This window comes from Protomyctophum bolini, assembly GCF_963924005.1.
Source record: "Protomyctophum bolini genome assembly, chromosome: 7".
NCBI classification, from domain to species: Eukaryota; Metazoa; Chordata; class Actinopteri; order Myctophiformes; family Myctophidae; genus Protomyctophum; species Protomyctophum bolini.
In genome coordinates this window covers 15110243-15254421 of record NC_137868.1, presented here as the reverse complement: position 1 = coordinate 15254421, position 144179 = coordinate 15110243, and the positions used below count along the sequence as shown (strand labels likewise).

The 144179-nt window shown below is 41.8% G+C and overlaps 5 protein-coding genes across 9 annotated transcripts; all 5 read left to right on the top strand.

Moving 5' to 3' along the window:
- Positions 1 to 82326: 82326 nt before the first annotated feature.
- Positions 82327 to 94432, top strand: csf3r (colony stimulating factor 3 receptor). 3 transcript variants are annotated; one of them, XR_013964329.1, is made up of 15 exons: positions 82327 to 82402; positions 86457 to 86537; positions 87685 to 87981; positions 88571 to 88703; positions 89019 to 89194; positions 90217 to 90380; positions 90739 to 90886; positions 91273 to 91355; positions 91474 to 91684; positions 91948 to 92136; positions 92546 to 92647; positions 92990 to 93139; positions 93236 to 93315; positions 93467 to 93563; positions 93667 to 93804. XR_013964329.1 is itself a non-coding variant. In XM_080767530.1 (15 exons), the coding sequence occupies exons 1-15, from the start codon at positions 82387 to 82389 to the stop codon at positions 94229 to 94231; spliced, it is 2553 nt and encodes an 850-aa protein (XP_080623656.1). In that variant the 5' UTR covers positions 82327 to 82386; the 3' UTR covers positions 94232 to 94432. The 3 variants fall into 3 exon arrangements, 2 of the variants coding, with proteins under 2 accessions (XP_080623656.1, XP_080623657.1); XM_080767530.1 differs by having other exon boundaries at positions 93236 to 93376; positions 93667 to 94432; XM_080767531.1 differs by having other exon boundaries at positions 82382 to 82510; positions 93236 to 93376; positions 93667 to 94432.
- Positions 94433 to 96111: 1679 nt separating this feature from the next.
- Positions 96112 to 100463, top strand: mrps15 (mitochondrial ribosomal protein S15). The gene is made up of 8 exons (XM_080768609.1): positions 96112 to 96377; positions 97203 to 97268; positions 98437 to 98512; positions 98748 to 98796; positions 99086 to 99170; positions 99310 to 99368; positions 99878 to 100069; positions 100187 to 100463. Exons 1-8 carry the CDS (start codon positions 96230 to 96232, stop codon positions 100313 to 100315), a joined length of 804 nt encoding a protein of 267 aa, XP_080624735.1. The 5' UTR covers positions 96112 to 96229; the 3' UTR covers positions 100316 to 100463.
- A 792-nt stretch (positions 100464 to 101255) lies between these two features.
- On the top strand, positions 101256 to 103729 carry LOC308317848 (cornifelin homolog). Of its 2 annotated transcripts, none has more exons than XM_080767159.1 (4): positions 101256 to 101310; positions 101800 to 102024; positions 102192 to 102322; positions 102751 to 103729. In XM_080767159.1, the coding sequence occupies exons 2-4, from the start codon at positions 101913 to 101915 to the stop codon at positions 102850 to 102852; spliced, it is 345 nt and encodes a 114-aa protein (XP_080623285.1). In that variant the 5' UTR covers positions 101256 to 101310; positions 101800 to 101912; the 3' UTR covers positions 102853 to 103729. The 2 variants fall into 2 exon arrangements, with proteins under 2 accessions (XP_080623285.1, XP_080623286.1); XM_080767160.1 differs by having other exon boundaries at positions 101276 to 101306; positions 101846 to 102024.
- A 251-nt stretch (positions 103730 to 103980) lies between these two features.
- Positions 103981 to 113724, top strand: oscp1b (organic solute carrier partner 1b). 2 transcript variants are annotated; one of them, XM_080769122.1, is made up of 11 exons: positions 103981 to 104369; positions 104948 to 104989; positions 105977 to 106131; positions 106520 to 106687; positions 107303 to 107383; positions 108293 to 108396; positions 109256 to 109384; positions 109822 to 109891; positions 110495 to 110634; positions 110830 to 110893; positions 112871 to 113724. In XM_080769122.1, exons 1-11 carry the CDS (start codon positions 104255 to 104257, stop codon positions 112988 to 112990), a joined length of 1188 nt encoding a protein of 395 aa, XP_080625248.1. In that variant the 5' UTR covers positions 103981 to 104254; the 3' UTR covers positions 112991 to 113724. The 2 variants fall into 2 exon arrangements, with proteins under 2 accessions (XP_080625248.1, XP_080625249.1); XM_080769123.1 differs by lacking the exon at positions 104948 to 104989.
- A 3008-nt stretch (positions 113725 to 116732) lies between these two features.
- Positions 116733 to 141917, top strand: stk40 (serine/threonine kinase 40). The gene is made up of 11 exons (XM_080767939.1): positions 116733 to 116953; positions 121035 to 121161; positions 121582 to 121667; positions 124852 to 124995; positions 126623 to 126847; positions 127321 to 127373; positions 132574 to 132689; positions 137873 to 138017; positions 138413 to 138532; positions 138890 to 138974; positions 141402 to 141917. The coding sequence occupies exons 2-11, from the start codon at positions 121044 to 121046 to the stop codon at positions 141612 to 141614; spliced, it is 1305 nt and encodes a 434-aa protein (XP_080624065.1). The 5' UTR covers positions 116733 to 116953; positions 121035 to 121043; the 3' UTR covers positions 141615 to 141917.
- The last annotated feature ends 2262 nt before the right edge of the window (positions 141918 to 144179 follow it).

The window sequence follows — 144179 nt, the reverse complement described above, 5'->3', positions numbered from 1 at the left end:
ATGCAAGGGCATCTGTTCTGATGCTGTACAGTAGGTGATTTATTTTCAGAATAGCATTGTCAGACTTTTTTCAAGCTTGCATGGAACAAACTAACGTTAATAAACCAAAAAAATCCATTTGTAACTGCAAGTGCAAATGTATTAACCAAACTGAGTCAAATCTATTTGGTCACACTCAGGACTACATGTACAGTATGTTCAACTATGAGGTTGCAGGCAATCGTCATTTGGATTCAGGCAAATTCTTCTGGGAGTAGTGGAATGGAAGGGGAGGGGGGGACTTTAGGCGTTTATCAAGCCCTCCTTTGGTGATTCAGAGCCCTTGACAGGATAGAGTCACTGCCCTAGACTGCGTGAGGGGGCATCTCCCAGCATGCATCTGATAGGACAAGCTCCAGCGGTGTCTTATTACACCTCCCCACCTTCCCTGCAAACTCCACTCAGGGAAAGCATTAAAAACAGGAAGTCAATTTCATCTCAAACTGACAGAGTCATCGGGCCAGGGAATTCAACCTGCCGTACCTTGCATTAGTGGTGGATCAGAACCCATTAGGTATAGGTCCTGCAGCGAAGCATGTAAGCGAGGGAGTCAACTCCTTATTGTGCAAAAGTGAGCCGAGAGAAGGCCTGCATTAGGGTTTTCCCCACTGTATGATAAAACATTAAATGCTTTATTTATACTCCATTGCAGTGTTGCTTTGTCAAGCACAGTCAACCTGCTGCAAATGGATTGCACTTTCGTCGTGTTTAGTTTACTTGAACACTGATAACGGAGATGTACAGTATAACTAATCCATTAGATGACAAAGCTTCCGTCTACTATGAATGTACATTTTGTCATATACTTAAACACCATTGGTAATGTGAGATTGAAATAATAATAGTATAATTCAGTTTTTCGGCATTACAGCATACACAGAAAAACCCATCAATAATTTCTACTCGCATCGCAACCATGAATGCAAATAAACAGAGCAATATGTCATTATGATGTGCTGCTGAATTAGAAGGCAAGATTTGCATTTGAGTGCTTTCTCCCTCTTCCCATTCATTTGGAGAGTCACATCTTTTGTAAATATCCACACATTAACTCTGTCCTCTTAGAGATTAATCCTCCCCATCTTACTGATACATTAATATTTGCATAGGGATCTTATAGGGGGGGGGGGGGGGTGTTTCATTTGACCTTTGAGTGTACTATTGCTGCTGTTCTCAGGCAAACCCTGTTGTTTCTCTGTTGTGGTTGAACACTGCCATCTAAGGATTGCCTGTAATCTGTTCTCACTGTGTTATCGGGCAGGTGGTCTTGTTACAACATTTACTGTTTTATTGTGAATATATGAAACAATATGTTGCATCAGGTCTATCAATAAAAAGCACCCAGGTGAAGTGATGGGCGCTCTTATCATCGTAGATCATCATACATCATCTCATTCCGGCCAATCGGAATTTGCGTCCTCACCTTTACACTAACACTCAAAATGGTCCATTCATTGTCAATGGCATTTAATGTTTGTGTTTGGGTTACAAAAGCTGGACATAGGCAATTATTGGAGTATAAGAATAAAAGGAATTCATTTTAAAATAATGGTCTGTTCCAGAATATGGAGCTATGGATTTCTGACAGTTCTCTTTCATATTCATTATTTCATCCCTTAGAATGAATTGAGTCGTCACCAATTAACCTGTACATTTACACAATGTGTACCAAGCCAATCTCATTTTTAGCCACTGCGTCTTAATTATGACAGCTTAGTCTGATGGCTATAATTGTATTCTTGTCCTGTTGGCATGAGCGCTTTGGCAGAAGCAAAGAGAAGGCTGGTGGTATGCCAGTCTCTCAGTCTCTTCCCTCTTTCCATCCAAACATTCTCCCTAGGGAGTGATTGACAGAGGCTTATACAGTACTGACACGTTCTCCCTAAAAAAATATCTATCTTCCTCTCCTAGACTCAAAGAGTCATGCAGTCACAATTGGGCCATGGCGAATTATTATTATATGTTTTATTTTCTGTTTTATGAAAGGTATTTGCATTCTGAGCCAGTGCTTGCACATGGTTTGTGGGTCTCCGCCCTGAGCCCTTGGCTAGGGACATCAGACTTCCCTTTGCATACTGTACCTCAACTTGTGGTGTTGGATCCGGATTTAGTTTTAATTACTGAGGTCTGTTAATGCCAAGATTTTGATGAACATCAAAGCAAGGCAACATTCAGGCGGAATTTGGACATCAACTTCGGCAAACAAAATGTAACAGAAGGTTTTGTTATTATCAGTCCAAAACAAAATCACACAAATTGTCAATTAAAAACTTTGGACTCAAAATGCTGGTAAGTGATGAACAGTATCACCACATGAGCGCAATGCCGTGCCATCGCCCTACATTTCCTTGCAGACATCCAGAATAAAATTTAAATTTAAATCCTGCACCAAATCCATGGAGGGGGGATTTCGCTTTTACTCTGATATACAGGTATCACTGGCTTTTGAAGAGCCTCAGACCTAAAAACTTGTATGCATAATTAAGTAAAAATTATTGGAATTCATTGGCAATCTGATCTCATCAGTGCGACATAATCCCTGATTGAAGAACAGCTCGACAGTAAGTGTTGATGAGACGGCGGTGCAGCATGGGTGGCATAAGGAGAGGTTAGAAGTCACTCCACTCATGGTACTGACGCCATAATCTCCACAGTAAACACTTATCATGCACACTACATTGATTAGGATGTGGTTCTCATCAATCATCCTAGGCTCGTCTGAGACGATTAATAATTATGCCACCTGCACTCAGCTGGGATTGTTGATTAGAGGGAGAATAGAGGCAAAGTTGGCGAGCACTGAGCTGTGAACAGCATCATATCCTCTGCTTCATTTCACACTCACTATTAGGCTGCTTATGAACTTGGTCATGTAGACATTTCCGGTAACTCGAACACAACTTTTGCAATAAGAAAATACCAAAAAACTTTGATTTGCTGGCAGTTTAATTTATCACTTTTGTGACTATGAATGAGGCTGTTTCTTTGGTTTTGCGTCCAACTAGGCATTGCATCATTAATGGAAAATATGTGATTATGTTAGCTTTCTGTGCAGCTAGTAAGAATAGGTTATGTTTAGGCAAATTAAACCACTAGGTAGAGGTTTAGGTCAAGGTTAACTTTGGGAAATTCACTTTTTTAATGGCAAATCAATATTTCCCATTAAAAAGGTTAGGCATTCAATATTTGATAAATTTCTTCTATTTTTGAATATGTATATTTGTATGTGCCTTTTATTTCATTGTTAATGGTACAAGATACCGGGGTTGTGGCTCTTTCAGAGCGGGAACTCTGGGGGGAGGGAGGGGTAAAAAAGTAGAAAAAAAGATGTTGTACAGTATGCTATTACATTGCCTTACGTAACTGACATCCATGAAAACAACTTCTCCATTTAGTTTTGTGTCTATGGCTCCGCCAAGAGTAGACCGTACATGTATATTGCATGACGTCTCATTGAATAGCTAGCCCAAGGTAATGCATTTAAAAACTGTACAAATTACATTAGTTCAGTCAGTGGTGGCTAACCTCGTAAAAGCTGCTCCCACTTCCTGTCTTCCTTGTGATGACATTGAAAAGTCACCTCCCTGTGACCAAAAGCGAACCATATGGTCAGCAACTCAGCACCGACAAACACAGGTCTTTGTCCATACTATTTATTTTGTACGCTAACATACTACACACCAATATCTTAACTCCATTTTCACATAAACGTCAAACCTTATTTAAAAAAAAGCATTTCTTTTTTTTTATGAATATCATTTAAAATATGTATATCATTTATGAAAAATGTTTGGATTCCTTCATAGTGTAATGGTAAGATTTTGCTTTAAGAATATCAGTAGTAGGTGTACACTTAACTGGCAAATATTAAAAATAGATTACGGGGCCATTGGGAGGTAAGTGGTGCCATAAGAAGAATTGATGGTGCAAGGGACTATCATGGAGACTGCCCACGTCACCTTGAGGGTCTCATCCACTTAATGATGTCATGTGCTGTGTGATTTCCTGCTTGAGGAATGCAACCATTTTGCTATGGGCTCTGACACGCCACTTAAAGTGCTATTCAAAGCAGTTAACAGAAGCACCAGGGCTCGTGTGCGAGACAGCTAGAAGATGGACAACAAGGGGTGATATAGGTGGCAAATAGACGACACGAGAAGGACAATGAAAATGACCTTATTATTCTATAAAAGTCAAGTCGTGCTAACAGTTTTAACCTTATCCTTGTGAAGTAATTAGCACTCTGCACTCGCTCCTATAGACCACAGTGTGATATTTACAATTGTGGGGGTATCATGGTATTATGGTATCTTTTCATGTCACAGAAATCATTCCCATCTACAGTAGGTTATGTAGAGACAAATCTTTGACAAATGGATTAAATAGTCTTTATTTAAAACCAGTTTGTTGGAGTGTTTTTAGGGAGGTGGTAAAGGAAAATAAAGTAATCTGTAAACAGGAAATGCCCCTCTTTCTTCGCTTTCTGCAGGGGAAGTTTTGAAAGGCTTTTGTGCCTCCAACATTATTTGCATACAAGCATGGCACACTCCTATAAGCCAGCTCAGGGAAAAGGTGTGGACGGCTGCCAATTCTGTGGGGTTTGGAGATGCCGTGTGCAATTAGGTTCCTCCACCGTAAAAGACTGCCACACTGGCGTTGCCAGCCCCCCTTCTGCACGACCCTTAGCTCCTTCTCTCAGCCAGCCGATGAGCGGAAGGGTTGAAAGGTGCCATTTGACCATAGAAATGGGGCTCCCGCTCCTGCCAGCAAGCTTCTGAGCCGATTTGAAGGTGTGTGTCCCTGGACTGGAAAATCTTTCTCATCCGAAAAAGTCGATTAAAGCCAACAGCTGTGTTTCAGTCTCTGCCAGACATCCTTGCGATAAACACTGTGTTCAGAACACACAGAAACAATCAAACACAGACACACACCAGCACTTTCCTCCTTGACATCAAGGAACAGAGGAACCTGAAGCAAAGTTTGAAGGCATTTTACTTAATCGCCCTTCACAATCGGTAGAAGTTAAGTTAGATGTAATTGGCCTGTCACGTCAATTAGTAGTCATTTGTCCACAGGTTGTGTTTTAACAAAATTAATGACTCATTAAGGAAGTCCACCTGGTGGTACGGTACAGCATAACGTTCCGGTCCCCCATTCAACGTGCAAAATGTGCAGTCAATTCCTCAGAATTCTTCTGGCTGACTGTGAGTGGAGGTGACTGGCTTCATCCAATACAATACTTGGCATGATCTAATGGCAAGACTCCTGCTTAAGAGTTTGTTTTATTTCAGTGACATAAAAACAAATGTCGAGTAGACTATTCTGTAGAGATCTCTCCGGCTGTGCGAAGTGGAGATTCAACTGTTTGTGTGGGCAAATTGAGCATTGGAATAGCTCTCATTGCTCAGTGGCCACCACATAAATTTCCATTGGGGGGATGTGAAATCGATACGTGCATTCTGTCTTCCGCCTCTTTTAGGGTCCTTGCAGACTCTCCCTTGTGGTTTTAAAAGTATGTTAATGTAATTTATTGAACCTCTTTCCCTAATCACACGCATTGCCTATAATTACATACCTTGACGGCTGCTGGACTTCTAATTGCTAATGCTTTTCCTGGAATTTGTCCTCTAACCCTTGTATGTAATTACTCTTAAAAGAAGGAAAAGTGCTTTACAGCTACTTTCAGATGTCCTTGTGTGATTGTGGTTGTCACTGTTGAATGGCAAGCGTTCGTGTATGGAAGCTGACTAAGGCCTCATACACACGTATCAAACACCGATCAATCAAATGTTTGGTCATATTCTTTTTTGTTTTTTTAGGCCACCACAATGCTTTGTTTGTTTGATTGCTGGTGGTGTTCTGCCCCTCCCCCCCGATCAAACAAAAATGTTTGGTCAAACCATGTGACTCCCATTGGAAAAGCATTGTGGTGGCCTAAAAAAACAAAAAAACTACCAAACATTTGCTTGATTGGTGTTTATACGTGTGAATGAGGCCTAAAACAATAGTTTTCATGCTGTAACAACGTAAGTTTATATTTGGCCTGGTGATATTTCTTGGTTAAAATAAAACTTATAAAGCTCTATTGTAATAACTAGCCCTTACCCGTGAGATATTTGCCCCGTGGGGGGTACTGCACCCGGGTGCGTTTGTAATTGACTAAATTCATTAATAATCATTAATGTGTCAAATCGAAAAAAAGGCTTCGTTATGCCCTCCATATTCATATGGTCAATGCCTGTGTGAAAAGTGGGAGTGATTGGTGCAGGCAGTAAGGAGCTACGGCGATGTTTCTGACACTTTGAATAGGCTTAATTGTGTACTAGTCCAGGTAAAGATAAGATTAGATAAACCTCTATTGATCCCAATTGGGAAATGCATGGTGTCGTAGCAGCAACAACCAGTAATGAAACAAAGGACAGATAATAGTAGAGAGATATGAATAAAATAAATGTTCTCACGTTGCCAACCACCAATCAGCATGTGCACGTTTCAGTATCCAACAAATATGGACGGGTACTTCCATATATGGGCATATGATGTGATGCAATGTTATTGCTGGGGTTATTGCGTTGACAATGCAAGGGCATATTTGCGCACCTGCGACGGACGGACGGACGGACAGCGATGAATATGACACATGCATGAATGACTCATTCAGGCACCTTAAACTCTAATCTAGGGTCAGTTCTGGTTTGCTTAAATGCTTTGTCCCTGAATATTTACATAGAGGACAGTCCATATACTGTACTGTCCATGGAACTGTATATTTTCCTCATTATCATTCTCTCCATATCAACATTCAGGGAGTCAATGACAGTATTATAATTTCAGTCCCTTTCCTGAAAATCTTAATATGAGATGTTCCAGCTTGCTGTCCATTAAAGATAAATCAGGTTCAGCCAGCTCTTCATTACTTTGAGAACTCAAAGGCAAACTCATACGAAGTAAGTCATTACAGCAGGGATTCACAGGACAAAATTGATGGAGGGTTAAACAAAATACATTTGCAGCCTTAATTGCTGAATACCTCTCCCAGTCAAGTCACCCCTGCTGAGTGGCAATATGCTGAGACACTTTTCTCCCTGTGTGTGGCCAATGATGGTATGGTAACAGAGTGACATTTAATACAGAACAGAACAGAACAGAACAGAGCCTTTACCATAATCTTAGTGTGTATGTTTTAAGTCCACCAGCGCTGTCATTATATCGTTTGATTTAACCCCTGCACGGTCCATGCAAGACTAATGAAATTAACAGTCAGTATTTAATCAGGAAGGTTTAGTGATTTATTGAACATTAGTATAACAATTTACTGGGTCACTATCGACATAGCTCCGAAGCAAACAGCAACTGTACAGTTTGTCTTGAAGGACAGGTTGGCTATACTGTGTGTGTAGAGGCATTAGGCCTAGAATTCTCATTAATCAGTTCTGAAATGGTCTATTAAGGACAACCGTCCCTCAAACACAGAGGCCTTATTTTAGTGTTACACAGTTAATACTCAGCCAGAATGTGCTGTGAGCTCAGAAATAAATAATTATTGCTGGAAACTCTGTGCCAAAAGCCACTGTAAGGGGCATCTGTGGACACTGGTCTCAGTGTTCCACTGGTCAGCCGCCACATCTCAGGCTCCCAACGCTGCAGACATTGACATAGATCGATGGCACCCTCCCATCAGCATGCAGAGGCCTGCCAGATGGCCAGTGGGTCTTCGGTCTCTTGACATTCATCAGTGTCGTGCAGTCAGATGCTCCCACAGCAGTAGGCTGACCGTGGGACTGTCTCTTAGCCCCTTCCACGGCAGCTCGGTCTAATGATACCACTGAGCAAGGTGCCATCTCTTGGGACCATGACGGGAAATGTGGCCAAAGTGGCACAGCTGTGTACTTTGTTCCCGCACAGTGGGTTTAGTGAATGCTTTTCATGGATGGAATACAAAAAGGCATAATTAAAAAGTTTGTAATTCAAACTATGGAAGTACTGTATAGCACAATCCATGCATTTTCAGTACTACGATTGTATACTTCATAAATGGCATTCAAGAATTCAAGAAAATACAAGGAAATTGAATTGAAAAGTAATATTCATCTTGAATATGGCCCAGTCTCATTTCTTTGCACCTCCACAGTTTCATTGTAGTTTAGACTTTAGGGGACACATAGAATCACACACTTTGACCCTATACTCCTCATCCCTAAACGTACTGGTATTTGTCATGTTGTACTACTAAACATTTTAAAATAGTTCAACTAGCCAATATACATCGACACGTTGTGAGCTTGTAGATCGGCTATTTAATTGTAAAAGGTTTTTCAAAATGGTAAAAAATGGCTAAATAAGATTAGGGATAAGCCAAGGGGTCCTTCTATCTACTGTATCACCATCTTTGCAAAGCTTGCAGGCTCATCAAAGCCACCTGGACTGTTTCAGATGCCTCATGAAAATACAAGCTTGGGAAACGTTAATACATACATTAAAATGTGTAATGTGAGTCTTAAGCCATTAAAACTGTTTGTTTTATGTAGTGCCATGTCATCTCATTCCTCGTTCCTCCATCTTTGTCCAAGAACTTTTGTCCTACAGTGTGATTCTCTCTGACTCCCCAGGGTGATAAAGTGTACTTTTATAGCCACCCATGGAGGCTTGCTCCTTAAACCAATTCACAATGGTGGTGTTGACAAGCCAGTTATTTTCTCAACAGGCAAAATGAAAGTCTTTTGTAATGGACTCAACATCACCCCACAATGGCATCCAACAAGCCCCACGGCACCTCCAAATGAGACTCATGCAGCACTGGAGAGGGAAATAAATGTCACAAAAATTAAATTTTGCCTCATGTAAAGGGCTCTCCTGGCTCCCACTCTCGATACCTACCAGCCTGTTTTGCCGTGGTAAAAGGTTTCCTGTAAAGACACAACCCCTTCTACTAAATTGTTTGATTCATACGTACATTTCACAACTTAGAGTTTGATTAGATCGGCAAATAGAAAAGGTGAATGAAAAACAAATGTGATATGAGCAAAAACATCTATTACAATTGCTCCTATAGCCATAGTCTATAGACCTACAAAGGCCCCATCTTCCATATCAAGACAGCAGGTTGAGCCTCTAAAAATGGCAAATGCAGTTGCAGCTCTCTCTCTCTCTCTCTCTCTCTCTCTCTCTCTCTCTCTCTCTGTGCACAATTATGTGGCAGTTTACCCAGGTTTTGATAAAGCCAGTGCCAAGTTAATCTACAATTCTTAAACACAGGCAGTACACAGCCTGCACACTCAAAAGCACAATAACCATAATTTTTAGCCAAAGCATCAAAAAGCAAAAGCTAGTGAGGGAAACTACAGATATTATGTAGTTGGTTCAAATTGATTTCATTCTTTTGTTTGAATATCAAGGTCTCATTCTTCCCTGTATTTCCCCTCGCTCTCCATGATGGAACGTATTCATTGGGATTGCTGTTCCGACCAGATAAACAGGTTGTTATTTTGTTGGGTTTTTTTTTTCTTTTTTTTTTTCGTATGGCAATTATTGCCTGCAGATTGTTTCCAATGTGACTCGACTGTCAATGAGCAGGGAGGACGGAGGGGAGGGAGGGGCAACGTGATGAGAGGGAGTATAGACCAACCGCCAGAGCCGCATGCTGTTTCAGCTTCAGGGAACATCTGCCACATATACTGTATGGCCACTGCATACGGAGGGGGTTTATGGACTATAGCAATATAGATATTCTTATTGTGCTTCACTATTACCATTCACCATAATTGCGGGGTGGTTCCGGTCCACGCTGCTATTCATCTTTAAAGAGCAAGTAATTTCAATTGCATTACAGTTTGCCATTGGTGGCTTTCAGAATCGGTACAACCAGCATACTGACGAAGAATAAAGGGGCATGCAATATGCAGAAAGAAAACCATGGATATAGCAAGCTTCTCTATCCTGCTCTATCTATATGTGCATTCGTGCTTTTAACAAATGAATGTGCGCTAAATGGCCTAATTCATCATGTGTGCTGGAGCCTGGAGGCATGATACAGTATAAAGTTTTATGTAGAAAGCACAATGGAGCATTGATTGTTCTTTTTTTCTTAATCAATTTCTGTTGCCAGCATGAGCAATTACTCCACTGTTCCAATCACAGGTGTCAAGGGACCGATCAGTCAAAATTGGAGTCAAGAAACTTTCTCCAAGCATCACCATGACAGCTTGTCACAGTACAGTACAGCTGTATGTGGTGCATACCCTTACCCCTGTGCATGTGATGTCAATGTGGGCACATACACTTTGATTATAAAATAGATAAATGAATGAACAGGTCACCCCCTGCTAGGAGCTGGCTTTTTAAATTATCCTGTCTTGTGTTTGGCTCATTTGCATAATTGTTTAATTAACAAGCAGAGCTGAACTCCCTGCATGTTAAGCAGAGATGATGAGAAATGCCTGATGGGACTTCTTTCTTTTTTTCATGGTCACATAAAAAGATGCAGAACATTGTCATCCTCTGTCTTTAGCGTTCAATGGTAATGCAGTGTTGACTGATCACTCACAGAGTGTACTGTATGCACTGTGGGCTTGTGTAGATTTCCCATGTGTTCATTTCTGACAGAAAAGAAAAGGGGAACTATTCTCTTTTAATTAAGCTGTTCAGCTTCAGTTATTAGAACACTACTGGCATATAGCTGTGTAATATTGTTTGTACTGTTGAAAAGCATTTTTAGTGACAAAAGAACTTTGGCGGACAGCAGCCCAAAAGGATTACTATAACATGCTATATACGTAAGACCATATTAAAATTGTCATTTTAACCAATTCAACTGTGTTCTAGAGTGGTAGTCAACAGTCCATATGTTGTTGATCTCAGAAAAACCTTTTTTCTTATGCCAATCATGACATTTTAGGGTAGTCTTATTGTTTTCCATGCTATGAAATTCATTACATACAGTATACTATTCCTGTATACTCTGGCTTGGCAAGGGACTATGAAAGAAGTACAGTATGACTTGCCAGTCACCACTGTCAAGTTTTAAAGGCTAGAAACTTATATGAGAGAACACAGGCTGGGGTGACCCGATAGCCGAGTGGTTAGGATGCATGCCTCATGCTTTGATTCCCAGCTGGCAAGAACATGTTTCCTGTTTCTCTGCAGTGTCTGCACTACCTATCAAATAAACACTATATATAGCGACTTTGTTGACCAGGGTTCTATACTTTTCTATATATACTTTTCTATACTGTACCTTTTCTCTCTCTAACATCTTGGCCCCAGAATAAGCCTGATACGCACAAAAAGAACAAGACTGACTTTTACATTTACAATCAGTTTGTAATTAAACTCTGGGGCCCTTGGGCATTAAGTGAACAACAACGATGGGGATTTATTGTATTAATTCATGTTGAGTGGTCTGATTGTTATCTTGCAACAATAAATAACACATTAGAAATAGAGGAATGGAAGTGCTGCAGGGATCTGTTAGTGGCTCTTAGATAAATAATAATAAATAACACATTATTTGTGCATTGTGTCAGGTATAACCATCAAATGTATATGTCTTTTGTATTGTGGATAAATACACTAGCCTTCTGAGGTGTGCATCTGCCTTTTGCTAAAAAAGAAATATTGTGGATAAATGAAACAATCCGCACACCATTTTCTGCTCCGAGATTTCTTTACTTAAAGTGGTCACGTTTCGAGCCGTAGCCCTTCTTCAGACCTTCTGTCATTTGTATTTCCTGAAGATAATATCACCACTTTAAGCACTCAAATGTTGTTTGTTGACATTGGCAGAAGTCATGAACACGCTGTAAGAGGATTGCACGCCGAAAATGGCAGATCTTTGAGATTGTAAATCTGTTATTTTCGGCACACAGCATTATACATTGGGCAGTATGGCAGATGGCTAGGGGCTGAGAAACCCCTGACTGTCACAAATGGTTAAATGCCTATATTTATATACAGTACATTCCAGTGTCCAGGGTCTACTCACTACTCTGATTCTTTGTTACTTGAGGCACATAGAGTCATCTATCAGAGTCATCCGTTTGACCTGGTCATTTGAAGTGACTCGCTTGTTCTCTTCTCCTCTATCTCCCAGACTCCCAGGGGTGTCATTCTATATTCCACCAGAAAGGCAAATTATTTTTGTCTCTCAATATCAAACTATTATGGAATGACTTCTATGGATATTTGGAAAGCAATTCATCAGAAATGTGATGACACCAGGTCCATAATTGTCAAATTCAGGTCCAGCATGCGTTCAGCTCCCCTGACTATTCAGCACTAAGATCAAGACACCTCTGCGCTTTCGTTTTAAAACACAGCACACTTCACGCTTGAGGGGTTATTTTCACAATGACACCATGTTTTCCTATGTGCCCGTAAAAGGCTCTGCATGTTTGACAAATGATCTGGAAGACTTTAAACTAAATCTTGACACTTGACGTGACAATAATTAGATATCATCATCATTAAATCAGCATGCTTCCTCAACGTTTGTCAGCCTGTCAGGGCACTGTGAGTCCTGTCACAGTATTTAACATTAAAAGAATAACACATCTGCTTGCGCTAGACCTACAATACAACAAAGAGATACTTATCTGTAACTCCTCATAATGTTTTAATGCTTTAAACAGTACAGTATGTACCACATCCACTCTAAAACTGCATTAACCACTTGAACCCCAGTATCCCAATTTTGGGGGGAACATTCGCCAAACGTAATACAATTAATACAATAAAAAAAAAGACATTGTCTACTTTTGGTATAGTGTACTGTAGATGGAAAAAGATGGTCCAATTACAGTTGTAACTCAGGTCCATTTAACCAAGAATAGAGGGTTTAAGTGGAAAGGCGTTTTTGTTTTTTGTTGAAGATGTGTCACTTATATGTGTCACTACAAAAAGGGTGCAATGAACATTAAAGTATAAAATGCACAACACGTGTGGTGAAAAGTCTGCAATAACATCCAAATCTACAAAACCACAACCTAGTGTACTCAACGGCAGAAGATGTGGGTGGAATGAGTAATGAAGCAATTATATTACAGTAATACTCGCCCCTTGCATTTGAGTTGAAATAATTGATTCCCCACCTAGAAATGATTGTATGTACCCATGGAAGAAGCACCCAGGCCCCAAGAATGTTAAATTGATTGCATCAAGTGTATGCACCTCTAAATTGTGCTGCACAGCAATCACTGTGGATCTGAATACAAAGTTGTTATCGTCCCCAACCCCCTGTCCCGTCTCCTTATTTGCTCCAACTTGAATAAGCATAATAATGGCACATTAATTCTGTGACATTTAATCAATGGGGGACACTCATTGAGATAAACAGCTATACGTACATTGTAAAGGAGTCTACAGTATTTTCCCAAAAGCCTGCTGCCATATGCATACATGGGGGATTTAAATGTTTGTATTAGTAACCAGCCCAATAATACTTTGAGAAAAACTAATGTCAAGATATGTCTGATTCTCCATGTTTATATTTGCATGCATATACTGTAGCACCTACAACATATTACCCTAAGCCCTATATGCTCCCACAGCCCTCCCTCAAACTTAACCATAGGGCTACACCCTATCCAATTAACCTTGCTGCTAAAGATGTTTGGAAAACCGCTAATATAATGTATTTCAGAGAAAAGGTAAAATTAATAGAAGTGTATGTGTTTATGATTGTTTAAAACATCCAATATAATGTATTTCTTCTATATTCTATATATTCTTGCAGATATTGTATAGTACATTTGTATATAGTACAAAACAGAGCAATGTAGCATCTAAAGGCAAAGGGCCTGAGGCCTGAGCCTCTCAGGGTCAAAACTAATAAATAGTAATCTAGTTGCCTACGTCCAGAGGGATAGTCAGCCTAGCTGTGATTAGCTAAATGGTTGTTGTGCAATGCTTGTTTTAATTAGTATTATGTACTTTATGAGTTTACACAGCTAGTTTTGTGTTATACAGCGTTGGCTGTATTATATGTTTTTACCGTGGTAAGGTTTGCTGAACAAGAATGCTCCTTTTCAGCGAAGCTCAGTACAATTATGCTCTATATACTGTTTTACCTCTGAACAGCTCCACTGGCCGAGTTTTGGAGGTTCAGGGCCTTGCTCAAGGGAACAGATTTTAACTAAACATATAGACTAGAGTTTCATTAAACTAGTGTGTTAAAGTTGGAGTAGATAACTCTTCACTGATCTGACAATGAAAATACTTGTCAAATAAGGCAAATTCTGACGTAACACTGTAGCTATAGGCTATAGGCTATAATAGTAATAGTATCTCTGCTGTTGGGAAGAAACCACCTAACTTTTCAGGAAATTAAATAAATATATTTTTCAGGGAATTAAGAAAACCTATTTTGAAAACAAAGAAATACTGCCTCATCAAAGTTGGTGTTGTGACTTTATATATTGTCAATGTCTTGCATGAGAGGGGGAGAGGTGGTGGAGTTAGTATGGAGTTAAGAAGTTTCGACCAATGCGCTTTTTACTACTTTCCACTGGTTCAATATTTTCAGACAAACAAACAGATGTAAAGGGTGTTCAATAGCACTAATTCATGCAAAAAAAGAGAAAAGGTTCAGTGGACAGAAACGATATGAAGTTTGACAGTTTTCTCTCTTCAAAATGTATGCTTTTCATGTGATTTATGATCTTTTCAAATTGTCATTTCTGAGGCTTTTTTCCCCTCACAATTCCGATTCTGACTCACAAGGCTGATTTATTTTTTGCCTCACAGTTAACTTTATACCTTAATCTCAATACATTACTACAATTGACATTAACATGTCATATTTTCACAAAACACTCTGAGAAAACACAATATAAAATTGAGAATTGCGAGAAAGAAAAACTTGATTCATTGGCTGTTATTATTATTATTATGCATGTATAATATGTAATTATTGTGAAGATTCAAGTAAAACAGAGGCCCACAGAGACTGCCATCGATGTGTGCTACACCCCTGCTAGGGGAATTGCCAGCATTGTTGCATCAGTGCTGGGCTTGTGGCTGCAGTGCCCACGGGCTAGAAGTCAGGCTATAACACTTACCTGTACTGCTGTCGCTCTGTTCCACTATAAGCCAAAGGCAGGCCAGAGGCTTTCCTCTGGAGATTTTCACTGTGAAATCGGAGGTATGTCAGTTGTTACTCCTGTATATGGCAGTGGGATAGAGAGATAATAGCCATAAGCCATAAACAAATAGGGGGGGGGGGGGTTGTTTCTTTCATGACACTGATTTCATATAGTGGATGCATTTCTACAAATGTTGGACTAGGATGGTGGTTCACAACCTTTTCTTCATTAGTGAAAGGAAAATCTTGAAAGTGTTCAGAGCCCAACCATCTGACCACTTAAACTCACAGCCGCTAAGTTGTAAACACGTTACGCTGCAGTGCATGTTGTGCACAATCTTCCTGTTTGAAGGGTTTGGCGAAGATATTTGGTGGAGAGGGGAAAATAGAGTAGACCAAGTACAGAGCTACCTTAAAGGTCCAATGTCATGCCCCGAAAATAGCATTGGTGATACATATCACATAGCCCCTTTAAAGGTCCTGTTAGTTTAGTATTGATGGTTTAAGATTTAAGTGGTCTTAAAATGCACGTTAACATGAATCATATTAAATAGAAAAGGTAATGTTTAAAAATAAAAAGAAACATTGATTTACACAACACTGATGATATTGTGCTGTCAAACAAATCAATGAAGGTATCTACAGTATGAAATATATGAATAATCTATCAAATCTATGTATAAAACACACTTTTTATACAACATGTAGTAAGGGTCCCTGCATCCCTGCTTCATCTCTCTCTATCAGCTAAGCAAGGAGTCCTTGGCCACAACATTTTTGTAGATCCCCAGGGATCAACACTCTTTAAAAAATATTTCAAAAGTAGCACATGAACGTGTTGCACCTTTCAAAAACCTTTCCAAAATGTTTGCCTATAATGACATGCTCAAAATTGGGACGACAGGGTCAAAGTCGTTAAGAGCATTAAGCCCAAACCTCCCTAGAGCACCTATAGGGCAGCAGACAATGTCAACATGTGCCCAGTAGCCACTGTCCCTATACTTTAATTCCACATCTCTGTCTAATGAAAATAGCAGCGGATTGCACCAGAGTGCTGACGCTTAGAGTGCACGACAAGGGCTGTGTGCCTGCGTGCGTGCAAATTTATGTGTGTGTGAACGAGGGTATATAATATGTTGTGGGTGGAAATGTGCTGTATTCTACCTTAGGATGGACAGGAGTGGGGGGTGAGATGGTGGGACTGTTGTCGGTGGGGCGGGGGGGTATATCGCAGCTGCTGAGCTGCCCAGATTGCATCAGTGTAGAGGGGACCAAATCCTATCAGACAAGTCAGTGAAGGGAGAGGAGTCAGCACCGAAGGAAAGGGAAAGTGAAAGTTAATGAACAGGATTCGGGTCACGGCGGTACGAAGGCAATCTCCACAACAGATGTGAGAATGAAAAGTCAGAGAAGGAGAGATGGATGTGGGGAATGCATGCAGGGTTGTACAGGACAGGTTGAGGTCAGCCGTTTCTTTGTTTTAATGTTTAAAAAAACGGTGCAGACCTCTGTTGGTGAAGAATATTAAATGTGGATGTTAAATGCTTGGATGTTAAATGCTTTATATTAGTGTCACCCAGTTCCACTAAAGTGTGAGCATGTGACAAACCATAATGCTGCTCTCTAAGTGGATAAATGTTACACCCTCAGAGGACACATTTAACAAGCTTTGGACAAAGGCACTAAAGAAATTCAGACCATTTAACAGTAAATGCCACTTCTACCCTTTTGCAGAGTTTGGGGGTTAGTTTAAACTAAGAGTTCAAAGCTGGGGAAAACCTGAAAACTGGTTCATATACTTATAGTGTACTGTATTTCTTAAAATAAAGTTATCTGACCACAAATTACACACTTTATAGCATGCTTTCATTTTCATAACCATATGCACAGCTCTAGTTCCAAATCCCACAACATGTGGGCACAATTTTCACTCCACCACGGAGCCATTATGTGGCAGTATACTGCCACACAGAACATGCGTTTGATATGTGTGTATGGGGCGGCTGGGGCCTCAGGTGTATCAATCACAGCATAATTATGTAATTTATGTAATGTAATTTTCCCCCTGTACTACTCTTTGGATATCTCTCTAGGTCGTCCTCAGACGAGCCCTCCATCGTCGTTTCCAGTCATCCCGGTAACATCAGATTAAGGTAAGAAAATTGTTAATCCGGAATTCTCCTTTAACCCATTCTGGGCGGGAACCCCTTTTGGTGTTTTAAGCATTATTTTACACTTTAGTTATTGAAAAATAGCAGATCTACAAGCTCGTAGCCCAGCCTTGACTGATAAAACAGACAGGGATGATGGAGCACTGACTGACAGCAGGCACGCATGCATGCACCTCTTTGAAGCTTGTGAGCTGTGTTTCTGTTCAGTTTTCTGCTCCTACATGGTTCTTTTCTTTGCTCAGGAAGTTTTAAAGTTTGGGCGAGATTCTTACATATTACTTGCGAGGTTGCAAGGTTGCATATGGTTTTTCCTTGCAAAGTTTGCCATGATCAATCATGAAGATATTCACTTTTTTTTAACTTTCTTTTTCACACGGGATGGGATTTGAGTATCCCCTTGGGCTATTTAGGTGAGCAACTATGTGAAAATCTATGTAAAACCATGCCGACATTTTAGAATATATTAAATATATTATAGAAGCTTAGTGCTTCCCCTCTAAGCTTCTCCTTATCTACACATCCCCAGTTCATCCTCTGCACCCTGTGAAACTGTTTTGGCACACCTAGCAGCTTCATCCTGGCTATGTTTGTACGGCTGTTGCTTTACTCTAAGCACAGAAGCACACTAAAGAGACTGCACTATGTTGGCTGGCTTTTATACGTTCATTACATGCAAGGTGGAAAAAAATTATACTCTTCATTATCCAGCCTGTGCAAGTTGAACTGATGTAGACTGTAATGAACTATGAATATGACACATGCAGACACAATGTTTCACATGTCCATGGTTCTGAAGTAACACTATAGCTGCTGTCCATGGTTCTGAAGTAACACTATAGCTGCTGTCCATGGTTCTGAAGTAACACTACAGCTGCTGTCCATGGTTCTGAAGTAACACTATAGCTGCTGTCCATGGTTCTGAAGTAACACTATAGCTGCTGTCCATGGTTCTGAAGTAACACTATAGCTGCTGTCCATGGTTCTGAAGTAACTATTACTACAGCTGCTGTCCATGGTTCTGAAGTAACATTATAGCTGCTGTCCATGGTTCTGAAGTAACTATTACTATAGCTGCTGTCCATGGTTCTGAAGTAACTATTACTACAGCTGCTGTCCATGGTTCTGAAGTAACTATTACTACAGCTGCTGTCCATGGTTCTGAAGTAACATTATAGCTGCTGTCCATGGTTCTGAAGTAACTATTACTATAGCTGCTGTCCATGGTTCTGAAGTAACTATTACTACAGCTGCTGTCCATGGTTCTGAAGTAACTATTACTACAGCTGCTGTCCATGGTTCTGAAGTAACTGTCATCCATGGTAACAGTCACTAACTACACTTATTGTCTGCTGTTCAGACCCCTGAACAGTGTCCGTGTCACGTTTGGCACCCAGGGGGCTCCTGGGTGTTTTCCTGACACATATGCTTCTACATTATCCCACAACCAGTAATGTGCACTTGTGCAGGCATTTCATAATACTTAGAGTATTCAAAATCAAATTTATTTATTATTATTTATTTATTTATTAATTTATTTATAACTCTGCCCATTTGGTTTGATTTTGCGACTTATTCTGTCACTGGTGTGTGTAAAATGTTTAAAGCTACAATCGGTGCGTTCAATGTGTGAGTTGTCTCGCTGTCCAAACAGAGAGGGGCAATAGCAATGATGTCAATCATTAGCAATAGCAATAAAGATGGCGGCCCATTTAGTGTCAGGTCTGGTGTGCCATCTGCATCAATTCACTTTTTTGACATCGTGTTCTACCCGACACCAGGGTTGAAATATTTTAATGGAAAAATATATACACCTCCAACCACTGCATATATGCTAATTATATTACATTAACATACTAGTGACTACACCATACATACATCGCTTCTCACTCAAGACTAGCTGGAAGAGAAAAAGAGAGAGAGAGACAGATAGAGACACAGAGAGAGAGAGAGAGACAGACAGAGAGAGAGAGAGAGAGAGAGAGAGAGAGAGAGAGAGAGAGAGAGCGAAGAGACACAATACAACCATTAACAATGAGCCCCAGCCCACGACTGCTGGCATGCTGTGAATACTTGCCTGTTCAGTGTGTGCTGCAAACTCATAGATATCATCCAAACAGGGATTGGAATTTCACCAAAAGTCATATGCTATTGTACAGTCACACAATTTTCTTTTTCTTACCAATATCATACCATGTCAGTCTGCACTAGCATGCAAATGCCTCACATTTCCACACCTCAGGAATGCGGAAAATTGTGCTTTTGTGCGAGTCCAGTTGAAACTGTGAGCAGATGATGCATTGGCTAACCCTACAAGAAAAGATACTGGGATATCGCACATTGTTATTGGAAGGATAGTGATATATTTTTCTCTGACATTGAAAACCAGACAGATGTACTAGGGCGCTCAAACATATTTCATTTAACAATGGAACAGGCAGGCAGCAATATTTCTTTGCTGAATCTATCTTTCCTCATAAATGCCGACTTAAAATTCCAAAGACATGGCAATCACTGCGAACATAGATTGGCATTCCACAGGTATTATAATGTGTGCTTTTTATTAGTACACACTGAGCTGAGAAAGACATTTTTTTAGACATTGCTATGCTGGGGCAGCGGTGGCTCAGGGGTAGAGTGGCCAGATGGTAACCACAAGGTTGCCAATTCGAACCCGGGCTTCCCCAGAGTTACGGCCGATTCATACTCCTATTTTACCGCTGTTTCGGCGCTGTAGTGCCGAAATGATTTCGGCTCGTCAGAAAATTTCAGTAGCACCGAAGAGCCGACTTTAGGATGGTACCCGCCCCCCCGAACCTCAAATGACGTCAAATTGTAGGCTCTACAGCGCCGAACCGACTTTTATTCGGCTCTAAAATAGGAGTATGAATCGGCCCTTAGTGTCCTTGAGCAAGACACTGAACCCCAAATTGCTCCTGATGTGCTGGTTGGTGCCTTGCATGAAGGTGGTACTGTCTGAATATTTGCAATCCACCTGAACATTTATTTTCTTTTTATTAAAGAGGTGGAGAGACAGGGGGCTGTTAGAACAAACACTATAGCAATGATTCCTATCAGAATATAGTGCTTTAACATTTTAACAAAAATACTTTTTTTTAACCAAAGAATATATCACTTACCCCTTTAATCTTTATAATAGAAATCAATGGGGCTGTGATTGCACAAAAACTTTGCCCAAATTTGGAGTCATATATTATAGATACCACACCATAGACTACAGCATATGGCTGTTGACAGATAGGGGGCCTTAAGTTGCAAAGCTCCCTGTTCATCAGTCTTTCAAGTTTAAAATTGCTGTTAGATATTGGCCATTAGATATTGGTTATTGGGGCTGAATCAGCAAACACATTATTATATTATAGCAAACACTTATTATAATTTACAAACTATGTAGCTTACTACACAAATAAATTAGTAGACAACATTGAAACCTGGACACTATACAAACTATACACAGGTTTAATGTTTGTCTTTAGTTCAATATTTTGTAAACACCGTTGACAATGAAGGGAAAATAGGCTGACAAGAAATGGGGGGAAGACATGCAGTAAAGGACGTTGGGATCGGGAGTCGAACCCGCGGCACACTGCCAGACTGGATTGCCAGCCAAGGTGCCTGGACCACTGAGCCATGGCCCAGGCCTATAGAGCTATTTCTAACCAAAGAAAATCACTTACCCTACCTTTTAAATATGTTGCTTGACTGGCTTCTGTGGCTTACTGGCAGCATACATACAACGTTTGGGGATGATTGGTCCAGCAGTTTGTGGGATTCGTTCTGACACAGACACACATAAAGATTTAGAATGTAATGGAATCCAGTTGCTTCTAACAAACCACAGTATGGAAAGTTGTATGGTAGTCTATGGACTAAACGTGCCAGAATGCCTGTATGCTCCGTTAATTAATAACTCTCATCTACATGAATTGTATGTTCAGTGTTGTTTTGACAATGTCTTACATGCACCCTCACTGCTGTCTCGCTCGCTGTCACATGCACGCATGAAGGCACACATATGCAGATTCACACATCTGTATAACTGATGTATCATTGTGTGGCAGTACAACTAATGACTAGTGCTTTTCTTCAGCACTATTCCTACTGCACGCTGATGGAAAATCTCAGAGCAAGCGAAGAGAGCAAAATCAATAATCTATTCTATTTAATGGGCTGGAGTGTCACAGTAACTAGATGGGAGTGGATGAGGTGAATCGTCCATTGCCAAATCTTAGCAGAAGGTTGCATACACGCAGGCTCTCACTTTCCCTTCCCATCCTTCTCCATATCCATCTCTTTCTTCCCCTGGCTGTCTGTCATTCTGTCTTTGCCTCACCATCTCTTTAGCTCTTCTCTATTTCTCTCACTCACAGTAGGACACACAAAAAATAGTCTTTGAATGACTCTCCTCAATAACTATGCTCCAGTTAATTCATCATTGATGATGCCCTATTTATGAATAGTACGTATCCACATTGTGCTCAGCTTAGATGTCCTATTCCGTTAGTCCTTAACTGTACTTCAGCATTACTCCCTCATCACCAAGAATTCCTCATCATCGCTCTAAATAATTTGACAAGTATGAAATATTAGCTTTCACTCATGCCATGGAGGCAGTCATAATATTTAAAAAGGACTGACATCCTCTGTTTACCTCATTTGTTCGGCTGAGTTTGAATAGCGAAACACTAGCTGTTCTACTTAACTTCACGCCGACTCGTATTGCTAAACTCATGCATAGGGAATTACTTCAACCACTACCGACTTTGATGCCTGTTTTCCTCTCGCGCATCACTCTCTCCTAACTGTGGCCTCTCCAGTATCAGCTTCTAAATTAATCTCTGTGATTAAGCTATACAGGGAGGTGATGGTTTCATTCGTTGTACTACAAACAATAGATTTACTCGTAGTGTGTCTCCGTCTCTACAACTTGGCAGGCAATATTGGCAGCACAGTGATTTCATACTTGGCTGATGGAAATTGGAAATCATCTTCTGAGACGGGCGGTATCGTCTGCTGCCTTTTCTGAATGCAGTATGCTATTGTGCGCCGTGATGTGAGTTTCAAATATCTTTACATGTATGCCCTCCCTCTGCACAAAGTATGTTAGTGATGGGTGTGGATTCATGACCTTTTGTGGATATTTCTGTGTGTGGACACATGCAGGCTATTGCAGATAGATGTTATTTGACATGTCCCCATTAAAATGTATTTAATTAAGATTATCCATGGAATTCCAGCGCTTTAGTGGCAATAATATTCAGCAGTTCAGACAGCCATTAAATAATAGACGACAAAGTCCTTAAATACATGAATTATGGCAAAATATCTGAGTTCTTTGTCACATACGTATAAAAGTCCCAGAAGTTGAGTCATTGAGGAGGGGGGGGGGGGGGGGGGGGTTTGGGGGTTTAGGGGACTCGGCTAGATAAAGCAATGAATATATAAACATTTGGAAAAATGAGCACAATGTAAAAAACATTTGGGTTCATCATAGGTACTCATATAATGCTTCATATAATGCTTTTTTTAAGTCTGCGCCTCTCTTCAAAGGTTGTCATTAAATCTGCATTAAGACAAAGGGACACAAGTAGCCTACCAACTTATTGTTAATGTGAGGCCTCTTACGATGTATGTACAACGAGCAACTAAATATTAAAAATGCAATATGCAACCATTTTGAAAAACACATCTGACCACTCAATATTATCCACAAGATATGATTCAAAACTCAAACGTCTCTCATAATAGGCTACTAATGTACAGTCCTAGGAGCGTCAGAATTATTTTGTTCATTTTATAATTAGGCGAAATTCTTGGATGTTCAGTTCATGTATTCATGACGTATAATTTCATCACCAGGCTAAACCATGTACCATCACCATGTATGCTTAATGTAAATCGCTCTGGATTAAGAGCGTCTGCTAAATGCCTAAATTGTAATTGTAACCAATAGCGCTTCATTGATGTCCAACTCACTTCCTTCAAACGGTCACGAAAAGTTGTTCTTTGTCACACCATACCGGTTTGTGTGTCGTCTTCTTCGCAAGATTTAGACGGTGTTTTAGCGTTCACCGAGCGGCGTCCTCTATCACATGAAAGTCGTTTCAGTGACGGTCTTTCCTCTGGATCAGGACTCGAGTCAATGCATGTCTACTCTCTGATGAGATGATGAGATTCGTTACTGGCTTTACTGTCACCCTAGAATTGAGTATTGACTTTAGGTTTGGTTATTTCATTGGTTTTAAATTATGCCATATATATAGCCACCATGCTCTTGCTGTAGTAAAATAAATGACATCCAAACAGGTGAATTTAAAACAAAAACTGAAATTGTGTGGGCAAAGGTTTAATGGCTGCTTTGATGTTTGATGTTATTTTCATGCAGACCCAAGTGTGTTTCTGGAGGGGAATTGTTTCTTCTGGGGTGTTTTGATGGAATTCATAATCTAAATAAAATTAAGCCACTGCTCTGAGATGTCCAAAGTCAAGCTGCAGCATTATTCTTATAGCACATCACTGAATGAGTCACATTCTTTACTGAGCTTTCTGCTTTGGAGCAAGGCAGAAAGGTAACATTCATTTTTTCCTCTTGTGATGCTCATCAGTGACACTTTCAGTGTGTCATAGACTTAAAATGATGAGGGAAAGCAATTCCCCCATGCACTGCTACATATCATGCTACATATTTGACCATGCCATGCTACATCCCATGCTACATACCATGCCATACTACATCCCATGCTAGTGCTACATACCATGCATGCCATACCATGCTATATGCAATGCTACATACTGCATTATGCCATACTACATACAATAATAATGTACATTCCGTGCTACATACCATAATATTATTGTACCATGCCATGCTACATACCCAGCCCTAGCACCTAAGTATGCACAGTACACAGTGGCTGCTATGCTCATGCACCTTTATACAGGTGTAAATATGTCAGAACAGGTTCTGACATTCCATATGTTGAACATTCCCCAAACATCCTTCCTCTTCGGTGTCTCCCTTTTGACTGATACCTGTCCATTCAAACTCTAGACGGGCCTGCCCCAAAGTTATTAGTTAGTTCTCAACAGGCCCGAAAATTACAACCCTGTACACTCAAGAGAATGTCCCCGCTACCACCCTTAGATCTCCATATATGGAGCTGACCTGTTCTGACATTCCATATGTTGATCTGACCTTATCAGACATGCTCCTTATATGGCCAGTACAGAATTAATTCCATGTTGGTCTGATCCCCCATGCCAAAGCGGCACCACTCGCCCAGCAGTCTGCCGTCAACGAGGCAGATGCGTGCACATGCGTCGCTTCTCGCCCTTAGGCGTCTTACTCATAGTACTCCCTGTGTGTGTGTGTGTGTGTGTGTGTGTGTGTGTGTGTGTGTGTGTGTGTGTGTGTGTGTGTGTGTGTGTGTGCATGCGTGCATGTGTGTGTACGTATGTCCATACAGTATGTATGTGTACGCGTCAGTGACGCATGCTTTCAGTGTCACAGCATTTCTCCCACCAGAGTAAGCTTATTTTTTTAAACTAACGCTCACATTAACACATCATTGGTGTTGTAGGCATTGTTCAAGATGTCTACATATCACTCAGTTGATGCTGCAGCTACAGAAATGTCAGTTCACCTCACACTATGGAACATTGTCTTTGTATTTTACAACTTTTCATGAGCCTGTATCAGAAATATGTCACTGGGCCAAACATTAATAACAAGTGATGGGAAAATGATTGCTCTCTGTGACCTTATTCTTCAGTGTCTGTGTACTATCCCCCTGTCAACGCTAAAGGTAAAGTAGCAAGAAGCTCCTTTTGCTATACTGTCCAAATTAAGGGAATTTTAAATACAAAAATTGTGGATGGCTTTGTGGAGAGAGTTCATAAGGGAGAGAGTTAGAAGGTTTATATTGGTTCTATCGATTCACTTATTTCAATGTATTGTTTTCTTCTATCAAGGATCACTTTAGAAATAAGTGTTTAAAGTAATGCTTTTAAGTACTATCCTCTGGGATTCTCTGTCATGATACTCCTTTGAGTTGCTGTGCTTTAAAATCAAATGAAATCAAATCATATTTGGAACAAACTTCCACAAGATTTGAGACTTTAAAATAGCAAATTAGCTTTTTGTGTTTTTATGCTTTATGAAGCAGAAGCACATTCTTGACAGCGATATTGTATTGCTCTAGATTTAGTACCAGGTATGGGGATGTGTGAGGTATGAGGGTTGGTGCATTGCACTGAATTATTAAGACATAATTTACAGAGTAAGTTCTCAAAATATAAATGTAAAGATAATGATAGAGAGAAGATAAAAGATATAAACTATACGATAAGAAAATAGATGCTGATATGGACAACGTGGGTAGATAAATAAATATGAATCATTGCACTTGTTGCATTGTGTACAAAGGGTAGTATCGCATACTGTACCACATTGCTACAGTATGCATGAATAAATAAATATAAATGTCTGCACTGCATGATGCAGCATACCTTCCACGTTGCAATTGTAGTGTAGTACAGTGTGTACATGGGAGGTTGTAACACGTAACAGCAACAGAAAAGTGGCAACTGGAGGTCATTGCGAACGCAGTGAGCACTTACTATGAGACCTAGCAGATCATGTCTGTCTGTCTGTCTGTCCGTGTGTCACGCTTTTGTGCCCATATATGGAGCTGCTTTGGGGACTCCTTATATGGTTATGGCTGAGTCATGGCGACATGAGTGTGATGGCGTGGTCCAACTTGTGCCCATATATGGAGCTGCTTTGGGGACTCCTTATATGGTTATGGCTGAGTTAAAAACTTAACTTAACTTAAATATGTACGAGCTGCGTTCGCTTCCCGCGTTTGCGCGTCTTACTGGTTGCGAACGCAGTGAGCACTTACTATGAGACCTAGCAGATCATGTCTGTCTGTCTGTCTGTCTGTCTGTCTGTCTGTCTGTCTGTCTGTCTGTCTGTCTGTCTGTCTGTCTGTCTGTCCCGCTATCCAAATATGGAGTGTGTTGCATCAGCAATCACTCAGCTCCATATATGGGCACAAAAGGGGCCAGGTCCACTCAGCTCCATATATGGGCACAAAAGGGGCACCATAAGTCCCCAAAGCAGCTATACGTCCAAAACCCAAAATATGTATGAGCTGCGTTCGCTTCCCGCGTTTGCGCGTCTTACTCGTGGTATTCTGTGTACTCTATACCAACTCCCACAATGCTAACTGAATGCTCTTTATAGAGCATCCTGTATTGATTAGTGGTATTCTGTGTACTCTACCAACTCCCACAATGCTAACTGAATGCTCTTTATAGAGCATCCTGTATTGATTAGTGGTATTCTGTGTACTCTACCAACTCCCACAATGCTAACTGAATGCTCTTTATAGAGCATCCTGTATTGATTAGTGGTATTCTGTGTACTCTACCAACTCCCACAATGCTAACTGAATGCTCTTTATAGAGCATCCTGTAATGATTAGTGGTATTCTGTGTACTCTACCAACTCCCACAATGCTAACTGAATGCTCTTTATAGAGCATCCTGTAATAAATTAGTGGTATTCTGTGTACTCTACCAACTCCCACAATGCTAACTGAATGCTCTTTATAGAGCATCCTGTAATAAATTAGTGGTATTCTGTGTACTCTATACCAACTCCCACAATGCTGACTGAATGCTCTTTTTCTTTCTCTTCCAGGTGTTTCCTGCCGTGAATATAGGCTAACCTGAAAGCCATACTTCTCTTCGGATCCTGGACTTGGCCTCTCTCTCACCGCCTGTGTGAAGTCCTGGAGACCTGGAGAACAAACTAGAGGCTTATATTTATATTTATTAATTTTTTGGGGGATTTTTTGGTTCCTTTCTCAAACCAGGGACCTTTCATTTTTGGGCCCGTCAGTAACTTTGATAATCCCGTTGTGACGCGTCAACGTAAACCTATTCCCAAAGGTCGCGGGGGCAAAACCTATTCCCAAAGGTCGCAGGGGGAAACAGCTCCACCCGTGAGCTCCGGAGGACTTCCCTCTCCAGAGCAACATTAGATAAATCCATTCTCTGAGGAGATCCCGAGGCGGTCCCCGGGCCAGATATTGGAAATATAAAACCCTCCCAGCTCAATGAATTATATTAAAACCAAGATGGCCACCTCCGGAGGCCACCTCCGGAGCCTGTCCCTCTGGATCGTCCTCCTGGGCGTCCTCACGTCTCTGGGAGGATGGAGGACTAGTAGTTCGGGGTCGGGGTGCTGGGGGGCGTACGCCCAGGAACAACCTCCCACGACGACCACCACCACGACGACAGCCGCCGACGCAAACAACCGGACGTCGCCGTCCCCCTCCTCGGGCTCGGGCTCGCCGCAGGCCGGCGTGCTGGAGACGCCCGTCTCGCCCGCGGCGGCGGCGGAGCCCAGCGAGGAGACGTCGGTGCCGTCCATCGGCTCCCGCTGCTGGGGCTACTACGACGTGATGGGCCAGTGGGACCCGCCGTTCAACTGCAACGCCGGCGTCTACATGTTCTTCTGCGGCTCCTGCTACTACCGCTTCTGCTGCCAGTTCCGTGTGCACAGCCTGGACCAGACCTCCTGCTCCAACTACGACACGCCCGTCTGGGCAAGCGTCACGGGCAAGCGTCACGGAGGGCACGAGGAGCCCGACCGCGACCGCACGCACATGATCGTCTACATCATCTGCGGCGTGGCCGCCGTCATGGTGCTGGTGGGCATCTTCACCAAGCTGGGCCTGGAGAAGAGCCAGGGAGGACTGGGAGGAGGAGGGCAGGAGGAGATGACCAACACCAGGTAGGACCCAGGGGAGGGATGGGATGCTTGGTTGGTTGATTGATTGAAATGTTTATTCACAGGTACAGTACGGCCATGGCGAACGTTGCGATTGTTTTCCGACTCAGCCCTGTCCCGAGTTGCGACCCGATTTAAGGCACAGAATCATACATAATGTTGTGAGGAGCTCAAATTTGCAACAAATGAGATAATGGGATGAAAGTCAAAACAGCAGTAGTGGAATATGTACGTATTTTGGGTTTTTCTAGGCGTGTACTGTACATGTATATGTGCGGAATTGCCAGTCCATGTTATGTCACCGTGTTCGGGTGAGATCGAGTTTGTATTGTTGCGAACGCAGTGATTGCGAACGCAGTGAGCACTTACTATGAGACCTAGCAGATCATGTCTGTCTGTGTGTCTGTCTGTGTGTGTGTCTGTCCCGCTATACGTCCAAATATGGACTGTGTTGCATCAGCAATCACTCAGCTCCATATATGGGCACAAAAGGGGCCAGGTCCACATATACAGTAAGAGCGGGACAGACACACAGACAGACATACATGATCTGCAGGGTCTCAGCTGCGTTCGCTTCCCGCGTTTGCACGTCTTACTGGTTGTAGGGCCAGTTAGGTGGTGCATGGCGTGCCCACACCTGTGTGTGCGTGCAAAGTACCTAAGCAAGTACAATTACAATGTTGTGCTACTTTTACTTTAATTTAATATTTCCATGTTTCAATACTTTATACAATATACTCCACTACATATCAATTATTTTGCTGATTTAGATTAATAATACAAAACATACTTTAACCAATAAAGCCCAATTCATTGCACTTTGTTTGTACTTTTACTAAAGACATTTTTGATTACAGTACTTTTACTTGCTGTATTTCTATACTATTGCAAACAGGGCCCTCAGGTTTGATTGATTGATTGATTGATTGATTGATTGATTGATTGACGGACATTTTTATTTCACAGTATGTAGAATGGGTACATTTCAAACGAAAGCACAAGTCAATTCAAAAATCACACACGTGTGAACTGAGTGGTGCAATTCCCCCCCCCCCCCTCTCTCTCCCCCCCCCCCCCCCCCCTCTCTCTCTCTCTCTCTCTCTCTCTCTCTCATTACACAGCACTACCCCTCCCTCTGTTTCTGCCGCCCCCTACTGGTATAAATCAGTAACATACTCAGGCTCATGTGCACAGGTACACACATGGTAGGTACATGGACATTGCTGATTGTAGGAGTGGTTGCACCACTCAAAAACTGCTACTTTGAGGAAGAAAACCGAAAAGCACTAGACTTGTTCTTGTCCTCCATTTTCAACTCATCAGAACATTTAAAGACGTACAGATATACACTTCTATGAAAAACAGGAAATCATCATATAAAGAAAGTAAAAAAGGGAAAAACATGCACAGTATGGGGAAAGGTGTGGGGGGGACTAAAGTGAGATAAAGTTAAATTAATTTAATCCCTTGTTTGTGCCGAATCTGGGTTGGCACCAGTGCTAGAAAAAAGTGTCAAAAAAACAAAGAAAAAAACCCTGACTAACCAGGACATCTGTTGTTGTTGTTGCTGTGAGGAGCATCGCCCGGCGGCAGCATCATCATCACTAGTAGCTTAGCTTGTTTTCAGATTTGATAAGGTCCTAAACATCCTAGATTGTCTCATTTTGAGCAGAAAAAGGACAAATTAGCTGTGTGCAAGTCGGATCCGTATGTAGGCTGTCTAACATATATATATTTAATATTTTTAAGTAATGGATTAAATGACATTCATCAAAGACGAGTTTCCTCGTTCTGCAAAGGCGGGTTGTGGATAGAAAAACTAGGTCCCGCATTCTTGGCAAAAACAGTATAGGTGTACACCTAACACAATTTGTTCCATTGTCTCTGCAGTGGCAAAGCTTATGCTTTAACTGAGATAATGGAACAAACAATATTATATACATTTGGCTGGAGGATCTGAGTGACCTAGAGGTCAGATATTAAGAAAGAGGCCAGCCCATGTAATGCTGTGCGAACAAACAATAACTAACTGGGGAGCCAGACAACACAGAAGTGAAGTCTTCTCTTCTTCTGGTGCCAGTCAGAGTGGAGCATTTTCATCAAGCTGCAGGAAGGATAGGGATGAATGATTGACACCTGTGTACAGGGTGCTGTGTACAAGAGTCTACGAGGAGAAAAAGGCATGTATGATTTTTTGCAGGTCGTGAAATGAAAGAAAGGGCTTGGCATAGTTCTAAACTAAATAATGTATTTGTTTGTCAAATAAAGGTCACACCAAGATTATTGGTGTAACCTTTCGCGTACACTGTGATGACAGAGCTCCTAGGTTATCGATGACGTGACTGACAGAGTCGGGTGGGGGGGTGCAAATAGCATAAACTCAATCTTACCTTCAAGAAGACTTGGCATCGAGCATCTGATGTCCTCAAAGCAGTTATGACGTTTACCCCTGAACACTTGTCATTGAGTTTTACGGGGAGATAAAGCTGGGTTTCATCAGCATAGCAATGAATAATGGAACCAAAAGGAAGCATAATATAAAGAACATTGCATCCGTCATAAAAATGATCCACAGGAGATGGAAGCAGGGAGGAAGAAAGGCTGTTGACAGAGAAGGTCCTGTAATTTAGGAGGCAAGCCACTTATATGAAGAGATGTGAGATTCATGTCAGCCTCTAGCTTTTAAGGCCAGTTCACACCAATGCAACTCCTTGCAACACGCAACTACTCATTATCCCCAATGGCAGTTGCAAGTTGCATTGGTGTGGACTGGCCTTAAAACTGTTTTGTTGCAAGGAGTTGTGACTAGTTACATTGGTGTGGTCTGGTCTTCAGGATAGTCAATTTAAATATCATGTTCAGTTCTTGTGCTAAGGCCGAACTCATATTCGACACATATCTGTGCTGAATCTGTGCTATGGAATGCTTTGAAATACTAAATGATGTTCTGATTTTAAAAAGTCAGACTCAAGACCCTTTAAATTACCCTTTAAAACAGGATGTACTATGACAAGCCTCCTGGTAGGTGTGAGGGAACAATGTCTATGGAAGCAGGTTGTGAGGTCCAAGTGAGAAACTGTGTCAGGCAGGAAAGACAGAGAAACAGGCTCTAATAGTGTAGGAGGTGAGCGGTGTACAGAGTCGACCCACAGGGATCATGCTGGGAAGTGAGATTTGAGTTCTGGGAGTGATACTGTATCCTGCCATACATGCGGGCAGTGTTGCCTTTGTGTGAATAGTTAAATACCTCTACATTAGGTGAACGATTACTTTAAACTGATGAGAGTATTAGAAAGATCTAGCTGCCATTTGGTTTTAACAGTTTTACATCAGGTAGTCCATGGATACTAGTGTAATCCTCTAGCACATTCAAGTCCTGTTGCTATCATGTTAAATCAGACAGTTAACCTTGTCGAATGACAAATAGCAAAAACAGCCACATCATTTAGAAAATTAGCTGAAAATAGGGACAGCAGGGTTAATGTCGTTAAACTGCTGGTAGAGTGAAATTAGTTAAACACATATTTAACAATATATGACAAAAATGTCCATGAACAGTTTGCCCACTCCCAGCATGTATGTTATTGTGCTGCACTTCAATGTAATGTGTATTATGTGTTGTATTAACCTTTATTGATACAAAATACTGCTCTTGAAGACACATCCACAATGTGCACGCACGCACGTAGGCACACTTTATCTCACACACACACTCACTTTATCTCACACACACAATTTCATATATCCAGCAGTGTGGATTATAGATAGTACAGTACACACATTGTGCGCGCGCACACACACACACACACACACACACACACACACACACACACACACACACACACACACACACACACACACACACACACACATACTTTCTCTCTCACACACACACAAGGCAACTATCCACCAGCGTGGGTTATAGATAGTGCTGTGCAGTGTTGGGTGCGGATCAGTGCTGATGGACAAGTCCTATTTATTTGGAGTTCTCCAGGCTGCCATCCTGAGGTCTCTGGGCTCTCGCTTGTGGAAGTGTTCAGGCCAAGTAGATAGAACCACCCCAAGGTCATGTTGGACCAGTGCCATACTTCTAAACTCCTGAAACTGCACAGGCAGACACAGGCCTTCTCTCTCTCTCTCTCTCTCTCTCTCTCTCTCTCTCTCTCTCTCTCTCTGCTCTCTGCTCTCTGCTCTCTCTCACTGTGCAGCTTGCACAGTGTCTTCTTGTGAAAAATAGTTAATGGGAAGTGGAGCTTGTGCCTGGGAACCAAAATATGATTATACAATGATGCTTTGTTACAAATGAAGGTTTGTATTTATTTATTAAACATGGACAGACTCTCGAGTGATCAGGGAGAGTATTTCACAGACGAGGAACGGTTGAGCAGATGCGGTCGCCCATGATGCAGAGTTTTGTCCTTGGGGGTAGCAGCATGTTATTTCCAAAACAGAGTTTTGCTGTGAGAGTAGTTCCTTGACGTAGGACTCTAAAATAAAGGCACAAACCACAATACACATACACAATAACCAAGCAATACACTGTACAGTATAGCACTGGTTCTGTCATGTTTATATTAGGCCTTTTTTTATTAACTGACTTCTGAAAATAATTAAATGAGAAACAGGTTGCTGAAATGAAGCCACAGGCTTGAAATCATTGTGTCCCATAGCGCAGTGCCCTTGAATTTGATTTAACCAAGCATCAAATACATATTAGTGAATGACTTACTTTCTTTACTGAACTGAGATGAAAAGTACATTGAAGTGATATTTTAGCACTATTACTTCATTACGCCACCGACACTTTAATCTACTGTGACTTACAATGTGGGCTCGTGCAGATTTCAAAAGGCAGTCAGTCGAGTGTAAGGTCAAACCCAAGCACAGTCAGTGATATTAGAGGACAGGGTGATGCATCACATGCCCTTTAAGACTTTGGAAAGGATTTTCCTTTTGTCTTTGTCGCTCGTTAAAGGAGTGGCATAGCAGACTTTAAGCTAGCTCCGATCAGAAACTCTCCCTCCAAGATGAGGTTCCTCTTCGTAGGGTGTCGGCAGAGTGTGACACCAGCCAACGGTGGCCAACAGTAGGCTACAGATGTTTACCTTTTTCCGCAATTTGTATCCAAAAAGCAAAGGTAGTTCCTCCCTGCTATCAGATGTTTGCAATTTTAGGACGGTTGGAAATGGCTGACTAAAAAAGCTATTTAAACGCTTGTTTCAACCCGTCGCTTAATCTTTCTTTTCCCCTTAATTGCAAATATCTGAGAGCCGGGAGGACTGCCTTTATTTTTTGGATATGATGTGCGGAAAAAGGTACAAATCTGTACTATTGGCCACTGTTCACTGGTGTGACACTCTGTCGACACCCTACGAAGCGAGAGCTCAACTCGAGGCTATCGTGGAGGGTGAGGTTCCAAACTGGGCTAACTTTAAGCCTAGTAGTCCATCAGAAAAGTTGAGGGCATGGATGTTCAGAGCACAATGCAGAGGAAACTAGACAATCTGAAATATCGGACAGATCCATCTTGAACACATGACTATAGAGATAGTGTGTAACGATTTGCCTCATGGTGGCGCTATAACAGGCCGTTCACAGACGGACGGACGGACGGACACGGACGGATGGACGGATTGCAAAACATACTCTCTCCCCATGCCTTCGGCCTGGTGGAGACAAACATACTCTCTCCCCATGCCTTCGGCCTGGTGGAGACAATCAGCACAGCAGAAGAAATCTGAAATCTGAATCTGAATGGCACACTATGAAGGCCATTAGTGAGTTATCAGTGATTCTTGAGGGACTGGTGGAAGTGGTACAACTGATTGCGGCATGAATGCCCCTCATTTTCTGTTCTTGAGATTTCAAACGGTAACTACACTGCAGTATTTCTACAGTTCAAAAAAAAAAGTCAACGGGGGAAAATATCCTGTAAGTCAATGAGAGAAGCACAATAGTTTTTACGCTTCATTACTTGATTAATGACTTTGTCAACAAGAATATTTTCAAGCGTGTTAATAAACAAAAGACACAAGCGCTCGGGTGGTGCAGTGGTAAGGTTCCTGCCCACCACCACAGAGGTTGTGGGTTTGAAATCCACCGTGGTGCATCCGACTAGTTGTGGCGTCTATGCGGCCTGTGTTCGGTGAAGGGAAACCAGGCGAGAAGGCTGACGTTTACTGAACGTACTCCTACAGGCTGGGGAGGCACCTGTCAGCAGGGAGTGTTGGGCGGGAGGAGTAGGACGAAGTCTCTAGTCTACATCCTCCTGGTGGGGGCTCCACATGTGCATGTGACTACATTTGGGAGATAAAGGGGCCCAAATTTTCTCATTGACCATGAAGTCAGGAGTCAATAATTACATAACACAATAACCCTCTGAAGTTGTTGTTTGCCTGAGGCCATGAACCTAAATTACTGCACAATATAGCACTATATCTAAATTGCTCTACATCAGTGTGGATTTCTCACGCCACACTTTTGGGAACAACCCACTGGTTGGGTAAATATATTTATGTTGTCCCTATCTGTAACTTTTCTGAAAGGAAATAATTTTCCAGTAAATGTTTGAAAGTCTTAAATTCTGTTAAATTCTGTTAAATATAAAGGCTTATTAAGAGTATAATATATAAATACTTTTGGAATCAATATCTATCATTTTGATGTTTACATTACATCTGCTTTTATAATTGTACTTAGACTGATTGCTTCAGAAATCTGGAGACCAAACAAACAGTGTTACAATGTAGATAGATAGATAGATCTTTATTTGTCATTGCAACGTGTACAACGATGTTGTGTGTGCATCAATCTAAAACCGTGGTATATTGGTATACCACAGATGCGGGTATTGTTGGCATGACATTAAGCAGAGTGCCTTCAATGCTCATAGCCATGGTAATCACAATATATCATGCAGGCCTTGACTGTATTATTTGTTGCTTCATAACACAGTTGCCACTGATTAGCAACCAGATTCAGCCATAATTTTACGCTATGATGCGAGAGTGAGGACTAGCCAACACCAACTCGGGACTCTTGTACCGCTGCCCTCCACAGCTTGAGGGTCTTGAGGAGCTCTTCAATGTTGTGATAGCTACGCTGTCACGCCACAGTGTGTCTCTATAGGTGGTGCATCTCTTTCCCTTCCTGGCGGTGCCTTGGGTTGGCTCCCACAGTGTCAGTTAGTTCCGGATGCCTGACACGGTGCAAGGCCAGCCTCATCCTTCTCTCTCTGACCTTGTCATCTGTGACCTGTGGGAGACCCCTGTAGAGGTCCACATTTCTGATGTGGTCTGCCCTTGTGACTCCTATAGTGGCATCTGTAGCATATAGATGCCATCCTTTTGCTACAGTGAGCGTCCATGTCTCGGCATCATACTGTACTGACTCCTCTTGAGGTCATCTCATCCCATTCCTCATTCCAGGTAAATTCGCTCCGGACTTCCGTTCCTGTTCCGCCAGACACTGATATATTTGAGGTCCTTGATCACTTCCAGTTGGCAGTGGCAATGGTTTAGTCATCCTTGTTAAATACGATTACTTTAGTTTTATCAGCATTGAGCTGTTTCTACTGCCAGCAGTTCCCTTCCTTTCTCTGCTGTCCAAGACTATAAGGCTGTGTGTGTGTGTGTGTGTGTGTGTGTGTGTGTGTGTGTGTGTGTGTGTGTGTGTGTGTGTGTGTGTGTGTGTGTGCGTGTGCGTGTGCGTGTGTGTGTGTGACTGCACAACAGTGACACTTGGTGAAGAAAACCAACCAAACGCTATTTTCGTGCTCGGACACAGCCAGGCAGAGACACACAAAGCTCCCTATTTTTGAGCACTGCAATAGGTTTTTGTGATTGTATAGCATGATTATTTTCATGCGTTACTAGACTAGACTTCAAGATGCATGTAGTATAATAATGGGCATGTTTTATGGATTTAGCTGTACAGTACATCCAACCAATGAAACAGGAAGGAAGAAAAACCTGATATGCTATCATCTATTATGTTGCAGCACTGTCCCCTCCATATTATTCCAAAACTTAATGGAAAGTGAGCATCTTGCTAATTTGGACTGGAGTTTGGAAATAAATAATATATAGTGTATAAATATCATCCTCAAAGAGTTCTGCATCAAAGTGTTTGGCTCTCTCTGTTACAAGAAAGAGATTGATTGAAATGGCCCTTTGTTGCCGGATATAAAGAGTTCCTTCAGAGGAAAGGGAACAGTAGAAGCACACCCACCACCATCCCTTTCTTGTCTAAAGCCTTCTGTTCTGCTAACAGCGGTGTGATGAGGGGCAACCCTTGTCTGCTACAACCCTTACACAAGTGTGATTTCATTAATTAAAATAGTCCTCTGTGGCTCTATACATTGCACTGTGTGTGTGTGTGTGTGTGTGTGTGTGTGTGTGTGTGTGTGTGTGTGTGTGTGTGTGTGTGTGTGTGTGTGTGTGTGTGTGTGTGTGTGCGTGCGTGCGTGCGTGCGTGCGTGCGTGCGTGCGTTTATATACTTTCTTTTTAAGAATTAATTAAAGCTACATATACTGTATGCAAATATTTGAGGAGACTGAGCAATCTGTAGTCAGAGTAGCTCAGAAGAACACGCCTCTGATCCATTACACAGTGTGTACACTATATCGAGTATGAGTACCAGTTCTTATCACCAAGAATGTAGCTCAGTGTAGGCTGAACAGATAAAATCTGTCATTTATCTCCAGTTCTATTAGAGCTTTAAATGCTGGAGATGAAACAACAGCACCCTGGTCTCCGATTTCACTCAGAAGCCCTTATTATTTTGCTGCATGGCTCTATAGGAGGCAGAGTCATCTTTAGTTTAGTTTAGTTTAGTTTAGTTTAGTTTAGTTTAGTTTATTTGCACATATGTACATAATAACAACAATATGGTAAAATAAAATGAATACAGAAAGCAATACTACAATAAGAAACAAGATTAGTTACATACACGATGTGCCGGAAGTGCCAAAAAAAACCAAAGGGGCTTATCGAGTGGCCTTCCTATAGAAGCTACCAGTTGAGCTTATATAACAGAATTGAGATATGAATAATATTGGTAGGCCTAAAGAAAAGAAAAGAAAAGATGATAATGGGAAAGAAAATGCTAATGATAATATCAAATAATAATATGACTAGTGCGTGTTGCCCAAGCTTGTTAGTAAAAATTGCAGTAATTGTCTCTTAAAAGAACTGAGGTTAGTACAGACTCTGATATGAGACGGTAAGTTATTCCAAAAGTGTCTTCTAGAAGAGGGTCTGTCTGTCTGTCTGTCTGTCTGTCTGAAGCTAATCTCACAAATCACTGGAAAGATCCGTGTCACATGTCTTGTGCCCACTGCCAGTAAGCCACAGAAAATGTATAAAAATAATAATATTTTAACTTTTAATTTATAATGTAAGTCAATGGGGCTTATCAGACTGTAACCTAAGCTTGTCCATGTTTGGAGTCATGCGTCATAGATAAATCATAATCGAGTTCGACTAACATCATAGATGACTATAATGTCACAGGCTGGCCACATGAAATCCATAGAACTACATTGGAGCCATGCAGGTCTGACATTCACGTTGGAGCCGCACACCATTCCCGAGAGCCACATCATGATTCCATTTGTCTCTGTTGTTGAAAGGGAGAGTAATGTGATGTTAACCTCAACCACATGGGAATGAATCGATGCAGCTGTTGCACTGTTGCAGTCTTTTATTTTCAAATGAATTCATTTTTCTTATCAGTCATGGTATTTTGCATGCAACAGATTGTTACATTACTTTCCACATTGAACTATAATGGTTCCAGATCATTCCAGATCATAATTAAAAACAACCCTCACTCTTAGTATTGTCTTGTTTTACTCGAATATGAATTCATTACTTATTGTATTAATTCAATGTATTTGAATTGGCCTTATTCTAACAGCTCTATTATGGGCCAGGTCTTATTACTTAACTTAAGACCTGGAGGCGCCATTTGGCTATTCTGAGTAGCCAAAGAGCATTGAGCAGGTCTTAAGTTAAGTAATAAGACCTGGTACTTAAGACACGCAAAATACAGCCCATATGTGTTTCACTCTTACTGCTGTTGCTGCCATGACAGTTCATAAATCTAGGGATCAATAAAAGTTTATTTTAATGATAAATACAGATCATATCATTCAATCATGGATTTCTAATTATATTTGATCTGATCGCTTATACTCCAACTACAGTTACCGGTATGCACAATGCAACATATTGGGGCATACAGTAAATGGATTGGATAATTCTGCATGCAATACCAGATACAGAGAGTGGAACGTTAAAAACTGGTGGTTTGGATATTGATTGAGGCATAGTTTAATAGGATTAAACTAATCTTAACTCTACGGTTAAAGCAGGGGTTCTCAACCCGTGGGTCGCGACCCCTCAGGGGGTCGCCAAATTATTTTGGGGGGTCCCCAAATTATTAAAAAAACAAACAATTGCAAATTAATGGCTGTAAAATGGAAATGAAGAGTTTACATTTCCAATCGATCCAATGTTTAGTCACAAGCTCTTGATAATACTTTTAATCACAGACAGACATCATAACCACTTCCACGTTCAAAATGTTTTAAAAGTAGTGACAATCTAAAAGCTCCCAATGTGTCGCGATGCAACATGTCTCATATAGATAAGGTAATCTTTGCTATTTTTGCATGATACATGTACAGAAAAACATAAAGAGGTTAAATAAGGAGGAACACGGCTTCTGCCTGCCGGCAACGATATCTTAAGAACTACTGGCTGGATTGCTATGGAATTCCCTGTGCATTCCCTCTGCTTCCCAGAGCATTTATACCAAACTGATTTGGGTGACCCACTGTCCCATAGGTGCATCTTGAAAGCTGGCATTACACAGAGAGCTAATGCATGGGAAACAATACATGGTTCCTCCTGTATAGCTCAGTGGTGAAAAAAGTATTCAGATGTTGGGCTAAAGTAAAAGTAGTAATACCACAGTGTAATAAATACTTTGTCAAAGTATTAGCATCAAAATATACTTAATGTAGCAAAAGTACAATTTCTCATTATGCAGAAAGCCCATTTCAGAATCATGTTATTGGATTAATTATTGATCATGATCCAATTAAGCCATATTTCATACTTTGGCTATTTAAAAATAACAGCTCTACAAGCTCACAACACGTCACAATGAGACACGTTGCGAGCTTGTGGATCAGCTTGAGTATTATTAATAAATAATCTAAATCTGCCATGTAACTATCGTCATCATCGGTTTAAAGTCCACTTTCCAGGCACCGCTGGGTTGGACTGGACTCTCCATATGGCTTTCTTCCACCTGGGAACGGTCCATGGCCACCTTGTGGTCGATGCCGAGCGCTTTCATGTCAGCCAACACGGTCGTCTGCCAGGTCTTCTTAGGCCGGCCACTGTCCCCTCTAAGTTAATCGACATTACTTTCTTCACCCAATCGTTCTCTTCCTTCCTTCCTTCCTTCCTACGTGTCTGTACCATTGCAGTCTGCCTCTCCTCACCACATCCACTACTATGGCCTCCACTCCCATCCTCTGTCTCAGCTCTGCACCTTAGTGACACACCACACATCCATCGGATCATCCTCATCTCTGCTCTGTTAAGCATCTCTTCATGCTCCACCCTCAGGGCCCATGTCTCACTTACATACGTCATGCAACTTCTGACTCATGCAGAGTACACTTGCCCTTTCATCTTCAGGGATGGGGCCTGAAGATGGGGCCTAAAGCTGTCAAATAATAGTAAAAAGTAATACATATGCCTCTGAGATGTACAAACGTATAAAGTATATTGAAATACTCAACTAAAGTAATTGAGCATAAGTTAAGGCAACTGCTCCAGGCAGTTGTGCTCCTCCTTCAGCATCTTTGACGGAGCATCTGCTGCTTACCGGGGATAAAATTAAAGATCCATCGATCAACACCGACATAATAGCGAACTCTGTTAAAGCTCTGCCAAAAGGCAGGGCATTAACAAGGAGCTACTGGCTTCCACAACAAACTGTAGTTTGGCCTCACACAAGCGTGCGTGCGTGCGTTTGTGTGTAGCTGTGGGAAAATAACTACTTCAAACTTCATGTGATTATGTCTGAGGTCATGTCAGAGCTGTCTTTCAGGTCTGCTGCTAATACATTTTAATATAAACATATATTTTTTAGGGCTATAGGCCTACTGTTGAGAATTTTTTATTCAGTGTTAGTGAAGATCATGTCTTGCCTTCCACTGCGGTTTGCAACAGAGAGACTTTGTTACACCCCATATTATGTCAATATACTCCAGTGGAGTCTCAGTGACTGACAATGGAGCGCGGTCAAACTTTGCAGTCATATAACAGCACAGATCAAGTGTCATTTGACTCATTAACATTCACACGCTATTCCATGTCACAGAAATAAATAATAAAATATGTGCTGTATAATTTGTTAAAGAGTAAGTGCCACAATTTTTGTATTTTTCCAGTTTTTTATGTCTATTAGGTGACAGTACTTCATTAGACACCCTGGAGTCGTTTTTATGTGCAATGGTGTATTCACTCTCTATTTAGGGTTTCTTCCTGGAGGCTGAACCCTTGACAGTCAAACGGGCCAATGAAATAAACAGTAATATAGCCCCTCCCCTAACCCCTCCCCCTTTATCATACAACTACAGCTGTGGGTGCGGCTTCAGTTCAGGTGGATCACCACCCATCACCACCCACCAGGCAAACCAGGCATACTTGCTGAACTGGTGGGCGTGCCCACATAAAAACAACATTTTAACAAATACTGTACACTTTTTTGAAAAAATTATACCTCCTTATATAACAATAAGACCTGATGATCATGTTTTAGGGTGGAAAAAATCACGGCACTCCATCTTTAATTATTTTTTCTATCAAGGAAGAAAATACTTTCCATCCATACGATTTGTCTATGCATCATTCTCAGATACAGAGACGTTTAAAGCAGGGGTCTTGAGATGAAGCAGGTACCCTCACTACATAAAATTAAGTTGCAGATTAAACTCATTCATATACTGTAGATTTCATAGAACATGCCAATATTGTCTCCTAGGCTTGTAGATCAGCTATTTTTGGCAGACATTCCCCCCCAGAATGGGGGGGTCCCCTTTCGCACAACGATTTGGCGGCCCTGATGTACTGTAGTAACTCTGCGGACCCCGTGTTGGAGATCCTGGGTCTAAAGGGTGAAGATTAAATAGCCAATGGGAAAGTGAATCCCGTCGAGATCTCACCTCCCAACCTGCTAGCCGCATGGCCCCTTAGGTCTGAAATGTGACTGATGCTGTGAACTGTGATTGCAACTGAGAGTTCCCTTGTGCTTGTGGCCTTTGGGACCTGGTCACATCCTTCTGTCTGTCTATCACCTGAGGCAGTCCATTCCGCCACTACCGTCGGCCAGCCCCGACACATTCCTAATGAGCTCTCCAACCAATTATGAGCCCCTGGAGAGTCCCCCCCCCCCCCCCCCCTTTACTTCTTTTGCACACACTTGCATATACATAAATAGCTCAGGAACACGCTTGTGCTTGAATGTCTGACTTTGCTCTGGGGAGTGGAAGATGGATTTGCTGTGACTAGGGTTTTTTCTTTTCTTTCAACGGTCCTTTCTCATATGAACAGGGTTTCTCATGCAGCTCTCTCTCTCTCTCTCTCTCTCTCTCTCTCTTCTCTATTGGGACAATCTTGCAGCATGACGAAGTGCAATTATGTGCTGCATAATGGCCAGCGTTAACCCCTAAAACCCTGGCTAAGGCACCAAGGGCGGAGAAAAGCCCTGAGGGATTCCACTGGCTGCATGCGGAGAATAGGGAGCAGCAGGAGGACGTGACACATTGACAGAAAATGCTGGCGACACTAGATAGATAATGGAAGGTCACGCCTTAGCCTGACACCTCCAAGGAGAGGCAACTCATTTGGGATTTTCAGGCCGTGATGAGATGAGCAGCAACAGTGGTAACATGCCAATATTGTCTCCTAGATACAGTGTTCGAATTACACCATGGCTTTTGGGGGTTGGGTGGATACTGTATACCTGCATGGGCAATGGGCATACAGGAATGCCCTCACATGTGCACAAAATATACTATCAAGGCATTTCAATTTATTCCCTGAATATTTAGCCTGAGTAAAAATAAAAATGATTCATCATATTCCAGTGTGAACCTGATTTAAGAATACCACCGCACAAGGATACAAAGTTGATTTCTTCATTTAAATATAAGGCAAATGTTTTGGTATAGCTCTGGTTTACTTCTCTGTCCTGTCTTAAAGCAAAGTCCACGTTTGTCCACGACATAATTTTATATGAATACAAATATAAAGCCTAGTATTATCTAATGTTTTATTTGTTTATTTTGGTCTGCCTGTGTTCTACCATATACCTGGGAATTTCACATGGCACCTAAGTACAACATAAAAAGTGCTCCTCGGTCTCCACCAGGTCAGGAACGTTTGTGAAGTGAAAATCTGAAGGAGTAATAAAAATGTTGTTTACGTACAGTAAATCGGCCTCATGATGCCACTATAAAAGGCACATGTGAAAAATGCAGGGAAAAGGTTTTTCCTTGGCCTCTATACAAAGTTTTCACAGATCGGTGCAGTTATAAACACGAAGCAGCTTGTTATAGCGCCACCATGAAGCTGGCCTAGTGGGAATGCGCATGCAAAATTTTGTAGAAATCGCATGCTGTGCTCAGGATTTGACCAGTATGCAGTATTGGTCAAACAGATTAATACTGCAGACTTAGCCATACATTCTGGATGGAATATGGAAAATCAGACAGATCCGTGTTGTTCACAGTGACAGGACTAGCCTATAGAGATAGTGTGTACCGATTTGCGTGATGTATGGAAAAGATCTGTTGGAGTAATATAATCGGTCTCACAGTAGCGCTATAACAGGCCACTCTAGAAAATTTGGAACAGAGGTTCGGAAACATTATGCATGGCAAATATATTTCCATCACTCCCACTAAAGTGACATTTACAAATGAGGGGGCAATCAAGAAAAGCAGTGGATCTCAAATTGGAAAAAGCATTCAACTGAGGATAATGCTATAGTATCAAACCAAATAATGTGAAATGTCAAATTGTTGCACAGCAGTCTTTTTTCTCCCTTTTTTACCACTGTACTTATACAAGAAAAGGATAGGCTGTACCAGTAAGATGCCTGAGGGCGAGAAGCGCACGCATCTGCCTGGGTGACAGCAGACTGCTAGGCGAGCGCTGGCGCTTTGGAATGGGGGGTCAGATCAACATATCCGCCCTGGTGACAGCAGACTGCTGGGCGAGCGCTGGCGCTTTGGCATGGGGGGTCAGATCAACATATGGAATGAATTCTGTACTGGCCATATATGGAGCGTGCACTGTACAGATGAGGTCAGATCAACATATGGAATGTCAGAACAGGTCAGCTCCATATATGGAGATCTTAGGGTTGCAGTGGGGGCAGTGTCTTGAGTGCACAGGGTTTGATGAGGGCCCAGGTAGGGCCGGGCCTTAATTTTCGGGCCTGTTGAGTTTTCGCCGGCTGCCGGGCGTGGTTACACTAATAACTTTGGAGCAGGCCCATCTAGAGTTTAAATGGACAGGTATCAGTCAAAAGGGAGACATCGAAGAGGAAGGATGGATGGGGAAGGATCAACATAATGGAATGTCAGAACAGGTCAGCTCCATATATGGAGATCTAAGGGTTTGAGGTGAGATGTAGAGTTGCTGGCCAATATTAAAGGAGCATTCAGTGATTTGGGTTATTTGGAAAAGCCACCGTTAACAAGATGTGCACAGGCACGCTCTGCAGTGGGGGGGCACACGACAGGCCAACAGCACACACACCAAGGCCTGCCCAGCTCGATCATGATTGGCGGAAGGCTCCTCTCTATCCTGATTGGATGACGGCTGGGCCACCTATAGCCAAAAACTAAACCTAAGGTTTTTTGGCCCCATGGTCACGAGTCATGACCATATATGGGGGCATTCCCATATACTGTATAGGCTTAATATTTTTGACATCAGTGAGACTGACTGACTGACTGGTCCACTGATCATGATTTAAAAATATACATGTATATAATAATTCCTCTTGGTCTGTGTCTCATAGGAGGGTTTTGGGCAGTTCAGAAACCCGTCTTAGTCAGATTATTATTATTATTAAAAAAAGTGGTGAAGTCGTCCTTTAAAGGTTGAGTAAGTGATATTCTTTGTTAAAACATATTTTATTTGATATATTTTATTTTTGCTAAAATGTGTGTTTGTTAACAAACACTCATTTTTGGAAAAGAAAATGCTAATGAGAGAGAATTGGAAAGATTAGCCTATTCTAGTACACGAACAATGTCGAATACACCTTTTATACAATGCTTATGAAGTTCTACCAAGACAATCTCCATTTTCTTTACTTTATACTCATATGATGGTGTTATTATGAGCCAAAAATAGCAGATCTACAAACTGTACTTGCCTATTTTTGGCATACGATGAACCATAAATCAGGTATCATCTTCCTGCCTCTACTGGTATCATTTACATTCAGCTCATGCTGTATGTAGAGATTTCTTTTACAACGGTTACTGTGCACAGTTGGCTCCTTGGTGACATCCAGTGAGAAACAATATATTTTTCCCGTGAATGGAAAAATTCTCAATTATCTCCGCCCATGATATGGTGATGATGGCTGTTTTTATTCCAGCTCCAGCTGGCATTTGAGTGACTAATTTGTTGTCCTCGTGTATGGTGTGTGGTTGCAGAGGCCAGTGAAGCAGTTAATGTGGGATGTCATTTGTGAGACTGGACAGCATGGACTGAAAGAACTGGGACATTGTTTAATGCAGTCAATTACATTGTCTCTAATTAGATCAAAACTGATGAAAGCCATCAAGAATAATGTAAAGCCTTATCAGTCCCTGATTATATGATTAATGGTTAATTTGAAGACTCAGCATTAAATGTAAGCATAATTCAGTTTCCTATATTACTTTTCCCACCAAATTAATCTCGAGGTCTCAATCTCTTGACCCTGCGTGCACCACGTTATTTTTTATATTTTTACGGAATAAAGATCTACATTCAATGAAGCTTTGGAATGGAGGCTGTAAGCAGTGCATGAATGTTCACCATACAGTACTGTATCTCATTAAAGGCCTTGACCTCGCAGCCTTCGATACGTTACGTGGGATGAGCAGCAAATCCCATCGTTCTTGTGTAATCTTCACCTCTCTGCTGCACCCATGCCCCGTCTTCCATTACATTTGATTTGGGAGCCCATTCACGCTCTGGTGATTCCCATTTTCACATGGGATTATCGACACAGAGCCTCCACTTTTTTTCTAATCCATCTGTTTGTCATTCAAGAGCACCGTTGAACCTCGTAATTATCTTTTCTATCTTCTTCTCTTTATTTTTTCAGTTCAAGCTGAAAGATATATATGCAAACTACAGTAGCGAATATCCAGCCAAAATACACCAAGAAAACGTTTTGTGCCTTATTCCGTGAAACTGGAATAAGGATGATAACAAAATCAGAAGCAAAAGCGTTTTAAAACCTACTACTTGGAGTGACCATGTTTTCCTCTCCCCCCTATATTCAGAGTTGTCATCATTAACATATTCAGATGCAGCCACGTTGTGGTGTTCTCGTCTTTACAGGGTCACGCGCTTTGTGTTTCTTGGAGTCACTCCATGTCTTCTGCGCCAGATGCGCAACACCCACAACTGCGAGGCAGCCGCTGTTCTGTGATAAGAGGAGAGGTGATGGAAGCTCATGTTTATGGCACGGCATTGATGCACTTATATGTGACCCCGAGGCAGATCAGCAGATGCTTCATTAGCGTCTCTGCCGCAACGGAATTATATCAACACATGGAGATGCAAATAAAGGGATCATGGACGGCATGGGGGTGGGCAGATTCAAACATGGAGGTTCAGGATTTTGTATTATTACTTTTCCCTGTTCATTTTAGTATTGTTTATTATTTTACAATTTTATGTCTTTAAAGGTGACATTGTAGACGAGTAATAATACAAAATCAAGTGCTGCTTCCCCCCCAAACAATGATTATAATATTTATTGTGTCCCAAATTATTGTTTTGTTTCCGTCAGCTGACGGTGTCCTTTATCCATGTTGTGTCCATTTTCATTAGTGGTTGCAGGCACCGTGTTACAATGATGCAAACAGAATGAAAAACATGAATTATTCCTAATAGAACTTTATGCAACCGAGGTGATGTGATGTGACATGTAGTGTGGCTGCCAGGCTGGCTATAGCATTTACGATAAAACACATGAATTACAATACCTCATGGTGAGGACCGAAACACAAAACATAAATTCTTACAAAGGAAATCAAAATACAAATATCTAACCTGATCAGAACAAAACAGAAAAAGTTGACAAAAAAAGTAGGAAATTACTAGGAATGCCTTGAATTCTAAAAAGTTTGCTTTGAACGAGTATTATCGTCTTCTGCTTCGACGGTGTGGCTAAGGCATTGTTGCGTGCAGACAGGATACTGGCAGCAGCCCTACTGAAGCAAAAATGCAGTGTTGCTAACGTGTATGCGACTTGAGGTATGACTCAGGATGCATTTGCACACTCACTTGTAAACCTGTTATGCAAAGTGCCATTTGGGTTACCCATTTACTTGGCTCATAAATCGAGGGAGACACACGCTCTAGTGTGCACGCACGTCGCACACGTGTGCAGCCGCGCACCGTACCTGCGTGTGCACGTTAAATGGTTGTGTGTGCCGTGATTTCTTTCCACCGTAAAACATGATCATCAGGTCTTATTGTTATATAAGGAGGTATAATTTTTTCAAAAAAGTGTACAGTATTTGTTAAAATGTTGTTTTTATGTGGGCCAGCAGTTCATTAAGTATGCCTGGTTTGCCTGGAGGGTGGTGATGGGTGGTGATCCACCTGAACCCACAGCTGTAGTTGTATGATAAAGGGGGAGGGGTTATGGGCGGGGCTGATAGTGTGATGTCACTATATTACTGTTTATTTCATTGGCCCGTTTGACTGTCAAGGGTTCAGCCCCCAGGAAGAAACCCTAAATACAAAGTTAATACACCATTGCACATAAAAACGACTCCAGGGTGTCTAATGATGAAGTACTGTCACCTCATAGACACATGAAAAACTGGAAAAGGGCAGCACAGATATTGTGGAATGATCCATAAAGCCTTTTGTTGTACAGCCACCTCGGTCGCCGACTGTGTCACAGCCGTACGACCAAAGCGTAAATTAGGCGTAACCCTAGCTCTGATCTCCATATTTTACTGGGAATGCCATGATGATGCCCTCCACATGTCCTCACGTTCATCCTTCTTAGCTTCTCCCCTCCATCAGCTCGCATTAAGCCCAGAGGCACACACTGATGCCTGGCTGGCACTAGACCTTGTAGTTTTGATCAAACTCTGCATTTTCACCTCACTAACTTTATTATTCTCCATGCAGTCTCCCATCATTTGCTCTCTGAACCCAAATTCCAAAGGAATTATTTTCCCAAAGGAATTGAGTGGGGTCCACAAAGGAAACCAGAGGACAGAACATCAAACTCAAATACACTTTTTTACGTCTGGAGACTGAAAATAAGGCCTCAGAGAGCAAGTTGCATTCGATTTTGAGGAGGTTGTGATGAATGGGATGCAGCGTAAACATTTTCACAGGGGAATGTTATTAATGGTGGAGCATATGACATGGCGAGGCACAGACAAATGCAAGAGAGTGTTGAGGGAGACTTTTGTGTTGGAGTATTCTTTTTTTTTAAGGTGCAATGTCAGCTCACTTCCTGTGGTTTTTGCTTACAACGCCAGAAGCAGTGGGTCACCTGGTAGGTCAAACCAAGCCCCAGAATCCCTCGGTTGCATATAGTGCTTGCCTGCCTTCAATGTCATACCTAATGCTTTTAGAAACACAACCTTGTACATCACTATAAACAAATCTCTCCAGTGGTGATGGACCATGTGATAAGGCAAATCATTTCATCTTCCGTGAGAGTTTCTAAAATTGAAACAGCATTGCTGTGACTAAATAGAGGCACTTGTCTGCCCGGCGAGTAGCTACCACACAAGCTACCACACACTTGAACTACTGTAAGAGGCCAATCAGTTCACCTCAATCACATACAAGACAAAGAGAGGCAAACATTTTGACATTATTGTCTCTACAAAAGCAACAATGTCGGCTTTGGATGATTGTAGTGTACACTAGCCCCCCTTGACTGTGAAACCCAGTTTATTTGGAACTGAAAAATAAGCAAAGATAAAATAAAATTAGATATGATGACGTTTTTAGCATTGACTTATGTTTATTATTTAGGCTGCCAGGAGAACTAAACCGATGGTTAAAAAAACGACAACAGGCTTGAAGCTGAAATGGGAAAAAGGAAGTATGGTGTCTCCCCAACAGGTCTGACTGTCTTCTACAGGGGAGACTGCAAATTCAATTATTTATTTTTGAATGTACGCAGCCCGCAGGCCAGGCTGCACAATCTAAATGGTAATGGCGAGGCTATTTATTTTTTGTACTGGTGTCTAGTGTTCTATTGGCACGTCGCAAGGAGGCTCCTCCACCAGCACATCTTCATTACCGATAAAATGCTTCACGTAATGATTGTGTTTAATCCACAAACACACAAACATTTTCTGCAGCCTTTCACAGATACAGGTATGAGTTATGTTAACAACAAAGTAGAACAAAAAAAGTTAAAACTTTTAACTTCTTATGTGTTCACTTTTTAATTGCAACCCTGACAGATACCTTGAAATGCGTGCGTGCATGCGTGCGTGTGTGTTTATCCTCTCATGTTTTGACTCATTTATCATTTTCTGTCAGACCATGCTCTGTCTGACTGACATGACATTCATGGACGGATGACATTATGTGCAGTCATTTCTGGAATGTTTGTGTGCCCCTGATTTCACCCTGCCTGACTGGATGCATTGCAACATTGTTTGGGTTTCTGCTTGAGCCAGGAGACTGCCTGTTTCAGATTGTCAGAGAGAAATTAAAAACTAAATCTACTAGGCTATGCTTTCAATCTCGCAATCTTCACTCGGCTGAAGTAAATTGCTTTCATTTTGGCTGGGCTCCCCTTTGTTATAATGTGACATGGCTACTGATTAGACAAGAGTGAGATCAATAATCTGTCGAGTTTGTGACTCCAAACCTGGGCAGGGAAATCAAGAGCAACACTTTCTCTGCCCTGTCACTGGCTGTGGTTTACATCAAAGCTCCAATGTTGGGACACCTCCCACCATGAATGGCCAAGGGGTGGTTTGGGGTTGTGATATGGTATTGATGACCAACCAAGTAGCCATGGATAATGACACCTGTCACACTCACTTACTATTAAGTATTTTTAGGTTAATAAGCCAGTGAATAATTTTTTTGGTAAATGTGAGATGCAAGGCTGATTGATTATTTTGTGGTGCAAATAGTCATGTGACATACCGGTACATTTCAATCAAGGGACTTATTAGGAATTATTATGACTCATACGTGACTTACGTGTAATACACTGAGTACAGTAAATATATATATATATATACATACATACATACATACATACATACATACTTAGGTATGCGGTCTAGCCTAACTTGGACTCAGGGGGGTGGACGCCTCTGCCTTGCATAGTCCCCAGTGAATAGGCAAATAGGCATCTTGGAGTATTTTTAAATAAATTAAGGTATGGTGGGCTGGGCTTTTTACAAAAAAGCCCCCCTTTTAAATACTACACACATACATACATACATACATACATACATATCTACATGCATACATTTCAGAAGTTTTAGCAGTTTTTAAGGACCCACTTTTAGGCCAGTGCACCAGAGCAAACTCTTGCCTTTTTTTAAACCCTACCCATTTTAACCAAATACATACATACATACATATACATACATACATACATACATACATACATACATACATACATACATACATACATACATACATACATAAAGGAATGGGGGTTGTCGGTTGGAAGCTTTGCTAGTATTTTTCAACCACCTGCCTCCACATCCACTCTTCCGTGCAAACAAACACTTTACTTTCACTGCTGGTCACATGCTGTGATGTCAAGGGGTGCAATTATAGAACTCTGCTAAACACTGATGAAAGACACTTCATTGGTAGTCTATCATTAATGTCGCAAAAAGCCATGCACATTTATCATTTGGCTTTTTTGTTTTTTGGACAATTACATGGACAAGCAGCACAGTATTATTAGCATTACCTACAGCGGGGTGCCACCTCAGGGTCCTCCATGACACGGTGAATGCTTTTTTAGCTGTAGGAAATTATTCTCGCTGGCAGTCAGGCTGATAGAATGAGGCAGGTGTCCTTTTCATGTCCTCAGCACAGTTATTAACAAGTCATATTGTTTGTGAAAACCAATCATAAAGGATAACAGGCGGTAATAACTGTTGTCGCAGCTTAATTGTAGTTTTGAGATAGGAACACATACCTGGGAGAGCAATGAATGACACACACAGCCGAAACAAATTGTGTTCAGCGCCTTTGAAGATTGTCCCAATCTGTGAGGCAAAATAGAGTATAGCAGTTAGCTTATTGCCATCCAATTAGGTATATTCGTAGAGCTAAAACAAATACACAAACCTGAAAATTGTTAGTCATACATTTCCAATACCCTGTAATAATAAGGGGGGCGATAATGAATCCAACAGACGCATGCTTCCCGGATATGGCAGCCAATCACATTCCGGCTCAGTTTATCTATTTGTGGGAGTGTAAGAATCTCCTCAGTGCCTGCAGGGTAGGCTGTAAGTGTGCCTTGTTTAGTTCATTTAAGACTGAAAAAACCCAAGTCTTTTCACACAAACGATGACATCCAAGACTGACAGTGTATGCATGACAGCCGCGGGAAGGGGACCTTGGTTGGCACAGGCTCCCTTGTTGCTAGTGTTCTGCATGCCAGACAGGGAATAAAGTTCAGATACTGCCGTGTCTCACACTTATCTGTTGCGTTAGTGCAGGTTGTAAATAAATGAGGCCTTCTGCATCATGATCGAAAAACACATCACTTCTCGTGATGTCGCCCTTCCACAATGTGTGACGTTTGATAATGTGGACTGAACCATTGGCTTCCATATTTGTTATAGATATTCTGAAATATTTAAAAAATAGCAGCTCGGCTATTTAAAATAGTTTACACTTTTCAAAGCAACTAATTTCAAGAGCATGATGGCTTTTCGCATGCAGTGCTGCAAATCTATAACGAGAGATTTCTGATGGAAGCCTGCGGGTGTCTGATACACAACCACTTCCGTTTGCTTTGATTGTGACGGGGAAATGGCCGCCTCCCAAAAAAAGAACTGCTCCCTCCTTACTTTGACCCACTTGTGTTGGTGTTTATCTTTGGCTCGTTGAGGGGGTGTACACTGCTACATCATAGCTTGTAGGGATTGATTATAATCCTCATTCTCTATAAGGGAAGGAATCCTTTTAGATTTTAGTTGACGCTTTAACTCAAAATGCCTTACAGTAGCATGTCGTACATTTTAGTATCACAGCCCGTGGTGGGAGGCAAACCCTTAAACCCCCATTTAGCTATACAAGACCATAACCAGAGTACCATTTAGCTCTACAAGACCATAACCAGAGTACCACAAGATGCTGTTTAAAAGGCATGGTTGGAGACTGTGCTTCAATGTACCTCATTGAACGGTAGTGAATAACAAAGACTCTGGTGCCCTGTAATGTACAATCATGTCAAGACTGTGGTGTACTCGTTTTGTCTTGTTTTTTAGTTTTTTGTCTGTGCATTCTAATGTCCGTATTGTGGTTGTTTTCCTAATGTGTGGTTCTATATACATTGAATGGCGATTGTTCAGCTGTGAAATTTCAGAGCCTCAATAAAATAAAATAAATAATAATAATAATAAAAAAGGCATGGTTGGGATAAGTCACTCACATTGAGGAATGGCTAAAGATAAGAGCAATTCCTATTTGCAGTGGACCATAACAGCTATTCTCTTCTGAGCTCCTAACTTCCTCTGTCTTGGGCAGAGAGAGCTGCAGGATGTATGTGACTATGGGTCTTCCCGGTGTCACCAGTTACGCTAGATCGCTGAGCCAAACAAATTCTGGTCTCTGGCAAGGTGACTTGTGTGTGTGTGTGTGTGTGTGTGTGTGTGTGTGTGTGTGTGTGTGTGTGTGTGTGTGTGTGTGTGTGTGTGTGTGTGTGTGCGACTGTGTGTGCGTGCGTGCAGTGCCCGTGGTCCTCGCATAACCCCCATTACACTTCATCTCTGAGATGGAGCGCACAGATCAGATGGCAGAAAGGGGCTCTTGTCTTTGTCTGCAGCCACCAACTTTATCACTGTCACCAAGCACAGCTGCGCTTCTTGTCATGCGCTTATAGCTCTCTATTCTGGTCAGCTTAATGACCCACAACAGCAGCCTGTAAACCACTAATGTCTAATCTATGCTCCGTTGTGTGACAGTGTCATGCACCAAAAATAGCCGATGGTGTACGAGCATGCGACAAAGTATAATTCAGGCTTACGGTGCCTATTATCAATCATCCTGGTCAGAATGTGCTAGTCAAACTCACATTATTGTTGTACATGTATGGCTGTCCGTGCTGTCAAGTTTGAGCCTGATGTTTTTTGTGATGCTCTTGTTGTACACTTGACAACGATCCTGACAACTGATTTGACAAACCCCATATGTCTTCGAAAATAAATGATGAAAAACAAATCAGTCAACAAAGACATGAAGAATCTATTCAAAATGTAAACAAGGGAATCTTTTTATAATAACTGTCAGTATTTTTCTTTGTTTCAATGTTAACAATGTTGGGATCCTTACCACATCAAATTTCTGTATTAATTAAAAATAGCCAATATATTTAGTGTTTTTTAATTCATAGAAGGAAGAGAAAGATTCGAGTGAACAAGGAGTGTGCAGGGGAGATAAAGTGTAGAGACTCTTCTGCCTTCTTATCAGTATCCACTGCAGCTTTAGCACTGCCACGGCACCAGTGGGAATTGACAATAACAACTGAAATGTTTTTACTCTTCCTATTCTCCCAAAAGATATGGATTTGCAGGATCTTAAGGTATGAAAGCTTTTGCCGCATTCCAGTATTAAACGCTATCTGCCCACATTTAGTCAGAGAGAACACTAAGAAACTCTAATGCATTTTCTCAACTTTAACAGGTGTCACTGAAAGGGACTCACAGGAAGGTATTTGCCAGTATTCTTGTTTAGTGTTTCATGGTTACCCCAGAGTCAAATGCCACCAGAGCAGGAGATGAGGATGAAGGATCAACAGTATAGTCACCATTTAAGGGTGGGAGAAGGAGAGAAGACTAGCCAAATACAGAGAAGGAGATACCATTAATCATTATCTCCATGTATCTGTATGATAATATTTAGCTTGTCACAGGATTTTCAATTTGTGAAAGGAAATGGTCTGTACCGGTTCACGCCTGAGCTATACCATTACTAAAAGACCATAATATGTTTGTATCCACAGACTGTTGAAGCCGGTACTGTACACTGTACAGTCACTGAGGAATAACGACTAGGAATATGCTTTCCGAGGATAATGCCGAGGCAGATGTGCACTGCTGAACCAGCAGGGGACTTGATTTGGGAAGTGAATGGCGCACAATATTTCTTTCCCTCATGGTGATGTGCGGATACAAGCTAAAATGTATATCCCGGACAAAACCTGCTTCAACTGGAAAATACGACAACACAACATTATGGTAAACAGCAATTGGAAAAATCCGCAACGCAGCGCTTCTAAAATATATTGTAGAACTTAAAAGTGTCAGTGTTTGATGCCACCTCTCTCAGTTCAGTGAAGTGCATCTCTTTCTCAATTCAATATCAATTCAAACACAGAGAGAGAGACGGAGAGCATGTTATTGTTGAACATGTTATTGCAGAATTAAAGTTTTAACAACAGGACATGGTCATGAGCAGGGTTGTCAGTGAGTACGTTTGTTGAGCACAACCCAGACACTGGCAGAAAGTGAAAGGCTTTTTTGTTGCGCATGAGGAACATGGCTCACAAAATAACTGCAAAAAGCTTTTTGTTATACAGTGCAGCACCTTTACAATTTCCCTTATTCAGTCGCAATATTTCCAAATGAATCCAGCTTTTCTGACATGTCTGTTCCCTTGTTTTATAACCAGCTGTAAAAGAATGTCATGTATTTTATGGACACTCTTACACATGTCTTAAAATCTTAATAGCTGACAGAGATATAAAAGATTCATTCCAGTCAGGGGAGTTGGTATGATCACTCAGGCGTCTCCTTTTTTGGCCTGCTTGCTTGCATGGTTCCTCTTTCATCCTTTTTGTGCCGTAGCCTACAGTGCGGGATAGAGGGGTTAGGGGAGGGGTGACTAATGTATCCAGGTGGGTCATATCTCGCCTGCTGTATAATCGGCAGAATGGGATCAAATTTTGAAAGTGGAAACAGATCAAGGCGAGGATTCCACCCCCCTGTTTAAGTAATATTGTGACCTTTAACAGGCTCTGAGTTGGGCACAGGTTGCAACAAGGTTATTTGGCCCATGCTTTAAAAAAAATCCATCCTCTCAACAAAAAATATTTTATTGTGGGATAGCTGTCAAGCTTGAGTGACAGGTGGATATGCTACTCAGGAGTGTGACTATTCACTTCATGGGCAATATATATTTTTATTGACTCAATGAACTGGCCAGCATACAATATTCTCTCAACACAATTGGCGGTGAAACCCAAAAATAACAAAAAAGAGGGGTAGCATAAGAGTGAAATGAGGCATTCAAATGCCCCTCTGAACACAGCACGGGTCCAAACGGACAAGGCAGGCTGCTCTCATCCCATGGAAACACAATGTAATTGCACTCTGGCAACACATTTCAGAAGAAGCTCCACAGTGCCATCAAGAGGTGTGTGAGGGAACCGCAGAGCGGACAAATGGAGAGAGCAAATGGGTACAAACCTATGCAGTCAATGGTAGGCTACGAGCAGAGTTGAGATGTGGCCGAGGAGGACACATCCCAAACTTCTTCAGCTGTGCGATTTGGGTCTCAGATCAGGGCGCGAGAGGTGATGTGTGTGTCAGTGCACTCGTGCTTCCAGGTGCTGAGAAAGCCAGCGTGTTGTTCTGACTGCTGATTCTGCTCTCTGGGTATAACTAATCCCCCGCTGATCCTGTTTGGGGATATGTCATGCAATGAAAAAAGGCATGCATGGTGTAACAGGAGAGAGGGAAAACGCGTTCCTTCCATTACAAGGCTGGCCTGACAAAAAGGAAAAAAGGGCAGAGCTGCGAATTATGAAGTACAGCACTGTGACTCAGTGCTGCTGTGCCACCAAAATGTCACATTTTAAAGTGCTCAGTATGGACTGCCCTTTTTCTCTATCCCTTACTTGCATGTTCCCAACAGCAACAGGAAACGTTTTAATGCCATATATTTGCACACATTGCTTAAACACTTATCCTACAATGCTACACATTATTCATATTCATATTTTGTCTGACCAGATTTAAGCTACTTCCTGCCATATAAATAAAATAAAATAAATCTGACCTACTACTGTTAAACATCAGCCCCAAGGGAAATCCTCGTGTTCCAAAAAGTAATATCACATCAAAGAACTGTTTGGGAAAGCAGGGTAGATGGTATTTGTTCCAGATTTATTTGCAATTAAGGTTTCAGCATCCAAAATGCTAAAGGTTTGCTCCTGCTGTGACAATGCCATTTGAGAGAAAGATTTGTTTCCTTCAGCATGAAATTAATTTAGTCTCGCATGGGCAACACTGACAAAGAAATGGTAGCTAATTATACCAATGCGATAAGGTCTCAACAGTCAACGCAGACTGGCACCCAGCATACCGCCAACCAACCATCATCTATATTCTATGCTGTTCTTTTGGAAGGGTAGAGGAAGAGAGCTGGGTGAGCTTGCACTATGCTATGCTATGCAAATGTAGCCATATTCAAGGGTATATGTGGATGGATATACAGTTCAGTGTGCACATGCACTGTATATATTCCACTGTACTGTGTGTGTGTGTGTGTGTGTGTGTGTGTGTGTGTGTGTGTGTGTGTGTGTGTGTGTGTGTGTGTGTGTGTGTGTGTGTGTGTGTGTGTGTGTGTGTGTGTGTGTGTGTGTGTGTGTGTGTGTGTGTGTGTGTGCGTGCGTGTGTTCGGCTCACACACATTCTCACATTCTTACTCAAGGGCACTATTAGGTAGGGAGAAATAGGGACAAAAAGGCTGGGGGAACCCCAAAATGTCTGAATTAATTGCCAATACCTAAAGCATATATAATATAACCTCAATTTCTGGACCCACATGATTACAGAGGTCACTGGAGCTCTCGCTGCACTCTCGCTGTCCTCATTCTAATCTAAAAAATGTGTCCCTTCTGGGCTCATTGAGACTTGCATGGCACGGTTAAAAATGTCCACAGTACATTTGGGATATTTCCAGAAATGTTGCACAGGGCAATGTATGCACATAAATTATGAAGACATTTTCATATGACAAAGATTTGTCATAAAAAATAATAAAATGATAATCTCCAGATATCACTCCAATAATTTAACAAGAGAAAACATAACCCGGGATCTTAATTATGAATGGCAACAGCAATGGAAACAGAACAAATTTATATTGGGAATGTGTTGTATTGTGTGTACTACAGAGCCCCTGAATGGCCATGCATTCCAAAACAAATATATAATATATATATATATATATATATATATATATATATATATATATATATATATATATATATTATATTCAGGGGCTCCGTAGTATACTCATAGTTTCATTGTACAGACATTCTGGGATATTAGGTTCTCAGCTTGCTTATGATCCTCGATGACTATTTCTATGTATTTTTTATGTATTACCATGTGTTGTTCTCACTTACTGTAAATCACTCTGTCTGGATTAAGAGCGTCTGCTAAATGCCTAAGTATTGTATACTCTATACTCACACACTTTTTTCAGTGTTGGTGAATACTTGGAATCTGTGTCACTGGAGAAATTAAGAGCATTTTAACAAATTTCAGAATGCACCTGGAGTACCCTTCATGTCTTGGTATTAGTATTACATTATTAAACTAGTTAAAAAAAAGGAAACCCTGAAATTAGAAAATAATTATGTGAATTGTATTACTGTATTAAACTAAAAATGAAGTTAAGTTAATACAATTTAAAAAAAGTTTTTTAATGCAAGTTCTGAATGCATGGTAGCCCAGAATCAGTCTGCCAGAGCCACAGACATGCATGGTCTAAAAAAGCATGCGCGCACGCACGTGCATTAACTGCATAAAAAAAGGGATAAGGCCGTGTTGACTGGAGAACCACTCCTTCTTTATACTCTATGGGAGAACCTCAGGGGACTATACCTGGTCCCCTTCTTTATTTCTCCTCTTGCTACTCATGCGGTTTATGTGTAGAAGTGCTGCTGCTTTTACTATACACATGTCTTTGTGTATAAGATATTTTCATCGACATTATGAGTCAATTATATATTGATGTCTCACCCTCCGACACACACATTGAGGTTCATTCATTTCATGCTCCACGTAATTCCCCCTAGAGCACCAGCCATGTTCTTTGTGTCCCACGGTGCTATCATTGCACAGAGGCCACATATTGATCTATTTTTCAAATGGCTTAGACTTCTCCTTAAATAGAGGGGTCTCTTTAAAAGCAGCAAGTAAGAATAGTAACGTAGAAACTCCAGTTGTAGTTATTATATGTCGTTTTTTATAGCAGAAATTGCCGATCTACAGCATGCAATGTAGTGCGTTATGAGCTTGTAAATCGGCATCTATTTACACTATACTTTTGCATGATGCTCTATGACGAAGCAGCCAAACAGGGCATTCGTTTACAAAAGAAATCTAGAAGTATTCAGTCAGCCTTCTCTTGGATAAGACTGATGCTGATCACCATGTTGTTACATGTATTTATGATTTATTTATGTTGCCCACTATGTTGCATTAGAGAGGAAGCACAAACAGTGTTTACTGTTTCTTGGGCACTTGTCTGCACGCGTTCCATGATTTTTTTTTGTGAAACACTGTGGTGCAGAAAACGGTCTGCCTGAACACGGCAGGTGTTTTCTCAGGAGTGTCTCACATTGCTTGGGGCTAGACAACAAAGATACTCTGGGAAGTAGTTCACAAAGTCGTGATGTACTCTCTCTACTTCCCTGCTGCGGTAACTTCCAGCTGAGATTGCTATGCTGCATTCATTTCCAAACACCTTGATGATGGCAGACCTGGTGGATAGCTGCCAATCAAGGAAAACTGATCTTTTCCTACCACACGCAACCTTAATTCCATGATATAGAGAGATAGAGAGAGAGAGAGAGAGAGAGAGAGGGAGAGAGAGAGAGAGAAGCTTCCAGAAATAAATTGCACAATATGGCTGCTGTGTGTTGAAATATGTTCACACGTCAGTATCTGTTTTGTGCAAAAATAGACAGAATGGCCGTCATTATGTTTATCGATTTTGAGTAGACTAATTGGTTTAAATCTGTATTGTTTGCCTGCTGATTAGGAGACTGATATTTTATGCATGGGTTTCAGATGGTCATTATACCCCACCTCTGAATCTTCTTAGGTCAATTAGGTGCGACTCTCTCTTGAACAAGGCTGGGAAGGGAGGTCTGTCCATGGACCAGGACTTCCCCTATAGTGTTTCTCGGATATTGACTAACCATAAAAACATACTCCCCTTACTGTACTACTACAACTTACTGTTGTAAGTTGTTATCCGTCTATCAAAAGCATCATAAATATTGCAGCAAGCGCGCATCAACACACACGCATGCATACTGCATCATTATGATACAGTATGTGTCAGTGGATATGGCAGCGGTGTGGTTCACATCAGATAATGTTCATGGCTGATGTGCTGACACAATGCAGGCAAGACCTTGTCCACATCATTCCTTCTCTGGTCCCAGCACAGCAGCACTCCACTGCCAGCTACAGTACAGTAACTCCTCATAAATATAGCATCAAAGGAGAAGGCTGTCGAGGTGTGTTGTGGCTTCACCTGAACACAAAGTGATCCTTAATCAATGGAGGCATCGTTCCGAGAATAAACAGAGTGGAGAAGTAGGATATGAAGCCAGGTGCAGGACGAGCTGCTGCTGATGAGATGCCCAGTGCCCACCGTGGCCTCAATCACTTTTACAGGTCTAACCTTCTTATGTGGCCAATTGTGCAGCTGAAAAGAATAGTCCTGGGACAGAGCGTTGAAAGATGTTTTTTGGGGGGAGCTGTACGCTTGAACTTGCGAGTAACACAATGTCGAAAGTAAGCCTAGCCGTTCCTTATACACAGCGTGCAAGAACTAGAAAATCAATATGCCTGTCACTGCTTGTACTTTACTGTGAGGCGCTGTCCAACAAGTTGATTATCCTGAACAAGTTGAGGACAGAAGAAACCTCACCAACATTGCTGTTTTCGTTCATGTTTCATAAAAAGGTCAGGAGGGGTCACTTTAGTTTCCCATGGTGAGGCTGATTATTTTAAGTGGTAATAGCTAAGCGCCCTAGCTCTCAAGCCTAAGCCAGGTGAAATGGGTCAAAAACAGCAACAAAATGCTTTGCTAGGATCGTACTGTATACTCTCTCTCTCTCTCTCTCTCTCTCTCTCTCTCTCTCTCTCTCTCTCTCTCTCTCTCTCTCTCGTGATATTATCATGTCCCAGTGGACATGATATAATTACAAAATACAGTGCAGGATGAAAGAATATCTATAAGCTATTTATCTAGAAAATAAGTATTAATAAAAAACAAATCAGCCCTGTGCCAACTATGCACATGTAGCTGAAGAATCCCTGAGAGGATTTGATTTTGACTATGCACAGGTGGTTCTATCAATCTTGTCTCCTGTTTACATGGTTGCCAGATGCTAGCCACTGTGACCGAGAGGAGTTTCCGCAATGCTGCACCTCAACTTAACAAATGCAAAGCAGGCTCTCATGGGCCAATTTACACTGGTTGGCACAACCCCCCAGGCTAACGCTAATTTTGCTAATGACAGTGTCAGTGCTAACTGTGACCTTGTCCAAGTACGCATTACTAATGCTGGGATGATGCTCAGAGTACAAGGACAATCTGAGAAAGTGTGGTAGGGACGCTGACAGCTATTTCTTTTCCCCGTCTTTTTTCTTCTAGTCCCATCTCTGGGGCTTGCCTTTTTCTGCGCCTCTTTGTTTACTGTAAGGGGACACACCTGGGTTCCACAGCTGTACAACTATAAAAGCTCTATTCTTTGATGAAAATAACTGCTGTGATTCAACTTCTGTAGCAAATAAAGTTAATGTGTATTGCCATGGTGTATGTTAATGTTCAACAGAATCTTTTTTTCCTCTGCTCTTTTTTAGTTTTTCTTGAGACAAACTGACGCTCAAGCTCCTGACTGTACCATAAAACACGTATGTGAGGTTTATGTTCAGATTACAGGATCTGCTCTGCTCCCACTCAATGTAATTTAATTACAGTGGCCCTTGGTGTGCCCAGGCAGTGCCCACGCAGAGCGGGCACGGCATGCCAGCTATGCACATCCTGTCTTAGGTGACAGAAACATCAGACACGACAGATGGCTCATAAATCATGGAGGTATTCGCGCCCAGTGTCCATGGGAGGGCTTTCTCTGCCCGGAGAGCATAGTGAGAGCAGACCTGGAGAGGTAGAGAGCTATAATGTCTATATACTCATGAATGAATGAATGAATGAGCGGGTGGGCGGCTGACTGACTTGCTGGCTGGCTGACTGACTGACTGATTGAATTAATGCAAAGCATAGTGAAGTGCTTGAAAGGTAATATGCAATATCAGATACCTGTACCTTTAGTTAGCAACTCCACAACTGTATGCATTCCAAGCATGTCTTGGAGTTTATAAATAATGAAGACAATGTATAGCTAGCTATCTGTAGCCTAATGTTTAGGCCTAAGATCAAATCATGTGGACCTGGTCCTCAAAGCCCAACACAAAACAAGAAAACAATCCAACAAGCACAGAATAAAAACATATATCAACAAGGACATACAGTACAGTAGTAAAGGCTCTTCCGCCATTTCAAACCCTGCTACATCAGTATACTGTACTAGTAGAAATTATTTAAATTTAAATCAAATTAAAAAAGACAAACAATCAATAAAATAAAATAAAAAAGACGTATGAATTATATACTGTAGATACAGACAAGTAAATCAGAAATATTAAGAAAAACACATGGCTAGAGACCATTACAGAATTTGAATTTTATATCACACTATGCTTTTGTTGATCATAAGAATTGCTGATGAAGACACACACATCAATAGCCTGATTAATGGAAGTAAGAGGCCTGACATCATGGTGTCAGAATAACAACCGGCTCCATCTTAATGTCAGCAAAACAAAGCAGATGACTGTAATACAGCAAGCTGCAGGGAGCACATGCCCTCCCCTTCACATCGACGGTACTGCAGTGGAGAGAGTGAGCAGATTCAAGTTCTTCAAGACAAGACAGAGGCTCCCCTTCCACTGCAGAATGAAGAGATACCGTCTTGCAAATGGTACCAGAGTGTCAGATCTAGCAGACTCAGGGACGGTTTCTATCCCCAGGCTATAAGACTCTTGAACTCAATGAATGACACATACCCCTTATGGCCATACATCATTGCACATACTGTACTGGCACACCAAGTATACAGTACATCCCCAGTACTTACTATTATATTGCACTGCTCACCTTACCGCTATGCATTATTTATAGTTATTCTATAGCTATAGCTATATTATGGCTTCTACTTTTTGTATGCCACGTACTACAAATATATAATGCAATGTTGAAACTGTTGTACTGTAATCTACCGCCTTGCATGCTTTAAAATGTCTCTACCTTCACCAAGGCATGCATGCACTACTAATCTGTAACTACTTAATCAAGCCTGTTAGTTAACTTAGTTGATATGCTATTCATTCATCATTGGGGGAGTAATTTCTCCTTTTGATTGCAAACTGCCATTGCCTTCTAATCAGGTCTCTCTTTTTTCTCCTTTCTTTTGCATTCAATCACTTGAAAGGGTCCTCACGCTTGTGCAAGCACCAGGCCTATAGTAGGTGACAGCATGTGTGTCGCATGAACAAGTAACAAAGGTCTATTGAAGTGGGGTTGATTTATCCTTCCCTGCATGGTGACTTTGAAAGGTGTGATTGAGCAACATTGCACACACCCTGAGTCCCAGTGCGGTTGTTAAATTATTTATGCTATGATAAAATTGAACATGTCTTGTTACTGTTTCCTCTGTACATTGTTTCCTTTCGATTACTGATGACTTATTTGATTTTTGAGCTGGGTGGACTGGAATATAAGATGAAGTGAGATGTCTTAGTGGCATATTATGGTCAAGTTTCACTTGATTTGACAAGGAGTTACAAATGGTTGTGAGAGATAGAAAAGCCAGAATCCGGCTAAGGTTATTGTACCTAACGTTCTTTGATGTTTGGTCATGTGAGGTCATTTTTCAGCATTCAGATAGAGTTCAACATCAACATGAAAAACTCCTTGCCATACATGCTCATCAATCCATCCATCCATCTTCAACCACTTATGCGTAGTCGGGTCGAGGGGGCAACAGCTCCACCAGATAGCTCAAGATTTCCCTCTCCAGACATTAGTAACTTCCTCCTGGGGGATCCAGAGGCGTTCCAAGGCCAGTGAGTCAATGTAATCCCTCCATCTCATCCTTGGTCTGCCCAGGGATCTCCTCCCAGTGGGACGTGCCTCAAGGAGACGCTCGAGAGGCATCCTAACCAGATGCCCGACCCACCTAAGCTGGCTCCTTTACAGGCGAAGAAGCTGCGACTCTACGAGTGGCTGAACTTCTCACCCTATCTCTAAGGGAGATGCCAGCCACCCATCGAAGAAAACTAATTTCCCCTTGTATTCGTGGCCGCGCTCATCAAGTGTAATATATTGCAAAGTATCATTACAAAAACAGCCAAAGATGTTTTGATCATTATATCATCTTTCCTCAATCAGCATTTTGTTGAAGTATGTGGGTTCCCCTCCACCTACTCGGGTCACTAGGTAGGAAATGCAACTCTGAATGAAAAAGGAAACATGATTTAAATTATTGACAGGACAAATCCATTGATATCCAGACTCATGGCTGGATGGACAGAGGTGGATGAATTGATAAATAATACACCAGCAGTCTATAAGAAAGATTGACTCCTTCTAGAATCAATAATCTTACTTACCTTGATGTTACAGAGAGAGGTACACAGCCTCTCCGTACCACAGCACATTGCCAGCATTCTCCTGGGAGCTGTGTGTCCTTGGTGTTACAGAAAGACAAGGTGAAATATTCAGTATTAACTCCAATTGAAGCCGGGCTATCTGTTTTTTACAGTTTAATACCACTTGTACCCCAGATACTGTTACGTCAAAAAAATGCTGTTTTCGTTTCGTATTTTGGAGCCATTGCATCGACCAGGTATACTGACCTCAGCAGGGTCAGACACTGTGCTATCTGCTATGGTAATTCCTTGCATACTAGGCTCCCATTTTTACTTGTTAATTGTATGGTAAACTAAACACCCCCCTCATTCCTCTGGTGAAATCTCTAGGTAAATACTGGAGATCTAAAGTTATTTCAATTGTTTGTTTGTTTGTTTGGAATTTGCTATGCACTCATTAATGAAACATGTATAAGTGCATGGTGTCTTGGGTAAAGCGGGACTTTCAGAATTACTTTGACTACCCCAAAATAGGCACATTAATACTTGGTTTCCCTTGACAGATTAGAACTTTGAAAGATGAACATGGCAATGCATGTGCAGCAGAGAAATGTGTACGTTTTGAGAGAACTATAATAGAAGGAAAATGCATCATGTTGGCTGATATGTTTCTAATAAACACAACGTATGGTGATGTGATGCATTGTGAAATTGTGAGTTGAGCTTGTAGATCAGGGATATTCAACTAGATTAGACAGTGGGCCACAATTAGTAAAATTACTTGAAGTCGGGGGGCAATTAAGACTGTTACAACAACACTGTGACCCCTTTTACCACCAAAATAACTTTGGTTCTAGAACTGGTTCAGTTCTAGATGCTTGGAACCTTGGTGCTTTCACAGAAGTTCCAATTCCGAACCAACCTTTTTGGTTCTGAGCCAATTCATTTTTAGTAGAAACACTCTGTAGGTCCAATAGGACACAATAATGGACATGTCCATTATGGTAACTTATCAGGGCCTTCTTCATACTGCATCCAAGCATTTTGATGTTAGATTTCTGTGTCAGTCCTTAGATGTGTTTACATGTTCGTATGAATGAATGGTTATTTCATTTGGCTTTGAGCACCCGAATGATACGAGCACAATTAAGCTCTTATGTGTTTGAAGTGGACGTAAGGGTCGAAACGTTGTACTAAATAAAAATGTCCTGGGAGCAGAGACACAGTGTGCGGACAACCCTTCCTTTTCATTGTACGTATATTTATGTCCAGCACCTGTAGAATTTCTGGAGATGTGCGTGGCGCGTTCTTCCTTTTGGAACAGTACAGTACAGTAGAGTACAGTACAGTACAGTACAGTACAGTACAGTACAGGGACCCCCACATGGTAACTCTGTCATTTCTCAACCGTTTCGGACGCTGGGCGGCTCACCGGAACCGGGCCGGCACCCTGGGCGCGTTCCTGTGGGTCTGGAAGTTCCGGGGACCCACCGGGGACCGCCACACGGAGTTGCACCACTTACTTCACACGGGTGTGATTTGTATCTATTTTTTGCTTTATCTTTAGCTATATATAATGTATTGTGCTTGGTGTGGAGACCTTTTTAGTGTTTTCATAAGAAAGATAAGGCATGGGCAAGTGAGCAAGTATTGTGCATAGTTGAAAAATAATTATCCTCACATTTCAGAATCCTTCATCAAGGTTCTATTGTCCTGTAAAGCTGGCCATGGAACAGAAATCATAGCATTTGTGTTTCTGAGCCTGAATCATTCCATTCAAACCGTACATTTGCGCTACACCTGCTGGGGACATAGAAAGCAATCAACATTTCAGGGTAATTGAGGAAGTCTACAGCATGTCACCTAAAGTGGCAGCTTGTTGACGCCACTTTAAGACATTTTCTTATCAAGGCCTGGTCTTATTGTTGGTCCTTGGTGCTCCCCCCCCCCCCCAACAAGAATAACAAGTTGTCAGAGTGCTGACTTTTTTATTGTGTTTATTCAGGTATGTGTAATTGACCACAAAAACACTCAATTTGGAATGAGAGAGGCATGATGATGAGCTTTGTAGCTCACTAGCTCACTTTTTGCCTCGGTTGTAAAGTGTAAGATTTGCGTTCTGTGTTTAAATTGATTTCAGTTGCATATTGTGTGTGAGAATGGAAATGGCAAACGTAACTCCATGATTCTCGCTTTTCCTTGTGTTGTAGATCATTTGCCCTGAATCTTATGTTATGCTATGGCTAATGTCGTTTATAATCTTACCGCTCGTGTAGTGCACCCTTTGTTGCACTGGGGCCCTTCAACTTTACATTTTCCATCCGATTGAATAAGACCTGTCTCAAATATTTAGCTGCAGATTTACAATACTTTGTCCAGGCGTACACTTTCTGCCGACTGCTGTTTGTTGCTGCTACTGTTGTTGCTTCAAGAACATCAGGCCATCAGAGTAACTTTTAGTGCAGGTCCGTCAACAGTGTTGACATTGCCTGTCAGCACAGATAAGGCATTGCCCCACGAAGCCATGGTTGTTCTTGGAGTAGTTTTCCGCTGCATTTGCAGTACTGTCTCCCCTCACTGCGAGGACGCTGGCCAATTAAAAACTGTAATTCTGCGTTATTCAGCAAAACCAATTGACTGTCGACTGCTGTGAGGCTGCCTATAGTGTGTGTGTGTGTGTGTGTGTGTGTGTGTGTGTGTGTGTGTGTGTGTGTGTGTGTGTGTGTGTGTGTGTGTGTGTGTGTGTGTGTGTGTGTGTGTGCGCGTGCGTATGTGCGTGTGTATGTGCGTGCGTATGTTGGTTGGTTGGGGTTGGGTGGTGGTTGGCTTTTCCCCTTAAAAGTTTACAGTAGATTTCCAGATGGTTGCCGGTTGTATTTAATGCACCCTGGGCGTACAATTCACCACTGCAGTCAAATTATACTAGTCACATATGACACTGAATAAACATTGATGGATGCATTGCATAGCTTTATATTATCAGAAACGTTTTACTGTAGGCCTATAGTACATCAGTATTAATAGATCTTAGAGCAATACAGAAATGTCCTCTGTCCTTTTTGAGCAAGTAATAGATGACTCACAGTATAGTAGATAATTATGTAGGCTGTTATTAGTCAAACCATAGTTTTTATCATGCCTGAAGAAGGTCATCAGTGACTCTCCTTCAATAAATGCTCCTGTACGGTGCAGTTCGACAGTGTGCTGGCGTATACTTGTATTATTGATTCTACCCTCATTAAAATGTTTATTTAAACATCACAATGACAGCTCACTATCATTAGTGCTCCGTATCCTGTTTAAATTCTTCAGGACCGAAAACAAATCTATAGAGAAATCATCAAATCATCCAGAATTTGAAGGGGGGGGGGGGGTTATAATTCCGTGTTTAAATTTCAGTTTCATATCGCGTGTGAGAGTGTGAGAATGGCAGACGGGCGCCAGGCCTAGTATAGTAAGCAGACAGAAGGGCTGGTTGGAGCTGACACAGACGGGTGCAGAGACGCTGTCACCAGATGAGAAGGATACAAGACCTGCCAAGCATACACAGACACTAAGCAAGCCCCAAATGACACGGCATATGGAGTACAGCTGAACCCCCCTTCTCCCTCCACCATCATCTGCTCTTCACTTCCTGCCACACACCAGCTCCTCTGACAAACGAGCGCCGACGCTGAACTGGAAGGAGGGTTGGTGGGTGGGGGACAAGATTATGTTCTGTCACACTTAAATTCTTGCTATGGAAAAGTGTGTCCATCAATTGACAATGTTTCCTTCCACACGGCAGCCATTTGACTCTTAAGTCATATAAAGCCCAAACCACACCAATGAGTCGAGACGCAACAAAACGCTTTTAGCGCATGTTGGCGCATGTCATCGCAAGTCGACCCGAGTGATTAAATTGGTTCCATTCAATTATTATTATTCAAGTATTTTTATTGAAGTTTGCACATTCAAGGACAGACAACAGATACATGACAACAAATACAGAACGGATACAGAACAAAACAACACAACACCAGTACTCAACATTCATGTATAGAGTATAAAATTCTGAGATGCAATAATTGGTTCAATTCAATGGTTGCTTGCAACTACATGCGTCTACTCCCAACCTTTTGATTGCAAGGAGTTGCATGGCGACCCATTGGTGTGGTTTGGGCTTTACCCTAGTCTCGCGTTACCAGACTGTTGACTCTCGCAATTTCCAAATGCTTCATCATACAATCTGGACCAACGGAAGAGCTATCATGTGTAACTTAAGCGATAAAGTGGAAGTGCAGCCTCCTCCCCACTTCCGTTTCGTCTTTACAGTCGCGCAATTTTTTTCTAATATAAATATAAATCATCTAAGCATATATAGCTTGTTGCTTAGCAGAAAAGGAAATACAAAAATAAAATGTAAAGATATTTAAAATATATATTCGTGAACGGAAATGGCTGCTTCTTTACTCAGCTCATGGGGGCTATAGTTCCAGACTCTATATAGCATTCGGAGATTGTGGAATTCTGGCTACGCGAGACTAGCTTTACCCCAAACATGGTGAAATGGCTGCTGTGTCGATTGTTAGCCTATTCCCATTTTCTGTTTAAGGTATATCTACAAAGCCTCATGAAGTCAATGATGATGATGGCCGGTCTTGACTCTTCAGGCCTTCTTGTGAAACATGTGAAACTTGTAAATCTGGTGAATCCAGCTAAGGCATGGGGTACTTGAGCATGCAGAAGAGTGCACTGTGATTGTGAACGCAATTAAGTGTATCTGTGATGCATGTCTCTCTCGATGCGATCAATATTGTCCATGTAGTGTGTTCAACACCAGCTGTCCACCTCTCATTAATGAGGCAAATTAGAACCCTGACCACCTACCTCCCCCTCGTTAAAGTCGCATCCCTTGTCTGCAAAGCAAGAACAAAAAAGAGAAAAAGGAGGGAGAGCTATTTGTCTTAAGACACCTCCACTGTCATGCAGGCAAACAAACTTTTTCTATCCTGTGTCCTGGGGAGAAGTTCAAGTAATGCACCATGGCTTGAAGCTGGTGCGTGCGGGTGTCTGTTTTACTTCATATCAGGGTGGAAAAACTAAATCATTTTATTTCCATGAAGGAATTGAGGAGAAAAGGAAGGCCAAACAGGAGGCTTAAGGATGCGATGAGAGAGGACATGCCATGTCAGGAGTCAGAGGAAGATGCAGAAAACAGAACCAGATGGAAACAGATCATCCGCTGTGGAAACCCTGGCTGGAATTAGTCAAAAGTAGAAGAACTATATAGACATTATCGCAAACTGCGTTCATGATTTGAACTGAAACTGTCGCAGTTAAGCCCATATATGGAGATCCCTGATGTCATCAATATTGGCCAGCAACTCTACATCTGACCTCAAACCTCAAACCCTTAGATCTCCATATATGGATATATGACAGAACCTGCCCCAAAGTTAATAGAGCAGCCGCGCCCGGCAGCCGTTCTCAACAGGCTCACCTGTCCATTCAAACTCTAGACAGGCTTGCTCCAAAGTTATTAGTGGACCGGCAGCTGGCGAAGTTCTCAACAGGCCCGAAAATGAAGGCCCGGCCCTACCTGGGCCCTACCTGGGCCCTCATCAAACCCTGTACACTCAAGAGAATGTCCCGCTACCACCCTTGGATCTCCATATACTTATATGGAGCCTGGACCTGTTCTGACATTCCATATGTTGATCTGACCTCATCAAACCCTGTAAACTCAAGACATGCTCCTTTTGACCAGTACAGAATTAATTCCATGTTGATCTGACCCGCAATACCAAAGTGCCAGCACTCGCCCATTAGTCTGCTGCCAACGAGGCGGATGCGCGCGCGCGACCTCGGTCGCTTCTCGCCCTCAGGCGTCTTACTGGTAGTGTAAAGCTATAATCCTGTACTTCCTGAATATACAGTATACAGTATACACTACACACACATGCACATGAAAGTGTTCCAGTCTACAGTACAGTATGTTACACTTCAGTCATCTGTTCTATTTCTCTCTCTATTCGTTTATTATTTCTGCCAGCTGCTCTTCTACCCCAGAGAGTTTTGTAGTGAACCTCCCCTGAGCTCTACCAAGTAGCACTTGGCCGTAGGGTGTACTGTGCCCAGATGTTTGGTGGATAACACGCCATTTTACCAGCAGGGCTCTTCACCTACAGACATTAAGCTGATTCGCAGGATGCCAAAGAACCATTCCAACTGTAGCCAGATCTGGACGTATCCCTGGACCAGTCGTAGGGAGTCAACACATGTGTTCCTGTGACAGGGCTATTGAAGCGCTTAAACCTGCTGATTCACTCACATTGCCCTTGCATGGGTTTAAAATAATTACTTGGTAACTACCTTTACTCAAGTACTGTACAGTGATGTTCCTCTACTAACTGTACTTCTACTCCACAAATATTGTACTTTTACTCCACTACAAATATGTGATTTGAGATAAAAAAAAAACAGACAGAACCACCCTGTTTATTGTTGTTGTTGCTGTCGTTAGCTAAGCTCGTATGCCACTGAAAGATTGTGAAAAATAACAGTACTTCACATTGGTACTTTAAATTTATTTTGATGCCATTACTTTTGTACTTTTACTTAAAAATGCAGGCCTTTTACTTGTAACAGAGTATTTTTATGTTGTGGTAAAATGTGAATACTTCTTCAACTACTGTGCTCTTTAAACAATCTAGCTCCAACCCTATTGACCTTCCTGATGCGAAACCCTTTTACTAACTGCACCCTAATCAGTCTTTTACACAGGAGCAGCTGCATGACTCTGGGTTAGTGCTCTGGATTGATGGCGGCTGATTTGTAAGGTGCCAAGACACCTTCAAAAGCCCACTTCATCATCCATAGCTGCCTCCTGCATGGGAGAAGCACCAGTGCCCATCTGTTGCTCACAGGGGCGTCATTTCAGAAAAAACAAAAATATACGTGGTGGCAAAACATTTTTGAAAATTAAACATGCCGCGGCCTGCTGTGAGCTTGAGAACCAACATAGGCCTACTGTATTTTCAGATGGGGGTCGGTGGCCAATTACATATAATTCGTGGGGTCCTTGACATAAAATAGTTTGAGAACCACTATAGCTTTTTCAGAAAACTGTCATGATTTAGAAGACATTTTGTAGAATCTGCATGGGTTCAGTCCTAAATAGGTTATACATGTATGGTTTCAGACAAGAAAACACCTAGTGTATGTATATAGTGTGTCACATGTAGATGGAGTGGGAGTGCACCCAGCGTGGATCTGAAATCTCATTATTCTGCTAAATCTATCGGCGTTTGGTAAAATATGCATAAAATAACTGAGGTTAGATGTGAACACTAAGGGCCCAGGAGGTGGCAATTGCCACACCCTGAGGCGGCAGATGATACCCCTACTTACCGGTACACATAAACATCATTATGCTTTGGGTTGTAGTTTTTTTTTTACTGCTGCAGTTGAACTCTACACACCACTGAAATGGCATGTGGTCCTTTTTGGATGCTGCTAAATAGTAGCCTGGCGCGGCCAGACTCATAGCGAGGGTTCACTGTTGTTTCCTCCCCGCTTCAGTGAATCCCCGCTATGAGGTTGGCCAAGCCAGGCTAGCTAAATAGTGCCATGGCAATTGAGTAGATACATTTTTGCTTCGATAGCATTAACACTGCAAGGGACTTAAGGCACCATTATTGATTCAACAGTACTGTTTATCTGTCCATTGTACAGTGACTAGCCTGCTTGGGTTGCATGGCCTCTTTAGAACTAGACATATCTAATTAGTCCCTGCTGCTGAGCAGAGTTTTGGAAGATGGCTAGTATGGCACCACCACGGTGAAGCGGATTCAACAGCAACTAAATGAGGCCTGACAGGTGACTGTGTCCCACACTGCTATCCTTGCACACGCTAGAGCCAACAACCAGGGGCATTCGTCTGGGACATCACCGGCAATATTCGCTGACTGCTCGTCTTCCTAATTGGGATGGAATGTAAAGGCAGTAATTCCAGTGTCACTGTTAATTACAGACACTTTGCAGGATGTTATTGTTAACTCTCCCCACCACCCCCACCGCCTTCCTTGTTTTGGAAGAAATTGAAGGAAGGGAAGCTTGCAAGCACTAGTCTTTGTTCTGTCAGTTTGCAGATGAGAAAGACACATTCCCCCCAAAAAAATCTTAAGTTAATTGTCGTCCAAAAATTGTAGGCTCAGCAAAGCTCAGTGCAGCAGATTATTGTAATGAATATTGTTTGAACACAAGATGAATTGGATGACTTGGTGATTTGTTCATGTGGAAACAAATATATTCACATTCATTTTCTCTGACTTTTCCCCCAGCATTTTACCATTCTTCTCTTACAGTACATGATCTATTGCTCTTTGTCTCCCTTGCTCACTCCCTCTGCTGATTGCTATTCAGGCATTGAGGACAACCTAAACAATACAAAGGGTTTGATATCTGGAGACCAAGTGGGAAAAGTAGTGATTTGTATACCAGTATAACTTGTAACTATGTAACTTAACAGGGTTAATGTAAATTCAATGAGAGAGAGAGAGAGACAGAGAGAGAGAGAGAGAGAGAGAAAGAAAGAAATGTGAATACAGTTAAAACAATTCTAGAATAATATACTCTAGATGTAGATCAGCTATTTTCAGGAAAGACACCTCCATAATGGTGTAGAAGGGTAAAAGAGTGGACCAAGTACAGAGCTGACCACGGCCAACAAACTATTTGTTTACTAAGTACAGATCGAGGGTTTAAGTGGGTAACTTGCAGGTTTCTGTGCCATTGTACAATAACATCCATTTAAATTGTACTTCTACTACTATTACAGCCCTATTACAGGGATGAAGTCAGAAAAACAAACACACACACACACACACACACACACACACACACACACACACACACACAAACAACACACACACACACACACACACACACACACACACACACACACCAATTGTTTTTTTCAGAATATTTAGATTTAGTCTTAGTCTTAGTCTTTTGAAAACGCACATTTAGTCTTTAGTCCCATTTAGTCTTCTGAAATTATTTTTTGTTAGTCTAGTCTTAGTCGACGAAGTGTCAAAAACCTTAGTCGATTTAGTCTTTAGTCTTAGTCTTAGTCGACAAAATCAACACTGACACACACACACACACACACACACACACACACACACACACACGCACGCACACATTAGATGCTCCATCAACAGACACGCTCAGGCAAATACTGTTTACTGATATAAGGATTGGGCAACATTTGAGTAATTCAATCTGCACAGTAAACATCTCATAATTGGATTGTGTGCTTATGTTCTTTGATGTGAATCCTCTGAGGACTGTATATTAATTAGCCCTAATTGATTCTGATACACATTTACACAGGTTTGGAAAATTATAGCCCTAAAACGAATGTCTAGCAGTCTTGTAATTATACCATTAATGCGGAGGGGTCCGAGTGTGTTAACCATTTGGGAACCAAACAGGAATTAACCACTTTAACCCAGGTGTCCCTATTTTGGGAATGTTGTTATGAGGTAAACAATGTGCAAAAAAGTAGCAGATGTATACCACTCCATCGTCATACAATTAAGTACTATAAAATGGGTAGTAAAACGTAGCGTTTCTTCCAATGTAAGGCCAGAGTTCGCTGGTCATTCAGTAGCGCAGTGAGCCTGAGTCCTGTGTCTCAGAGGGGGCCACATACAGTATGGAGGTGACACTACAGACCCACAGTTCACCACAAACGAGCCCCGCGGGAGCTGACACAAGCCTGGGGAAGTGAGATCAGATCTGCCCTGATGTGGAGAGGTGGAGCACTGGCCCTGTGTAGCATGACCCCATACCCTCACATAACTCCACACGTAGAGAGGTGGAGCACTGGCCCTGTGTAGCATGACCCCATGACCCCATACCCTCACCTAACTCCACACGTAGAGTGTCAGGGGAAATAAGCCCTGGACCTTCTGCCTCGTGGGATACAGTAGATGGATCAGGGAATTGGTTTTCAGTGGAGAGCTACTGTATGTCAGTGCAGAGCACAAAGCCTGTGTTTTGACGAAAAAGTGTCCTGTGACATGTCGCTCGGGCACGTTGAAAGGTGAGCCCCTTGACTCGGCACACACTAACACCCTTGGTTTCACACCACCTTCAATTTCAATTCCATTACTTGCCATGCCACTTTTCAAATAATGCCAGGGCCCATTAATTACCAAAGTGTGGGTTTGGAGTAAAGGTGAACGTGCAATTACAGAATTAAATCAAGCCCCCCGTTTAGCTTGTCAGTCCTGACAGAAATAATTTGGGTGAATTATTAAATGCCTCCACTGCTGTTCAGTGCTTTATTTTACGGCTAACTGTGCAAGTCAAAGATGTAGATGCTTTTCGATCATGTTCGTTTTTTCCTCTTCATAGACCAAACTTATCATTTCTGGTACTTTTGATTGATCCGTGCAAAAAGTTCCTTTAGTAGGTTTCTTAGCCCAGTAAATAAAATAGGCCAAATTTGATAAGGTCATTTTTCATTTGCAGTGATTAAAGGCAGTCATGTCTGAATTGCAGATCATTATCAGGATTTCCTGTCTAGTTAATTAGAATTTGTAATTAGATATCTGTTCAGGTACATGGAGTTCTGAGGTCATGTGTTATCTGTTCCCATGGTAACAACAGCAACTGTAGTCAGACTGACAGACTTCTCTCTAGAGCCCGAGTCCGAACCGATGCCAGAATTTTGCGTCCGATGTCGTTCCCGATTTTGGTGAGTCCTAGACCACCGAGTACAGATTTGTACCGATATTCTGTCAAACATTTTCTAACCAATTTGAAAAACGTATTCAAAGATTTTCTAAGATGTCGTCAAAAAAGTAAATAATCAATATATCAGTCCGATAACCGATATGGGTCGGGCTCTACTTCTCTCCTAGTTCTGCTAACACATTTTCTATTGCCCATTTGCCCTTTCTGTTTTGGTCCTTGATTCAAATACACAACATTTTCATGGAAAGTCCTCCTACCATATATGTTTTTCATAGTGAGTTCCAACTGTAGAGCAAAAATCACCAAAATAATGTCCTATTCGGGGGAATTCTGCTGCTGGGCAGCAGTCAAACTAATCAGCTGCAATTAAACAATTAGCCAAATGGCTGACTGGATTCAGTGGTTGAGTTTTGGTCTCTATGACAACCAGCTGTCTTTACTTCGTAAATCAAGCCAGACATAGGCTTAAATGATTATGGTCATCATAGTTCTAGCATAGCTTCAACAATGATTGTATCTTTGGGATTATTTGTCAGGTATTTCTTTCCACATTATTGTCTTGTTCAAAGCTGTAGCTATTTAGTACACTAAATGTGATGTTTACTGTAGCGCCAAATTGTTTTATTTTCTGTTTCCAGTTTCGGGTTCATATTGTGTCAAACCATTCCAGAGGAAAGCCTACATGGTAAACACTTTCATTGCTAATACTGCTCTCTCAAAGTATGAAGAATGGTCGTCGCACATGCATGCTGCTGCGTTAGGTTTGGAATATACCCAGGTGTCCATGGAGCCCCCGCCTAGTTTTCGGAATATTCTGATAACCCAGGAGAGCTGAACGTTGTCTAGCACAATGAAATGCAACCATGGGTGAGATCCCTGAGTGACCAGACACATGGACCACAAGCGTACCTTAGACATTTACTCCATTTCTGATTGGCCATGCTCTAGATCAAGGTCAACATTCCACCAACCAATTCCGCAGCCTTCCCAGAGGACAGTTTGCTAACAGCCATGAGCCCAGTTTTGAGCAGGTCATGTATGTTGACCCTTCAACAATGGCTCAAGCCCCAGACGGCTTTGACCTTGCAAGTGGGGCTTCTCAAGGTCATGACAGATCCAACTAATTTGTCTACAATGAGCATGACCTTGCCACTGGTGAGTCTGTCCCCATCAGACATGACATGGCTATGGGTAGATTTCCACAGCCCCAGAGCAGGGGTCACAACACAATGCTATTCAGTGGGAGTTTGGTCTAAATGGACATGGGGGAACCAGCTCATGGGGGAACAAGAGCTGGTTCCCCTGGCTTCCCTTCAATAGCTCCAGATGTCAGCACAATGAGTATAGCTGATGCTAGTGTGTACCATGGCGCTCTTGCTCAGTCTCTGCCTAAAGACTATAATGCCAAGTGGTTCGTTTCACTCAGCAGTGCGCTCCCAGACATCTGATAAGACCATCAAGCAGGATGAGCCACAGAGAATGCCAAGGAGAAGAGTTCCTCCCCTATCAAGTTATGTCCCCATGAAGAGTTTCCAATAAAATGCATTGACAATATTCCTTTTATATCAAATAAAGACACCAGTCTGCCTTAAGAATGACATTTTAAGACCTTCTGTTGTGACATCTGGGGAAGAAAATAATGTTTCAGTAAGCTTTCCCACCTATAAATAAATGTCTCTAAATTCATATTTCATTAATATCCCCAAATGCAACTGGCTCACGCCTCATAATTCATCTGTTCATGATAAAGTATATCAATATTTCCTCATGTAACCTACCTTGCTAATGGCTCCATGTTACTAGAGTGCCATCTATTGGTGATAATGGTAAAATGTTCTCCTGGATCATATTGCTTTACACAGGTGCTACATAACAGAAGGCCAACCAACCCTTGACGAATCCTGTCATCTGTTCACTATCTGTTGTTCCCAAGTGCTATGGTAATTCCTACAAATTGCATTGGCCTTGCAGTGGTGCACAGTTCTGGCAATAGCACAGGCGAAGCAGGAATATTGTAGCACATATATAAATGTGGACTTGTAAGCAGCATATAGACAATGTTGAAAACGTATTTCCATTCACTAATGCCTTTTCAACAAGCGCTGGAAACACAAGATTAATTAATGAAATGTTTCCATGGGCTTTAAACGTCAGTCCTGGCTTTCATCCGTTAATTTCTGAAAGCCATTTGAGGGTGTGAAACGGTAGACAGAAGAGGTTACCCACTGATCGGCCCATAAATCAATCACGAGGAGCTGAGAGTGAGCCAGCTATGACCACTCGTCCAGAACGCATGTAAGGAAGTGACAGAACAAAGTAAAGCAATTAACTTCTTTTTTCTTTCTTTCTTTCATTTTTGGGGGGCTGTGTGGGGAGGGGGGGTAGCAGAAAAGGAAAACCATACATCATGTGTCAGGTTGGCATGGCGTGGTCAAAACTAAGGCCAGCTTTTTCAGTTTGAAGCCCACCTGCCAAGCAACTGGACCAAGCAGCTCAACTCCTCAAATAGACATTTTATGTGCAGTAATTTACTACTTTTAAATGACCTCGTACTATGCTCCCGATCCCATTCTGATCATTTGATTTTTAGTATCTGCCGATACCGATTTTTCCCCATCCGATATTTATATTTTTATAGAACACGTTATGCATATATCACAATAGTACAATATCCAAAATCACAGACAATATCCAGTCTAATATCATGATATGGATATAATGTTGATATAGGGAAGGCCCGATCAAGTATTTTTGCTCCCGATCCAATTCCAATCATTTGAAAATGATGATGATCGACCACGATTTCGGATCACGTGATCAGATCGGGACAACCCTACCTCGTACTATAGCCTCGGTCCCATGCAGGCTTACTCATCTGCAAGGAGAAACGCCTGGTCACAACCTATAAGGCAGAGACGCTATCGCCTGGTCACAACCTATAAGGCGCTATCGGCGGAAGTGTGAAGATGTTTACGAAATTATTTCGACCAATCACAACACTTGTTTCATTCATGGAGATGTAAACAGATTTGTAAAGCGTCAACATAATTTCCTTGAGCGGTACTTCCGTGGGACCGTGGCATGCAATGATGTCACACTCACATCTGCCAACATTCTATTACTGTTCCGTTTCGGCGGAGGTTGTTTATGCCCCATGCTAATTCCATATCTCCACACCATCCCCCCCCCCCCCCCCCCCCCCCCCTCTCTGAACTGTGCAGCAACATGGGTCATTCATTTATTGACCGGGGGTAAAGAGCAGGCAGAGTACGAAAGCTGCGTGTGGCTGTGACACGAGTGTCTCAATGTGTTCTATATGGTACGAGGTCACGCTGGGAAAGACCTATTACGCTGTAGATGCTTTTTGGCGGAAGTTGCGGGATTTGAATGAATGGCAGAGTGTGGGAGAGAAAGGTGTGGAATTAGCAATGGGACATAAACAACGTCAGCCGAAACGGAACAGTAATAGGCTGTTGGCAGATGCTAGTGTGACATCATTGCATGCCAGCTTGTGGGTTTATCAGCGTAAACAAATGACTGACAAAAGTTTGCCTCAGTTTACAGTTTCATAATGCTGTATATCTCACCTGAACCCCTTTGTAAATACCTACAAAATACTTCGACCCCCCCCCCCCCTCTCTCTCTCTCTCTCTCTCTCTCTCTCTCTCATTTTCAAATCATTTTAAAAGGAGTGCTCTCTATTTTAAGCAGCTGAATGGATTCATGAACACAAGCAACAAAACCAGACCGAAAATGAAAATTGGAATGTATTGCAGTTGTATGGATCAGTAGAACCCAGTGATATCGCCCAAGGGGGCTGACAAACCATATGAACAAGGTCATTTATTTTGCAAAACAGCACCAATTCCCTGTCTCATTTTGGTGACTCTGGCCGCATCACACTCCAGTGAATCCCTCTTCCTGAGGGATGCAATGCTGTATGGTCTCTCAGTCACACAGAGAAGCTTGAGAAAGAGAGAGTATTTTCATGGTGCCCAGAATCCCAAACAGCACTACACAGTAAAATCCTGAATATTCTTTTTATCTCTCAGAGTGCACACCACTAACCAGATGGGCCCATTTGGTTTCATACAGCCTTGGAGGAGGTTAAATGGACGGATGAACACTGAGAATTTGACTGTGTACCGTTCTCCCCCACATGACAAAATAAAGCATTAAGTCAATGGGTTTACCGTTTACACTATGTCGCCTATCACGGTAAGCAAATAAAGTGGCTTGAGAGGGGAAGATTTATACGGACATGTAATTATGATGGTCCTACTCTCCATTAGTCTGCCGACTAGGCCGTTACTGTGTGTGTGTGTGTGTGTGTGTGTGTGTGTGTGTGTGTGTGTGTGTGTGTGTGTGTGTGTGTGTGTGTGTGTGTGTGTGTGTGCGTGTGCGTGTGCGTGTGCGTGTGTGTGTGTGTGTGTGTGTGCTCGTGCATGCGTGCATTTGCTTGCATGTACAACACCTCGCCCTGAGAACTTGAGATAACATTCACTGCATTACCCAGGGACACTATTCACCTTCAGGGACCGAAAGCTCAGGTAACATTTTGAGATAAAGGAGGCTTTAATAAATACTGGTCCAGGAACTGCTGGCCCAAACCCACTTGTATTTTAATCTACTCCACAATAAATTAATAAATAAATAAAGATGTAACACTCACATACCAAAGACATTTTCTCTCTGTGCTGTTTGTATGACTTGGAACAGACTCAGCAAGTCCTTATTTGCTGAGCTCTCTCTCACAATACAATCCCCATCATGTTTACATTTTAGACACATCCCCTAGCTATGTCCTGGCCTGTATCACGCACGCACGCACACACGCATGTGCACATGCGTGTGTGTGCGTGCGACGTGCGTGCACACGAGTATGTGTTTTCCTAGGCTTTCTCCCTTATCCCATCCTTTACGCTGCTCTCCAGTCCTCTCTTGTCGTCCCTTCCCACACCCAGCTCTCAGAGACCTTACTATAGCCTGCCAGCACAACTGACCTGTGGTAAGGGGGAAATCAATAGTCAATTCCATTTTGCAGCCAGCGTGTGACAGGTACTAGATAGGAGTGGATTGGGTGCATGTAGGAGCAGGGGCGTGAGTCGGAGCTTGTCTGACCCCCCCCCCCTCCCCTCTCTCTCTCTCTCTCTCTCTCGCTCTCTCTCTCTCTTTCTCCCTAACTTTGTCTCATTCTCCCTCTCTCTCTTGTAAGCCTCTGGGAGACAGCAATCTAATGCACAAACACCAGTCCCATTTCCTACTCGTGTGTGTGCAAATACAATGAGTCAGCTGGAGGGGACAGTGCTAGTATAATGTCCAAACTTTTGCCACTCATTTGCGTGAAAGTTCCTGTGACAGTATTATGCGCTATTATAAAATGTTAAATAATTGCAAAGAACCGTATTTATTTAGTTTGTCTTGTAAAGTGAATTTTACCTTTTTTGGATGAGTGGATATGTGTGGTGTCTTTTTCCCAGTAAATTTAGAAAATTATTATTATTAGCTAATTATTATTACTAGGACGGGTCTTAAATATTGACACACACACACACACACACACACACAAACAGGGCCCTCTGTTAATTGTACTGTTCAGTGAGATGTGGCATGTACAGTAATACCCAGTGGATGGAGAACACTTTGCTCATTGCTGCTATAGCGGGGGAGGGGGGGGGGGGGGAACTATATCAATGGGGTGATAATCAGTAGATGCATTTTTAATTAGTGTCTATTTCGCCTTGTTCTCTGTTGATTCCTATTCAACGACTTAACATGCATGCTTTTAATACTTCCACTGACAGTCAGTAATTATCAGTTAGTTAGCATCCATTATGTGTGTGAGGAGGATGGTATATAAAGTGAGCGAGCAGGGCAGTTAGATTAAATCTGAGTGGGTGAGCTCACCAACTCGCCTTGCTCACAATTTTGAAACGACGGTCTCGGACAGAGAATCACTTTACGATTTAATAAGCTAATAAATGTGATACGGCAAGTTGTTTCGAGTGCCCTTGGGGGTCAAGGCACAGTTTACAATCCCATTTAAGAGCTGGTTCTATTACCACAGCGACAAAAGTTTGGGCAGTCACTGTCTGAGAAACTCACTTCACATCCGTGTGAAGTGAGTGGTGCAAATCCGTGTGGGGGTCCCCGGGGTCCCCGGAAGTTCCAGAACCACAGGAACGTGGCCAGAGACACAATTCACTTTTTATATCAATAACCCACACTGTAGACGTCATGCCAGTTACCCTGTACCATGGCTTGACACTGCTCTGCTATACTACGTAATGGCTCACCTGCCAGTGAGGAGATCGCAAACAGAATCATCCCATCCAGAGAGCGCTTCACGTCCGTCTTACTCCTCGCTTTTAACAGACCCAACTTGTATAGTTGTTAGTATAGTTGTTTGGTAGTGGCTCTGTAAATAAATCTTCAGTTGGGGGCAGTTGAGAGGCATGCATGTGTCTCTGGTGGATGCTAGTAAATACATCAGCTTTCTTCTTGTTCTTGTGGCCATACGATATGAGTGCTTGTCTCTCCGAGGAAGCCAAACTGATTATTCCCACCAAGTTTCTTGTTTTTCCTTGACAGACATATAGACAGGAGGACAGATTCTCTGTCACGCAATGTTGTTGATACATGAATAACAAAGATACACCCTGAACCCTGACCACATGAACCCTAAGTGGCCCTGTGCATGTCATCATACGAGGCGAACATTCTGCAAAAATAGTCAAACATGCTGTTAAAATAGCTGATCCACTTATAGATCGGTCATTTTAGCTGTTTGTCATGCAACAAAGTACATTGTTTAATTGGTTAAGTAGCGTACTCCCCACAGCCACAGAAAGTTCAGTGACTAAGTTACTTTATAACCAACTTAAATAATAACAGTGTTACCGTTCCATTTTCAGGAAATAGAATCAGAACCAAACTTTATTGTCACATTACAAGTAACAAGTAACGCATCATTGCAGTTAAAAGAAAACATAAAGTGCATAGTACATGACTAATCTATATGGTACAATATGTATGTGTGGCAGTTCACCCTGCCACTGAGACTGAAGATAACCAACAGAGTTTGAATTAACATAAAATGAGTTTAGTTTGACATTATTTATTGTGCATTTGTTGATTGATAATTGATTGTTGACTTCATTGAAGGGAGCAACTACTGTGGGGTATGGGGAACATGCCAACAGTGGGAGGGTTTGTTTAGAGAACTCTTTAATCATATTATGTAGATAATTTATAATATTATGTGACACTAAAATATGTTATGAATTGTGATGTCTCTGGACATTGGGAATGCACTGGTATACTGGTATGATTGTGGAATCAATTGCACTGGTATGATTGTGGAATCAATCCAGGGTTGGTTTGGTCCATGGGAGGGGCCTAGCCTTTATAAGGAGCACCTGCCACTGCCCGGGCAATCAATGTAGGATTGCACAGGGTGCAGAGCAGACCTAGATAGAGCCAACCTGGCCAGTGGGCTGTATACTTCTTTTTTTGTATGCTGTTTGTTGGAACGACTCTTTCATGTGAACTCTGCAAGGTGAATAAAAACATATTGATTGTTCATCAAAAGACTTGTTTTCAGTACCTTTCACTATTTTTGATCTGGTTCAGTGCCATTTTTGGGCCCACACTACCTTCACACTAGGACAAAGTGTGACAGTATGCATATAAATAAATAATAGTCATGTAGCCTACGTGTATATATAAAGTAGTACTACTAAAACAAGAGACCAATTCAGTTCAGTCTGTGCAGTGTCACCAGACCTAGTTATTGTTCAGCAGTCTAATTGCTGACAAGTAGAAACTGTTCAAGTGTCTGGTGGTGGTGCTGCTCTTGATGCTCATGTAACGTTTGCCCAGCCGTGGGCGCGGCAATGGCTTGAACAGGCTATGGCCGGGGTGATGGATGTCCCTGATAATGTTTTCAGCCTTATAGCCACACAACGTCTCTCGTGATTTCCTAGAGAGGGGGAAGCTCCCCTCCCACGATGCACTGTGCTGTTCGCACCACCCTCTGCAGTGCTTTCCGTTCTGCGGCGGTGCAGTTCCCGATCCAGGCTGGGCAAACAATTTGCATTTACCATACAAGTGTATGTTTGACAGCGCAACACCCTGACTCGGAAAGCCAACCTTGCTTCCTAGAATGGGCCCCATGTGAGTCATGTGCATGATGTTGTTCCCCCCCCCCCCCCCCCCTTGGTGGTGAAGTTTCACAAGGTTGTTGCTTCTTCTGTCTCTGCTGCGGTGTACATGGTCAATATATCCAGTAAGTGTCTTCGAACTTCAGTCCCATTCAGCCAGGTTGTTTCATCTGATTCTATCGCAGCTGATGAAAGTTTCTCCTAGCTCTGCCGTCTGCTGCGGCTGCTGTGTGGTGAGTGGCACATCTTTAGTCTCCTTAATCGTGAGATCAAGCCATTCAATGTTTCTTTCATTCTGATAAGCCCTAACAGAAAACGGTTTGAAGATAGTCTAAGCCTACTGGTTTTGGGAGGGAGGCTGCATGCTTGGCCATGATTTACTTACAGTATGGATAGCTTATTATTAGGTAGTGAGTTATTCTATTTAAAATAAGTATTCTAGTGTAAACTTAAATATTCTCTCATTGTTGATATATTCAATGATATGTTATATATTCAAAAATAAGTTGAAAGTATGGAAAACATTTATTTTCTGTTCATCCACAAAACAAAGAGGATGTGAAACATTGCAGCACCCTATACTTTTAAGTCATATGTTTTTATTGGTGCAAAAGTTACCTTATTGAAGCTTTGAATAACTGTTCAATCACATACGGTCATACACCATCCAAGTACACCATAATGTCTGTATTCCTTTCCTAAATTTAGTTGAGATGGGCCAAAAACAGGCAAAAAAAGGTTTGCGTATTGAAAAAATCATGAAAATGGTTGTTGACCACAACAGGAAGTGAAACTATGGTGGTTGCAAAATGTTCATTGCTCAACCCCTAGCTCTAAAATCTAAATATTAAACTAGCATTATGATATCCAAAGATGAAGATGAGATCAAATTGAAAATCATATAAATGATTAAAACTTGACTGAATCTAAATGCAGTTCTTGAAAAACATTCACAACCTTGCCTCCCTCAGGGCCGATCTACAAGCTAACAACCTGCCGCATTGCAACACGTGGTGCTTGTGACCTTGTAGAGTGGCTTTCCTCTGAATGTTCACCTCAGAATAGGGATGATAGTAATAATGATAGTAATAATAATAATACAACTTTATTTATATAGCACCTTTCATACATAAATGCAACGCATAGTGCTTTATATATTATATATATATATATATATATATATATATATATATATATATATATATATATATATATATATATATATACACTGTATGAGTGAGCATATAGGCCGTGTTTAAGTGCACCAGAGCAGGAGTCAATAATCCCAGAGAACAGAACAGACCGTGCAGGTCGTACATTTTCATATTGGGGTCAGAATCGGTTGTAGAGCCTGATGTAGCCTGATGTGGCACAAAGGACACTTTGGGCACAATTACATCACTTTGTGATGTGGATGGGGGTGATTCTGAAGCTGAGCATATTCCTCATGCCCACCAGCACATCATAGAGGAGATGAGAGAAGTTCACCGGGATAGCATCCATGAGCTAGAAAGTCCAAGAATTAAATTAATGTGAAGCCAGCCATAAAACAAGGACATTTATTCTGTTGACTACAGTGCTTGTCCTTGCAGTATAGATGTGTTAGATCTTGCACTTCTTGTGGTGCTGCTGCCTTTGCATACATCACTGGTTACATGACTCCTTCTGTCACCCTCCAGCTTTTCCATACAGGATTCCAAAGAACCATTTTTGTTTGTTGACGACGGTGGTACATGTTGTATAGACCAGTGGTTCTCAAATGTTTTTTTTGTCTCAGGTCAGATGACATAACTAGGGGTGCACATAACTGTTTTGGGGCTAGTTCTCAGAGGAGCACCTGGAGACTTTGCTTGGTGTGCACGGCGGGTGCACGTCTATACTCTACCACAACGTTACTTTAGCCAGCAAGAGATTGCACATGAACTAATGTCGCGGAGGTTGAGGATGTGTTTAACGTAATTCCAAAGTGTGGACAATGTTTAAATGACAGATGCATGGGTTTCATATTATAAATGTATGAACTTTGGCTAAAAGCTGTGTTGTGAGCTTGTAAATCAGTCATTCTTTGCTTGGTGTGTCTCGAGATTTTGACTTACCCATTGGTGAGCCTTGGTGACAAAAGGTTTTGAAAACCACTGTATTTCATCAATATACAACAAAGCTGTTATTGTCCTCAAATCCTCAAATGCATCATGAACCATATGTCATTGGTTGAATGTTGCCATGCACACACCTTGGCAACACTGCCAGTTTGAAACTGCTTGGGTTTTGTAAAGCAGCAAAAACCTTCATCCTTCATTTATTTATACATATTTATTCACACTCAGCCTGTCTTGAGGCATGGTTGGAAAACAAAACACCACCTGATGATGAAATCAAGATTACAGTTCAGACAACTGTGAGACGTGAATGTTACACGACTGCAGGAAGTTTCCCAACCCTGTGGCCTCAGTTGCATCTTGGGATGACAGTAAGGACATTGCATACATTCCACAAATCAGGAACTAGCCATTTCCACTATTTATGGTAACCAGTCTCCCTGCACAGATGCTACAGAGTAAAATCCTCAGTGGTAATTTAACCCTGGGGAGTTACAGGTCCATTTGAATCCACATTATCTGCGGTGGTATAAAGCCCTATAAATATTTAGGGTTACACTGCAAATGGGCTTTACAATTGAATAGAGAAATACAGAAACAGGTTTTTGAGTGCTACTTACTGTAAGTAGTAGAACTTGCTAGTTGTGGATTTGCGGAATGTATGCAGATACTTGACCTCCAAATGTGTTACTGGTCGAACAAACGTTCTTTTTAATATTTGTTATATAAAGGTGGCCACTTCCATGAGATTTATTTTATACGGCATATACCATTTACTATTCCATAAACTATTATTTTCTTTTGTTTCTGGTGTATATATGACATACCTTCAAAATGTTACATTGGGACCCATGCTTGTAATCTACAATGGTGTAAATGAGTAATAATTGACGTATAATCCTACTGGGTTTCTTATAGTCTATCTGGCCCAGAAGTTCTCATCTGTTTTTGTTTTAAACGAGTGCTTCTGGGAGCAGGTTTCTTATAAATCCTTTCAGAGGAAAACGACCATTCCTCTGCTTGACATATGACCACAGTGCTATAATAGAAATGCCAGGGGCTTCTATTTGATAGATATATAAACTCACAAAGTGTGTTTTGTGTATATCTGCTATTTCTGAGAAATTGCACTTTGAAGATGTCTGATGAAAATAGGAACGTGGTTAAGAGAGTATAGCCTCAATGTGGTGACTTTTCCCCCAGCAGTATAGTATACATTTTACTCCTGTAATTGAATGGCTCAAGCCCAGCATATAGTGCAACCTCCGCTCTGGCAAAGTATTAATTCCCTTTACAGAGAATTGAGGTCACTTCAGGGAATGTTTACTTTGACATTTTTTAGGAACCATGTCATGTGTTGTTTTATGAATTGCCATGCACACACCTTGGCAGCACTGGCAGAGAACTGGCACAGCTTGGGTTTTGGACAACAGCATAAACCTTCATCTTCCATTTATCTATTACTGGTTCTCAAACATTTTCATGTCAATGACCCACAAATGGGTACATATTTGACCACAGACCCCCATTTGAATCAATGTTATGGCAAGGACCCCTAAAAGAGAGGACTTTTTTTTGTTAGATTCTCTCTCTTCATCTGTCAATACTGTATGTTTGAAGATAACAGTGGCGAGAGTAAATCCCTTTCAAGCTGACGTGCCTATTTTTGGCATGCCGTAATGGAGGGGGGTCTTTTAAGTTTTAACATTTCAACAATCTTCAACAACGTGTTGTAGATTGTTTTAACAGGGCTTAGGCGGTATACATTTTCAAATAGTGGAACCGCCACAAAGACTCTGGGGGTCCCTGGTCCCTACTTTGAGAAATATACATTATTTATGAGTTTATTATATAGATCAAATCCTCACTCCGTCTGTTTTAAAAGTGATTGAAAGAACAAAGAAAAAAACATGTTGATGATGCATCTTGAAAGTGCAGCATCATCAGTCAATCCACCACAAGCCATTCGTATATCAAGGGGAATAAATGGCAATTAAAATATTGTTTTGGTGCGATGTAAAAGTATGTAATTTCACCCCCCTTATTGAGAATGATGTATTTCATTTTGGCTGCCTAACAGGGGTTTTCATCATGGCATCGGCATGGATATCAGCACTGGCCTTGCTCCTGCTGCTGCTGTCTGTGAATGCTGCAGTAAATGGTGAGCAATGCCTTTGGAATTAAACAGCCTATCTAAATGACACCTCATTTAGATAGTGTTACTTTAACTCAGTGTACAAATGTAACCAAATAAACCTGTAAAATTACTTTTGTACTCTCTCTGAGTTACAAATGGTTAAAGTTATATTTGTACACTCTCCGAAATAATGGTATAGTCTGAAGTTACAAATTATATAACTATCTCAGACAGTGTCTGTCTGTCTGTCTGTCTGTCTGTCTGTCTGTCTGTCTGTAAATTAAGGATTTTACTTAGCCCCGTTTAGAACCACACTGTCCACAATAGCTCCGAGAGCACCCACTGTATAGGGTCCAAGACACCTACAGATTGTATCCGAATCAGGGCTAGAGTGGCTGGATGGTGACCGCAAGGTTGCCAGTTCGAACCCGGGTACCCCAGAGTTGGCGTCGAAGTGTCCTTGAGCAAGACACTTAACCTTTAACCTTGGGTAAAGGCACTATATATATAAATGCACCATTTACCACCTGCCGTTGGGGAGTTCTTCCGGATTGAATGGAAAAACATGGCACATGCTGACTTTTCAACCCCCTCGGATGAATTTTACTTTCCGGCGAACATCTGTAGGCGTTTACTTTTGGATATGATCTTGCGAAAAAGGTGATCTTCACTGCATTTGGACGGACTCTACCTCTGCCGGGACCCTAGTGGCGATGGGACCTCATCTCGGAGCTATCGTGGACAGTGAGGTTCCAAACGGGGGCTGGATTTTACTGAGAAGGAGGTTACCGGGACAAGTCTTAATCCCACAAATGTGTTAAAATGAATTGCAAAGCCTTTTGTACAATGAAATTATAAAATAATATATCATTTACCAAAGCCTTAGATCCCGGTTCTAATAGATGAGTTGAAGTTCTCATTCTATCTAATGTGGAAAAACTCAAACTGCTCCTATATGTTTTTTGTGACAACACTGAAAGTCTCCTTGAACAATGTGGACCCTGTTGTAAACAAGTGTAATGCTTAATTGGGTCGTCCACTCACAGTTAACAGTCTTTGTATTGAGTTTGTGCTTGAAATGTACTGTAATTCTGCAAACTGTTAATACATACTGTATTTCAATCAATCAATCAATCCTATAGTTGACAAAAGCATTTTTCCTCTCCATTAGAGAGTGACAGATTGCCATGTGCAGAGATCCAGACGTCCAGCACAGTGGTGGCCTTGGGGTCACCGGTGACAGCCACCTGCATCATCAGCGACAGCTGCCCTCTAGGCAGCGGACAGGCTGTTCGCATAGAATGGCAACTCGGCCAACATCACCTCCCCAGCAGCGCAGCCAATGACAGTGGCAGGATCTCTGGGGTTGTCATTCCCAGCTTCAATGAAACTAGGACATACCTGTCGTGCTGCGTCCAGCAGGCCTCAGGCTGTCCGATAGTGGCAGGCGTGGAGATCAGAGCTGGACGTGAGAATGATTTAATTTGCAAGATCACTTTCAGTTGGTTGAATTAGAAGATACATCTAATCTTTCAGACACACAGGCACGTGTGCATGTGCACACGCATGTACACGAGTGTAAACACGCATGCACGCACGCACGCACGCACGCACACACACACACACACACACACACACACACACACACACACACACACACACACACACGTACACACACATGCACACGCACACACATACAGTTTTTTCCCCCACATGGAAGCTCATGGTTTTACTTTAGCAGCAAGTTCGCAATATTAAGTAATAAATAAATACTCACATAATTATCTTCTTTCAGTGCTGCTCTTTCAAATCAAAATGTCCTACTTCTTTATTCAGCTCAAGGCTTGTTCAAGTATTGGACGTAGCCTACTTTAATCTGTACCAATCTGACAGGTGTAATTATCTGTGAATTTAAAGTATGTGTATAATTTATTGGCTATGTTCATGATATCGGTTTTACAGCCTTTCTTGCCAAAAGAATGCCAATACACTGCTCAAATTAAAGTGCAGCCTGCGGGTCCTTTCCCATGGGTTTAAACTTCTCATATGTCCTTTAGGTCCGCCACCAATTCCACAGAACCTCACCTGTAGGACTAACTTGGCTTATCCCATCACCATGTCCTGTAACTGGTGCCCTGGAGATCAGGAATTACACCTACCAACAAAGTACACCCTCCACACTTATATAAGGTATGAGTTGTTTAAGGAATACTGTTAGCACACCCCTGTTTAATTCGGTCAGCGCCTTGTTCCTGTGCCCACTCAACACTGTCTGGATGTCATAAAAATAAACACTATCCACTCATAAAAAGAACCGGGAACCGGAAGGGAAGGAACAAGCTATGACACATGACAGGATACGTGCTTGACTCAAACGTGTGGCATCTTCAGCTGACATGCAATGAAGTGTAAATAAGGCTATACACTTATTTGGTATGTATGGTACAGTATGTATCGGAGTGCAAAGAAAGATCAAAGCAATAAACACCCCTTCATCTTTTTCAGTACATTTTCAGATGGTCAGAAGAACCGTATGTATGAGCCACCAGTAGGAGTCCACCGCTACACCATCCCTCGCTCTGGCTTTGACATCTTTAATAGGATTGAAGTATACGTGAAGGTAGCGAATGCTTTAGGTGAAGCCTCGTCAGAACACATCATTTTGGAGCCCCTCTGCGCAGGTGAGGATCAAAGCTCGTAAACAGTCAATCAATCACAATCATGCTGGGATCAGTTTGTAAAACAAGAACCAAGGGATGTTTTCTTAACCACTTAGGTTAGTTACATACTTGTTTGTATGACAAAAAGCTAAATTAGCCAATGTACAAGCTCACAACGTGTCACAATTTGATGCATTAAGAGCTTGTACATCTGCTATTTCTTACTATTATTTCCTTTGGAAATATTTTGGAAAATCTGTCCAAAATATAGGGTTGCCAGCATGATTCAATTTTGTTAAAAAACATTGGTTATTAAATTGTTAAATGTGATATTATCAAACATAAATATCAAACATATTAGACAGTCTACATTTCCCTAAAGGAAATGCATATTTAATTCAGTCTAATGACAGAATCAGAGATAAAATATATAATATATATATTTTGAAAAAGTGCTCAGGTCTCCACCAGGTCAGGTAGGCTATTGTGGGCCAGCAATGTTCGGAATTCGCCAATCAGGATGGAATATGAAAACTCTGACGGATCCTCTTGATCACTTGATTATATAGATAATGTGTAGATTGTGTCCTGATTTGTGTGATGTTTGGAATACATTTGTAGGCGTAATATACAGTATTCAAAAACCGGGTAGGTTAATTAATGTTAAATTGTGGCATTTGTTCCTCATGTGGGTGCAAAGTTTCACTACAATCAAATGCTGCATTCATGATTTGAGGCATTTTGTTCCAAACGGAGCACTCCTACAAACTTTGAAATCTGGACACACGGATGGACAGATGGACACGGTGCACATAACTTCGCCATGGACAATAGTAAAAATGTATGATATGGGGGGATATCTAAAGCAAAGCAAGGATGTTTCATTCATTCCCTCCAGCAAATCGAACTCTGACACATTACTACAGTAATGAGGAAACCAAAACAACAAAATCAGTGTTTCACCATTCTGTGATACAGAATGTGTGATGCAGAAGTAAACCATTGTATGAGCTCTCAAATTAAATGCAACTATTACTTTTCAGCCAAGTTTGACCCTCCAAAGATTCTGAAAGCTGAGCCTAAGCCAGCCAAGTATGGCTGCCTGTGGTTGAGCTGGATATTGTCCTCACACAAATGGGTGCTTCTCAGCAACCTGAATCTGGAGGTGCGGCATATAACTGCTGAAAGCAACCAGTGGAGTGAGCCAGTGAGTTGCGCAGGCTTTTTTCCAAAGATAGTGCGTGCGTGCGTGCATGCGTGCGTGATTGTCTGTCTGTCTGTCTGTCTGTCTGTCTGTCTGTCTGTCTGTCTGTAGATTTGTTATTTTAAATTCATCATTTTCATTGTATAACCTACAGTTCAAAATGTATAGCAGGGTTATATACTGCCACCATGAGGCTGAGGCAAAGAACTTGAATGACAGACAGACAGACAGACAGACAGACAGACAGACAGGGCATAAACGTAATTTCCGGCCGCAGCAATTGGTCAGGCACAGATAATAACATCTTGGAGCAACACAATTGTTACATGTGTGCATGTGCATGTTTTTGTGCATGTGTTAGATTACGTGCAACAAACCTAGACAAAGACAATGTGAGGTGTGCCGTCTGCGCCATGGGAAAGAGTACCGGGCCCAGATGAGGATGAGATACCAACAGAGCCCCTGGAGTGAATGGAGCAGAAGCCTTACTGGAGTCACCTTAGAAAAGGGTATGGTGAAATATATCTATTCAGTGGGGCACAGTTCAGCATACGTAACATTCTCCAATCTATTGCCCTTTCTTCCATCTCCCTGGTCTTTTCAATATATACTAAAGCCATGTTCTACATGTCCCATTACTCTTTTTTTAAGCCCTGGTTCAATTGACGTATTGACTTCTGCTATGTTCCCTGGCAGGGAATCTATAGGGCTGCCCTGTATGAAAAAAGTTACAACACCACTACCTCATTTCTTTCTATAGTGAGTGGCGAGTCCAGAATTTTGTTGAGCTGTGAAATTGACAGCTAGCCTCTTTCTTTCTCTTTCTTTCTTTCTTTCTTTTTTTTTTCTTTCTTTCTTTCTTTCTTTCTTTCTTTTTTTCTTTCTTTTTTTCCAGCACCTACTGGACAGATTGACACTTGGATGAGGTTATCAGGAGAGCTCAGGCAAACCCATCTTAATGCACACTTGTTTTGGAAGGTACACACTCACCACACCGATGTTCAACACCTGTCACAGACTGACAGATCATTAGTCATGGTTGGGGTGGTGGTGATGGTGGTTGTATGTCATCTCACTTTTTATCCTTCTGTTATAGCCTTCAAAACAATTCTGCGCCAATGGAAAAAACGTGTCCTACAGTGTCTTGCTTCAATGGCCACCAGATCAAAAGAACATTCAGGTGTGCTCTACATCGGGATATCGTTGTGATTTCCGGCTTCCAAGACCACCCGGGAAAATCTTCTTATGTGCTAGAAATGCAGCAGGAAAATCCAACCTCACTAAAGTTCCTCTTCTTCAACAGAAAGGTGATTCTGCATTCAAATGCTAGAGGCATTAAACTATTGCTTTAAACACAATTGCTTTAAACATCTGGTGAAATCCAATGAATAGAATAGATACAGGATGTTAAAGTTCCACTGAGTTGCCTGATATTGTATACAAAAACATGAATTGATCAAGTTTGGACAGGTTGAACATTAAACCAATAACACTAACATGTTTAAGTAAGGTTGGGTTTGTTTAGAAAATACACTGTGCACTGTGTGAGTAATGTTTTTCGTGCTCCCAGCTCGTGCTGCATTATTGGACGTTACAGTCCTTCCCCATGATGACAGAAGCCTGCTGGTTCAGTGGAAAACCCAGGCCTCCTTTGGCATCACTGATTTTGTGGTGGAATGGAGACCTTTGTTAAAAACGGACCCCTCCCTCACCTTCTTTGACCTGGCTGACAGAAACCAGTCAAGCCTCTTAATAACCGGTAAATATTTAAGTTATATTAGGGTCTATTTTTGTGGGGCGCTAGACCCTCCTATGCCCAGCTTTGTGTGTTTGTATATATGATAAACCTTCCACAGTAGTAGCTATTTTATATTTTATGCATATTTTGCTATATAATGCCTAATTTGCATATTTAAATGTACAATTTCAGAAAACTTGTAATACGTGTTCGTGTAGTAAGTAATCAACTGGGGAAGTTTCATGGTGATAACTATTAATTCTTTTTTTACCTTAGTATTCACCTATCTTTTTTTTATTCAGCATATTTCTTTGGTGTCCTTGATCTGCATTAACCAATGTGCTGTTATAGTTTTAAACAGCCAATCTTGTTAAATAACTATTTCTTCTTGGGCACTGATCCACTCCAACCTTGTCACTCGCTTCGCTAGGCAGCTTTGATCCCTACAAGCCCTATCGGATCTCTGTATATCCGAGGTATAAGGACGGGATAGGCCTTCCTCTGACTGTTAATGCCTACTCGAGACAAAAGGGTAAGTCACTAAAGACATAGAGGTGATCACATAAAAGCACGGGAAAGGGTGTGGGGGGTGGGTTATTTCTTCTTTGAAGAAGGAAAAAATCCTGCCTCCAGCATGAAAATGTTTTCAGTACCTCAGCCCAATCCCGATTGATTGTTATACACTATCGCCCTCTTGTGGATTTAAAGTGAATAACCTCTTTCAACATCAACCAGGAGAGAGGTCTCAAAACAAATTTCAGCTGTATCCCTAAAATATGTTCTCAAACTGAAAACAATGCTTCAGCAGTGTGCTGATTTAATGCTCATAGCCTAATCCACAACCACACTTACTCATGAACGTCCCTTTTTACAGCCCCATCCATTGTACCAGAGATAAGAACCAAAGAGGTGGACTGGTGGTCTTCTGTTGAGCTTACTTGGGATGAAATTCCGTTGGGCCAAAGGAATGGAATCATTAGTAGTTATAGGGTATTCTTTTGGGATGACAAAGAACACAAAAAAGGTGGGGGAAACAACCCTTATTATGGATCATTTCAAATATCCTGTTGTATGTTTTATGGATTAAAATACGGGACAATGTTATTTATTTATTTTTCAGTTTGTGAAGCTGACCTGGAAAAGAGAATGGTAGTGCTGAAAGAGCTTAACACTGCATCATTGTACACAGCGTTCATCATGGTTAGCACAGGTGGTGGAAGTATGAATGGGTCGACAATTACTTTCAAAGCGCCACAAATGGGTCAGTATGATCACTGGCTTTCTATGGAATGTAGCATACAGCATATTTATATTGCACACCTTTCATTGTGTATTTGTTTCCCCCTTTCAGATGCAGCCACTCTTTCGATTATTGTAGCCGTGTGCGTGTTTGGATTAATGTTGTTGATCACTATCCCCATCATGATTTGTTTCTTAAATAACAAACGGTGAGAACTGAACTTAATTCTAAACTCCTATGCTGTGCACAGTGTGGTGTGCTGTGCTGCTTAATTTGTACTCATTAAGAATAATTTCATTTCTCCTCTGCAGGCTAAAGGTGCATTTTTGGCCTTTAATTCCTGACCCAGCTAACAGCAGCATCAGGCCCTGGGTACCAGAATCTATAACTTTGCGGGATGCGCCCCCTCTCCAGGACAATCAAGAGACCGATCCAGTGTACCTCTCCCATCTGAGTCTCCTGGAAATGCCTAAGCAGCTAGATAAGAAAGGTGATGTGTGCTGGGTAGACAGTGGTGCAGAGGACACCAGTGACCTGGGAGAGTCTATTTGTGGTTCCCCAATCAGCTCTGGGTACTGTAGGTCAAACTGTGATTCAGTCCCATATGCCACTGTAATAGGTTCTGTTCCAAGCCAGCCAGCCGACCACCCTCATGCCTATTTGCGTTCTGAGTCCACACAGCCCCTTTTGGATTCTGATGAACCCTTAAGCCCAATGAGTTACCAGAACATGACCACTGATGAAATGCCCATGCAACAGTATTTCTTTGGAGAATGTCACGATGCTAACCAAACAAAGAGAGAATCAGCTACTGTTTGGGATGACTTTCCTTTGCTCAGAGCATTAGTCATGACTGATGCTCAAAGCGAACTTTAATAAGGATACTTTATAAACCTCAAACCCTAAATGTTTGACAAAGGTGCTAACTGCTAATGCTGAAATTGAATGTGAATTAGATGTAGCCCTCATTGTTGAATGAATTGATTCAGATAATGCGCAAAATGTCTGCTATGCATATTTGTCATCTTTTACACTGTGAAGATACATATTATTACCTCTAATAAAAAATATTTTTTGTCACAATGTTGTGTTCACTCAGTCAGCCAGCAAAATAGCATGGGGCCACAGCACAGTTCCCATCAGGTTAGTCTACTCTACTGTATGGCCCAGTGGTTCTCAAAGTGACTCCCAGGGATCCTTGAGGGGTTCCAGCTAAATTATTCAATAGCATCAAAATCAGATTAACCATCATCGGGTATTTGGAAATCTACACAACACGTCACGATGAGATGCGTTATGGCCCGGGCTTGTAGATCTGCTAATCTTGAACTTGTTTTTATATACATATCCTTTTTTTCTAAAAACACTTTTGTCCCAGTGTCCCTGGCTCTTTTCAGGCCGGTATCCGCGGCCAAATACATACAATTTGGGGGACATGTTTGAGAACCACTGCACTGCCATTGAATAAACTTAGCACATGAGTCTTCTTTAATAGTGCTGTATTCAATCAAGACCTAAAGCAAGACCAAGTCATGGCCAAGACCGAGAACGAACAAGTCCAGACTGAGAACGAGGACAGAGGGAGGACCAAGTCCAGAAGACTGAGACTGATATGAAATATTTTTTATCGCCTACTACTCTAGTCTATTATAGTCTACTGTCTGTGTTAGTCTGAGCATCTGACATCATAGCTCAAAATGTACACCATTTTCACCACTTCCTAAGCCTATCCCTGAAGTAATTTGACTCATTTCTAAAATAGAAAAGATTATTATTTACGAATCAAAGTAAAATACTGTATTTTAAATACATATCCTACATAATTTACAGTAACAGAGGGCAATATTTGACCTGATGCACTGCAATAATAATGTAGCCTAATGCTTAGCCTGCCCTTGATAAGATTCTAAATGTTCTAATATGAGAAATAAGGTAAGAATTAAACATGGGGCGAGATATCCGCACTTTGGGGCGAGATATCCACGCTGTGGGGCGAGATGTCCACGCTTTGGGGGCGATCGCTATCCACGGCTTGGGGTGAGCCGTCTTCACTTTTCGAGGGGGCGAGTTGGCAAAGGGGCGAGATGACCTAGTACCCTTGAGGATAACTAGGCCTACTATACTGCTGCTATCCAAAATAATCTTATTTTTAATATATATTTCGACATATTGAATGGCACATTTAATCCTAGGATGACCTAGAACTGCACTCTGTCAAGTGCATACTTGCTTGTTGCACACTAGTAGGCCTTAAATGGCCAACTAGTGCGCAAGCCGATAATATCTAACTTGCGGAGGTAACGTGCCTTATCCACGGGCAACAGATCTTTCAACGTATGGCATTGCAAATACGTTTGATAATCGCTACTCTGCGCAATATTGTTTTGGAAATTGCAAATTGCATTGCAGTGAACGAGAGCAAATCACAATTTACCCTGCAGGGGGTGGTGACTCCGCCCTGAATACGCGTTTTCGTGTCAGTGTATCTCTCAATGATGACGTAAGACCTTTAATCCACATATTTCTTACGTCATCATTGAGAGCTAGTTATACATATACTATATATATATGTAATTTGTAAGCCACTTTTGATGCGTATGCAAATAAAACAGCAAATGTGTGCCTGTTTTGCTGGGACCAGATTACATACATACATTTTGCAAACCTGCATCCATCAACCGATTCTAGCATCGATAGCAGAGCCTAGACTAGAGCATTCAGCTGTCACATTATCCGGCTAGTCCTATATCTATTAGTTAGGTCTAGTCAACATGGCGATCCCCTTGTAGGTGACAACCGACAAGTGATATTGCCTGCTTGCTATATTATTATTTTGATCGCTGATTCTTGAAATACCCAATTACTTTAGCAGCCATGTTCACGGCAGGCATGGCTTTGCGAACCGCTCTGAAATCGTCGTCTGCGGTTTTTGGGGAGAGCAGAGTTTTAATGTCCAGCCTGATGGGAACATGCTCCGCTCCTTCATGCACCTCGGCATTAATATCGAGGCATGACCGAACTGGTAAGACGTTTATTTTAGCTACACAACACATTATGTTCATATAGTGTGATCATGTACACTTTTCAGCAAGACTATTTATTCTGGTCTGATTTGTAACACTGTAATGATAGTCTCGACTCTCCTGATTTACGGCATTAGAGCTATGGATCAGAGCTAGTCTTGATCTAGCCCTGAAACATGACTGTCATGATTTGATCCAAGGCTGGACCGCTACGCTGATGGTTTTACATAGGTGATTTACCGTAATCCCATTTCAATTATTAACGGGAAGCACGCACATCTCAAAGCCGCACACCGTTCTTTAAGATCCCAGTAGTTTATCCATGTGTCTTGTGGTCCTATATGACCCCTCCGGGTCGGAGGGGTCGAAAGTTAAACGTTGATTCCTGATATCCTATAATAAACTACTGGGAGTTTAAAGAACGGTTTGCGGACTTCCTACCTTCTTCAATTATGTTTTATTAGTACATTAGATACTTGAAAATATGTGTTATAGGATGTACTTTAGTTTTTAATGCATTTTTAGTCCTGTATGTGTCAGTGTCATATGGTTTACTAATATTATCTCAGAAAGGGAACTGCAACTGCAATGCAGCTCTATGCATGTCTGTGTTATGCTGGAGCACCAACATAATCTGCTGTGATTTTGAGACATTTGTTTTTGCACATGTACGTTAAATCAAATGCATGAGTATAGCCTACCGCCTGCGTACCGCGGCGCCACAGCTGTAATAATAATCTTAGTTTTCTCATATTTACTTAAAAAAATAAAGTTTAGTTAATTACCAAAACTAACAGAAGGATTGTTAACCCATCCCCCCTCAGCTTGTGGAAGTTTTGCCATTCAGCCAGTGAGACATTATGCCCGACCTGCTAGGAAGAAGAAGCAAGGTACAGTATACTATGTGTAATTCATACTCAAAATTAGACAAAAGATGTAAACGGCACAACTTAAAGGACCACTTCACCACTTTTCAACATCTCTTCATATAATTGGTCCTCATTAATGTTCATGATTAGACACATCTCATAGGAAGGATGTGGGCAGTTCAGACACCCGTCCACCAGTGACAATATTGTTAGGCAGATGTTTTGAAATATATTTAGATTTTTATTATCGTGAGAACGATGGCTTCCATTTTTGTATCGCAACTTTTTAGGGAATATAAAGCCTGCAGTTTCTATTAGCTTGGATTCCCCATCGATGATGTCACTGGTGGACGGGTTTCTGAACTGCCCACAGCCCTCCTATGAGACATACTGTAGACATAGAAATAATTGTGGTATTTTATCATGATCATTAGTGCGGACCAATTATATGAAGATTGAAAAGAGGTGAAGGTACATTTGGGTCGATAGAATAACACAAAGTCCTGGAGACTATTGTTTCCATTGTGGTCCTATGTATTCAATTAATCAACCTCCCCCTGTGGACTCCTGAAAGATGGATGAATTTTAGGCCTGTTTTGAAGGAAGCCAGTGATAGTCCATACTAGTATGACAATGTTGCATGGTAGGTATAGTGTACTACATGGTTATGATGATGGCTTTCTCGCAAACAAATTAGCCCGGGGGAATATTAGCCATGAATACCAGTGATCTTTTTTGGCTAACTGTTGGTTAAAGTGGCAGGCTGTACACTGAAAAGTATAATACTGCCCCCCACAGGCAAGAGTTTTTAATGTCCCAAATCTCAAAGCCAAAATGGAAGCTACAGAATCAAAGCAGATGGTGATTGTGAACGCTGTAGGGTGAAAGCCATCATAGTACATTATACCATGTAACATTGGACAGTTGTTTAATCACACACACACACACACACACACACACACACACACACACACACACACACACACACACACTAATAAGTAATCCAACCTGCCATGAAGATGTTTTGCTGATCATTGTGACCCAAAAACATATATCTACAGTACAATTTTATCAATATCACCCAGCCATAGTAGGTTTTACTAAGTTTGCAAACTGGATTGCATAGATAAGCAAACCTCATCTTGTCTGGTTAGAGATACAATCACAGACACCTTTTTTTCTTCTACAGTCCCTGGGAGCCAGCTCAGTGATCTACCCCCAACCATGTTGAAGAAAGAATATGCTGCTGTTCCCCTCGCTCAAACGTGTGTGTGTGTGTGTGTGTGTGTGTGTGTGTGTGTGTGTGTGTGTGTGTGTGTGTGTGTGTGTGTGTGTGTGTGTGTGTGTGTGTGTGTGTGTGTGTGTGTGTGTGTGTGTGTGTGTGTGTGTGTGTGTGTGTGTGTGTGTGTGTGTGTGTGTGTGTGTGTGTGTGTGTGTGTGTGTGTGTGTGTGTGGTGACACTGACTCCTGTTCTAAAGCTGATGTGCTTTGTGTTCATAGGACTGATGACATTGTCCAAAGACTGCTTAATTTGGAATTGGCAAGCCATGTATGTTTATTTTCCTCCTATAATAGTATTTAATAGTTTCATGACAATTATCAGATTTCTTCAAAGCCTATAATGAAATACTGATATGCCATTCTTTAAAAAATATAAAGTATATTGTCTCTGTCAGGTGACACCTTGTATGTCAAAAACTTTTTATTATGCTTTTATTATTATTAATTGTTTTTTGTATAATAGCCCATCTACAAGCTCATGCATGTTGTGAGATGAGGTTTCTGCCCCAAATTGCTGTGACGGCTCAATGTAGTTAATAATTTCCATGTGTCTTCAGAGTGAGAAACTCAAGCTGAAAAGGGACCAAATGATTGCAAAAGTCCAGATGGATGAAAGTGACTGCAGCTCACCACAAGTGAAAGGTGGGTTCCCTTAAAAATATGTATTGCCACATCATGAACTGCTTTTGGGTTTCAAATAAAACAACCCACGCTTTGTTTGTTGGATTAAATTCCTCTTTGGATGGAAACTCTCTTCACTTTATTGTTTGTTTTGTTTCAGTGGCCATTTTGACTACAAGGATCAGAAACTATCAAGAGCACTTACAAAAGCATAACAAGGTATGTTAAGCAAGTTAATTCTGTGTGTTTTTCTATGTTTTAGGTTGCAATGAGTCCCCTTCATCCTGTGTATGTGCATCTTCTTATTAGTGACGCAAATGACATTTCAAGACAAAGTGTTCCATCATGTTGCAATACAGTGAAGTAGCACAACGGATTTGGTACAAGATTATCTTTCTACATTTCCTTTTCTCACTGTGGTGTGAGGCTAGTGTGTGTGCAACAGGATATCCTGTGTACCCCTCAAGAAATGAGTACATACCATGGTCATGCTGGGAAGTTTTCACGCCCAGTTTTACATTCATATTGCATTACTTTCATAAAGGCCTTGAATTGATCTGGAACATGAATGATCAGCAAATCAGCATTTTTTTATTTTTTTTTGCAATAACCCCTCACCTACATGTAAATTGTCCCTAAGTTAAACCTATTTCTCCTCACCATGTGTTACTTTAAATTAATGTGGCTACTACCTCCATTGATTCCGTTCAAATGAAATGTAATTCCAGGACATGGCGAATAAGAGACGCATGCTTATGGCCATTGATCAAAGGACAAAGCTTTTGAAGAACCTTAGGTTGGTTAACTACAATGCCTTTGAGAATGTGTGCCAGCAGCTGGGCATCACCTACACCTTCCCCCCAGAGTATTACAGACGCATCACCCGCCGCTGGCTGGCCAAAAAGGCTCTTTGCGTCAAGGTAGTCAACACATATGGCAATTCATGCTGTTATGCATTCTGTGTTTGTGGATTTTGATATGTCACCTGGTGCATATTGACTAAAATATTTCATATTGGATTCATGTGTATTTCTTAGGTCTTTCAAGAGGTGCAGAAACAAAAAGCAGAAAAAAAGTTGAAGATGAAGCAATCTGAAGCAATGAAGCAATCTGTCGCCAGCACACACAGAGAGGCGTCAGAGAAAACCCAACAAAACTCACTATAGAGGATAATGTGGATTGGAATGTTTGTGTTTGTATGGGTGATTGTTTCTATGGAATATTATTGTTCATCAAGAAAATTCACCATGTTCATGTTTCTGTCCAAATGTGGTGGAAATAAAAAAAACAGCAGTGCTTTTTAAAGAAGCTTTATTGATGGTAATTGTTTCGTTTTTTCTAGTATTTATATTAAAATGATGTAGTAGTAGTAGTAGTGAGACTAGTGACCATGTTGATTATTATGACCTTTAAGGTTAAGATTTACTTAAAGACTGATGAGACGTGGCAATGACCATTTTCTACAACAGTGGTTTTCAACCAGTGGTCCTTGAGGGGATTCCAGGTGGTCCCCAGATAAATGACGGAGAGTTGGTAACCAAATGGACCCTTATTAGATTTTACCTTTACGGGTCCATTTGGATCAAGGGTTAAATTATTGTTAAACATCTGCATTACTCAACTTAAAAGAAGTCTATGCAATTAGAGAATGTAGAGTAATTGTAATTTTGATCAATGTTTGCCTGGTACCACATCAATACAGCATAGAATTGTGGACAAAACCACAAATCTCATCTCGTGGACCCTGGCTCAAATGCTGAATAAATAATGGGCCTTGGCATGAAAAGGGTTGAAAACCACTCATCTCTGTCAACCTAATGCACATATGGCTGTGTGCTTTCTGGGTGGACCTGCACAAGTTAACTTCCCTAACACTTAACTGAGCTGATATTCTGTACACAAGTGGGACATTCACTGAGCTGACATTCTGTGTGGTGTTCTTTCACTTCTTGACGTATGCAAGATTAGTCTTAGACGAACTAGTCATAAATAAGATTTTGTCCCCATCTGAGCCTCTGCGGTGAAGATTGTTGTCATCCTCGGAGGTAGCTCTTCAAACCACAAGCGCTTCACAAATTGAACGTGTCATAACTTCCTGTGTGAATCGTGATATATGTGTGTGATCTGAAGGAGTGCAGACTAAAAGCCTGTTCTCTGGTGAGTGATATAGTCTTTTCTCATGTTTCAAGAGTTAATTTATTTGTATATAACTGTAATACCTTAATTTTGTTAGTTTAAAGTAATAAGAGTGCAAATGTAATAAGAGTCTTGAATGAACAGTGAGAATGTGAGTTTATGTCTGCAAACTAGACATGAGAAACAAATGGGCAACTAATTGAAAGGGTAACTAGACTATTGAAAAGGGTCTGGTTGTGATACTATTTACAGTTTTAGAATCACAATAAGTAATAATTATTTGTGTGCAGGCATATTCACACGCCAATATTTAATTATTAATTGAATTGTTTTTAACAAATTTCAACAAATTAACTGCTCCGGGAATCCATTGGTACCTCTTGCTTCCTGTGAGTGGAAACTTTACCCACATAAAAAATTGGTTAATGTCATGTAGACTTTGGATTTCCTTCACACAAAAGAAGACTTGCAAGAGAGAGCTTGCAAAATGCTGTTTTTCTTCCTTAAATAGAAGTGAAGTGACACATCAACCGTTGACCGAGGAAACTGTTCTGTTCCAGTGTGTACAACTACACGTGATCTTCTCTAGGTGGCTGATACTGAGCAAGTGAATCCATCAAACAAAAAATGTCTAATCCAGCAATCACTCACCAACCAGGTGCTGGCTCATATGGGACAAATGTTCAAACAGGAGAATGGTCTACTGGCCTGTGCTCCTGTTGCAGTGACTGCTTTGTCTGTGAGTAGATACCATTTCCCCCTCCAAAGCTAATTGTCTATAATCCAGCATTATTTGATGTAAACAAGTTCAACCCAAGTACTATACACACAGCTGTCAGTGAGTTTTTCATACTGTGCAAATGCTGTTTTCTCTGTATTTTACAACGTGTACTTTGTTTCATGCAGTTGTCCTGGGATGGCTGGGAATCCTGACATGCTACACAGCAAATAAATATGGTGAGAACTGTTTGCTGGGTCTGTTGCCAGGAGGCATGACAGCAATGAGGACTCACATGAGGTTGACATATGGTATTCAGGTATGTGGTAGTCCCATCACCATCAGACAATTTTACTACCTACTGGGGATTTGCATGTGTCCTCTGAAATGTGTATCATTGAGCCAATAGAGCACACCTGTTTGCTTAGGACAACCACTGCAGTTGTGTTAGATTGGTCAAACTAAATATATATTCACAAAATAATTAAGTTACTCAGTGTAGCTTTAATGCCTCACACTAATGAGAATAATGGAAATAAATACACCTATTCTCTATCTGATTATTAATCACTTTTAAATCTCTGCTGTAATGATATGATTGCAGTCTGTCCACAAAGTTGTGAAAGACGGGAAGATATATCACTATCAACATGTTTATGAAATTGCTTCTTTGTAACATTTCATGACCAAGCTATAGGAACTTGTGGTTGTGTATAACGTAAACGTCCTAATATTTTACTTTGGCAGGGGACAGTGTGCGACGATGCCTGGATGACCTGTTGCTGTGGGTGCTTGGAAGTGTGTAGAATGGCAAGAGAAATCCGCATCAGGAATGGAGAAGTTAATTAATCTTAACGGCATGCCTATCATGAATATGTTATAAACTGAATCGATGTTTTAAAGTGATAACATAATTCATACAAGTGTATAATTATTCATACAATATATAACGTATACACCTTTTAATTGTCCTAACTTGCATTAATGTAAAATATATTATATTGTGTTTGTGTATGAATTAATGACAGTGCCTCATTGTATTATGATCCAATTCTGCACAAGACATTATGCAGTTTATTTTAAGCATATTATTCATGGACATGGTGATATTGAAACACTCTGTTAGAATAGTCACTCGTATTGTCACTTTTTCAAAGTGAAATTAAATTTGTTTTGCTGGAAATGCACTGAAACCACAACGAGGACCCCTGGGGGACGGGTCCACAGACCCCAGATTGAACCACCACTCCGCCCCTACAGTTAGGCATAGCGCACGGGAACATGATTGGTTCTTTTCTTCGTGGCCTGGCAACCAGAAGAAGCTTACTGACCCTCCAAGCATCCGACACCATTGTACCGTCAACGCTCGTCAACATCAATATTACCTTACTAAGCATTTAACATCCGTTCGAATGACTTCAAAATAAGAGTTTATAACGCATCAAACGTTTGTAGTTGTTTGGAACCGTGCAAAATGCATGAAAAACATAATTTCACAAGACAGCTGCCATGTTGTTGTCGGACATGAATTCTTGGATGTACTGTATGTGTTCTATTCAATAGAACGGGGAATATGGAAACAAGTCCCCTGGAGCATTTATGTGTAATCCTTAGTTTTAGCATAACCTTTGCATGTGCTACCTGTACTGTTATCAATAATGTTTTGTTAATGAAGTATGCAATTAATCAATATGTAATCAATATGCTTGTCATTTAAAATAATTATATGAGGTAAAAGTTGTCTTGTGCAAATGTGTTTGTAATTTGATGGAAGATATTGCTTCAAACAGTCTAAATTGGCTGGCAGATACCTTCATTGGCGCTGGAGGACACACGTCGGACACCAAAGGGACACATCTTTGAGTTGAAATGTATTTATTTCCATTGGAATTTGTATAGAGGGTTGATTGAAATCTTTATTTCACAGTATGCAGAATGGGTTTCAACCGAAAGCACAAGTCAATATAAAAACTGCTACTTTGTGGATGAAACTAGGATAAAGGTACAAATACACTTTTATTATATGATTATTATTATTGTTTTGGTTGAAGTCCCTTAATCGGAAATCACATGCTTATGGAGTTGCTGTTTGACGCGTGTTGTTTACGCACCTATGATTTACACACTGACACTGACGAATCACTGGTGCTGCAGCCATGAGCCATCCCAGTGTGCACTGTGCAAGCTAGCAAAATCCGGCGCACCTATTATTTATTGGAGAGAGTAGACTAGTAAACCGCCATAAACAGTCATGTCTTCTTCGAGGACCCTACCCCTGCTCTTCATCAATCTCGGTGGCGAAATGCTCTACATTCTGGACCAAAGACTCCGAGCCCAGAATATCCCTGCTGACAAAGCCAAGAAAGGTAGCTATCTGAGCAACTATGCACAGCTAACTCTGCCAAGGCTAACGTCACTCTGTACTATCATTAGCATGTGAGAGAGTCACGACTTTTAGTTGATCCAGGTACAATCGGGGTCTGGACAGCTTGCTGTCTTTTGTTATTGAGTTATTGAAGAAATCCGTTCTTTTCCCAATGACCTGTGCAGACCAGTGAAGAGTCCTGATCAAAGATCAGGAGTCTGGAGTCTTGTTCCATTTCTATGGAGCTTTTACACCAGTGGTAACTGGGTCGTTGGCAACACACAGTGAATCCGTTTTAAGATCTTGGCCATATAGGTACACAGTACTACAGGCTACACACAAACACAACATATTTTAATGCCACAATGTAATTATCTTCACCTCAATTATTTCAAAATAATTTAAGAAAATGTTATTGATAGTTTATAATTACATGTTAATATGAGCTCATTAATTGCTATCCATTGCCAAGCAGTTAAAATGTTAGCCTTGATCTTATATTAGGTGCAGCCTGTCAGTCTGTGTGGTTGTCAGAACATTGTCAGTTATTTTAACTGTTTCCTTCTTCAATCCATTAAGACTACACTGTAGCTGCCTGGATAGAGGAGGACAGAAGGAGAGGTATCCCTGCATAGTTTATCATTATGCAATGGCGCATCAGTAGCTTCTGCTCTGCTTTGGCCTAGACCTTAGTGGAAACCAGCAAGCCAACAAAACAAGACGCCATTACGATATGATAATAGATGGTAATAACATCTTCAACTGCTTATCCGTAGTCGGGTCGTGGGGGCAACAGCTCCACCAGAGAGCTCCAGACTTCCTTCTCCAGAGCAACATTAGTATCTTTCTCCTGGGGGATCCTGAGGCGTTCCAATCCAAGGCCAGTCTGGCCCTTGGTCTGCCCGGGGGTCTCCTTCCAGGTTAACAATAAACCTGAGCTTGAATACATCACTGCAAGCAAGCTACCATGTATGTAGGCTACACTGCTGATGGTTCTCAGACCTGCTGCTTTGTTAGGGCCTTTGGGAATAGGCACAAGTAGTAATGGTTTTGTAGGGCTGGGCGATATGACTTCAAATCAATATTACAATTATTTCAAACTTTTGCCTCGATTACGATTAATGAGCAATTATAAAAAATAATAAAACATAGTTAAAATAGCTGATCCACAAGCTCACGATGCGGTGCATTGTGAGCTTGTAGACTGTCTATTTTCGCTATTTGGTCTGTACAGGGGAGTCTGCTGGGGCTCGCCACACTCGCATGCTGTGCCACCATTGTACAACAAAGTATAACACAGGGCTAAGTGGTTAATCAGACTCATAGATTTAGTCGATTATAAAGATCTATTAGAATGTATTTGTGTTGATTCGTTGATAATAATATATACAAAACAGCTTATTGATTATTCAATATACCTATATGAGATAATTGGTACTAAACGTCTGTTTTGATTTTTCAGTTAATTGTCCAGCCCCTACTTTTGCGTGCCTTAATCTGCATATCTGCCTGCTTACGAGTCAATGTCACAGCTTCAAATGCTTGTCTGTGTAAGTAACCACAATACATTTGGGTCCTGTTGTGGTTTTACTATTTGCATTTGACTAGTTATGAACGACATCATCACCACGATGTTCAACAAGAAGTTTCTGGAGGAGTTGTTCAAACCACAGGAGCTTTACTCCAAGAAGGCCCTGCGGACTGTTTTCGACAGACTGGCCCACGCCTCCATCATGAGACTCAACCAAGCTAGCATGGACAAGGCACGTGTAGTGTTCTGTTGAACAGTGATTTTACACATGAATACACATAGCCCTAGGGCCATGTGCTGTCATGTAGTCTGTGAGTGTTTAGTTGTCAGTGTCACTTATTTCTCAGATCTTTTACTAAAGTGTGTGTGTGTGTGTGTGTGTGTGTGTGTGTGTGTGTGTGTGTGTGTGTGTGTGTGTGTGTGTGTGTGTGTGTGTGTGTGGCGCGCACACGCCTACCTCATCATTTTGATGTAGCAAAACAGATGGTCATTTTAAAATGTAATTGACTGAGCCGTGTAGCTCCCTTTTGGATTTGTATTCATTCAGTCATTCATTCATTCCAATCACTGCTGGCTGATCAGTCAATTTGAATTTTGTTGCCTTGTTTTCCTGCTCACAGCTCTATGACTTGATGACCATGGCCTTTAAGTACCAGGTGCTTCTCTGTCCAAGGCCCAAAGACATTCTCCTAGTGACTTTCAGCCACATGGATGCCATCAAGGACTTTGTGAAGGAGACCCCCAGCATTCTCAGCCAGGTTGATGAGACGTTCCAACAGCTCATTGAGGTACAGCATGCCTAGCTATATATCCATTGGTATTTTCCTTTAGTGTATCTTGCATGATAGTGGACTAGAGCCGGCTGCTGTACTGTATGTGCCATGCATTGTGTCAAACTACTGCGTCATGTTTTGATTGTGTTCATTAACATTTTGGTCAAATGTGACATAAGTTACAATATTTACAATTTGGTTATGATTACATGACGGCTCTTGTCCATTATGACTTTATTAGGGTCCCGATATTAATCACTCTTTCCACCCATCTTCAAATTGTATTCTCCTCCTTATTCTTGTGACCACCAGGGTGGAGCTCTGTGGACTGCAACTTCAGGTCCCATAGCCTCTGGCTTTTAATAAACAGCTTACAGCAGGGAAAAGTAAAACATTGGCTTTGTCAGTCCCTGCATATGCCAATATTCAATGCCCATTGTGACATATCAGTTTGACTGGCCAATCCCACTGAAAAAGATTCATGAGAATAGACACTACAGAGTTCACGAACATGGGACAAATAGGGTCATGACAGTGAATTATGGCTTATGGTTTTATGATTGTTGCTGTTCACTAACTGATGTATTACTGATTTTATTTGATGTATTTTTTTCCCTTTCTTTTCATAAGATGTACACACCATCATCTAATGGTGAATTCCAGCTGATCAGACAAACACTTCTCATCTTCTTCCAAGACATGCACATAAGGGTAGGTCCTCCGTATAGACTCACTGTATAAATGATTAGGCAATCGGATCTTACATTTTGAATCCAAGGACCGCCATAACTCAGAGTTACATACATGTAAAAAATCAAAGATCCATTTATCCACAAGAGAAACTGTAGACCCCTCTTCAGACCATGTTTCAGCTTTTTCTATTTTCTGTAGTAAATCTACAATCCATAAGTTCTATTTCTGTTGCAACAATGTCTGAACTAAGCCAAGCTCTATGGCGTGGCCGTCTGCTTCAAATACCATTACTGCCATTGTCGACCAGCAGGTGTCATTCCCTACCCACACCGGGGTCAATTTCCTCATTCTAAGGGAGACCACCTCCAACCAATGCAGATGTACTTCTTGTATTCTCTACCATGCAGATTGATTAAAGTCACTTTTCACTCATTAAAGGGATTGTTCACCCCCAAAATGACTTTTTGTCCCTGTCGAATTCATGGATATTCTTTTTCCTAAGCCAATAATGTTATGAGAGACACAAAGAGTCTCCTTTGTGTCTCCATAGGCTGCTTCTCATCATTCTCCACATGTGGAATGCGGCCAAAATGAAAACAATTTTGTGTCCCTATTTTCAGCATGTCATTACAGCTGAAAATGTTCAAAGATTTTCAAATCTGATAATATTTAAAATACCAACCTACAAGTTCACAATGTGTCACCATAATATAAAACAATGTGTTGTGAGCTTGTTGATCAGTTATTCTCTCCACACAACACCAGTAGTGTTGACAACATTCTCTTTTCTTGCAATATCTTTGTAAACTGTCCCAAATGACACATGTTCTGTGAAGTCTTTTCAGGATGCAACACTTGAAAATAGGACTTAGGTGGTTAAAGTCCTGGATTGTAGCTTTAATTCACGTCTCCATTTGTGATGCACAGGTGTCCATCTTCCTGAAAGACAAAGTACAAAATTCCAACGGCCGTTTCGTCCTTCCCACCACTGGTCCTGTTCCCCATGGATCACAGCCGCCTGGATTGATCAGGTATATTTAGCAGGCCATAACCTGCTAAAAGTGAAAAGAATCATGTCCCTTAACTACATCAGATGAGTTTTAGTTTCTACTCGTAGATACATTCTGATGTGCCTTTTCTGTCCCCAGACACTGTCATGTAAAGATTGATTGGCGTAGCTGTAGCTAATAGCATTACAGAGGTCTTGTTATGCAAGACGTCTGTTTCTAATTTGAAGCAGCCTCTACACTGTCATGTCTTTAGTGTTAATTTAACCCAGACAGTAATTTGAAGCGGCTTCTGCACCGTCAACTCCTGTGTCCTAATTTAACCCAAGGAGTGTGCAAATGTACCGTACAAATTACTTTCGTACATTCTTGGAGTTAAATTAACACTATAGATTTTACTATGTGCTTTCAGCCAGGGCTCCAGCTGGTAAAGGATTGTGTGTGTGCTCCAAATTGTGTTTATGATGACCTTGGAAGAAATAAATAAGCTTGAAATGTGAATAGAATATGGGCTTGGGCTTCTATCAAAGATCATAGCAGTTTCTCCCAGTCTATTCCTCTACTATTTAAATCATTGACTTGTTTGGCATCTTTTGGGAAGTAGCGTCTTGTTATACAGTAGGTCACAAAACATAATCCTAGAAGCATGCAAGGTGTGAAATATTTATATAATTAATTGTATTTTAATTACCTGTATTTGTAGGCAATTTTTAAAAAGTGCCTATAATATATAAATGTCTGAACACCGGGAGAACAAGAAAAATAAGCAGTGAGATGAGATTGTTGAAAAAGGATTCATCAAAGAAAACAAATACTGAAAATATGTCATGAAAACAAATGTGCTGAAAATATGTCATGTTGTGTTTGTATATTTAATAACTAGAATGTTTAGCTGCACTGGCGAAGAAGTGAGCAGGCTACAGTTCCCAAGTGGAGGAAACTACAGCAGTCCTCTCCGAGAGGGCTCCTTTGACATGTTTGGAGACAGAGTTATCAAACTAGGCACAAACATGTAAGATGCCAACATCACAATCTGAGTTAGCTTGTTAAGTACAGAACATGTTCTTGATTGCATTGCTGAAAAGATACAGTACCGGTATATTAACGAGTACTATCAACTCAACAACTTACGTATTTGTTGGGCAGAAACCTTGTATTTCCATATTACAACTTTCTATGTAGCATGAAACATTTTTAAGTGAAAGTGGTTAAATATTAAATCAATGCAAAGCTTGTGACTATAACTACAATAGATCAATTTTCTGAAAAAGTAACCATTTTGGACATACAAGGTTTCAACTCGACAGCAAAGATATATTGACACCTGACACAACGGCAAGTTATTTTATATTGTATTCACAATTTCACATGCATTATGTTTTGTTCCACTTCATCTGTGTTCCATTTTAATCAGTTGCCTGTTTATATTGTAATCATGATGACATTTAGGTACAGTGTCAGTCGCCCAGTGGAAACCCACATGTCAGGGACATCTAAAAACTCTGCACAGCACACTAAGGTAAGCTATCAAATTCACCGGCTGGATTCAAAATCAAATCAATAACATTCATCTTGTATGTGGCAATACTTGGAATGAAATAGTAAATTGGATATGTCCCAGTTCTCATGTGCAAAGTACATCAGGAGTATAATGTCATTTTGGAGAGAGACCACTGAAGAGTGTCAAAGTACGATATTGTGGCTGTCAGGCAAAAACCCTTGTATACAGTTAAGTTTGTCTGTGGGTTTTATGCATATTTAACCAATACAAAGTATTAACAAGAGTTTGTTGTAACTAAATAATAACTACATTGGGTCCATTGGAAAAGTACAGGCTTTGGACATTTGGACGTTTCTGCCCGACAGTGATGCTCTATAAGGGATAATATACAGAGAGTTGGTAATTATTGTAAAATAAACCCCATCATGGCTGTTTGTTTTTAGGAACAGCTGCAAATTACAGACCTAGCCTTAGATTCAAGTATTCAACAAAGCCAAGGAGTAACATGGTACCACATGACATCACTCTTCACATACCATGAAAGGGACAGAACGGGAGCACAGAAATGCCTTGAGGGGGAACAAAATCATAATGTGCATTGGCGTTCTTCTGTGTCACCAGGTCAACACTGCTCCCAACCCCCTGGCCAAAGAAGAACTAAATCTACTGGCAAGGTTAATGGGAGGGTTGGAGGTACAGAAACCTGGCAACACAGGCACTGGCTTCCGGGTCAACCTCTTCGCAACTGACGAGGAAGAAGAGTGAGTTTCTCCTATTTAAAGATGTGTGTTTGTGTGTCTGTGAATTGTCTGTCATTATATGTGGTGTCAATTTGAATGATCTGTCAGATATGTTCTATATCGGGTATGAGCTGCTCCCCCACTCCCCCTCTGTGTGAGGAAACGAATGCTTTGACCTGTTTAATTATTTAACGCTGATATTTTTCTCACCCCAAGGGAGGCATTGAAATCAAGACCAGATGAGTTTTCATATGAAGTCATAAACATTCAAGCAACAACGGTAAAGATTATTATTTGTCTGTACAACCTGATGTTTTTTTTATTTTATTTTCTTTGTTTTGTTTAAATTGTTCCATGCAAGTCGGGAATACATGCCCACCCATTGTGCAATACTCGTGTTATTTGATGTACTCGTACCCGTTAGCTGCATGGCATGGCATTTTGCTTCGGAGTGCCGCTTTTGTTCGCTTCCTTTACTTTACTATTCATTGATTGATTGAAATATTTATTAACAGTTTGCAGAATTACAGTACATTTCAAGCACAAACTCAATTCAGATTTTATGGGGGCCAGTTTCGAATTGCAGCCATCCGTAGGTGCCATTTGAGAGCGGTTTTGAAGGAGTCAAGGGATTCACATGTCTTAATGACTGTTGGTAGGGCGTTCCACATTTTGGTGGCATAGGAGCGAAAATAATTTAGTCCCATGTTTGTGTCGAATCTGGGTTGTACATGGTTTGTTGCACTCCCTCTGGTGTTGTGGGTGTGGACTTCGTTAACATTAAGGAAGTATTTTGACAGGTACATGGGTATCTTGGTGGTGTATCGAATCTTGTTGCAAGATGCTGTACTCTGTCGTCGACCCTAAGCCATTCCAGCCTGTCAAAGTGGGCAGGGGTGAGGTGGGTTCGGGGGGTGACGCCATGTAGGAGCCTGACCAGTTTGTTTTGGGAGGTCTGGAGCCTTGTTTTAAGGGCCTTTGAGGTGCTGTGGTACCAAGAGGTGCATGCATAGTCAAAGAAACCTTGTACGAGGGCTCCTGTTAAGGTCTTCAAGGTGTTTGTGTTGACCAGTGAGGAGATCCTGTAAAGGAATCTTGTTCTTTGATTGATTTTTTTTGTTTACATTGGAGGCCATTTTATCACCGGAAAGATTAGCCTCCAGGATGGAACCTAGGTAGGTAATTTCATCTTTTCGTGTGATAATATTGTCACCCACTCTAACCAAGAAGCCATCTGCCTTGCTGAGATTACTATTTGATCCGAAGAGAATGGATTCAGTTTTTCCCAGGTGTAAGGATAGTTTGTTATCAGCGAGCCAGGTGCAGATTCTACCGAGTTCAGAGCTGAGGGTCTTTTCAACCTGCAGTTTGTTCCTGTCCGAGACCAGCAGTGCTGAGTCATCTGCGAACAGGAAGAAGTTGCAGTTACAAGCTGATGTCACTACTATGACCACAGCTCTCGTAACTTCTGTTCCATTTGCAGTGTATTGGCAGCACAGCACAAACGAAGCTGCTCAGCCAACCAGTTAAACCGACGGGTCAGGTTTTCCAATCAGGAACTTATATTGGCTAAGCGGCACAAATGTTACTCAAAGCTCCCAAGCCCCAGAACCGTGGTAGAACAGCTTGGTGGTCAAATCTGGGATAGCAACACTTCAGCATTTAAAACGCTACTGCATGTGCGTATACCATTTGAAACTCTACTGTGCAGTGTGCATGCTTCTATAATCTGAAACGCTAGCTATTGGCTATCTATTGGCTCCGATATTGGAGCCAACCAGGAAGTAGCTGTACTTCTGGTTGTTTCAAACACCACTGAACAACTTATTGAAATTAATAGTTGTGGGGCAATCCGTCTTCTAGAATTCAATGGAAGCTCCGCTAATCCGTGAAGCCGGCGGGTCGGGTTGGACAATCAGGGGATCCCGATTCCCTACTCCCCCAAACACACACAAACGTTCTGACTTAATTGCTACTGGCACACATATGGAAAGTTTGAGGCCATTCGATCGGATAGCACCTGAGTTATGCCCGGGACACACAAACCCACACACAGGTTTTGTGAATTCATAGTTAAGTTTGGCTGAATAAAACTGATGAGGCAGCAACCTTAAGTTTTGTCTTTGGCTAAGCTAAAGATTATACATTATCAGAGATACAAGCCTTTGCCAGTCTAACAGGATGTACTGTAATAAGACATAAGCCTTACTAGCAGACTGCTTCCTTGCCGTGATTGATGGATTACCTTGACTTTCAGGACCAGCAGGCCAATGCCGAGCTAGCCAAGATCATGGGAGAGTTCACAGAAGCTACAGAGCCCTCACCCAGTGCCACCAACAAAGGAGACGATCTCCTGGCTATGATGGACGGTCTGTGACAAAGTGTACTGCTAGCAACAGTGCATTCTACTGTGGACGAACCTGTCTACTGTCTGTCGAACCTGCAAAACCATGGTGACTGTCACACATACACAGTACACACACACACACACACACACACACACACACACACACACACACACACACACACACACACACACGTGCACTCAGCCAGAAAACCTGTGACGTAATTTGAGGTTCGGGGGGGCGTGTACCGTCCTAAAGTCGACTCTTCGGTGCTACTGAAAATGTCTGACGAGCCGAAATCATTTCTGCGGTAAAATAAGAGTATGAATCGGCCGGACACGGTAGGCACCGCTAGATCAAACTCAAGTGTCCTTTCCACTGGGATTCAAAACACGGATTCCCTGAATCCCATAGACGAAACTTCCATATTTTCCAATATGTTGACAGTCCTGCAGTACCTTTTTATTATGCACTATAATGTAATGTTTATCTTATCATAATTTTACAAAGTGCAGGCAGTGGTACTGTAATCTCACGGGGATTTTGATGGACAAATCATGCTCAGTGATGGTAGCCAGAACATTATTATTGATATTCTGAATTGTCTGATATGTAAATATGTTATTGCAGAGTATTTATTTTACATGGTGTTTGTTAATGTGTACATTTATCTTGTAAGTGATAAAGGATTTTTGGCAATTGCAAGAATGTTGAATATAGAATGCATTTTTATAACACATAGGTTGAATAAAATACATTGGAAAAACATTTTTTTAATTTCCTTTGTTGTGAAGGTTGTTATTATAGGCACCATTGCCCCCTATCTATTTTGGTGGTGATTGTGAAGCAATAGTGTTATGTGCTGTATACCCAACCCACAGTTGTATTGCAGTTAAGTAGCAAGAACACAAGAGGGAGCTGCTGGCTATATGTTATGTATGAGTTCAAGGTAAAAATTGAATTGCCTTTGCCACATGATGAAAATATGAATTAACAATTCACAATAGTCCTCTTAAAATTGTTGCGATTTGAATGGCTGTTGCTTACCTGGAAACCAGACAGAAGCTGCCAGAGCTAAATAAATAAAGGATAATGCAGTGATATTAGTCTGGCCATGCCAGGCTAGGCTGTTGATGTCCTTTGAGTAATTTATGTTTTCTCTATAAACTTTCTTTCTTTCTGTTATAGTCAATTTACTCTTGGCTTATCATTGTTGCCACAGATTAGTATTGTTAATAATTAAACACTGCCTTAACTCAAACTGTCATGTAGAATCTGAAGAAGCATTTCAAATGTCCCAGTGGCCAATAGACCACAGTAAGTGTACAGTACCAATTGATTAGACTTTTTTTCTGTCATTTGAGCACTGCATATGAATGCTTGAGTGTCATCCACTCAAAATAGGCTCCCCTGAAACCTGCATAGATCTACAATCAGAATTGCCATGGCAACGGCTCTGTCAGTGCCCAAGTTATTTGTGTGCGGTGTGCCTCCAGACAAAAGTGAAACTATGATAGTCTCAGCACGTCTCATAACCCCCTCCCCCAGTCAACCACGGGCTTTCAAACTCATAATGTTGCATACCACGCAGGCAAAACATGCTGAGACAGTGTTCTGAATGGATCAGGGGGTGGGGGATTCAGGTGAGGACTTCCTAAATCTAGTCAAAGAAGAGAGAAGAGATGAAAAAACTATACCTGCCCTCATACAGCCTGTCTGCAAAACAAGCTAAAGCTTAGATCAGCAACACTGCTCTGGATTCAACTTGCCGGCTCACTTCACCAAATAGCCAAGCCAACCCATTTAAAAATGCCTTTATGTTGTTTTTTGTTTTGTTTTTAGATATATTTTTGGGGCTTTTAGCCTTTATTGATAGATCACAGTAGCTTGACAGGAGACGAGTTCGAGAGTATGTTTTGCACTCTGTCCGTGTGTGTGAGTCTGTGTGTGTCCGTCCGTCTGTTAACAGCTAATCTCCAGCACCATTAACCCGGTCGATGCCAAATTTTGCACACACTCCCTGGATGCCAACGATGAACCTCTGCTCCAAATTTTCCAACACGGCATGTTATAGTGCCACCAGGATGCCATACTTTTGAATTATTTTATATTACTCATCCAGATCCTGTCCAAAAATCCCGCAAATCATTACACAGTATCTATATAGTCATGACTGTGTTCAAGACGCATCGGTCCGATATTTAAGATTCCATCCTAATTTGCTAACATTGGCTTTCAAAATTTGCAGGATTGGCCCATTTTGAACAAAAAGCCTCAAATCATGAACGAAGGCTGAGGAATACTGTATATCCCACCCTTTTCACATTGGCATGTTATAGCGCCACCAACAGGTGGATTTTTGCAAAACACATTTTTGTAACAAAATGCCTCAAATCATCCAATTACCATCCAAGGCAAGAAGAAATGTCACCCTTTTCACATTGGCCTATTATAGCGCCACCAGGAGGCCACAACCTGACCTGCCCTGGTGGAGACTAGTTCAATATGTTCCACTACTGGATTTCTTAAGACTTTTGATATGTTCTTTAACTAACATTTATGAAACAAAAAAAGTTTAAAGAGTTTCTGTTGCAATTTGTTTAACGTGTCAACTCAGCATTTCAGCAGCTTTGAGTTGGTCTATCCTAAACATGACCAAAGAGCATTTAAAGCAAGCTTCTCTCCCCAGTCCCCACCCTTGCATTTGGAGCTATGATTCACAGTTTCCTCTTCCAATCTGTGGGCAGGAGCAGGACACCGTAAAAGCCACCGGCTGACAAGTGTTTCATGTGGCCATGCAGGGGCATATGCTGCTCTGCTGAGTCGAGGCAGGAAGGAGAGTGCAACTGCAACAACCTTTAGGTTACCCTCTTTATTTGACGCAGTCTTCCTCGTACGAGTCATACCTGCCCACTGGTTTGAAACTGTTTGAAACTGGGACCAGTGGCGGGTGTAAAAGTCAAATAAGGGTTTCTAAATTCGGAAGGGTGGTCTGGAGGTTCTTAAGGTCGCTTGGCTCTGGTCCAGCTTCTGATTCTGCCCTGCAAGGTCGCTGGCATCTAAAATGTCACGGTGGGACAAACTCCAGGTTAAGCTTGTTCGAAGCATACTTTAACCTCTTATTTGGACAATAAAAGTTTAATATTACGAATTAAACACCAAGACAACAACACACGCTCTTTTGATAACAGGGTATGGAAGTCAAATGTAGCCTATAATGTAAGCTCGTCCGCAGGGCTCTAATTTGCAATCAAGGACAGGATATACAGTTTCAATCTGACTCTGAGTCATAATTCTATTCTGAATGAAGAGCAATTTGATACTCCACGTTTAGAACAGTCTGAGTTGCTCATTACAGCACAGCAGCTCCAAAAGCCTCAAATGCATTTTCAGTAATGGCATGATGTAATCTTCTTCACTTTGCAACCTTCCTATTATTATTATAAATAAATAAAAACATTTCATCATCGGCGCTCAATCATTTACCAGGAGAAACAAATCGCGTCACCAGACCAGGTTCCTATTTACTGCTCAGATACGGCATTAGAGCCAGAGCCCGCCTACCGTGTCCGGTGATTTCATCACACATGACCGTTACACACAGACCGTTTCCGTATCCGCTCTAGGCCGGATCTGCTACCTCCAAAGATATAGAGATCTAATGTATTTCAGTCTAAAACACAGGGCCACTGTGATTGGCTGACAGTAGCTGTCTGTCATTGCTATAATCATGTGCGTCATTTCCGTTGTCAGGTGGTGCTTGTCGCTGTGGAAAGATGCGAGCAGGGAGACGGAGCAGAGGCTTTTCCACAGATTGTTGCTCGTTTCGGTAGCAGCAGCAAGCCGAGCAGCGGCCAAAAACGACCCCGAAACCACCATACCCCCCCCTTGGCCCCCTTTCAGTTGGAGGAACAAACGGCGTCGTTTGTGTGAGAAATGCCCCGCTTGTAACGACACGACGTGAGACTTTAAACCCCGGCGGTGTTGGGCTCGAGGTAAGAAGCGAGGTTGACGAACAAGGAACGCTTCCATCGCGCGGCCGAGAATAGCCGATCTGCAAGCTCACTATGGATCAAGAACGCTGGTCCTCGTGAGCATGTATATCGGCTATTTTTGTCCGCGCGACGTCGTCGTACGACGAAGCTTAGAAACCAGGCTAGAGAGAAAGGAGAGCTCATCGGTTATGCTATGCGATATAACTCCATAGTACGAGGGTGTCGCTTGTCAAAAAACAACAAATCTACAGTTCTATCACTCAGCGCGTTGTTAACTTGTAGATCCGTAGTGTTTTTTGCAAGCGGCACCCTTGCGCGATGGAGAATTTTAAATTAAGCTTTAGCCAGCTGGAGCTAATTTGTTTAAATGGCCTCCCGGCTGAACTGAGAGAAACTTCGCTAGCTATGTAACTTATTCGCCTCTTGCCTACACACACAATCGTGGTGTGAATAATGTACTGTGTGCTGGCCTCTGTGATATTGATGCATTCATGCTGCGTTTGGTAGTTTGCGTTCAAACACCACCAACTCCTTGTGTCGCTTGCAGTACGTGCCCCTTTGTGTGGCTGGCTGGCCGCTGTTGGCCATGGCTTGTTAAACCATGTATCCAGTAAGCTTTGTTAGTTTGTTGTACTTTCCTTTTGCATGTATCACATATATGCTTGGCGTTGTAAATCACTCGTGTAGCCCACCTTAAGTAAGATGTTATCTTCGCTGGCTGCATTTTTATGCAAACGCTGCATTCATTCAACAGTAACTTCACAATGAATGGCAATATTATGGGTGGCTGTGTCGAGACGACGTGAGGCGGCAGGCAGATAGTTATTGTTGTGGGGACAACATAGCCCCTGGCTTCCCCGATAAGCCTTACTTACTGTCTTACGTGCATAAATTGCATCATTGCCCTGCACACTCAGTCTGAGTCTGTGGTTTTATTTGGATTAACAGTACACGCTGTAACCAGATGTCTGGAGTCCCTGTGGTCATAAGATGGATCCAAGCAATACTATATCTGTCTTGATAAATATTTAGATCCAGTTGCATCATGACCTTGTGGTCTTTGCCATGTAGAGTGGTCAAGGACGTTCTGACTAGATGTAGCCAGCGACTGCAGCTATAGCTCTAGAGCTGACTAGAACTCGCTTGATTGATGGGCATGTCAACATTTCAATCAGACAATAGGATTGAAGCCCATATGACCTTCGAGCTGTAAGGGAAAGACTGTGGAAGAGAGGCAAGCCCTTTGTCCTCCACACCTGCATTTGATCAATTTATTGCCTTTCCCATAGGCTTATGTTGATAAGTGATTTACTTTTTTATATTAGATCACCATATTCATCAACTATGATGATTTCCTGTTCTGTTCTTTGGCCATATTGAAGTGTCTATTTGTAGTCTCTAAATGTTTTGATGAATTGAACAAGGTGGACCTTCTTAACACGTGTAATGCTTTTTGAGTCGTCCACTCACAGTTAACAGTCTTTGTATTGAGTTGTGCTTGGAAATTGGAATGCTGTAATTCTGCAAACTGTTAATAAATATATCAATCAATAGCTTCAAGTTTCCTTTGTTTTCTTTGTCCTTTCGGGCATTAAAACAAAGATGTAGGAGTTCCTTGCAGAGCCCGCCGAGTGGCATGCAGCCAGGGTATCTGCTACAATAGATAGTCTTGTGGGTGGATCTGCAGCCACCGATGTGGTCGTTTTGGCCTCCTAATGCTATTTACAGAGGCCACATTTTCGTGGGCACTGACAGCATGTCTATCCGCCTTTTGTGTGATACTGTGATTCAGAAACAAGTGTTTCTGTTCTCCTTTCTCTGGTACAATTGGAGGCAGATTTGTCTCGCTTGCTAGATCATCGTCTGGAGAGAGGCAGACTAGCGTCAGACAAGGCTGTCATCACACTGAAGTCATTTAGGTCAATGTGCATTAGTTAGGTACTTTGACCTCTGCTTTTTAGAGCTGTCGGAAGTTTCTTTGAAGCAGGGCATCCACTGTTGAGTGGGTAAATGTTTAAATTGCTGTGAAGTGTGGGGCACCTTCTACCCGTGAGTCACTTTACTGTTAAGGGTTCAATGTGCATGGATTGCTTAGCAAGATTTGTAAATACTAAGTGGATGATTTCCAAACTAAGGGGATATGGGTAAGTTTTCCTGGAAAATGGTGGAATTAAACGTAGCTGTGTGATGAGTTGAACTATGCATAGCTACAGATAACCCTTGGGCTGGGTGATATGAATCAATACGAAACTTTTGCCTCAATTACTATTAATGAACGATAAAGGGAAAATAGCAGCAGATCTACAAGGTCACATGATTAGTTCTAAATAGCAGTAAATCTTTGGTTAATTGCCCAGCAATATATGGCTTTGTCTGAAACTGGCTGATAATAGTATGGAAATTCTTGCCTACTGAAGCAGTTAAACATTCAATTTCAATTTATTCTGTGTTCACCCTAATCTGTCAGATGCATGGACGTCATTCAGTTGTGGCCAGTCAGACACATAGGATCATAATGATGTGTCTTATGATCATTGTCCCTTTGACTGCTTTATAATACTCTGTTACTCTCTTATTATCTGTATTTTGACTCTGGGTCACTTGTGGTTTTTTTGTGCACATAAATGTTGTCACATGAAAACCTCATCTCATCGCCCTTGGTGGGTGATGACTAGTAGTGATGGCGACAGACGGGCAAGAGATGTGATGACACTGTCTGCTGTCTGGGATCACAGAAAACCTCATGGAAGTGAGAATTCATATCGGCCCACGCTGACTTCCAAGTGCCAACTCTTCCTGCATGCCTCTGCGTTGCCAAAATGCTGACCGGCAAGTGGTGCACCAAAACTATTTTGAAAACGCAGAAGTGTTTAGGATATATAGTGTATACTTGGTAATGTAACTGTGATTTCTTTGTTCAGTTTTTCCTACTGATTAGAGAGCTGTAGGACATTTCACATCCTCATTGGTGTCATCACAATGACATTTAAACCATTTTCAGAGAGGAATTCTAGTCCATGGGAGGGAACCCCCGGGGCGACAGCTGGGTGAATCACTCCCTTCAGTTCTAGCACCACTTCCTTGTTACGGGAACCGGGGGTTGGTGGGGGAATCATCATAGAAGAACTCATTATAAGCAAACAAAGCTCAAGCTTCTGAAATCCTGGGCTGCAGGACAGGTCTACCGGTTTACTGTACTTTGTGTCACAATTTGTCACCAGTTCCTCTGGTATGCGTTTCTCCTACTAGTATAGAACGCTTTGAAATTAAAGGTTTTGGCCCTGCAATGACACGCATGTCATTTCTGAGAGGGAGGCATGCCTCACCAGCCAGGCCTAGATAAGCTGCCTGTACAGATTTTCAGATAAAACCATGCAGATTAAGAGTGGAAGGATTTTCCTGAATGCTTTGCAACAGTAAAACGCTAAAGCCGGACCTCTGTTGCAATGCTACAGAGCCTCTGCAAAATATGTCAATTGCCGAGCACTGCCACGATCATAAAATAATTTGGTGTCAGAGCAAAATGTTTTTACATAGTTGCATTTTATTATTATTTATTTATTCATTTCAATTGCAGAACATGGGGTCATGGGCCCCTTCTCAATGCTCCATGTGGAGCCTGAACCTTTAGGTGTTGCCCTTGACACCAACAGCCATCATGCTGAATGGAGTCGTAATGGCCTTGCATTCGCATTGAGGTGTTGGTAAACGTGTGGGAGGGGTGTTTAAAACAGGCTGGGAGGAGTTTCCCTGAATTTTACCCCCTTTTTCTCTTCTGTCCTTTTTGGTATTGTACCACATAACACAACCTTGCTCTCAGTCAGCCAGGACTGGAGGACAACTCCTGATGTTCTTGGTACGGACTACGGTCATTCATTTTAAAGGACTGCTATTTAAGCACATGAAAGTTTCAGTTTTGTTTGATCGTGGAGTTATTTTGTCAGATGCTCAGTTGAACTACTTTAGTCCTGGAGGTGTAGCTCAGATGAAACTGCAGACTTTGCATCCTTGCAGTCAAATGTCAGTCTTCAGTGTTTTAATTTGCCTATATCTTCATCTGATATATTTGTTCCCCCTGCAGAGCTCCAGTATGTCTAAGCGACGCTTGTCAGAGAGGGGAACTGGGGAGACCTCGAGCCGGCCCAGCAAGCTCCTATGTCCAGGGATATCTGGCAGCAATGCCAAGAGAGCCGGGCCCTTCGTCCTCGGTAAGGAAGATTTATTTAAGCCCCAAAAGGGGGGCCTGTGTGTATTGTGTATACTGTGCAGGAAAGAGGTGGGAATGGGGGGTGTCTGTGTGTGTACACATCTGAGACAAGAATGTGAAGAATTTTTCTGATCCCCTTGACATTGGTTCAAAGACATTCAGTCTGTGGCTTGAACTGGCTTCCTACCTCTTCTCAAGAAGACCTGTCTTTTCCATATTTTCAAAATCTGTCAAATCTTCAGCATTACACACTAAACGGCAAGTGTCAAAGAAAACAAGAGGCTGAAAGGTGTGAATGGCTGCATGCGCATGCAGCCTAAAATGACTTGCAGAGACCACACACTTCAGCATACCTTTTGGTCAAGCAGCTGTCTCCCCTGCTAACACCCCCCCCCCCCATATCTCACCTTTTCACTTGCAGGGCCTCGCCTGGGCAACTCACCAGTGCCCAGCATAGTGCAGTGTCTGGCCCGGAAAGACGGTACAGATGACTTCTATCAGCTCAAGGTGTGTGTGTGTGTGTGACTTTTTTGTATTCAAATGTCAATGACTTAAGGTGGTTGCAAACTGGACGTGTTTTTCGGAAAACCCACAGAAAGACGCTGCGGAAAACGGGTCCAGTGTGCATTGCAACCACCTTTACTGTAAGCTCATGGTTCAAAAGCAGTTTGAACATTCCCATCCAAACAATGTATCACCATAGTCATTTGAACCTTTGACCTCCCTAAGTACGTACCCTTGTTGTCAGTGTTCATTTTATGGCTCACACTGTTTCAGCCTGGGTCAAACGACAGGCCCCAGTCAGGCTGTTTCTTTATTGGGGCAATCCACTAATGTCTTTTTACACAAAAGTCACATTAGGAGGTGGAAAAGAATGAGAAAGGTAGCACCCTACCTGGAATGTCAACTTTTGACCTCATGCCATGTCCATGAGGTGAGTCATTCTGAGACCCCACCCCCCAGGATTGCAGCGCCTCAGTGTCTACAGCATGGCTTGTTTACTAGCAGTGGGACATGTGCCAATGTGTCAAAGCTTTAGTCCCCTCTCCCCTGCCTTTTGCCCCCAGCTGCACAGTCACACTTACATAGTTTAAATGTGCCCCCTATTTGGCTGGTGTCATTTGTGTTTTATTGAAATGATCAAATGTAAAAAATAAAATCACTATCAATTTAAGAAGTACTCGCCACTCTGCTCTCCAACTACCCCCATTCCAAAAGGTTTTGTCTCAATGAATCAACTTTCCAAAAGGTTTTGTCTCACCTTCCAACATTCTAAATCCATTTTGTCATGGAAAACATCCCCAGCTCCCAGATTGGTTATGGTGAATTATGTGACTCACTGTAAGGTAGGCAGTGTTGCCATTACTAGCCTCGGTACTCGTGAGCACATTAAAGTTCTCAGTCGCCACGACTGATTTTAGTCTTTTTGATTCCATAGAAGCCATCATCATGTCTTCTTTGGAGGCATGTTGCACAGCAAAAACATGCTCTCAATGCGTCACACATTGAGAGCTTGTAGATCGTCTATTCTCGGATAATTTAGCGCATTTGATGTGGTCAAAGGTTCAGAACATATTGTTACTAGTTTGACCCAAAGCTATATGTTCCGAAGCATCTTCCATAACATCTGTGATAGTCTCAGTCAGAAGAAAATAAAGGTTAAAGCATTAATCTGTGATTTCTTTCACCTGGTTGACGGCAGGGACAATATAATATTACTAAAACATCATCATTTTTCATATTGTGTTGATTGTTTAGGAATCAGCACTAGTGTGTGGGGCGGCTACTTTCATGCTGTCTCACAAATCGCACATTTAGCACTTCATGCAAACCTTTTCAGTCGTGAGATGTTATTTTGCTTTAATCCATGTGAGCATGCAAGCTAGTCTAATAGCAATGAGGTCTCTGTCATGCAATTCACTTCTGAAATGGGTCGTTACGTTTTGGTAGTTTAGTGATTATGGGTGGCAAAGGCGAGGCAACATAGTCAGGTGGGGTGAGTGCCCTTTTTTTTCCTTGTCCCAAAACGTCTGTGCGTGGCCCTGCAGCTGCATAGTTCAAACCCCCTGCTACATGCTAAACTATGGCCACATGCTTTTCCAGTAAAATTATTGTGCTTGCTATAATAATGGTCTTAATCTCAAGTGGCACAATCTTTCGCCCGTTTCTCATCCTTTTCAGAGTCTGTGTCAGGTAAAAAGGAAAGGAAAGGTACTATGTTTACTAGGGCTGTCAGAACGAATTTCATAATATGAAAGAAATTCGAATATTAAAAAAAATATATATATTCGAAAGTTAAAATTGCCATTCGAATGGAGCTTTTATCATTTATTAATTCTATTTAATATTTTTATTTTGTTTTATGTTATTTTATCCGCTCACTAAATGTATTGAGTAACGAATCTACCGCTGTGAAATCTCCCATCTGCACGCACGCACACACGGTCACACGCGCGCCTCGTCACCTCCTCCCTCCTCTGCACGCATGCACACACGCAGTCGCACAGCGCGCTGCAACTAAGAAGAATCACTCGCATGTTTTATTAGTACCGTCGAGTCTGTCGCATATTGTGGACAGTTTGAAAATGCGGGTCCTACGTGCATTAAACCATTAACGTTGGTCCGGCTGGTTTCATTTTGTCCTACGCGATTACGTGAATCAGCATGGCTGCGCCTGCAGTAGGCTATTACCAAAACAAACACATGGTAGGCTACTTTTGTGTTGCACATGGAAAGCAACTGAAAACGACCATGGATATATTAAAGACAGTTCCCCTGTGCTGCTGTGCACAGCGGAGATAATGCAAAACTCCAGGTACGAACCAAAACACTGACTGTCTGAAGCTGATCATCCACGACTATATCTCCAGACTAGTCCTGCAGTCCCGCAATGAAGGAAAGACAATCTCGCCTCTCACTATAGTCCACTACAATGCCATTCTAGCCTTAAAACCTACATTTATGTGTTATTCAACAATTACTTTAGCGCAAAATATAGGCATCTCTATATATCTTCATTGCTATTTACTAATGATGGCCTGTTCATCGTGACAGCATTCCGTTTAAAAAGAAAAAAGAAAAAGTTCATGATTCCTGACTAGCCTACTCACTACTCAGGCTATACTGTATCAGAAGTATACAACGTTCACTGTAAAATGCATTTGCACTATAGACAGACAACAATCTTACCGTGATGAGTGCACTGTGCTCAATAAAACAACAGTTTAAACGCTATTTTGTGCCGAAAACCTACTGAACCTACTGCTTTGTCGTTTGGAAGGGGGGGCCCTCTAGTGGACAGAACGTGCATCGTCAAAACCTTGTTATTCTGTGTATTATTATAGGCTAAATATGAGCTAAAATACAATGTAAATATTCGAATATATTCGAAAATTACAAATAATTAAGCAATGAAATTCGAATTGGATTATAGAGGTGAACTGACAGCCCTAATGTTTACCCAGGGTAACTGGACTAAGCTCAAGAACTTGTTTACAGCCAGGCCCTGCTCATAGAACATTTCATGGTAGAGGTTCAATGCCTTGTCCAAGGGCACTTCAGCGGTGGTAATTTTAACGTGCCGGTCCGGGGATACGAACTAGCGACCTTCCGATATCAAGACCACTCCGCAAACCCTTCGGCCACTGTTGCCCCGGTGACCTCTGACCTTTGTGTATGTGCCTTGTTTTAGATCTTGACACTGGAGGAGCGGGCCGACTCTGCCGGGGAGACCCAGGAGGAGAGGCAGGGAAAGATGCTGCTACACACGGAGTTCTCTCTGCTGTCCCTGCTACACAACCAGGATGGAGTGGTGCACCACCACGGTCTCTTCCAGGTACTAGTCAGGGTGGACTACTAGCAATATGGCCATCAGCCAAGGGTCTCTCACTCGTCAGAGTTGCCCTGGAGAAGAACTTAAGCTAAATGCTAAGAAAATAGAGTGCTGTGGCTTTTAACCCATTTTGACCTAAGATCAGATTCTAAAAATGTCTTCTATATCCTGACATTTTTCTGAAAAAGCTATGTTTCTATGTCAGTCGGTCTTCGATTTTTTTTTAAATTGCAGACCTACAAGTTCGTACCATGTGTCTGGGGGTGAACTATCCCATTAAGCAAACAGCATGACATCAAATGGACAATTGCACGATTCTCAAAAAAGGCTATAAGAATGATACACACAGACATGCATATTGCCTCAATGCATAAAAATAAACATGGGCTTCGTTATATAGTGACAAGAGAGAGAACATTGATACTTTATATACTAGTCTGTATTAGTCGGCACCTCTGGGTGTTTTACAAAACACACTGGCATCACCACAGTGACGTTTCAGTTTCATTCTGTAAATTGTTTCAAAACGAGTATGGACGTGCTCTTCTTGCCTCAGTAAGTCTGCATACTGTATCATCGTCATTGGGACTAATTTGCTGCTTTTGTTTTAATCAGTCTTGGTTCGAGTGGATAGGAAGGAGAGTACAACTAAAAACCCATAGACTTATTTATCTGCAGTCGTTCTCTATTCACAGCACCATCCATTCACAATGACTCACTCCCTCACCTCCTTCCTCTCTTCCCGTACGTCTCCTGCGCTAACTTTGTTATTGTGCCATCTGCCTGCTCTCTTATGTGTTGCACAAGCTCCTGTCCCACTACAGTAGTGTTCTCAGAATAGCAGCATTGAGCTGTGGCAATCTGTGATTCATGCAAGGCCCACGATATTGATTGAATTAATATAGAGCATCCCCGCTGCACTAGAAGCAGTTTGTAATGAAAGCGCGCAGAGGCCCTTTGACAACCTGATACAGAAATCAATGGAGGAGCCGTGGTTCTGCTAAGACCTTAGGCATAAGCTTGTGCAGTAGAATGACCTTTTGTTATTCATCTTCAGTTACCGCATCCCCAGTAAGGAGGGGCGGACGCCGGACGTGTTCCATTCACATCTAGAGCGTGCTACTGTTGGCTGGACTCTGGAGGCATTGTTATTGATTGCATTCCCAGGCCAGGGTCCTTCCCATGTTGAGTGGATCACTTTGATTGTGTCGTGCGCTACAGGAATCCATTCCATGTGATTCATGCACAAGCTGATTATATTAGTGATGTATATTAATCTACGGTCAATTAGTTGGTGGTGGTGGTGGTGGTGGCGTGTTATGACTTAATATAAAAAAGGCAGCTTCCACCCAAGGACATTACACCAAGTTTGTCATAGAACTGATTTAAAAATATTGGTGATCATGATTGGTGAGTCATAATTCTGGTGATTATCTTTAAATCAGTCAATGTTTTAGGGCCAAAATACATTTTATATTATGAACCCAGGATAATACACTATATAATAACTTTTGATTATTTTTTATTCTTTAAATGCCTCTTTGTATGCCTTAAAGCAATGAATAAAATGTCCGGTAGAAATAAAACCTTGCCTTGTCTTCACATTTGTCGTATTTATTAACTTTTCCAGGACCGAGCGTACGAGATAGTGGAGGACATGGAGGCCAACAAGGTGCGCAGGATGAAGAAGCGAATCTGCCTGGTGCTGGACTGCCTGTGTGCCCACGACTTCAGCGACAAGACGGCGGACCTCATCAACCTGCAGCACTATGTCATCAAGGAGAAGCGACTGAGCGAACGCGAGGCCATCGTTATATTCTATGATGTGGTGCGAGTTGTGGAGGCCCTGCACAAGGTGAGATCCATCTGACCTATAATGTATGTACGTGTGCATATAATATATACAGCAAGTACAGTACTGAAACGCTTATGATGATTTATTTATCCATATGCAATGTGTTGTGTCAACGCTTTTCAGCTGAAAATATATCTTATTTATTTTTATTTATTGCCACATCATCATGATGTATACACCTGCAGGTGTATGTACAATACTAAAATTTCACAGAATTCCATTTATTTAGTAATTCCATTGGTGAAGGTAACGGACTGATAAAAATGCAAACATGCTCAAACTTTTTGTGCCTTTCTCAGCATGGAAGGCAAATTGCATTGTTGTTGTTTCGGGTCATACATCCCTTCGATGACTCATTTCCCATGTTCGTGTGCCACTCCCAGAAATGAGATGAAAGATTGTTTTGATTGCAGTGATTCACTCAGAACAGTTTGACCAATCTTTCCTCTACTTCTCGCTTTCTCTCCCTGCAGAAGAATATTGTGCACAGAGACCTTAAGCTTGGAAACATGGTGCTGAACAAACGGTAAGATGAACTGCGATCAATCTGCCAGTCAGGCCATCTCATTGGGGCCCTAGTGCCTTCATTAGTCCTAGTTGTCAAGTTAGCCTGACAGTAAGTCGCTCACTTTAGACTCGGTCATGCATGAGAGCCCTCACAGCCAGGCCCAGCGACCTGTATCCAGTGTGCATTTGACCTTATACCCAGCAGGGGTCAAGTTCGCAGTCCCCGATCCTGGGACCACCAATGCTAACTTAAAGTCACTTTTACTGAAACTACTCTTGACTCTCCTGTCTGGTTCTCCCCCATGCCTGTGTGTTGAGTAAGACTTGATGATTCATTTCCCGCAGTCACATTCCCTGGAAGTAAGGAGGAGGAGAGGGGGCTACAACCTAGTGCAAAACAGAGGGCGAAAAAATGCATATTTGCTTTGTTCTCTGGAAACTGGCTGGTGGTAATGGGGGTCAGAGCGTGTGTATGTGCGAGCGTGCGCACACATGCAGGGGAATGGCACTGCATACACACAAACACTGGTGTGTGTGTGTGTGTGTGTGTGTGTGTGTGTGTGTGTGTGTGTGTGTGTGTGTGTGTGTGTGTGCGCACACGCGCATGAGTGCACCTCAGGTCAGAGTCCCACAAATCGGATAGGCTCTGCGGAATGCAAGCTCCTCATCCATAAAGCCCTCTCCAAACGTGCCGAGTGTGTGAGAAAGACTGAGTGAATTGGGGGAGTGTTTGGCTTTCAGCCACTCTCCCTTTTCCTCCCCCTTAAACGGCTAATTCTGCTGTAAATTCATCCAAAGAATATTCTTTGCTATAGTGAGAGACATTATGTTGGCAGACCATGTTTAAGCGAGCATTTTGTATCAGAGTGCGAACAGCTATTGCCATTTTCCTCATTTTGTGAAATGTGTTTGCAGAGAGTGCACACTCAGACGCTGGAAAAAATACCCCATAAAGCCAGTCTTTTGATACGGGGGCCACATGACTAACAAACGCACGCTCTCAAGCCTACGCATGCTTATCTAAATATACATACAGATAGACACACCTTCACAGCTAACCATGCATACATCCGACAGCATGATTGTGCATATTCACAGGTCTGTTCTATTTGTGACAGAGGCCACTCATTCTCTTGTGGAACATCACCAGTTTTATATGCATGAGTGCATGCGTTGAAAAGTAATGCTCCCATGTATGGCGTCACTTTCACACACACACAAACTCACGCATGCATACATTCACCGGCTCTCTCTACACTCTCGCTCACACGAGCACATGCACTCACTGTGACACACACAGTCAGTGCTGTAGCTCCGGTGCCCTCACCAGCAGCAGTGGTGGTGATGAAACAGGAGAGTGTTTTGGCCAGAGAGAGGGAGGGGTGGCGGAGAGCATGGAGCAGACGAGCGGAACACTCCGTCCCAGCTGGAGACAAAGGAGAGGCCTGCCAAAGGCCCCATAGCTCAGGGCTGACTCACACACCGCCATGCACGTCACACACACAGAGTCATCTCTCTGTTTACCCTCTGCTTTCTCTCTTTTCATTTGCAACCATCCCACTCTCTTTGCCTTTACTCTCCTTCCCTCTTTGTCTTTGTTTCCTCATCATTTCCTCACTCCCCACCCCACCCCCCCCCCCCTTTTTTATGTCTACCTTTTTGCCTTGAAGTTGCATTCGCTAGTGCATTTTCTGTCTCCTAACGCCAGACATGCAGAATGGGATTATAATATGGGATTAATCAGAGCAAGGACTCCCCTCTCCCTTAACCTTGTCTGTTCCTGCTGTCCTAACGTCACTCTGGGAAATTCAGCATCAATTAGCTTAGCAGTGTTAGGCAAACGATGATGAGATTTCCTCTTGCAAGGCTAGCGCACATGAAGTCGTAAGCGTTTATTTCACTCTTGAGAGTGCAAAAATGGACCCATAATGATTTTGTTGTGCAGGATGCTGTAGATCTCTCATCACGGTTGTTGACTGTGTGCATGTAAGGCTGTATCGATTTCCCTTGACATCTTAATGCTGACCGGCAGTTGGATGTGCATACATGATACACCAACACACAGTATGCAAACAAATACAGCCACACCACACCCAGGTGCTAATAGGACTTTGTCTACTGTATAGATTGCTTTCAGTTAATTGACATCAGCAGGGGTCTGGTGAGCCATCGTTTTGCCATTGTGTTGAAGATTAGCTCACACATTTGACATTTGTATGCTGCTGCCCTTGCTTTCTGCTCAACCCCCCCCCCGCCCCCTACACACACACATTTTGTCCTGTTGACTCGCTCGCTTGTTTGTCATGTTTTTGTTTGATGCTGCTGTAAAATGAGTTGGTGGCAAACCTTTCTCCAATTTGACCAAAGTGCGAGCTCATTTTGTAGTCCTGGAGACAAAAGGGCAAAACGTTGGGGGGAAAAGGCCTCGGCCTCTCGTGCAGGGCTCAAGATTAACGGCGTCCCGACGTCCCGGGGACTGTAAAATATCTATTTGGGACGTAAATGTATCTCATCCGGGACGGTTTCGGGACGAGAGGAGTTTTTACACTGAAAATGCGCATTTCGTGTGCAGCCATGAGCAGCATGAGAATTTGCCGTGCCGTCAACCAATGCTCTGTCGGACAGTATGCCTCCCGTTGACAACAACAACGCACACACTACATTCACCCAACGGAATCATAGGAATTATATTGCTTTTGCCCCGTGGATGAGACATTTAGATTGAAAAACTATCGGTTGGAAGCGTGGATAAGACCATGGTTGTGTGCCACAGAAAGGTTCCATATGGACAATTGGGGCTACACTACACCAACGTTTAACGTTAGCTTCCATGCTAGGCTTGCTAGCTGGCGTCGACATTAAATAATATGTTGGTATATATCATCTGAAGCAACAGATGTTTTATAATGCTCAGATTGTTCTGGAATTGCTGCCCCAACACTGTGGAATGCACACCCCAAAACCAAAACGCTCTCATTCCACATTGATTGTATTTATTATTATTATTTATTGATCCTTCGTCTTAGTATTCCCCCTAATAAAGTTGTTTTTATTTGTTTTCTCATGCCAACCATGTAATAGACATTTGAGTATTCATATACCTGCATTGCTGCACGTTATCTGTTGGTCTTGATCAAGTAGCCTACACCAAAATAACAAAATCCATTTGAAAATAAAAATCACTGTTCTCAGGTCGAATATTGATATGCGATTAAAATGTGATTAATTTAGATTAATTAATTACAAAGCCTCTGATTAATTCGATTAACATTTTTAACCAAGCCCTATTTTTCATCTGGGAGCATTTTGACTAAATCAGTGTATCTACAGAAGAAACATGAAGCCAAACAATTAATGTACTGCATGTATTCAATACATGCAGTACATTATTTGTTTGGCTTAATTGTATTTCTATTACAATAGGAATACTGTAACTGCCGGGGACACTTGTTGGTTTTAACTTAAATTATTTAGTTTGAAGTTGATTTGTTTTATTTACTTTGCTTTGGTATATACTTATTTTGGACACTTGTAGCCTATGTTTGGTTTACCTTTATTTTATTAATTTCACAATTTGAGTGGTGCTTTTTGTAAAAAAAAATCCCGGGACGGTATACATTTACTTCGGGACGGTTCAAATTGTATTTTGGGACGGTTCCGGGACGGTGGTGAAAAAAGTTAGTCTTGAGCCCTGCTCTCGTGTAATGCTGTTCCCAACCTCCCCCCCTCAGGATGAAATTTTACTTCTGGCCAAGAGAGAGACCCTCAGACGTTTAGCTCTTAAAGAGAGGTATTTTCGGGAATGTGCAATTTGCAAGTCCCTGTGCTTAGGATGCCCTGTACTCAACCTTGTTGCAGCTCATCACCAGGGACGGGGTTTATTTTCAGCAGGAGGTTGTGGGGAGAGTTTGGGAAGGAGGAGGGGTTGCAGTTGTGTGGCCTGTTCGCATTTCTGGTTTCCTGTGTACCGGTGGGGTCACATGACCAGGAAGCGGAGATGGTGCGGTCTCCCATGTCCCTGGGGACCCTTGCCTCAACAAGGCGAACTCATTCACCCAATCTCCGGTGCAAGAATAGAAGTCTGGGTCGTGATGCGAGCAGACAAAAGATAAAGCTGCTACTCCACAAAGGAGGCATTTTTTAAATGTCGAAGGCCCTTTAGTCCTCCACTATCTCGTACTTTCTCCAGCCTGTCTTGTGCACATGAGGCCACCATAGTGCTGCAGAGACGCATGTTGCTGTTTTCCAGCTACCCACCCAGAACATATAATTGGTTGAAAATTATTATTTAAACAGATCCTTGAGTGGAACGATCGGAGATCAGAGCATCTACGTGTGAAAGTGAGAGAGAATAGGGGAAGCTGTTGACCTCAGGTTCTTTAGAAAGCGGATGTGGGTGAGGAGTGTGATCCTGCAGGACCCAGCAGTCTGTAGAGTGTGTGTGTGTGTGTGTGTGTGTGTGTGTGTGTCACATGTATGCATTCTTAAGTTGGGACCAATTGAGTGGGTGCACTTGAAGGTGTTTGCATGTATGTGCATAATTCTAACAGCCATCCCCACCACATATACAGGTTTCCATACACTATTTGTCAGCGCAGTGCCACGCAGTCTTAGTCACCCAGGCAATTATCCCAAGCCACAAGTTGACTCACATGTTTGTCAAAGCATGGCTTTTTATTTTCTCTTTCTCTCTCTAAAGAACAAGGAGAGGCAGAATAGTCCCATAGTCCCCCTGGTTTAAAACCCTATATGATTTCACTCTGCCACACACAAACTGTTTATCTTTGAGTCAGGCAAAGAAATGGAATCAGCCCACAGTGTTTCCACAGAAACCAAATTAGCCGGACTTCCACGGTAACCTCAAAGCGCCAGTGTGTCTGGGGCACACACCGAGATATCACAGGCATGATGAGAGTAGGATGGCTCTCTTTGGATGTGGTTACAATGAGGAGCATAAGTCTCTTTCAGATACTATTGCATCTGCTGCCTCCACAAGTCGCAAGGCCCTGAGAGATCCATTAGACAAGAGAATCAAGTAGGGCTGCCGCCCTCATCCAATTGTGTCAGTTCACTACTTTGTGTGGCCTGCCTGTCACATTCTAAGCTTTCTTGCGATAGGACAAGCATTCAAGTGTGTGTGTGTGTGTGTGTGTGTGTGTGTGAGTGCAGGGAACTTGCAATTGGGGAACTCACCCATTTGTTTTCTGTTTTTAATTTAGTACTCACCGGATCACCATCACCAACTTCTGCCTGGGAAAACACCTGGTGAGTGAGGATGACCTGCTAAAGGACCAGAGAGGAAGTCCGGCCTACATTAGCCCAGATGTACTTAGTGGTGAGTACACAATGTGCCTCACACACTTCACTTTCACTTACAAAGACCACAAATATGGGATTATATCATTGTTGACAGTGTACAGTGAACACAAACATGATAGCATTCGAGGCTATTGTGAGGTAATGAAAGTACAGCAAGCTAGCGACGGTATTGATCAGTAAAAGCCCCACGTTTTATAGACATGATATTTATAGACTTGCTTTGAGGCAAACAAATTGGCTGAGGCTATGTTTCCATAGCAAACAGATGGGCTATTCAGCCAACATCACATGTTAATCTTTGCGGGTGATAAGAATGCTAGATATGTTAAGCATTTTTCAGTGTTGGCAGTCACTCACTGCGTCTTCACTGTTGATCCTGTCCTGATATGCTCCTGTTTCCACATAATGCATGGCCTTGAAAGGCAGTTGGCCCCTGTTCAGAAGGCTGAACCTGCCAAATGTGAGTCCAGCTGAGAAGCTGCGAGTTATTCGAGTGTGTTGCATAACGTCGGAGAGTCGGTCTCGTGTTTGATTGTCCGGCAATTAGGCAACAAGAATCAGGATGTGTCGCAATCGGCATGATTATAGAAAAGCTGCATTCTTTTTTTCCCCCTCCTTTCTTTTTCATTTCCTTGTAGGTTTATTAATCATGATGCTGAGCTTAGTATTTCCTTAAAGATTATGAAGCGGAGCAGACGTTCGGTGGATTTTCTTTCTGTGTTGTAAGACATACTGTTGTTCCTTTAAAACAAATTGAGCGAGGAAATACATTTTATTGTTCAGCATTATTGCATTGATTTTTGCTAGATGAGTTGAAAGGGCCCTGTATGCCGTTAAAAAGGATGTTTTAAATCCCCACGGTCCATTCATTAAAGCATTAATTACTAGAATCCTCACTCTGAACACAATTTGACAGGCAGGTGTAAAAAATCACATCAAATACATAACGGTAGTGGGTCACACACACACACACACACACACACACACACACCAAGATTTCAGTTCAAAATATTTATTTCATTTTTGTACAGGGACAAACGTTTCGGCTATCCAGTGTGGATTGGTGTGTGCGACCCACTACCGTTATTTATTTGATATGTTTTGAACAGGTAACGCACCTAAAGTCAGAGCGTGGTGGTCACATGAAGAGTAATTAAAAAAATCACACCCATGTGAAGTGAGGGGCGTCTTATCATTGTACATCATCATGACATAAAATAGACACTGCCTTTCGTGTGGACAAAAATAGACACTAAGCCCATTTGCTCAGACACATATGACTCCATTCATTGTCAAGAATTTAATGTTCGTGTAAGATGAAAATCTACACTAATAGGAGGGGCTAGCACCACATCAAAATACTGATGCCATTGCCTACACAAACAAATACCTTGCTTGCCTTCAACCAACCAGAGAAAACAATCTGTACATAGAAACCCCAGAGTGTGTTGCTATATCAGCGTAACGTGACAGACGCACAATGAAAACGGAGCTTTGGTGAGTCACGCGTCGGGTGAGTCACTGGAGGGAAACTACTCCCATTTACCTCCCCTCCCATTCCCAGCCTGTTCCTGTATGTGTGAGCGTGTTTGCATGTGTCACAAGCCTTACCATAATTGCCTGCTGCCGCTGTTGCCGCCGTACTGGCTGTGACAACACTGCTTATGGTTCTGCTCCACCCTCCGGCCCATCTCTGGCTTGCTCATCGGTGCTCCAATGATCGTAGCCACACACACATACTTTATACTGTGGCAATTGTTCAGCACCTTCTAACTTTGTTTATTTGGAAAGGTGCTTTATAAATAAAATATACTTACTTACTTACACTATTCCGTATGGCAGTGAGGTTCCTCATATGTGTGGGAAACGTCGTCGAGTAGAAAATACATTATGTTTGAGTTCCGTCTGTGTCACAGCGGCCTATTAAAGCAGCCAATGATGGAATGCACACTGTCCCCAAAATAACAGTACTAGTACGTGCAAATGTTAAACTATATAAACATTATTTTTCATTGATTTATTTGAATCCCCATAGTCTGGCAGGGTGGAGTGAGAAATGTGTTAATATAGTTTTGGTTTTATTGGCCTAAAATATTGTCTATATACATACATTCATGAATGCATTCCAAGCATTAGTTTTGCACAAAAACGCACTAAAAATGGCCATAGCTGTCATCACAAATTTTTGCTATAGATGTTTTTAGCCCAAGGAAAGTGTTTTGTGCTAAACTAATGCTTTATTCAGAATTATGAAAACCCCCTTATTTGACATGTCACATAAAGCATAATGAAATTTTGAAAATGTGATTCATGAATGTATGTATACTAGAATTTCGTGCGCGCTACGCGCGCACTCATCCCAGAGCGACTTTGCCACGCACTATGGGAAGAAATAAATGGCGGGAGTTGACTCCACATGTAGTAACGAATGGGTTATTGGAAATGTACCATTGTTTTGTCCTGAATATTTCCACAGCCTAAGTACTAAAGGATTGTGACTGTGGGACAGACATACAGTCTGACATACAATAGGCTACACGTGTGCACAGTGAATAAACAATGACCTATATGCCCAGAGTTCTTAAATTAACATAGTTGGATTTTAACAGAAAGACAATGCCATAAATCAGTCAAAGTAAGTGACAGACTCAACAGTAGCACACAGCATGCAAGGCAGCGATGCATGCATGCAAACATGTTTGTCCAGCTGAGATTTAGTGTCTCCATCTCTCTGTGGAAGAGGTTGCACATGACCTGTACGGCCACACTGAGGCGCTCCAACACAAACACAGACACAAAACAACACCACGCTGTTTGTCCAGTTGACCCAAATCAACACCAATACCTAGCCTGTTTGTCCAAAACACAGTATCTGCTGGCCACGTGTCTACTTCGCCACAACCTAATGTTAGTAACAAATGTAGGGGAGAGCCGCCAAGGTTGTAACGCTTCACGGTTGTAACATGGACGTTATATCTTGATTGGTCAACGCCACCATGACGCCATCGCGTCAGTATGTGTACAGCAACGTACTCTACGTGGCCAGGAGTTTGAAGTTTGAAGTGTTTACCTTCAAAATGCGTCTAATTTTACACCTGGAGTATATGTGTGGTACAATTTTTGTCTTTGGTGTTGGTGAATAAAAATCCACATGGATGTGTTCATGCTTATGTTCTTCATTAGTTTGCATCGTGTTTAGACGGAATTCACGTTCATTCTGGTCTGTAAGCAACTGCAAAGAAAACTTGCAAAAGCGGGTCATTTGTAACATGTGTTACAAATGGTCCGCTTCCATTCAATGCCATTATATGTAATATTTACATATTTGACATATTGGCCAATATTATATGTTCTGAAATGGTATTGTATCGTGTAGTGTATTCTGAAATTAGTTTAGGGTTGTATAACGTTGTACAACTCAATCAATCAAACGTTTGTTTAATCAATGTATTGCCCCATTGAAAAAAAAGAAATGGCCAAACTGGTACTGGTACACCCGATACTATTTAATATTTCCCTTATGTTTGATACATTTTCTTATCACATCCATGGTATGAAAACAATGCTAAGGAGTTGCTTCAATGAAATGTAATTGCTTTAAGCTGAGAACGATATGTTTAATGGTGTTTTTTAGCGTTGTTACATTTATCATGCATGCCGTTACAATTGATCCGATATGCGCAGCAAATGTAACACTGAAACAGCGTCCACGTTCGGTTGAATAACTCCCGACCTGTTTTATCAAAAAAATAACTTGAAGTGGTTTATGGTAGCTGACATGTGTAGGTCCGTTGCCTGAAAATATTACATGTGTAGCTAAACGGATCTCTGAGTAAAAGAATGAAACGTGCAAAATGTTACATCCTTGGCGGCTCTCCCCTATTAGTTTACTCACAGCACAGCACCGTCACTCCTGTCAGTTATTTCGTCCTAATAACTTGAAGTGGTTTATGGTAGCTGACATGTGTAGGTCCGTTGCCTGGAAATATTACATGTGTAGCTAAAGGGATCTCTGAGTAAAAAAATGGAACGTGCAAAATATGTTCTAAAATTGTATTGTATTGTGTAGTGTATTCTAAAATTAGTTTAGGGTTGTATAACGTTGTACAACTCAATCAATCAAACGTTTGTTTAATCAATGTATTGCCCCATTGAAAAAAAAGAAATGGCCAAACTGGTACACCCGATGCTATTTAATATTTCCCTTATGTTTGATACATTATCTTATCACATCCATGGTATGAAAACAATGCTAAGGAGTTGCTTCAATGAAATGTAATAGCTTTAAGCTGAAAACGATATGTTTAATGGTGTTTTTTAGCGTTGTTACATTTATCATGCATGCCGTTACAATTATTCCGATATGCGCAGCAAATGTAACACTGAAACAGCGTCCACGTTCGGTTTAATAACTCCCGAGCTGTTGTGTGTATTGCGTGGTTAAAAGGCCGTGTGTTTGTGTTGTAAACAACTCATGTTATGTCTGCGCACACTGTATGTTGCTATGGCTGCTGACGTTAGCATGTGTGCTATCAGGCAAAAGCTGAGATAGATATGCAACTACTACTGGGGAAAATGCCATACAAAACACAACACCTAATTTCGGAATGTTATTGTGACCTATTGAGCACAATCAGACCATCATGATTTGCTTGCTGGACCTATAATTAATTTATTAGCATTAAATGTCCACTCGCCCATCCAAAAGAAAAGCAAGATGGCTGCGACAGATTGTGAGCGCGACGGACTACGGAGGCCAGGAGGAACAGAGCTGGTGACGTAAGAGGCAGGCAGTGTTGCCAGGTTTGCGAATTGTAAGCGAGTTGCAGTGTATGCAAGTAGCGTGGTTAAATTCCTTGTTTCTCGGCGTGTTGTGGCACCCGTTTATCTGCTGGCTCGATCGTGATTTTCATAAAAGTAATATTTGCAGAGTAAATAAGAAACTTGAACGGCTAAAAAATAGGCTATGTCAGTTCGGGGAGGGTGGCGAATTTATTTTGCATATAGAGATGTGTGGTAAAAGTGTGGTTCGGTCGGAGATAGAGCATGAAGAATGAGTATGGGTACACCTTTTCACTTGTATAGTAGATACTATATACACAATATTTTAGGCCAGTAAACTTTTAACAAATATAAGTCAGTTGATCGTGACTCGTTGATCTAAACGCACTGAACTCCTGTCCTCCCGTCTTTTTCCAGGCCGACCGTACCGTGGAAAACCCAGCGACATGTGGGCTCTTGGCGTGGTGCTGTTCACCATGCTCTATGGCCAGTTTCCCTTCTACGACAGCATACCTCAAGAGCTATTCCGCAAGATCAAGGCTGCCGAGTACTCCATCCCAGAGTGAGTGTTCAGTCGTCCTGCCACTGCTTTGCATCCATGAGCGTTTTGTTGTCAAAGTGCCTTATTGCACAGCACTGGCATGCATGTATTTGGTTTTCATGACATAGGCCTGGTTATTAAACTTTTCCTTGTCAAGGACTCCCAAACTGTTATGTATTTGGCATAGGACTCCCAGAAGTGAAGATTTATGTTCAAACATTTTCCAAACATTTAACAAAAACAATTACTAATATCTGATGTACAAGCTTGCAGTGCGGCACCTTAATCGCCTACACCACACCCACTTCTCCTCTTTGCTGACTGTTGATTTTAGTAGAATCCTTCAGATAATGCTGACGGCTGTGGATGTGTAACCTTTTCCTTCCTGCGCCCCATTTCCTCTCTCCTCCTGTCAGGGATGGCCGCGTGTCAGAAAGCACCGTGTGCCTGATCCGTAAGCTGCTCGTATTGGACCCCCAGCAGAGGTTGTCTGCGGGAGAAGTGCTCGAGTCCCTGAGCGCCATCATTGCCTCATGGTGAGTGTTCCCTCTGCTGGACAATAGAATAATTACATGGAATTGTGCCACAAAGCACAAGTTATTTAGACATTGAGCAGCTTTACCATTGCTACATTGTTATGGAATTGATTGAGTTGGTTGAGAAGTATCCATTGCATTCTATCTGTTTCTATTAATAAAATAAAAGTTTGACTTAATTTGATTAATTCTATAACTTCATGTAGATGGGTTGATTCTGGCCTAGTTGTATGATTGACATGTTGCCTTGTATCATTCCCAGGTATTTATTCACTAATGTTCTACCAATGATAAATATCACTTAAAAATATACATTTTGACTTGATCTCTCTTTGTTTGTCTTTCTCTGTCTCACAGGCAGTCTGTGTCATCGCTAAGTGGTCCTCTCCAGGTAGTTCCGGACATTGATGACCAGGTCAACCACCCTGAGCATTTGCAGGAGGTAAGGGCCTAAAACCATTGTTTCTCCACTGCCCTCGACAACAAAACAAATCGATCTCTGATGCAGTACAGGTACAGGTACAAGTACAGGTGTTCAACCTAATGGAGTTCTGATTTAACCTTCTGGGAAAGCTTGCATCGAATCCGTCCTTGCGCCCTGTGCTCGAGCACTAGAGGCCTCCAATCTCAGAACCTCGTAGAAGACGGCTTCAAATGATGGATACTGAGGTTATGAGGTGGTTTCCATCTCATTACGGCATCCTCTTTGCTGCTGTTAAGCCGGCCAATAACACTCTTCTTGTTAACATAAGCTTATAGATTAATCATCATTTAGTAACATAATGTGTGAACAAGGTATGTTTGTCTCAGTTATGTCAGACAGGAATAATGCAACCTTGGCCCAAAAAGTGAGTCCTGGACATTCCCACATCATGTGTACATGCGTTTCCATGGCATTTTGAGGACATAATGAACATAAAGGACTTTAGTAGTATTTTGATTTGGCCGAGTTTGAGGTTGTTGAATAACATCTTTGTCAGTTTATAATGGGTTAATGATAATTATGGGATGTTAACGGAATATTATTCCATACATTCTGCCAATGTATACAGATGTTATAGTCCTTTAGATCTATGTTCCAGACAGTGATATTACCTGTAGAAACATTAAACCTTTCTTGGCAGTTTATTATGTAATTCGGAAACAAAGCCAATTTTAACATTTAAAGGATAATAACACAAAATAAGCGTTGAATGGGGAAAAACCTTGGCAATGCGCGATAAATAAATCTATTCATCCCGGCGGGGATTGTGATAATAATGGATTTTATTTATAACACACTTCGTTCAAAGTGTCAAGTGCTACAGTGAGCAAAAAGATTAAAACGGAAGAAACATAACATCAATAAACGAGAACACAATATTTTAAACATAAGGGCATAGCTATAAAAATTAAAAATACTTTGTTAAAAAGGAAAGTCTTAAGTCCTCTCTTAAATGAGTCAACCGACTGTGGTGCTCTCAGGTAGGCGGGGAGGGCGTTACATAATTGGGGGGCGACCGGGCAGAAGGCCCATGGTGCGCAAGTTGGTCTTGGTGGGCATTTAGTGTTTGAGGAGCGGATGTTGTGAGTTTAGGGTTAAAGGGAGACACACTGGACACGTTTTAGGAAAACCGATGGAGAAATGCAGCTAAAAATCAGAAAAACGCACTCCGTGTGCAGGGACCTTAATTCCTTGAGGTAGGAAGGAGTGTTGCCATGGATGCACTGATGGGTTAGCAGGGATATTTCTGCAATCCGCCAGTGGAGTGAGCAGAGGATGGGTGTGATGTGCTCGTATTTACGCACTCTCATCAGGAACCTAGCAGCGCTGTTCTGGATTTATTGGAGCCTTTTTAAAGGCTCTTGCTAGTGATCCCGATAAGAAGTGCGTTACAGTAGTCCAACCTGGAGGAGACAAAGGCGTGGACTAGCTTTTCAGCATCAGGCAGAGTGAGGGTGGGACGGCGTTTTCTATGTTCTTTGAAGAACTGGTAACGGTTGGTTCCTTGGGACACCATAAGTGCGCACCGCGGTACGCAACTGTAAATAAAAAAAGGATGTACCAGAGATTATAGATTTGCTTGAGCTCTTGAATGGATCCGAGACCATATTCACTGTATATGTCTGCTAGTTTGTGAATACTTTGTCTATGCCAATTAGCCCTTCGCTAAGTCCCTTCCCAACCCGTCCTTGTCCAATAGGCACGTTGGGAGCGAGGAGACGGGACAAGCTGTCCTTCTCCCCCATTGAGATGCATGTTAAATGACGGGATTTCTCCATATAAAATCGATCATTTCGTTAGCAAAACCTTCAAAATGTCTTTTGAAGGAATCTAGTCAACCAGGCCTGCAGTAGGCTATGCACTGGAGACTGGACAAATGTGCATGACATTATTTAAATTAACTAGAAATACGAGGAAATGACAGAGGGAGAAAGCAACTTTTAACGACCACCCGACCATAGTTTTCATGTTGCACGGTAGGACTACGGTCATTAGTATTATTGTCATCACCTGGGTGAGTCGTGTAACTTTCACAACGTTAAGCAGTGTATATGTTCAACTACACAGCCATGCAAAATAACACTTGACAGCTATGAGGTGACGAAAGCTTGACCTGCATAGCAACAGTTTCTAAACTATTTGGATTGGCATTGGACATTGGGATTTAGCGAAGGGCTAATTGGGGGATGTAACTGGTCTCTCAATCAACTGTAAGAAGTTGTTCTAATTTTTTTTTAGTGTCTATGCCATTTTCTGTCCCACTGTCCCATTTTGGTAATATATTTCCAAACATTGTATGAGCTATAGTTGGGCTGAATTTAGTATGGCATGTTAATATGGGCATGTTTAGCAAAATTCTAAGACATCCCTACTCTCCACCACAAGGCTAAGGTGACAGAGGAGTCCTCGCAGTACGAGTTTGAGAACTACATGCGCCAGCAGCTGCTGCTGGCAGAGGAAAAGAACACTATCCATGAGGCCAAGAGCGGCAAGCGGCAGTTCGGTAGCATCCCCCCTGTGCGCCGCCTGGGTCACGATGCTCAACCTGTCAGCCCCCTGGACGCTGCCATCCTGGCCCAGCGCTTTCTACGGAAGTAGTGCCCCACAAAAGGCTCTGGCCTCTAAGCCCTGCCCCCTCCCAGGGGCTTAGGCGCACAGAGTCCATTGAGTGCAGGGGGGAATGCTATACCCCAATACAGAACGCACCTACAGGGGTCCTGGCTCAACCCTGGGTAAAGGGGCCCCTATAGGTAAGCTTTGGGCTAAGCTAGGGGAACCAGACACGGGGGAGAGGACACCAAAAGAGAACATGCATCTTCACATCCTACGTCTGGGATCCCCCTCCTGTACAGTGAAGTCGGGAAGGCCTGGTGGAGGATCTGAACCAAAGCCACCCCCTGACCCCCCCATCCCCTCCACCCCCCCCCCCCCCCCCCAAGATCCTACCACAGTCGCTACAACAACACCCTACCTGGAGTGTTGCAGAAACTACTATGCCCTGTGTTCCATCCCCCATATACTGAGATCTTCCCTTATGTAAAACTTTGTACCCATCTTACTCTGAGCAAACCCTGAGCAATACAGGACAAGAATCATGTAGCAACCCCATCTCTCCCCAACGGTATTGCCTCAACTCAGATCAGCCTAATCACGACGGACATCACTCTGCTATACCTCCATGTTCCCCACTCCTGTCTGTCTCTTTCTCACTCTGTCTCTCTCTCATCCTGTCAGTAACAACAACTTCAAATCAATCAATCTACCTCTCTCTAGCCTGAATTATACTTGGTTGCATGCAGGTGTTGCACACTGGAAATAAGCTAAATGTACAGGCCGCGACACATTGTGAGCCTGTAGACAGTTTATTTTTTGAGCACGATGCTGGGGCGCAACAAAGTATAACTCAGGCTTACGTCTCTTCTGTTTGTAAACCATGTTCACTGTTCTTGAGAAAAGCAAAACAAGGGATTGTAAAAGGGGAGTCTAAATGCTACCATCGACGACATAGCATTACCATGTTCTGGAGGAGCAGTAAAAAAAACAACAACCTTGAGATATTTTCTAGTGGGTTACACTCACAATCTGAATAAGCTTTTTTTTTTGTTTCCTATTAACCACGTAAGTAGCATTTACCCTTTTCTATTCACAGCGAAGACGCAAAATATCAAAAATGCACATGAGGCACCCTTTGATTATATGCAGAATGCATCGTCTCTTTGCTTTTCGCTCATCCCTGTGGAAATCTATTTTTAGCATCTAGGCAGCTAGTGTCGGGTACCTGGAAGTCACAACGCCAAGAACTGAATGAGAAAACACTGTTTTACTCTCCTCTACCAAGGCATGTTTAGTAGTAACACTTCCTCAGTGCCATTACAGTAAAGATCAGGCAATGATTTATTTTTATTTTCCTTTTCTTTTTTTTCTATTGCCAAAAACCATGTCTTACAAATGATTGTTAGCCAAGGAACTATACCTCCAGCCTCGTTCAGAATCAAATGGCTTCCAGGTATTTCTACTTCCCTGTTCTATCCTTCATCAAGACGGCTCAGTGTTTTTCGGGTGTGAATGTGAACTTAATGCTTTGATTCGTCTGCAGTATCTGAGTGTATTGCATGTGTGATTTGTGGCCCAGAGTATGTCTCATACAAAGAAAGGGGTCTGAACTGCTGCAGAGTTGTGTTAAGCCTAATTTATGCCCTTGTAGAATGATGGTGTCGCTTGCCTATAAGAGCAGATTTTGTTTTTAAATCTTGTATAGCGTCTTCCGATTATTTCCCTTCCAAAGGAGTATTCTTCTATGGAAGTCTATATTCCATTATTCTCTCCTCCTGGGATATGATCTGGCTAGTCGTCATGTTTTTTCATGATGCATAAACTCCATTCTTATCTTGAGTAGCAGCCAGGTCACACTTAGGTGCTTTATCTCCTCTTTGTATTCCTTGATAAATGCCAGATTGTTAGTTAGATATGCACCCGTGTTAAGCATGGACATTAATGGCCGATTCTTGGTGAGGCATTGTGAGCTCGTAGATAAAGTAAGAAATAATCTGGCTTTACAGCAATATAACAAGTTGGTCCTATTATGTGGTTGTTGGAGAGCTTTCCCTTCCTAGTGGACTAGTGAAAGCTGAAAATGGTTTCTTTTCGGCAAGTGACACTGTGGTGCGATATGATTCATTCAAGTATGAATTAGGTTTTCAGCTCTGACATTCGCAGACGCCCCCGTTAAGCTATCCTCCATTGTTTTTTCTATCTGGCCTGCCTCAGTGGCAGACACTGTGAAAACCAGAACAGGCTTTGCTAAGACAAGGGGCTTGGTTGAATGGCTCATCCCCATCACAAATGCTTAGTGCATATTGGGTAAATATCAACTTTGAACACATTGCCTTTCTCAAGCCCCCTCTTTTAGCTTAACTTGTAAATGCTTGTATTATCTTGCTATATAGACTACCTGAGAAGACTAGCAGTAATCAATACTGTACTTTTTCATAGAGAAATTACAGGTTTAAAGTGTAGTTGTCAGGTCCTTTTGAACGTGGGATATACTCACATCTTCACCAAAGGAATTCTCCCAAACACTGCTACTAACCTGTGACTATGTTGGGCATCTCTATTCTCTATATTGCAGCTTGCCCTTGTGTGTCTGCATTAGGCTATTTAGAC

Bases quoted from the DNA above. Each gene is read 5' to 3' on its own strand.
- csf3r (XM_080767530.1), top strand. The intron at 90,381-90,738 runs GTGAGTTGCGCA...TGCATGTGTTAG, and splicing joins GCAACCAGTGGAGTGAGCCA to ATTACGTGCAACAAACCTAG. The intron at 92,648-92,989 runs GTAAGTCACTAA...CCCTTTTTACAG, and splicing joins TGCCTACTCGAGACAAAAGG to CCCCATCCATTGTACCAGAG.
- mrps15 (XM_080768609.1), top strand. From the start codon at position 96,230: ATGTTCACGGCAGGCATGGCTTTGCGAACCGCTCTGAAATCGTCGTCT. The intron at 99,171-99,309 runs GTGGGTTCCCTT...GTTTTGTTTCAG, and splicing joins CAGCTCACCACAAGTGAAAG to TGGCCATTTTGACTACAAGG. The intron at 99,369-99,877 runs GTATGTTAAGCA...ATGTAATTCCAG, and splicing joins ACTTACAAAAGCATAACAAG to GACATGGCGAATAAGAGACG.
- LOC308317848 (XM_080767159.1), top strand. From the start codon at position 101,913: ATGTCTAATCCAGCAATCACTCACCAACCAGGTGCTGGCTCATATGGG. The intron at 102,025-102,191 runs GTGAGTAGATAC...TGTTTCATGCAG, and splicing joins TTGCAGTGACTGCTTTGTCT to TTGTCCTGGGATGGCTGGGA. The intron at 102,323-102,750 runs GTATGTGGTAGT...TTACTTTGGCAG, and splicing joins GGTTGACATATGGTATTCAG to GGGACAGTGTGCGACGATGC.
- oscp1b (XM_080769122.1), top strand. From the start codon at position 104,255: ATGTCTTCTTCGAGGACCCTACCCCTGCTCTTCATCAATCTCGGTGGC. The intron at 107,384-108,292 runs GTAGGTCCTCCG...TGTGATGCACAG, and splicing joins TCCAAGACATGCACATAAGG to GTGTCCATCTTCCTGAAAGA. The intron at 110,635-110,829 runs GTGAGTTTCTCC...TCTCACCCCAAG, and splicing joins GCAACTGACGAGGAAGAAGA to GGAGGCATTGAAATCAAGAC.
- stk40 (XM_080767939.1), top strand. From the start codon at position 121,044: ATGTCTAAGCGACGCTTGTCAGAGAGGGGAACTGGGGAGACCTCGAGC. The intron at 121,162-121,581 runs GTAAGGAAGATT...TTTCACTTGCAG, and splicing joins AGCCGGGCCCTTCGTCCTCG to GGCCTCGCCTGGGCAACTCA. The intron at 138,975-141,401 runs GTAAGGGCCTAA...CTCCACCACAAG, and splicing joins ACCCTGAGCATTTGCAGGAG to GCTAAGGTGACAGAGGAGTC.